We start from the raw sequence: 144179 nt of genomic DNA, 5'->3' as shown, positions 1-144179 counted from the left end.
GAGGCGGAGCTGCTAGCATAGACTTGGCATGAAAGGTATTTGTCAGCACCAATGGGTTTGGAATGGGCGTGGGCCGCTCGGCAAAGCATGGTGTCGGCAAGGGAAACACGGCAAGGGGAAATGTAGGTTGCCGGCAAGGCTCTGACATGGTCCACTGGTAAGGTGTTGGCATGGAAAGCACGGATTGTCCTGGATGGCGCGAAGCGTTGGCATTGGATGGGATTAGCATGAAAGGCGCGAAGTGTTTAAAAAGCTGACGTGGAGCGTTGGCAAGACTGGCACTGGAGAGGAAAGTGCGGATGTCTTGAGAGTGGCAAGGCTTGCTCTTGTGGGCCCAATCGCCTTTCTTCATGCGCGGCTTTAATAGGGAATTCTTTCCTTATTCAAAAATCTTTTTCGAGAGGTAGGTAGCATCCGCAATCCTTTCATCTGGTAGATTTGAGCAAATCCCGGTATGATTGGGTGTCTTCAGGGCTAGGCTTTGGAACGCGAGGTGGAACTGCTAGCATGGACTTGGCATGAAGGGGACCCATTAGCACTGACGGGCATGGAACGGGTATGGGAAGCTCTGTAAAGCACTTGGAAAGGCATGGCGCTGGTAACGGAAGCGCTTTGGAAGGGAAGCGCTTGCGGTTTAGGGTTTGACACGCCGAAACCCTAATTAGCGCCATTTACTAGAATCGCTGTAGAGTCCGCGTACGGACTCGGATTTTTACGGTCCTCCCCTTTATCGGATACGAAACAGAATTCTCTATCTCCCTAGGAGGTGCTAGCATGGACTTGGCGGGAATAGTTAGGTTTCGAGCTCGCATAGGAGGTGAAAACGGCCCGATAATGAAAATCAGGAGGGATCTTGCGGGCCCGGGGTGGCATAGTCGCGCGCCAGTCACCTATTCCTGTTCATGGAGCAATAAGGAATCTTCATTATATTCAATCTCTAAAAACTCTGTCCGCATCAAAAGAGGTATCGACCCTCTTCTGTTTTTCTGTTATTCGTCTAGATCCGTGTTTTCGTCTGCAGTGTCTCTCCAGTGGATTCTAAAATTTTAGAGAAACTCCTATGTATTCTTGGGACGGATGGATGAAGTATATGCTCATAAGCGATCATTTCAGGGATAACCGTGGAGATTGTGGTTGCGTCGTTGGTCCATCCTCGACCTTAGGTTGTTCAGTGGACCTTTTGATCGTGATGATGATGTGTTGTGAATGCTTGCATGGTCGAAAACTTATGGAACCCCTGGATGAAATAGAGAGATGTTCCATTGCCTATGTGCTGCTATCATGTCTCCCGGGACTTTGTTCCAAGCTACATCCTTCGAACCATATTCTGAATCTTGGATTATCGTACGGAACGGGATGCGGTGAGAAGTCCCCAGTTATACTTCGGTTTGATATGATGGCATGAATGAATATGTTAATGTAACCTTCTGGCGTGCTTTTGGAGTCTTCGGTGCACATGTACGGCTTCATGTTGAGAAATTATCGCGGCTCGTAAAACATCGAAAGTGATGATGTTGAAATCAGTAATAACCTGGTTGATAGGAGTGAAAGCATCTCATGCTAGTATTCCCCATGCGTAACCTACTTTCACTACATCGTCTTGAATCCCCGTCCACGGGGTTCGATATAAGCCTATCGTACTCTACTGGGTGTGACACTGGGATGCTAAGAAATTACATGATTAAATATTCTGGATAGTGCAGGCTTGGGATCCTCCGCGGACTCGTAAAGTGTTGAAGGCGTCTTCTAGAAAGAGAGGTGATGGTATTCTTGCTGCACCCTTGAAGAGTAGATTACCTTGTTGTGGGTACGAATTTTGGTTGACTATGTATTTTGAGCTTTGACAGTGAAGGGATTTCGTGTATATCCTCAGTCCTCAAGTATGGTTTACATGTTTCCATCTTTGTAGTAATTGCTGCTGTGGTGAAGCTCTGGATGGTATCAACGAATGAGCGACAACAGTTCTTGGTAGGGGATGTAATTAGAAGAGACTACATTGTCGTGGTAAAAAAGTAGGTTGTCTGGAATTCTATGGGTTTCCATGGAAGTAAAAAGATTGGTTGGATGCGCAAGCGAGCAAACTGTCCATGCTCACAAGTTTTGGCGAGATGGATTAAAAGGTGGCCATGACTACGAAGATTGGATGGCTGTGACCATGATCCTTGACATGAGGAGCGTGGTGGAACGACCCTTTGCAGGAAGAAGCGGCGTTGAAGAATCTTCGGCTCTTGGAGAGGATGTCGAAACTTAATAAGACAAACGCTAAAGCTTCGGCTTCGGATCCTAGAGCAGCTTATGGAGAGAACGCTAAAGCGGAGCGGCTGCTGGAGAGTGCGTTGAAGCGAAGCAGCTTTCGGGGTGAATGTTGAAGCGGAGCGGCTGCGTTAATCAGTGTGCTATCAAACTAGACACCCTTCAAGCGAACAATGGTTAGGAATCTCCGGTTCCTTATATCAATCAGGCTTTGGTTTGGGAGCGGCTTCTCTGGTTGGAAACATCTGCTTCCTTTATGAAGTGCGGTTGAGGGATGCAAATATGTTTTGACGTTGTTCCTTGGGGAAACGTATAATCTCACATAAATATTTCATCATGGATTGCACAGTTTTTTGGGAGAAGTCCCCAGAAATCATGCATATCTTGATAGGAATAGAGTCTTCGTGAATCCAGGGGGTTTGCTGATTTTCCTTTCTTCGATTTCGGAGAAGTCGTTCCTGATCTTTACGTGTGATGAAATCGGATTGTTGATTCCCTACTGGGCGTTCAAGTGCAACGCTAGAGGGATGCAAGCTTCTAGCGCTGAGAAGATGCAAGCTGCTGTAAAGATGCAAGCTGCTGTAAAATGCGAGCTGCTGTAAAATGCGAGCTGGTGTAAAGATGCAAGATGGAAGTGCAAGTGTGACGCTGGAAGGACGCAAGTTGTCAGTGCTGGAAAAGATGCAAGTTGTTAGCGCTAGATCTTGTTGGAATGAGCGCTGGCTTGGCGTGGGCGATGGTTCCGGCGTGGGCGCTGGCTTCGCGTGGCGCGGTAGCAATAAAGTGGGCCAGCATATTCCAGGTATGTACTCCAGTGTTTCTTGTGTTGGTGCAAACCCTAAACATAGGTATGCCTCCCATAAATCTGTAGAAATATTGTTCTTCTCTTCGAATATTACCGTGGTAGCGTCAACTACCTTATGAATAGTGACTGGTAATCGTAATGATGCAAAGTAGGTACACATGGGAGTGCAACTGATTCCACGAATACTGGGCGTTAGGGTTTCTTTGATATACAAGGTTGCAGGTCAAGATAACCGAAGGTCCTTCTGCGGACGTGGTCAAACAACGAGAGGCGGAGGTTGGAAGGCTATACAAATGACGAAGGACGTTTTCTTCGATAAGAGCAAACCACCGTTGAATGGCTTCCTTTGGATGCACATCTGTCTTCTGAAAATTCTTCTGTTTATTTTTTTCGAAAGGAAAATGAAACACCTGGCTTATGGTTTTGATTTTATGGATTTCTGGGTTGATAGACAAGTGTTACTTATGGGGGTTTTTGGTTATTATTCAGGATAAACCGTTTTAGGATGATGTCATTTTTTGGTTATGATTGTAAGTGATACGATCATCCCAGGGAAGATATGGAATCGTGAATGTTGCGTGTTGGTAGATGACATGGTATGAAACATAACATGGCTATAGGTTTTATCATTCTCGTGAAAACTTTAAATTGTAAACTATATATTCTGTCTAGGAAAGACTTACTCGGTTTCCAGGATCTCCTGATGAAAAAGGGATCCTCCGTGTGTAAGATCGAGTTTTTTGGGAAGCACCGCCGCGATTGTGGAAATTCCTCAGTCGTTTTAAGTCACCTGATGACTGGATCGTTTGCTTTCGGTTTCTGTGAAGTCCACATACGTCTCTTGCGGTTTGCGACTGGTAACCAGGTTGTCTGGTAGTCGAGTTGTGGATCCCTGAACAGATCGCTCGCTTCCGCCGTCCTGATGTCTGGATCGAAGTATGAGATCGAGGATTGAAAACTGACATTATAACCGAAAGATCAATCTCCCACTGTGGTCTCCAATTGTTTATGGGTGAAAATCGTTTCTGCCGATTTTGGTAATTTTGGTAGGTGAGTGAGAAACAAATCTAAACCCTAAACAAATGTACTGCACAAGAGTACTTTAGATTCGAGAGATCAATCTGTACAACTACGGCCTAAACCAAGAAATGGTCGTTCCGGATTTGCTTCAGTCACAAAGAGGAGGAGAAGGGATGGTTTAGGGAGGGAAGCGAAGAGAGTGTTGAGACCGGAACAGTTCTGGAAGAGTAGTACCTGACTTGTATCAGAAGGTGAAAGCTTTTGGGAAATCTAGAAAAGTTTCCTTTCTAAGTATTGTATTTCTACTGACCAAAAACTTGTTGTCTTGGTGGAAATAGGTTAGACCTATTTATAAAAGTCTAAGTGAAACGTACTCTGGCCTCGTAAGAAAAAAAACGGATGAGTTAAATGGGAAGAGGTGGTAACGCCTGGTATTGATGGAATTTTATGGAATTGATGTTCCATAATGAAAGAGCGTTTCACCATTACTTCCTACATTTACTAACCGTTTTATTCTTAATACACTGTCTTGAAACGAACATTTGTGTATGCTGCACGCTATAAACCGCCAAACCAAAACCCTAAAGAGCATCCCCCAGTTTGTGACATGTATTGATGTCTCGAGTGTTTTCGTGGAAATCGTGTAGCATGTCGCTGGTGTTTGATAAGTTGATCTTGAGAGATGTGTCGGCTCCGTGGCGATCTTAGACGGTAGAGATTTTGCATCTTGAGAGGAATCGTGGCCTTTGATGTAGGCGCGACATGCCAAAGTGCAAGGGTTGCATGGCATGTGCCAATGGCTTGTGTGGAATGCCTTGACTGTAGGTTGCGCATCGGGTGCAGGTGGCAATGCCAAAATGCAAGTGTTGCATGGTATGTGCCAATGGAGCGCGTAGCGGCTTTGGCCCTATGTTTGCATGGCTTGGCATGCTAGGTTGCAAGGGTCGGCTTGGCATGTGCCAATGGCGCGTGTGGCGGATTGGCCCTAGTTTTGCACGGCTTGGCATGCTAAGTCGCAAGCATCGCTTGGCATGTGCCAATGGCTCGTGTGACGTCTTGGCCATAGGTTTGCACGGCTTGGCATGCTAGATCGCAAGCGTCGCTTGGCATGTGCCAATGGCGCATGTGGCGCTTGGACCTAGGTTTGCACGGCTTGGCATGCTAGGTCGCAAGCGTCGCTTGGCATGTGCTAATGGCGCGTGTGGCGGCTTGGACCTAGGTTTGCACGGCTTGGCATGCTAGGTCGCAAGCGTCGCTTGGCATCTGCCAATGACACGTGTGGCTGCTTGGCCCTAGGTTTGCACGGCTTGGCATGTTAGGTCGCAAGCGTCGCTTGGCATGTGCCAATGGAGAGTGTGGCGACTTGGCCCTGGGTTTGCACGGCTTGGCATGCTAGGTCGCAAGCGTCGCTTGGCATGTGCCAATGGCGGGTGTGGTGGCTTGTCCCTAGGTTTGCACGGCTTGGCATGCTAGGTCGCAAGCGTCGCTTAGCATATGCCAATGTCGCGTGTGGCGGTTTGGCATGCTAGGTCGCAAGCGTCGCTTGGCATGTGCCAATGGCGCGTGTGGCAGCTTGGCCCTAGGTTTGCACGACTTGGCATGCTAGGTCGCAAGCGTCGCTTGGCATGTGCCAATGGCGCGTGGCCCTAGGTTTGCACGGCTTAGCATGCTAGGTCGCAAGCGTCGCTTGGCATGTGCCAATGGCGCGTTTGGCGGCTTGGCCCTAGGTTTGCACGGCTTGGCATGCTAGGTCGCAAGCGTCGCTTGACATGTGCCAATGGCGCATGTGGCGCAATGATTGTGCAGCTCGAATTTGGCACAGTTGACGTGAAGCACAATGATTGTGCATCTCGAATTTGGCATGGTTGCCGTGAAGCCCAATGATTGTGCGGCTTGGTTTTGGCCTGGATGCCATGATGCGCAGCGATGGTGCGGCTTTGGTTTTGGCATAGTTTCCATGATGCGCAGCGATCGTGCGGCTTTGGTTTTGGCATGGGTGCCATGATTCGCAGCGATCGTGCGACTTCGTTTTGGCATGGTTGCCATGATGCGCAGCGATTGTGCGGCTTAGGGTTTTGTGTGACAAAACCCTAGTTTAGCATTTGAAAAAAGATACCCTGGTAATTTTTTACATAAGTGCATTAAATGTTCTAATAAATGTGTTTAGCGTCACCAGTGACGTCATGCTATGCTTAAGGTTTTACGATTTTACCGCTCGTCTAAAAACCACTATCAACAGCTTTCAACAAAGGAAACTGGAAGTACCTGCTAAAGGTGATGGAGAGGATGGGGTTTTGGTTCACTTGGAGAAACTGGATCCTTTCTTGCATTTCTCATGCCCATTTTTCTATCTTAGTAAATGGTTCTACAGGTACAAAATTTAGAAGCTCTAGGGGCCTCAGGCATGGAGATCCCCTATGTCCATTCCTCTTTACTTTAGTGATGGAAGGGTTTTGCAGAATGATTGCTAAGGCTGAGGAAAATGCGCTTCTCACGGGCTTTTGGGGGTCATCAAATGGTCCTTCTGTGTCTCATTTACTCTTTGCCGATGACACTCTTATTTTCAGCGCGGAAAAACTCATAACATTTATACTATTCAAGCTATTCTAACTTGTTTATAGCTTGTTTCAGGTTTACGAATTAACCTTTCTAAAAGCACAACTATCAACATTGGTCAGACTACCCAAAATAATCTTGTAGAGGAGTCTCTTGGTTGCTGTCTTGAGGAGCTGCCTTTTAAGTATTTGGGAATGCAGACGGGATCACAATATAGGTGTAAGAAAATATGGGATCCGGTGGTTGAGAATGTGGAGAAAAGATTAGATGGCTGGCAAAGATTGTATTTATCGTATGGCGGAAGATTAGTGCAAAAAATGAGTGTCCTTTGCTCATTAACGATCTATCTCATGTCCGCTTTTTCTATTCCTCCACCTGTAGCAAAGAAAATTCAAAGGATCATAAGAAACTTCTTATGGGGCGTTAGTGATGGTAGAAAGAGATTTGCTCTTGTAGCTTGGAAAAAAATCTGCCTAAGTATACAAGAAGGCGGCTTTGGCATGAAAGATATCTGTTATGAATGATGCACTTCTTTGTAAATGGCTCTGGAGTTTTTCGATGGAAACTAAATCCCTATGGAGAAGAATACTAGCTGACAAGTACGGTTGTGGCAAGAATGGATGCGATGCCAAACAAACAAAATTACCTTATGGCATGAGCTTGTGGCGGGGAATCTGTAATAGAATTAACAAGTTTAAACTTGGGATTATTAACAAAGTAGGGGATGGAAGGAGGAAAAGTTTTGGTTTGACAAATGGCTTGGAGACGAGGTCTTGATATATAGGTTTCCTAGATTATTTAACCTGTCTAGAAAACAACATGGTTGGGTTAGGGATCTGGCTATCATAAGCGGTGACTCGAGCATTAGATGGAATTTAGACCTTAGAAGAAGAAGGATGACAAATGAAGAAACAAATGATCTAGCTGCTCTTTATTATATTCTTGATGGCATCATTTTAACCTCTGCAGTAGACTCCATAGGTTGGAGATGGGATCCGAATGAAGTGTTTTCAGTTCAATCATGCTACAAGGGGCTGCGACAAAACTCAGGTATTGTTTTCCCTTGTTCCAAAGTTTGGAATACTAGAGTCCCCTCAAAAATTGCATTTTTTGTGTGGCTCAGTCATCACAGCGCCATACTAACACAAGACAATCTTGCGAAAAAGGGATGGGTTTCGGCGAATAGATGTGTTTTTTGCAAAAATGAAGTTGAAACTATTAACCACCTGTTTATGCATTGCTCTATTATCAATAAGGTTTGGATGTTTTTCATGAATGAGTTCTCGCGGGATTGGGTATCAAACTACAACGTCACTGACCTTTTCATAGGTCACTGGACCCAAGGGCTTACTGACAATGGATCGCTATTATGGGAACTTCTACCTTTTTCTTTTGTCTGGGGTGTGTGGAAACAAAGAAACTCTTGCATTTTTCAAGATAAGGAATATTTGCAAGATAATCTTATAAGGAAGATCAAGTCTTTGTTTCTATACTGGAAATCTACAAATATTTCTTCTAGGGGAATTACCTATCAAAATCTCCATTACAACTGGGCTCTCGTAGTGAATAGATATCAGTAACTTGTGCTTTATCGGATTCTGGCACACCTTGATACTGTAGGTTGAATACTTATGCTTTCTTTTCTCACTTATTGTGCAGTTCGGTTAGGCTGCTCTCTTTCTTGCTTGGGAGTTGATTCCATTTGAAATTCCCTTGGCCTTTGTACTTTCTTTCCTTCTTCTACAAATTCTTTTTGTTGTATTGCTCAAAAAAAAAATTATACGTGATTTTCAAATCCTCATCCTTACCTTGGAAATCTCAAACAAAGAGATCATTTTTCCCAAATTATTCGATCTTTAATGTTAGGTGCCCAAGATTTTTCCTTTCCCATATCCTTATCTACTCCCGTGTAACTGTAAATGATCTCCACCTTTATTCTCTTGAAAGGTAGCTTACCAAGAACCATATTATTCTGGTCATCCTCGAAATTGTGTACAACCGCTACATTCACAACATAGATGGCTACAAGACACTGACGGACCTACAGCAGGGCTAACCTGGGCTTTTAGCCCAGGTAGCCATCATAGTCCAACAGCCTAAAAAAGTGAAATGCTTTGGTCTACCAAGGCAATTAGTCCGGACTGGGAAAAGAATGAAGACTTTTTGGGTCCGTCCCTGCTACAAGAGGCATTCTATGTTAAAGCAAGTGAAAAACATGCCAGGATATGGTGGAGTTGCACATTTTTTTTTTTGGTATTTAAATAATTCTACTACTTGTCTGCGTGAAAACATAATACTTAATGACATCGCGTATATTTCTTGGTGCTTGTAGTGGTAGGTTTTCTTACAACTACACTCCACTCAAACTAATTCAATTACTAAGTAATCATTACGAATTCTTATTTGATTAATTGAGTCTCGGGAATGTTTATAAGATAGATTCAAGTATTACAACAATTTTACTTGAAACCTAAATTTACTTTCTCTCTCTATTTCTTGATCAAGACTCACCTTAGGACCCTACAAGCAATGACCTCTCTCATTTATATAGGATTTTACATAGTGGATGGCAACTAAGAATCCCATTATTTTCAGAATCACCATGCGACACATTCTCTCACATACAATCGCTCATCTTCGCATAGCGTACCTCTTCGCACAGTTCTTCACACTTTACTCGTGACTTTGTTGATATCATCTGGTGCGTCATCTCAACTTTGTTGTGTGCGATGCTCTTCGCTTAGGTTGTACTCTTTATTTCGCTTGATTAATGATGTGTGCGCTATTTTACTCCTACATTTTGCCTCTTCTCATTTCGCTTATTCTTCAGAGTGAGCGATATGAGAAATTCCCCTCCTGTAAATCGCACATACTTGTCTTTTTTCATTTTACTTTGCCGACAATATTCCGGGTATCAAGTTTCTCTCAACACGTGTAAATTTTCTTACTTTTTACCGGCTTGAACCGTCTTCAACCGGTTACTTCTTTTCACCTATTTAAGGGTTTTTCAACAGTATTCTTTTCCTTCTTCTTCACTTATCTTCTCTCTCTTGTTGCTACTCGTCTTCATCTGTTATTATCCATTTTTGATGCTGTTGTTACTGATCTCTTCTACTATTGTTCTTCCACCCTCATGATTATTGATTTTAACCATTCTCATCTAATTTTTTTTAACCTAATTCCCATACTTTCGCAGGAAAAGTTCTTCTATTAGCGCTCTTCACATCATGCAAAAACCCAGATCTTCTTCGAATCAAAATAAAGAATTGTAGAAGAAGAAACCAAATATTGATAATAAAGAATCTCATAAGAGGAAGGCTTCGCACAATAAAGAAGTAAACAATATCCAATCTGTTTGAAACAATATTGTTTCCTTTATTTCTTATCTATTTTATTTTCGCAGGCTTCCGATTCTGAGTTGGTTAATGGTAAGAAGCAAAAAATTAAGAAGTCTCGCAAGCCCATACCAATCCCTTCAAATCATTCTATTCTAGATTTTAGTGCTACAGATGTTGTCCCTATAACCACAGTTCACCGTTCGCCTACTGATCCTCCTATCACTCCTACAATAATTCAAACTCCTGAGAAAAATGTTCTTCTTACTCCTACATCTCAAGATTTTGAGGAGAATGTGCCTGCTACTCCTTTACCAACAATCCCTCTTACAGATGAGAATGCCTATGTCACTTATGATGAACTTTTTAAGGAGTCTCTTGTGAATAAGGAGTTTTCTCTTAATCGAGGAATAAAAAGTACTCCTCATGCTGCCTCTGCGACTCCATCGCATGCAAATCAAGTTTTTCCTTTACCCCTTGATTCTAATTCTCAACCAAACCTTCTTCAAAAGAAATCTCCTGTCCCAACATATTTTACTACTCCTTCTCTTTCCTTATTAAATTCTTTTCCTCTGAACAAAAAAGCTTTGGATAGTGTAAAGCTTGATGCTCAAACTCAATCCGACGTCATCAACTCTGCCCAATCTTTAACTAATGATCCTTGGAAGCTTCGCTCTTTTTCTGCCTTAAGAAATCTTCTATGTGAATTTCCTGTTGATAAAGATTCAAGGGATGAGGTCCTTTCTCAAATTGACCCTATCTTCCATGTTGCTCTAGATGTTCTGGTAACCATCTTTCGTACTTAGATTTATCTTCTTTTATGATACTTCCAAGTTAAACTTTCATCTTTTTCCTTTTAGGACTCTCATCGTCGCGTGATGCTAGCTGAAAAGCATTTTGAATCTAGTTGTTATTAGTTGGAATTTTCGCAGAAAAATGTTTCTTTGGAGAAGGAAGTACAAAAGTTGAGAGGACAACTCCAAGTTACGAGTTTTGATGTTGAAAATCTTCGCAACGAAAATCAAAAACTTAGAGGTATTTATTATTGTACTTGAGTCATTTATCGTATTCTATATTCCTTCGCATATGTTCATTTTTGTAAATTCTTCATGCATTTATTAAGATTTAAACCAGAAGCGAACGAATGAGAGGTATAACTTTCAATTCCTTACTAAAGATACTCAAGCGAATAACGAGAAGTTGCAGTCTCAATTAAACCAATTGAATAATCAATATTCATATTCGCTTGATCAGTTTAACAATCTTTCCCATGAAAATAACCATCTCACTCAAAAAATTGAGTTTTTTGGTGATCAAATATCCCATTTTTCTAAATTGTCACGCGATGCTGATTTATTACATCAAACTTTATCATAAGAAAATCATACCCTTTCTACGGAGAAGTTATCCTTCTCGAAGAAAGAAGCAATGTTTTCACATCAGTATTCAATTCTTCATGAAATAAATTAAAATCAAGCGCGAACTCTTCGCGTATTGAAGGAACAGTACGAGACTTCTCTTAAAGATTTAAGCTCCCAAAATGAGAAACTTATTCAAAAGAATATAAGTCTTTCTGTGAAGAAGAATCCGTTTCAAGAACAATACAGTCAATTGAAGAATTCCCATGGTGTTATTAAGAAAAAGAACAAATCTCTTTCTTCTAAAGAAAAGAAAATTCGATCTCGCCTCAGTGGTTCAGTTGGTGATGGATTTGATAAGGCTATGGAAAGTATGAAGGACAATACCCTTGCTCTTTCTAAATTCTTCCAAGGTAGTCAGCTAAAGTTAACTGTCTTATTATGATTTCTTGATATTTCTCCGCACAGTATTGATTTAATTATTTATTTATGCGTATTTATTATTCTTTGTAGATTCTGAAAGATCGCACCAGTATGTTGTTACTCAATTGAAGTTTGAATTATCCAAGGTTCGCAAAGAGTGTGCGAATCTGGAAATATCTCGTGGGAATCTTGAGCTCTCTCTTTTTGCTTCTCGAAGCAGAGCGCGAAGAAGGTTCGCATTCCAGAAGAATTTTTTAGAGGTGAATGCTAGAAATATTGAAAGAGTGGAGATTCGCAAAGGCCATTCTAGTGCCCAATCTGTTATTCACGGAATTCTTTTAAACAACTCTCTTCCAGCATTAAAACTCCCCGTATGTGACGTGAATGCGGATGAAGAATATCCTGAACCAGATAGTGATTATGACTTTTTAAGTGATGATGAAAAGGATCAAGATGATGAAGAAAATCAACAAGAAGAAGAGAAGTCTGCAAATGAGGCCGATACTGAAATTGAAAATCCTGGACCCAGTGCTAAGATTTGAAAAATATTTTGAATAAGATGATGTTGTTAAGCATTTTTGATTTCCTTTCTTTATTTTGACGTACTTAAAACCTTCGTATTCTTAGATTTGTTTGTTGCAAGAAAGATAATATACAGTTGTTTTAATTCCCATACTTGCCTCTTATTATCTTGCTTGCAAGAAACAATTGTGCGAAATTATCATTAATTTGTTTAATTTACTTGGGAGGTCTTATTTTGCCTTCCTATGTAAAGGTATTATGTTGCCTCATTCTCGTGCGACGAGATCGCAGGCGGTCTTTGCATTTTAGTACATCGACCCATTGATATCGTCTTACCTTTTTTGCTTGTATGATTTCCTCTTCAGGTTTTTCGCGTAAATATCATTAGTCTTAATACTCCCATGAGTAAAAGTCTTATGATATTTACGTCTTTTGACACAATCAGCTCCCTAATGGAGGGTGTCTTCCTTATCTTTCCCTCTGGTTGCCCCTTCAAGGAAGCTTACCTCTATCGGGTTAAGATTATGGCTCTTTCTATCAAGTTATTCAACAACCAGTTGATTTCGCAATCTCGCATACACTACCGATAAGGTTTATGGCAGCAAGACAACACCCTAAGTGGGATATCTTCGGAACGAGTGCATCATAGTCAGGACTTGTCAAGATTGGCAAGGTACGCTCCATACGCCCTGGGCACTCTTGACTCAACCGTGTACCTGGGCGCCCTGATCGAGTTTTTGCACTCCTTGGGAGAGCCTTTCTCACCTTAGGCTCTCAATCTACGATTACTATCTTACATTGAAAATTTAAGGTATCTCTTCCGGATGGGCATTATCGTTTAATTCTCACCCCAAATCTCCACAACTCAAGTTCTGGGGTCGGTGCAGCCTTCCCTTGAGTCATTCCTTCTAGGTCTTTCCGATTATGACGTGCGATAGGTCTTACCATGTTGCCCCTTACATATGAGCGACCTAGGGTGCACGCCACAGTCGGATTCCTAGCCAATCTGATAATAAATATCATTTTCTATAGCCTTTTATCAAGGTATTATTTTGCTGTTTATAGAATTTCTCAACTTTCAAGCGAAATATTCGCATTATAGACTTTTTCAAGAATATGAACTTCAAGACTTTTAACGGTTTATCCATGCGAGTTGATTCGCAAGTGGCTATGGATAATATGTTTTCAAGAACTGCCTATTCCAAGGTCGATCTAACTTACGACCTATACTTTGTCCTTCATGATCCATTAATTCGTAGGCTCCCTCTCCAACTATTCGTTTTATTATGTAAGGTCTATCCCATCTTTTCTCCAACTTTACATATTTTCCTCTTTGATAAATTGGAATTTCGCGTAGCACTAATTCGCCTGGTTGGAATTCTCTCATTTTAACCCGCTTGTTATATTCTCGAGCTAGTTTTTTTTGATAATTTTCCATGTGCTGCAAAGCGACTTCTCTTACTTACTCCAAATCATCCTACTTTGTTAAGATCAAATCCGCACTTAAATTTTTTTGCCAAGCTTATCTCTTTGTGGTAGGGATGATAACTTCTATTGGTAGCACTTCATGTACTTTATATGTCAGACAGAAGGGCGACATTCCTGTTTCTTCTCTTCTTGTAGTTCTGTAAGCCCATACTACATTATGTACTTGTTCGCATCATCTTTTGTTGTCCCTTCCAATGTTTTCTTCAGGTTGTCTGCGATTGTTTTATTTGTATCTTCTACTTGTACATTACTTTGAGGATATAAACGAGTAGATTTGCCACTTTGAATTTTGAACGCATTGAGTATCATCGTTATATTCTCACCTTCAAACTGTTTCCTATTATCAAACACCACTTGTGCATATAATATTTTCAAAAATGAATGTGAAGATGTCTTTATCATGAATATGTTGAACTGCTTTTACTTCGGCCCACTTAGTGAAATAGTCTGTTGAGACAATTAGGAATCTTTTTTGCCCCGTTCCTGGTATAAATGGTCCATCAATATTTATTCCCCATTTTCCAAAGGGCTATACATTTGTTGATGTATTAAGCATAGCCCCAGGCGCATGTATCTTCTTTCCATGACGTTGACATTCTTCGCATCTCCTCGAAACTTGTTTTGCATCTTCATGCATATATGGCCAGTAATATCCCTGTATTTTTGCTCTATATCCGAGTGATCTTCCTCCACTATGGTTGCCAGCATCGCCATAGTGTAATGCCTTTATAATTTCGATTCCGCCCTTTCGCGTAAGACATCTGAGTGAAGGTCCAAGAAATGACCTTCTATAAAGAAAACCATCCCTAATTCATAATTTGTCGCACAAATTTTTAATTTGTGTGCTTCTAATATTTTCCTCGGAAATTCTCTCTTATCTAGATAAGAGTGTATCTCAGTTCTCCAATCCTTCTCTTCTCTCACATTTTCTGCTTGTGTATCGTCTATGATCATCACATATGTTTGCACTTCTTTATCCTTTTCTATGGATGGTAATAATAGTGTTTGTATTTTTATATCCCTTGCGATACGATCTACTAACATTGATGGTATGAATGCCAATGCATCTGCTAGTCTATTATCTTTTCTCCCTATATGTCTCCAGCATATTTTTGGAATTTGCATTGCTAAATCCATAACCAATCTCTTATATTTTTGCAAAGATGGGTGGTACTATCTGAAGAATTACCAAATGAGAATCACTATTTATTCGCGCATCCTCAATATTCATTTCAATTGCTAATCTTGATGCGTGGACGATTGCTTCATATTCAGTTTCATTATTTGTGGATGCGAAGTCCAATCAAAATGAGTAAGCCCTTCTCGCTCCTGTTGGTGAAATGAATACAATAACAATTCCATTTCCTTCTCCATTGGAGGATCCATCCACCAATATCTCCCATCTGTTTGGATTTCTCTCAGTCAATAAATCATTAGGATTTCCATGATCTTCATCCACCTCCATCATTTCTTCTACATATTCATCTTCTTCTATTGAAAATTATGCAAGAAAATCTGCGATAACTTGAGACTTTGGTGAAGATAAATTTCATAACCAATCTCATAATTTCCTAATTGTGCATTCCACCTCTCTATTCTTCCTGACCTCTTCGAATTCTTCATTGCGTTTTCAATTGGTACTCTTGTTAATACTCTAATTTTGTGAGCTTGAAAATAAATGTGAAGCTTGAATGATGCATATACCAGTGCGAGAATCAACTTTTCAATTTTCGAATAATTTTTCTACGCGCAGTTATATGTTTTGCTTATGTAATATATTGGTTTTTGTACACCTTCATCCGAACGTAACAGTACTGCACTTAATGCATGAGATGTTGATGCTAGGTATAATAACAGTTCTTCTCCCTGCTTCTCCTTTTGCATAATGGATAAGTTTACCAAATAATCTTTTATGCTCTGCAATGCTTTGTCGCACTCCATTGTCCATTCAAATTTGGTTCCCTTCTTTATTATATTGAAAAAGTGTTTACACTTGTCCGAAGATCTTGCAATAAATCTTCCCAATGATGCTATCAATCCATTTAACTTTTGAACATCTTTGACTGCGCAGGTGGTGGCATATCTCTAACCGCTTGTACCTTCTCTGGATCAACTTGTATTCCCTCGTTGGATATAATATTGCCTAAGAATTTTCCTGATGATACGCCAATTACACATTTTTCTGGGTTTTCTTTAATATTGAATGTTCGCATATGTTCAAATATTGCTCGCAAATCATCAACATGATCTTTCGCCTCTTTGCTTTTAATTATCATATCATCTACATAGACTTCTAATGTTTTATGTATTCATTTTTCGAATACTTTCTGCACCATTCTTTGATAAGTCGCACCTGCATTCTTCAATTCAAATGGCATTTTCGTGTAACAATATAAACCTCTTGGTGCGAAGAAAGTAGTATGTTCTGGATCTTCTTCTGCCAAAGGAATTTGATTATAGCCTTTATACCCATCTAACATTGTGACTCTATCATTCCCTGATGCTGATTCTACCATTTGAGGTATGTCGGGTAAAGGGAAGCTGTCTTTAGGGCACGCTTTGCTTAGATCTGTAAAATCTACGCAAATCTTGATTCTGTTTTTCTTTTTAGGTACCACAACCATTTTTGTTATCCACCCTGGATACTTTTCCTCCCTTATAATTCCTGCATCTAACATCTTCTGCAATTCTGCTTCTATTTTAGGATGATAAACAGTTGCAATTTTCCTAATCCTTTGCTTGAACGACTTTACATTCTTCTTAATGTCTAATTTATGATATGCGACAGACGGATCTATTCTTGGCATTTCTTCCATACTCCATGTGAAAATATCATTATATTCTCGCAGAATGCTTATCGTTTTTTCTTCTCCGTCTTTATCCATTTTAGTTCCAATTCTTAATACTTTTGGTTCTTCTGCAGTTCCTATATTTATTTTGGTTCCAATTCGCTTTTGGTTCTCCCATAGGTGTTGGTTTCTTAATTTATTTAATTTGTCTACCTTCCTCCGATGATTCTTCGCCCGGTATTCCTTTTCCCTCTTTTGCTCTTATCATGTATATTCGAAACTTTCCTTTGTTCTTTTTCTCTTCTCCATCGATCATTTCGCTTCTTTGCTCGCCCTTCATAATTTCACACATCTATTTGATTACAAGTATTCACAACCTTAACATCTCCTCTGATTTCGCCTATACCGCTTGAAATTGGGAATCTAATACACTGATGTGATGTTTACGCTACAGCCTTTAGTCCATGTATCCATGGTCGTCCCAACAGCATGTTGTATGGTGACTCAATGTCTATCACACACAACCTTATCTTTGTTTGTACCTCTTCAAGTAATAGTCGCATCACGATTTCTCCTTTTGGCTTTGTAATTGCTCTATTAAATCTATGAACATTATACGATGTGGTTGTCATTTCTTCATCTTTATATCCCATTGCTTTGAATGTGCGATAAAATAATACATCAACTGCACTTCCTGTATCTATCAATCGCACATCCTTCATATCCTCTCTGTTTTGCAATAACCTTTTCTCGCTCAGCTGTGACCGTAATTACCAATGGATCCGTTCGCTGTAAGTTTTCTTCTGGAATTTCATCCTCCACAAAGGAGATCTTCACATTTTCCCAATATTGTAATGGAAATTCTTTGTCTACCATCTCTATCTTTTTGCCTTCGTAATTTCTTTTATGAATTCTCCCTGTTATTGTTGCTTGAAATATGCCTCAGAAATTGATACTTTAGTTATGTTGTTACATTGTATATCTCTGCCTCTTCATTGAATTGGGATGATTTGTGTTGTCTTCATGGATCCCTTATGATTCTTCCTTGATTTACCTAAGAGTTTCAGATCTATTAACAGGAATTATCATCCAGAGCTGTTTATGGCGTCAAAAATGTAGTTGTAAGTCAACTACACTCCACTCAAACTAATTAAATTACTAAGTAATCATTACGAATTCTTATTTGATTAATTGAGTCTTGGGAATGTTTACAAGATAGATTCAAGTATTACAACAATCTTACTTGAAACCTAGATTTACTTTCTCTCTTTATTTCTTGATCAAGACTCACCTTAGGACCCTACAAGTAATGACCTCTCTCCTTTATATAGGGTTTTACATAGTGGATGACAGCTAAAAAACCCATTATTTTCGGAATCACTATGTGACACATTCGCTCACATACAATCGCTCATCTTCGCATAGCGTACTTCTTCGCACAGTTCTTCATACCTTACTCGTGACTTTGCTGAGTAATCTCAACTTTGCTGTGTGCGATGTTCTTCGCTTAGTTTGTACTCTTTACTTTGCTTGATTACTAACGTGTGTGATATTTTACTCCTACAGTACTTCTCCAAAGTTGGTGAAGCGATCTTCAGAGATTATAAAGGTATCCAAGCATGTGAACTAGAAGCTAATAAAGTGTATGAAGGTGAAGAAAATATCGAAGCTGCTAGACATGGGACAAGAGGCATAGTCCATATATGGGACAAGAGGTGGTGTCCCTCTCACCGTAGGTTAGCATGGATGCTTTTGTGTGCAGCCATGGATGGGTGTCACGCCGTTTTATTTCGCTATTTCTTCCTTTACTATATATATACCATTCTTTTGCCTTCAATTTTATCCCGGCTTTAGCATTTTCCAGAAAATATTGCACTTTATGGGAGGTGGTAATTAACCGAAACGTTTGAACTTTCCGTGTACTAAACGAGATCATATATAGGATAGGTGATTAGCTTTTTGTACTTGTTTTTTGGTTTAATTAATGTTTGGTATATCCGGTAAAGGGGAACTTTTTCTCTAGCCCAATTTACTTTTTTGTATATTAAAACCCATCATTAAGATTCAACATATAATAAATCCATAATTACTAATAATATGAATTGTTTACAAAACTAACCTTCTAATAAGGAAATTAATTGTTTAAAAAAAAAACGGTTGTCATAAATCCTAATATCTAGAATAATTGATAAATCTCCCAATAATAACTCATTTCACCTTGTTTATCTCCCTAGACATCCTTATAGGATTAGTTTCCATTTTGAAAATCAAAAACAGTTGTCAAAATTTTTCAAATCCCTTAAATAACTCGTTTGACTTTTCCTAAAATCACTTATCTAGAGATATCAATATAATCATAAATATCCCAATGACATCATGCGTGAAAATCGCAGTTTCTTTTGTGAAAAGTGTAATTTTCCCAATGATATCACAGGTGAAAATCACATTTTTCGGGTGATTATCATTATTAGGTTTTGAAAAACACAATTTGTGAAAATATCAATTTTCACAGGTTTGATTGTTGAAAATTCAAATTTTTTCGGCCAGTGTCATATGAGAATGGTGATAATTCCAGTTTCTGCAAATGCAATTTGTGAAAATTTCAATTTTTTGTCGTGCGAGGTTGGTGAAACTTTTTATTTTCATTCTTAATAAAGTTCAATTTTCCATCCTACGAGATTAGTGAAAATTTTTGTTTTCATCCTAATTAAAATGTCTTGGTTGGTGAAAATCAAACTTAATATTCCAGTTTTTCACCTGTATTTAGCACCAATCGTGCTCGACGATAATCACAAATTGCATCATGTCACCTGTAATTATGACATGAACACGGGTATTTGCATCATGTCATGATATATTAGTAAAACTGATTTCCAAAAAATGAATGAGTACTAGTGTTTTCCCTCCAGAAGATTTGACCCAACAAAACAACGTAATCAACCAGCTTGCATTACTAATGTAACAATCTTCTACCAATGAGATTTTAGAACGTGCATTTTCATTTCCAATCAACTTTTTTGTGTTTGTATCATTCTCATGATGCAACCAAATATGCAAATTTGTTTTTGTGCGCCATTCATTCAAAGTTTGCTTCCAAAAATCTGAAAATGTAGTTATCTATGATCATCACCAACAAATCTTCAAGCTGTATTAGGTTGAGATGAAAACATTTGCATTAGAGGGTAGCCAGTTGATAAGGGGAGAAAAGAGACAGTAGTGGTGAAGACTACAAGGAGAGAAGAACTAGTGAAAATTATGAGAGAGAGAAACTGAGAAAGTGATGGAATAAATGGAATAATATCGCAAATAATGGTCACAATATAATTGACGATGACTAAATTACCGGAAAAGACGAAAACAACCGGAAATTATGCTGATTCACCGTGTAAATGGTGAATAACTATTTCAATGATAAGCTCCCACAAAAAACGCTCATACTAATCATCATTATCATCGGAATCTAATTAAAAATATTTTTATAATTAATACGTAACTAATTAAGATTAAATTAGTCCTTCTAAAAAGTGAAAATATAAATGTAATCTAAAATTATTGGTTTTAACCATAGATCTTATTTCTTTGGACTACACATATATACCATCTTATATTATCTTAACGATGGGTTTATGAAAGAGAAAAGAGCCAAACTTGGATCCCTCGTAAATTTTCACATCCCGTAAATGTCCCACATATTAGTTTCGAATTGTTAGAGAACGTCAAGTCAATCCATTGACTTAACCACCTGTTAACTTAATAATTAAAATTGTTTATCAATTAGAAACGCGTATGTACTTAACATGATATCATTGTTTCTATTGGCAGAAGCGTAGTCCTGGCGAACAACGGGAAGTTCAAGATCTTAAAAAAAAAAGAGTGCAAGGTTCTTTCCACAGTAACGGTTCGTGATGCAATATAATAGGTAATGTCTTGGTTCAGTGTCGGCATACGTTATCAATTATCTCATCTTGAAGCAGACATGTGTAGCATTAAATCAAAGGAGATTCATGCAGTTCATAGTGGAGGTGGGCAGAACCTTGTTACCAATGACTTCCGTATCTTCTATTGCAATTCCTTTCGTATTCTGTCAACATAAACCGTCTGCCACAACTATGAGGTTGCTTATGTTACTGAGTCTACTGGAACTTTGCTATTGGCTTTCTTGGTTGGTTCAGGTTTATATGCATATACACATACTTACGTATTACTGAAATTGTGATATTTGTATCTATTTTAGGGTTGCTAGTGGTTTGCTTTAGATGATCCCTTAGTTTTTTGTTGATATTCGATTCATGGGCCGGTATGGTTCCAAACTGCAATTTCATTATGGTTTGTGTAACTGTTTTTGTTCTCAAATTCGTAAAATAAGCTGCAATGTAAGCATTCGTGAAGGATCAGCCCTAGGTCGATTCATGGATGTCACTTTCTTAGAGACCATGTTTATTAAGTTTATTTTATTTTTTGCAGGTGCATAATTTTTTTTTCCAAGCCACCCCGCTTTCAATCCTGATTCCCCCTGACCCTGTCAATTTAATCTTTTGGTCAGAAACCGACTAATAGAATGGCTAATTTGATGGTTTTTATATATACATCTCTCACACGGTTATAGCTTATCACCATAAATCTTTTTCGTTTCAACCGCAGACCCAAGCCAATATATCTACTCGAGCTCCACCATCAATCAGCAGAAACCGCCTCAAACCTAGTATTAACTTCTCATCAATCCCTTAAAGCAACCAAACTCAACTACATCTTCCATCTATCACAGATCATCACTGCACTTCCGTCAAGAATAATTCCATCAACTCAGCAGCAATCAATGTCAGCAGCCGTCATCAATATTTGTGGTGTTCAATCCCTTCTTTGCCAAAAGAGCTTTTCGAACATCATCTAATACTTTTTATACAACTTAATTCTCTCTCTCAAAATCAATCTAGCAAGCATAAATCTAGCTAATATGGATATTAGCTAGATTATAATAGACTTTAGGTCTCCATAATGAAGATCCTACCGTGTCCGTTTGCCCGTGTGATACATAGAGATTCTAACACGTCTAATGTCTCTAACTGGACTTTAGGGCACCCAAGTCTTTTGCGTAAATACATAGATTATGCCTTTTCGAAAAAGAGAAAGAAAATAAAAATAAAAATAAAAATCATGTGATGGAAATTATAACTCAGTTAGGTCAACGGTTTGACTTGCCCGTCTCGAACAGATATAGGTACCGATATCCTGGACATTTATTGGGTACCAAATATTTTTTCTTAGAAATAAAATTGGGTACCAAATATTGAGTATATAGCCTTTGTTTTTTTTTTGTTTTTTTGTTTCTTTTTCACGTGAAGTGACCTCTTTAGATAGCATTCTGATCTAACTTCGTTTTTTTCTTGGGTAGCAAAAACTCATGAAATATTTATTGTCGTTGTACACGGAGTGCTTGCTGTGACTCTGATCATGCGGTCGTGTCGATATAACTATCATACTTTGACTTTCAGAACGAACGTGGTCAAGTAGATGTATGGTCCGTGAACTAAGTGTCTCCGCATGGAACTGTACACCTAAGGCTACCTAGGGTGTACACTTCTGCGAAGAAGCTCGGAATTAATTCGGCCCCAGTTTCCATCTTTGAAGGGATAGTGGTCTGCACCGCTATCTTTCAGGTAAATTCCTTGAATCTTACGAGTGCAGGAGGAACTATAAGGTGATTTTTGGCTGATTTTCTTGACAGTTTTGTTTCTGTTAAATGAATGATATCACTATCTTGATACTGAATTATTTGTTTCCAGGCATATGCAGAAGAAAAAAAGAGAAGAGAAGCCGAAAACAAGAACAGAAATGAAGCCCAAGCTATTTCTAGGTGGTATCAACTTCTTTCCTCAATCGGCAAAGATTGAACCAAACTTACGGTGATGATTCATGTCCCCGAACCTCCCATGTACGCAAGCAAATTGAAAATTATATCTGCGACACTGAAATTACTAAATCTGAAGAGGGCATGCAATCAAACGAAGAGTACAGGCAAGACTACGGTCACAATTCCAGCTTTAATTTTCCTCAGGACCATGAACATATATATATACCCAATAGACAATCAGAGTTTTGATGAAGAGAGATCCATACGAACTAATTGCTGTCCCTGCAGATTCTCAGTGCAGGTGGATGAGTTATTTTTTTTTTCCACGGCAAGGATAATTTTATAAAGGCCCACCAGAAGTGAGCAAAAGAAAAACAGTACAACCCAAAGGATAGATAAACTATCGAATTACAACCCTAACACAAGTTTTACTTGTAAGGAAAAACTCATGAACCCGAAAAGGAAAGCATAACCCACTGGATAGATTAACTATCAAATTACAACCCACACAAGAAATTAACTTGTAAAGGCCTTATAAGAAAGCCCAATCTCAAAAAGAATGAAACTCTAAGAGCCTGTTTGGTACAGTTTTCAAAAACAGTTTCCAAAAATAGTTTTCCACTGTTTTAAAAACATACTCTTTTTTCTTTGTTTTCATTTTCTAAAAATTGTTTGGTAAACTATTTTTTAAAACAAGGAAAATCAACTAAATCGTATCAAATGTAAAGATTCGTCTAAGAGATAGTGATATTATTCATGACTCATTTACAGTCATTCCCCCGATCTCTTACTTTGTTTTGAATAGAAAAAAAAGAACCAAGAAAAAAAAAAGAGAAAACACAAAAAAAGATAATTTGTTGTTTTCACTTTTTTGTTTTCAGAAACAGAAAACAGATAGAAAACATTTTCTGAAAATGTCCCTACCAAACGCGTTTTCTCCTGTTTTTTGTTTTCTCTGTTTTTTAAAACAGAAAACTTTTTTTTGAAAACTATACCAAACAGGTTCTAAGTTCCTAACCCCTGAAAATAGCTGCCACTGGCGGCTCCCCCGCTTCCTTCACTTCTGCACCACCGTACAACCATGGATACACTTAGAAGTGTACCTGGTAAAACCCCAAATGAGAAGACTGGCGTCACTGCCCACCACCTCCTATGCCCTGAGCATAGAATCTTCTTTGGCTCATCATGACCGTCTTCAACAACCAAGCAGGAATAGCTCCGCCTCCACTTTATCAAGCTTCCAAAACCAAACAGAGATGAAACCTCAAAACACCATGTTGTGATGGACTCCGACATCAACTAACATGATTCCCCAAAAGGTCATCTCCTCCCAACGCTTGAATAAAGATAGAAAATCGCACCACCACAAGCACATCTCACCATTAGAGTACAGCTCCACCGTTTGCCTCCCCCATCCACAAGAGGAGAACGAATCACCCCAATCAACCCTAAAACACATAAAAAAACGAAGAAAGGAAAAAACTAAAGATTAAATCTAGGCTAAATTAAACACCTCTCCTCGGATCTGTCCAAAAGAGAACTAATCCGAGGAGAGAAAAGGGGGCGGTGATAGGATTGGGTTGAAGGGGAAAGAAAGGTCAGAGGATTGGGTTGAAGGGCCTTCTTAGGATCCAGGTGGATGAGTTATACTAACATACAAGGCCACGTCACCTGTAAAAGGAATTTTGTCCAGGGATAGGCATTAGATTATGTCTTCAGGTATTCATTCAGTACCTGTCCTCATATTTCTACTTAGTGACACTTCTTTTTCAATCTTTACGTGTTTCTTTGCATTTTCCTTTAAATTTATATCCCACTACATGTTGCCCCAAGTTGGTAGTCTAACTTTTGGCTAGTATAAATTGTGCTGCTTGATGAAGGAAAAACTAATGCAAGCTTAAACATATTTGCATCCATTATATGTATAAATTTAGATTACTTCAACGATACGGATTAAAAGTGGACGTACTATTATATATCACTACAATAATAGATGGTAATTTTCCGGTCTATGATCTACAAAGCTCCTCTACTGCATTGGGATCAAGTTTTATGACACAGGTCAGAGGTGTATTAAGTTCAACTACAAAATCATTGGTTCTCGGACAAATACAGAAAACAGTATTTGTTCTTCATTGGAAATTTGTGCATTTTTCTACAATTTTTTTCATGAAAACAACATGCACGGATGGTAATTCACGTGACACGTACATGCAAGAACTTTAGTTACTGTTGCTTTAGATAAACTTGTTGGCGGGCGTTTGCGAGATTTTTTCTTGAAAAGTTTGAACAAATATATATAAATCTAAGATTAACCAGTCCAAAAAAAAAAATAAAGAGCTAAGAAATTGGATATATGTAAACGTTTGTTTAGTATGCCTCTCAGGTTTGTGAGATCTCCGATTAGACTTCTGTATAATGATTAATACGGTTGGATTAAAAGGAATAACATAGCCGCATACAGATGGTCTCATCCCAGGAAGGGAGGTCAAAGCACATAAGACAATGTTCGCAAAAGCTTTAGAAAAATCAAATCTCTTTTCTTAGCCTTGTAAAGATATAGCTGTTTGTATCAGTAGCCTGTTTGTATATTCAACATATAGCTTTTTCTACCTTGGACACTCCCAAATAGCCTGTTTGTATCAGAACTTCCCCCTTTTCTTTAACATATAGCTTGTTTGTGTTTAGTTTTTCTAACTTTATCTACTTGCTTCGAAACATCATTTTTAGCTTATTCCTTTGTCTTTATTTACTTTGAGTGGAGGATCAGAAAATCTAGAAGCGAAAAACACTATGCAGTTAACAAGGGTTTTCTTAACACGTTACACTCATTCACTTATATCCCATATGTGAATGGATAGTGAATAGATAGTGACAACAATTTGTTGCAGACTTGAACAAGCCACGTAAGAACACACTTGAAATTGACAGTGAGGCCAACTTTCCGTGGTTCTATATAAAGTCCCAAGATCAATAGATTATCATGTATTAGAGACAACAACCACTTCATACTACAAAATTAGAGAGATCAAATTAAAACTTCAGAGAATCTAATTAGTATAATAGAAAACATCACAGCAATTTTTAGAATGGACAAATACAGTGAGAACAACGTTATTAGTCCGGAATCACATGATTGTTTTGTTTTTGCAGCATCAAGGTATTTATCAGAATTTCAGCTACAAGATCTGAATGATAGGTTAAAAGTTAGTAAGAAAGCAATAAGCTTATGGTTCACCAAGGAACGTCAAAAAGAACCCAAGTTTCATAAAAACGAAGCTGCCTCTAGTTCTGGCACTCAAAAGAAGAAGGTGAATAATGTTTGTTTTAAGTCTCATGCCTCTATACCGCAAAAAAAATTTTGACTCACAGAATGAATTTGTGTAGAAAACAAGTTTAGATCAGTTGTTGTTTTTTTCTTTTACTCGTTTTGCTGTCTAAATTATTACCCACTTTTAATGCATTAACTAACCGAACATGACTCTTTGTAGAGGAAGTTGTACGCTTCTGTGCCAGTCTTCCAATTTGCAGAGAAGAAGCCGGAACCTCCAACGCCTGATGCTGATGGTGTCGACCTACAACTCCGTCTCTACTGGCCTTCAAAATAAAGAAACATGGGCTTTCGATAGTGATGCGCGGTACATCTTAAGAGAAAAAAAGACCATACATGGAATCTAAACCATCATATATGTATATACATGTATATGCTAGGGATGAATATATATATGTTATTAACACTTCATTTCGTATTTGAAATTAATGTAAAAATGTAATAACGTGTCAATCGTGTCAAAACAGATAATACAGAAATGGGATTCTCTTTTAGTCTCCCAATTATTAAATTTGATAATAATCAGTTAGTAAAGATTCGTGTTTAAGTCGTAATAGAATAGGATAATAGAAAATAGAATAGGGAACTAAATACACCAACCAGCGGCTGATCAGATTTTTTTGCGTGTATCTGTGGCATGTTAAGGAAAAGGGCTTTGGAATTGGGATGAGAAAACTTAAAGCTTAGCAGCCAAGGCCATTAAAGTAAAACAACTAATTGAAGAAAACCTAAGTACCAAGCGTCGGCCCTCCGGTTCATTTAAGTTGGACAACTAAATTGGGATAGTAAAATTGACGATATGTCGTATTATACCTTTTTTCGAACATAAATATTCATTTTCAATTAGGCTGGAAGCATAAGCAAGCAACTAAACAAAAATTAAACTAAATGTACCAATTGAGTTTGCAAAATACACCGTAGCGGACAACCTAAGATCCAATCAAAGATTTTATTTCGGGGACGTACACTACTATAGTAGTTAGTGAAACTGCATGTTATGTAGCGAAGGAATGAGCCATTGAGTTGGCCGTCTTTCTCTTATCTAGGCATAAACGAAGAAGTACTATTCGCGCGATCAGACCGAGGGCTGGCTAACTATCACATGGAGCCCACTTTATAGGCTTACAGTTCATTTATAAAAATGAAACTCTATTGAATTGGATCTTACACGTCTTCTCTTTTGACAACTACATAAGGAATCACCTCACATGTAATGTTCGATAACCCTTTGCAGTGCGCTGATAGCCAAATCAATTACCGGTAAGGCATCATACTCTCAGCTTCGATGGAGGATTTACAATTTATAATTGGGGCTCTTTACCACCGTAACTAAGTGACACCGGCAGTTTGCTTTACTTTTCTCTTCTAATGTTCTCTTCTTTCTTCTTTTCCGGTTTCTCAGCTTCCATGGAGGATTCAAAATTTATAATTGGAGCCCCAATGGCTTTACCACCTTAACCAAGTGACATCGGCAGTTTTGCTTTACTTTTATCTGTTAGTACTCTTCTTTCTTCTTTTCAGGTATCTGATCTGTGTCCGCATTAGGTTTCATGAAAAAGAAAGAAAAAAAAATCATGTTGCAAAATGCAAATAGAGAGCGAAGAATAGAAGGAAAATATTACGCATTCCTTTTGGTTGAATCTTCATCTTTCGCGATCGCGATAGATGATATTGCATACCAAAAACTACACCGCAAGTTAGTAATTCTAACCAAAGAAGGCTTCAAGAGAGAAAATCATAATAAACTTTTGCATTTGGGGACAACTTTTGTACAACCATTGTCTAACAGCTCAATGAAGCCAATAAAATAAGTACATGTAATGACCATCAAGAGAGATAAAAAAAGAAGTCAATGTTAAGTCCTGGCATTACAGAAAGAATCCGTCAATGTTAAGTCCTGACATCACAGAAAGATCCAGTGTTTGACATTCAATGTGCACACTGAGATGGCAACCTACGTAGGAAAGGTGGAAGTAAGGGATACCGCTTGACATAAAAATAAGATGAGACTCATGGCTCCACGAATATTCTGAATTTTTTTAAAGAGAAAGAACAAAAAAAAACAAAACAATGTTGCTAGATAGTGCATACCCAGCATACCTTGTCTCTATAAACTACTACCTCCGTTTTTGGAAAAGAGGGACTTTCACTTTGTCATTTTAGTCTAAAAATAGATCAAATTGAAAAAAAAATGAAAGTAACACTTTTCCAAAAATGAGGGAAATGAAACAATGTGGTATAGTTTTACTGTTTAAATGTCATCCTGAAAGTAGTTAGACGTTCTCTGTAGTTGCAGGAAAACCTACAACCACACCCCGATATCTGTAGAACACAATTCAAGTAATCATAATAATTCTTTTATTAACTTTCGAAGATTATAATTTGATATATTGATTTTACAATGACCTTACAATGACTTTACTTGCTCTCCAAATAACTTTCTCTCTCCTAGTTTTTTGTCACACACTCATTAAAAAGATCTCTCCCTTTCGTGATGACCTCTTTCCATTATATAGTGATTCCTCATAGTGGATGACAGCTAAGAGATCCATTATTTTCGGAATCACTGTGCGATACATTCGCTCATTTACAATCACCCATTCTCGCACAGTCTATACCTCGCATAGAGCATCATACTTTACTCGTGATTTAGCTGACATCATCCAACACGTCACTTCAATCTTGCCATGTGCGATAATCCTTGCTTATATTAGATAATCTTTACTTCGCATACTTATTGATATGTGCGATATTCCACTCCTACATTTTGCCTCTTCTCATTTCGCTTGCATTGTGAAGTGAGCGATATGAGAAATTTTCATCCTATAATATCGCATGTGTATATCTTTCTGTATTCTACCTTGCCGACATACTTCCAAAATTCCAGTTCTTCCTAATTACGCGTGCATTTTTAACCACTTATTATTTGACACGTTCTTTTAACCGCCTGTTTTTATTTATTCATTCCTCGCATTAATGAAATCTTGAAAAATGGGACTACTCTTTCCTTATATATCTTTATATTTCTACGTCTTCTTCTTCTTCTTTCTTTCTATTTTCTTGTTTCATCTTCTCTGCAACTGTTTTCTCTGATCAAAGCTAATTTTATTTCATCAAACAATTTTCTTTTTTTTACCCATCTCCATTCCCATTCTAAAAATGGCTCCTGCTGGCAAGCAAATGGAGGCATAATTCAACAGGTTAAAGAATGAATTTCATTCGAGAGGTTATTCACTTTCTCTCTTCCCCCATCATCTGATTTTTCATCCAAGCTTAATCTTGATTTGATCAATTTTGATCAATGGAACAATCAAACATGTTTCATTGGGACAACTTTCCATTCTTCTAATTCCTCTTTTTAACCCAGAAATACCCCTCTTCTATGAAATTCTTGTTGATGCTCGATTCGCACGGGGAATATTCCATCTAAGTGGTGATGCGATCAGAATAGCATATGAATATTCTCGTCGCGCATATGGTTTAGGGACTTCCTACATTTATGAAGTGCGAAAAGAATCGCATCGTGATAAGGTTATCGATCTTACCGAATACACTCTTGATAACTTCTTCAACAATTATTATGTTGGAATTATGAAGAATAATTTTACTAAATGCGCCGTTCGTTTAAGAAGAAAAGATGGTATTATTGAAGATAGTAATATCATGCGAAATGTTGATTGGGTTGACAAATCTAACAGTTCTGCTCGCAGATCTAATGACTCAAGATGGCTTAATTTCCCTGCCATTCTAGAAGGTCCTTATATTTCTGGTAAAACTGAGGATGACATTGATATTCCTCTTCTTGAGAAGTTTTCTTCTTACGAACCTTGGAAGTTTGTTCTTTCTGAAGCCGAATCAAAGAAAGTGGTATGGGACTTCGCATAAATTTTTCATTCTCGCATAGTTTCCTTCCAATTTACTTCTAATGTTCTCAATCTCGTATAATAATCCCATTTTTTGCAGGCTGCTAAGAGGACTAAGATTTCACATAATGCATCAGCTTCGCAGAATAAGGAAGTAAGGAACACCTTTTTTTGATTTTAAAAATATTGTTTCCTCTGTTTCTTATCTTGCTTATTCGCGTAGGTGAAGTCTTTAGGTGATAAGACCTCAATTAAAGGTAAGGGTATTCACAAAAGGCCTACGTCTAAAATTTCATCAAAAAGGATGGCTTCAATGGATGAAGTTTCTAGGAAGCGTGAAAGATATGATTCTTTCTCAAGTTCAGATTCTAGTGAGGATGATACTCTGGTTTCTGATAATTCATCAGTTCCTTCTTCTTTGAAAGAACCGTCCAATCTTTTTGTTGGAGATCTTCTGACTGCTGTTGACAATGAAGAATTAAATCGAGCTTTTAGAATGGTTTCTAAAATATGGAATGCTCCTACTTTGGATGATTCATCTCTTCCTGGAGCTGCCTCTGCGATAAATCTGAACCACCAATTCACAATCAACTCTTTGGTAGTATTTGCAACTTCACCTTTTGCCTTCTCTTTAGCCTTGCTTTATTCCTAATCGTAATACTTTCTTTCATTCTCGCAGGGAGCCCGCTAATCTTATGTAATCTATTTATACTATCAAAGGAGACTTGCTAAACTTGAGAAAGAAAATACCAGACTTAAAGATGAGAATTCATTCAATTCTGACTTGATTCGTAGAGCCCGAGAAAGAAATGATGAACTCATTGGTATGTAGTCTTTATTTCCCTTGTTCTTCTATTTTTATGCGATGACTCGCATTTCTTATTTTGTTATATTTGCAGACTTGTATAACTTATCGGATGAGGATGCCAATCTTCCTGATGGTGAAACCATTTTAGAACACCTTAATTCTTCTTTAAATAATTATCCCAACCAAGGATTTGAAAATTTGAGTTTGGAGGAACTAAGATTGAAATATGCTGCTCTTAGAAAAAGCCATAGATCTTTATTGACTACATTTAATAATTTTAAACGCCGTCTTCATGAGAGCCAAGAACAAATCCAAGTTTTGGAAACAAAGAAGAATAAGCTTATTGATGAGAAAGATGAGATTTCTCTTAAGGGTGCGAAAGCACTAGAAAAATTCCAAGAATCCATTGTTGAAGTTCAAAAAGAACGTGACTTAGCTTTGAGCGAAAAGAACATCCTTGTTGAAGAAAGAAATTTAATCCTCTCCCGGCTTCTCATAGAAAGAGAAGCCGAATTTAGTTGGGTTGTTAGGGTTCTGAATGATGCTAGAGAGAATTTATCTATTAATGTGAGTCTTCAATCTGAACATTCCGCATTGGTTAAAGACATTGTTTCCAATTATGAAGGTAAAATATTGCTCTTTTAATACTTGTCTTTTCTTTGGGATAATATATGTATTTGTTTTTATATATGTCCTAACCTGCTTACTTATATTTCGCAGATAAGGAGAAGAATTATCTTAAGAAGATTGAAGAGTTAGAAACTCGCTTAGCTTTTGAAGAAGAGAAGAATTATCCTCAGAAGATCGAAGAATTAAAAACTCGCTTAGCTTCTGAAAAAAAGATTTATCTGCTCGCAACTCTAAGTATAAGCAATTGAAGAAGAATTTCATCATCATGGTTTCAAACAATAGCAATGATGTTAATCGTGCTCGCGAAGCTGCTGTTAAGAAAGTCTGCGTTGAGAATAACACCCCTCTTTCAAAGTATAGATTTCCAGAAATCCCTGATAATGAACATATTTCTGATATTTCAGACGGTGAGGGAGGATATGAAGAATCTGAAGAAGAAATAAGTGGTTCTGAGGCTGAGAGAGATGAAGAAAAATGAAAAATGATCGTCTTCACTTGTAAATTCTTTGCCTGCTGAATATTTTCATGTAATCTTAAAAATATGCACTCTTTGAGTCTTATCTTTCACTTGTTTAATATAAGTTTCCTTTGCTTTTATTCGTGTTCCAAAATATCATTCTTTCGCATGTACGTAAGTCTACCAACTGGGGAAAATAACATTCCCTTTGCATTCCCATTATTTCCTCTGTTAATTGTCACATCTTGATAGACTTAGTATGTTTAAGTCTATTTTATTGTTCTTCATTTATTTGGTGCGAATACTTTGCAGTATTCTTTTTCCCTTTAAATTTCAGCAAAAGAAAATTAGTGTAAACTTTTATATTTCTCACAAGGTCTTATTTTTCCTTCCTATGTAAAGGTCTTATCTTGCCTCAATTATGTGCGATGAGATCACAGGTTGTCTTTACATTATTGTGTATCGACCCATTGATCTCATCTTATCTTTTTCTTGTATTATTTATTCTTCAGGTTTTTCGCATAAATATGATAAGTCTTAATACTCCCTTGAGTAAAAAGTCTTATGATATTTACGTCTTTTGACACAATTCATCTCCCTAATGGAGAGTGTCCTCCTTATCTTCCCACTGATTGCCCCTTCAAGGAAGCTTACCTCTATCGGGTTAAGTTTATGGCTATTCCCATCTGGTTAATTCAGCAATCAGTTTATTTCGCAGTCTCACATCCCAACACCGATGAAGTTTATTGTTGCGAGACTTCACCCTAAGTGGGTTATCTTCAGACCGAGTGCATCATAGTCAGGACTTGTCAAGAGTGGCAAGGTACGCTCCAGACGCCCCGGGCACTCTTGACTCAACCGTGTACCTCGGCGCCCTGATCGAGTTTCTGCACTCCTTAGGAGAGACTTTCTCACCTTATTCTCTCAATCTAAGATTACTATCTTAAACTGAAAATTTAAGGTACCTCTCCCGGATGGGCATTTTCGTTTGTTCTCACCCCAAATCTCCATAATTCAAGTTCCAAGGTCGGTGTTGCTTTCCCTTGAGTCATGCTTTCTAGGTTTATCCGACTATGACGTGCGATAGGTCTTACTTTTTTCATCTTGCATGAATGCGAACTAGGTTGCACGCCACATCCGGATTCCTAGTCTATCTGGATAAAGATTATTGCTTCTATCGCCTTTTATTAAGGTCTTATTATAAAGATTCTAATTTTTCTCTTCTTGATATGGTATGACTTTAGGAAACTAGAATTCATCATTCCATTTTCAATTTTTTGAATTTATACAATTCACGCGAAGGTTGCTTATAGTATAGCAAATACAAAGTTTGCAAGGATCATTAGTAGAGGGTTATGTAGAGTTGATGATGTCGCATAAAATTCACACTACCCAAAGTTTAGACATATCCATTCCTCATATTATTCATTTATCCCCTTCAGTTTTTGTATCTCCTTAAGCTCGCAGATGCTTTTCAGAATATTATTCCTTATAACCCTTTCAGCCTCCTCTATGCGATGACCATTGCATACTTCTTTGCTGTCTTGAAAACACAATTTCTGCCTCTGTTTTTTTTTCTGCTTCTCTAGATATAGTATTTATGGTTCGCTTAGTATCATTATCCATGTAAAATACTGCTTCAGCATTTTGCTCATCTGTTTTCCCAATAGTATATACTGCGTCCACCATTAACCTCTCATCTCTTTGACTTTCTACAACATGCTTTTTCCAATTTCTTCGCTTATTCTCTTTTTCTTCAAATTTGTCTATGTCAATTTCCTGACAATTCCTGCTTTCAATTGTATCTCCTCTTATAATTTCAACACCCTGGGGTAAAGGAAACTTTATGCACTGGTACAATGTTGAGGCCACTCCCAAGATACTATGTAACCATGGTCTTCCTATTAGAGCATTATATGGCGATTCAACATTCACAACACAGAATACATTTCTGTTGGCATATTTTGAAGAAGAATCCTCATAGTCACCTCACCTTTGGGCTTGTTCGTTGTTCCATTGAAGCCGTAAATTTTATATGTTGACGGAATCAACTCATCGTCCCTTCCACCCATGGTTTTGTATGTAGGGTAAAATAAAATATAAAAAGAACTTCCAGGGTCTATTAATATTCTATTTATTCCACAAGTATTTGCTTCATCTTCTTCATCATCTTCTACTTTAGGTTTCGGGTAAATTCCTAATCTCACTACTAATGTACATTCATGCGATTCTCCTCCTCCTGGTGTTTCTACCGCACTAAATGAGATTGTCTGTTTTTGCCAATCTTTCAATGGTGACACTTTCGCAAGATTGAGAATTTCTCTTCCATTAGTATCTCCCGCATATACCCTACTTAAGACATTGTCATGAAAGTCTTCGATGTTCCTGAATGAATGTACAATTGAATTACAATATAGATTCTTCGCTTTCGCACCTACTTCAATTACAAATGTATTCTTTCCTTTCTCCTTTGCATATACATTTCCTCCCGACGGTGGTGGTGGTAAATTCTTTGGTTGATGTGCTAAGAACTGATCCAATTTTCCTTGTTCAATCATCCTCAATATGATTTTCCTCACATTTCTGCAATTACTTGTTGTGTGTCCGTGAAAGCAATGATATACACAAAATTCTCTACTCCTCCTCCCTGGCGGTGGTTCATCCCTACATTATGTGGTTCTGGTATTTCTTCCATTAGGATGACAACTTCCCACACTTTATCTACTGTAGTATTCAGCTTTGGCAAGTTTATTTGTTCCCATACTATCCTTCCACTTTCTTGTCTTTTATTATAATATGGTTGCTGGCCTCCTGAACTTTCTGGTGGATTATCCACTTTTTGAATCTTATTACTACCTCCCTAATTTTGAAATTGCCTCTCTCTGTATTCTTTGTCAAATTATGCTTGATCTGCACTACCCATGTCTATTAGCTTTCGTTCCGTTTCTGTAATATTCCTTCCTTGATTTTCCTACGATGTACTCGCAACATCATTTGCCAACCTTGGAAGTAAACTTGCATTTCCACCTTTCGCATCAGGTATTGCAACTGGGTATGACTCCATATCTCTTTGTTTCTCCTCAAGTGCTATGTACTCTTCTTGAAATTCGCGCAGCTCTGACAATGTTATTGTGTCCTTTATCCCAAAAATTTGTGTATATAATAAATCAGTAGGGAAGAGAGCATTAATAAATGCAAGAATAAGGTGTCTCTCATCCACTCGTCTTCCCATCTCACTACACATGGTTCTCCATCGTGTTGCCAAATGACGCAAACTCTCATTTGTTATTCTGCGAAGTCCAAATGCCGTCTCAATCCCTGGTCTTGAATATTATTGCTGATATATTGTCCTAAAAAGACATTCTGTAAATGGTGAAATGACCCAACGGATTCTATTGGTAGCCCTTCAAAACCATTTCAGAGCTTCCCCTGCCAGACTCGCAGCAAAATACTTACACATTACAGCATCATTATGTTCACATTGCAAGAAAGACCGAGTGTAAGCTTTCACATGTTGTATCGCACAGGCGCTTCCATCAAATATGCTAGTAAATGTTGTTAAATTGCACTTGGATGGTATCATTTCCCTTTGAATTTTCTTTGTAAAGGGAGTCCTCCCAGCTTCCTCCACTGCTTCCTCTAGTTTCCTTCTTCCACTATTTATTTTCGCAGTCATCATTTCTCTTAATTCCGCCATTTCTTTTAGAATGTCTTCACTGAATCTCTGATTTATATCTTTGCGCATGGGTATTTTTAATCTTGCTTGCCTTAGTCTATTCTCATGATTATTCTGATGTATTGCCTCTTGTATCTCATATTCTTCAGCTTCTTCTCTCCTTCTCCTACCCCTGTCAGTGTGTGTTTCAATCTGTGTTCTATCATGTCTTTCCTCTTCACCTGAGTGATGATGTTGATGTCTTGACATTTCTATTTATTGTGGTGCAACTCTTCGTTTCTCTACATCATCGTTCATGCGATGATTTTCGCGCCGCCTTACTCGATTGTCATGATTATTTTGACGTAGTGCTTCTTGCAATTATCTTTCTTCGATGTTTTCCTTTCTTATCTATCTGTCTCTTTCATTCCTCGCATGTGCAATTTCCCTATCACGCTCATTCTCTTCTCTCAACATTTTTCTTCCATGTAATATCATTTGCTCTTGCCTCTGATCCTTTTCTTCTCTTGCAAAATCATTATGTGTGCGACGTCGAAGTTCACGCGGATGTTCATATCGATTAGTTCCCAAATCTTGAACTGTGTCCCTTCTCCTTTGTTGGTCCTGCGAATTATCATCTTCTTGCATGTTTCTTCAATAGCTTCCATGCGTTGTCTTCGCCTAGTATCTTCTTGATTAGACTAACTTTGTCTTGATGAACTCCTGCTTGATCTCGATCTTGATCGTGTAGCGCTTCTGGATCTATATTCTTGCAATCTAAGATTCTCTACTCTTAAGTCATCATTCTGACGTAAAAGAATCTCACGATCTTCACCTTCTCTTTGTCGCTCTTCAATTAATCTTTGGCTAAGCTCTGCAATTGTCATATTCTCATCATTCCCCTCAATTCTTCCTGTCTCGACAGTTCTCTGTGTTTCCTCTTCAGTTGAAATTTTTTGCGAAGTATGAACACTCACTCTATCATAATCAACATCATTGTTAAGTTCTTGTTCACGCTGAGGTCCAATTGGATTTTCGTTTCCTTGATTTTCTACCATTTTGTCTTCTTGTTGGTCAAGATTTGTAATTCTTATTCTTTCAGCAATTATATTACTCCTTCTGGATGTTGTTCCTTGTTCGATAGTAGATCCAAGTCTTGCCATCTTCAACTTCCAGATCTTACTTTTTCTAAGATTCTATGAATTTACTACCAGGATTTATCACCCAAAGCTGTTTCTGGCGCCAAAAATGTAGTTGCAGGAAAACCTACAACCACACCCCGATATCTCTAGAACACAATTCCTGTAATCATAATAATTTTTTTATTAACTTTCGAAGATTATAATTGGATATATTGACTTTACAATGACCTTATAATGACTTTAATTGCTCTCCAAATAACTTTCTCTCTCCTAGTTTCTTGTCACACACTCACTAAAAGATCTCTCCCTTTCGTGATGACCTCTTTCCTTTATATAGTGATTTCTCATAGTGGATGACAGCTAAGAGATCCACTATTTTCGGAATCACTGTGCGATACATTGGCTCATTTACAGTCACTCATTCTCGCACAGACTATACCTTGCATAGAACATCACACTTTACTCGTGATTTAGCTGACATCATCAAACACGTCACTTCAATCTTGCCATGTGCGATAATCCACGCTTATATTAGATAATCTTTACTTTGCATACTTATTGATATGTGCGATACTCCACTCCTACATTCTCTACATCCATAGTATGATCTATGTCTGACTATGAGACCATTGAAATGAATAGACACGGAAAAAATAAAAATAACAAGGAAAATCAGAAAATAAGTAAAGAAATTATGATCACCTTGATATTTTCCTGTACCGATATCATCCTTTGCACCCAAACATCTGACGTTCCTGCTGTTTTTAAGAAACCCACCACTTCTGTATTCAAAACGTGGAAAGTCTAGAAGTTAGAAAATCACAATGGTAAATAATATTGTAAACAATCCATGTGTAGTACGGTTGACTTGTAAGAAATTCGGTTATAGAATCTGTAGGGTGTAATGGACATGAATAGACATCCAAAGCAGCGAGAGAGGTGTTCCACCTAAAAAATGCCCTCTTTCGGTTGTTAATATTCCGGAATTTGGGTTTGACAGTGAACAAATGTACTTTTTTGTCTGATAATTGTTGGTAAATGAAAGTGGTGGGCTACTTGCAAAAACACTTCAATGCCTCAATGAATAAGAGTTCTAAGAAGGTTTTAATGGAGAGGGAAGGATTAGAAAATATGTAGCTCTCTAGTTGAAATTTCACTTTTACATACGTTGTGGAAGAATTGTATTTAGTACAATATTTGTCTGGATACATTTTGACTGTGTAGCTGGACCAACTGTTATCTAGGTTCATCCTAGTCAAAACCAATTTACCTTTTTTTTTGTTTAGGATTTTGAACTTCCATGTTATACTTGATCTTCTTTGACTCTTCCCTTTATAGGAACTCGTAACTTCCAGGTTATACCTGGTCTTCTCAGTAACTGATACCTCCATTTATTGAGGATTTGTAACTTCCAAGTTATACCTGGTCTTCTCAATAACTAACTGGTTCTTCCTTTTTCTGAGGATCTGTACGCCCCCGGCTACGATGTGGTCGGTCCACATACATTTTGCATGTGACCCCTCTTTATTTTTGGACACATATCTAACTAAAATACCTGCCCCTCCAGATCCCCTCAACCGCTCTACTATTTGAGAAAATGTAGGAAGTTAAAAAAATAAAAAAGATAAAAAGTTATGTAATAAAATTGGTTTTCAGATTTTCTCCTATTTTATATGACGTGTCATCATTTAAAGAGGGACCACATACCTCAAGTATGTGGCCCGACCACATCGGAGCTGCACCGGGATCTGTAACTTCTAGGTTATACCTGGATCACAAATCAGGTTAACAACTTTTCATGGGCTTAGATATCAACCCATAAACCAATATTTTATTTTTGGTCCAAACAATTTGTCAACAAACACGCTTTGCTATCTCTCTGAGCTCTGAAAAATAAATAAATTCCAGGTCGCATCTGATCATTTAAAGCCATGCAAAATCCGCAGACATGTGAACTCAATTCCTTCCAATTCAATGCCTAAATGCCTTAGATTGACCAATGATGGAGTCGGTCCAAATTTCCTTCAGTGTTATTTGTATTTTGATACCCAGTTGTTCAGAAACGAAGGATGGGTACCTGACCTTTCTCTTACCACACTGATTGATGGAGTTGCAAAAGTTGTCAACAAAGGAAGACTCTGGTTAATTGTGTGCATGTAACTAGTCATAAAGCGACCCATATATTCAGATCCGCTCGTTTCATTTCTCTGAGTTCTTCTCTAATTACAAAGTTTTATTTAAGCAAACGGCGGTCACTTAATGGCCTGAATTACAAGTTCAATAGAAATGAAACTCTAGCTATTTAATTACTTGATTGAAGTCACGTTTAATCCAATGGGGCTCCTGACTTTGTATGCACCATTGTTCCAAATTATGGAACCAAACACAAAACTTCCGTTACTAGTCCTGAAAGGTGTAAAATGAACCTCATAAGACAATTTTTCTCCAGCTTCCTTAAACTTAAGCTCATTCGGTTTCACCGAAACTTCCACACCTACCGGATTCTCAACGGAGGCTGTAAAAACTGTTGAACCAGGACCGCAGTATGTTACCGTCCGTAGGACTGTGACAGTTCCGTTCACATTGGTTACACCAATTGAAGGATAGTTGAGATTGTAAGTTGGAATTGGTGGGTTCTTGCACGTGATTGGTTCTGTAGTGAGATTCCGGAATTGTGCAGGGGTGGCACCATAAGTACAAATGAAGTCGATTACGTCGTTGGGGCCGAAGTCGTAAATAAGTCCAGGATCTAGTGCTGCTAGAGGATTTACGTGTCCAGATCCGTAGTCGAATGGTGTCGTTGGAGAACCATTTGGATCTTTTAATATAGATTTCCATGTATTATCCATCACAGTAGCTGTAAAAGAAATATAAAATGTGGTTGACAAGTTTGCTAATTGGCATTACGTTGAGATAACCTTGAATGTGAGAGTAAATGTCCAGTTACCTGTGGTCATTATTGCTGATTTTATAGCAGAAGGACTCCAAGCAGGGCGGCGACTTTTTATGAAAGCGGCAACTCCGGAAATGTGTGGACAGGACATGGAGGTGCCTGATGTAATGTAATAGTTAACGGATCCCTCTGCATCAACTGCTAATGGAGACCATGCTGCTAAAATGTTAACACCAGGCGCCGTGATATCAGGCTGCAAAAGAGAACAACAAGTATGCATGTGAACCCGAATCGATCTCTGATTTTGAGCAATCTTGCTTATTACTTAACTTACTTTGATAATCTCTGGAGTGAGAATATTAGGTCCCATTGATGAAAAGGATGCCATTACCGGAGCCGGTCTAGTGTTGAGAACTGTCATTGTTGGGTAGAACTTTGCGGTCGGATTCCTGTAAAAATGAACTGACAATAATGATATACTTGAAACATGAAAGTTCTATGAAACCTTTGAGTGTCCGAACTTACGTAGTTGTGTTTAGATATTCATATAGAACTTCTGCTTCTGCTTCACCTATAAGAGTAGTGGGGGTGAAGAACTGAAAGCCGACATCATTTGCAAATATTGGATCGATGAGAATCATTCCTGCGCCACCTCCTTGCCTTATGGCAATACTTTTGCGAATTCTCGCGTCGGTGAAATCCCCCGCCGTGCATAGAACTATTTTGCCCTTAATCAAAGTAGGATCAAGTGTGTTGTTCATGCATAAGCTTAAAACAAACCATAAACAATTATACACTTCAGCAAAGAGAAGATAGATTTATTAAAGATAGATTTCTAGCAACTTTTGTGTACGTCAAACAACCTTGCATTTCTTGCAGGAACTCCAGCTGCAGCTGCAGCAGTTGCCATTACAATTCCATAATATTCTGTCGCCATTTTCAATGAGTTTATTGACGAACCCTGAACGAAAGATAGTATAAGTATATGAAAGGTTCAATTTATTTATATGCAAGAGCATCTTGTGTGTTACCTTCAAAACTTTTGAACTTCCCAGACGAACATTCGAGTTAAGTTCGCGATCGGTTGAGCTAGCAGCGACAGTGAGAATCCATGGAGGAATGTTACATGCAGTGCCTGGAGTTCCTGAATTTCCCGCTGAAGCAGAAACAAGAATTCCTTTCTTGAATGCATGGAAAGATCCAATGGAGATCACATCTGCGAAGTAACTGGTAGGAGGAGGTCCTAGAGAAAGAGAAATTATATCGACTCCGTCCTCAATGGCATCATCAAGAGCACGAAGTACGTCTGCACCATTACAATACCTGAACCAACATGGTTTGTATATGGAAAGTCTAGCACTCGGTGAACCACCTCTCGCGGTTCCTCTAGCAATCCCAAATAAGCTCACATTATTGACCAATGAACCAGCAATTGTTGATGCAACATGCGTTCCATGGCCCTCGGTATCACGTACTGATCGGATGAAAGTTCCATTGCGAGATTCAAGAGGTCCGAATTCTGCTTCAAATCCTTTATAATAGTACCGAGCACCGATTATTTTCCTACAAAATTCGATTCCTTCCAACATGTCAAAATGTACAATAAGAACCATTTTCTCAAAGTTCGGACGACCAGAAAAATGTTCACCTGTTGCAGTTCTGAACTGTAAACTGATCTCCAACAATACATTCTCCTTTAAATCTCTTAGGAATAGGCCCTAAGCCTTCATCATTGAAGCTCTCTGACTCGGGCCAAACTCCTACAAATTCAGAAAACCATGCTCTAAATCTCTCTATAATAAAGTACTACTTGTGTACTGTGTTTTGTAAGGCGCTAGGCGAGGCAAGGTGCCCAAGGCGACCCAATAAAATTAACAAAAAATAATGGCTCACATTTTGGTGCCTTGGGCGCTTTATTAGCTTAGGCCCCCCTGGACGATTCGGGCGCCTAGGCAAGCGCCTAGCTCGCCTTTCACAACATAGCTCAGTTAGTTATGAATTCTTACCGGTATCAAGTACACCAACTATCACATCAGATTGTGGCTCATCTGAGGTCGACTGGTTAAGTTCTGGAATAGCATTAATTCCGAGGAATTCCCATGAACGAGTAGTATGGAGAGGAATTGCCCTACTTTCAAAAACTGAAATGACCGACTCTTTCTCTGTTTCAAAGATATAAGAAATAAGAGATTAGACAATAGAGTACTGATTCTGTCTTTCTACTTTATACATAAGGAGACAAAATAAGCTAACCGGAAAGTGTTTGCGCTTGTTCTTGTGTCAGTATCGCTGAAAAGCCTCGAAAGGTCTTGCTGTAATGGTGAATTGCTGCATCTTGCGCTTGATGAATACTAGACAACCAATTGGTCTAGACTTGTCAAACATATGTTTTTGCATAAAATATATATATATATCTTTACTAAATTTAAGAAAATTCGAACTTTGATTCAAAACTGATTGTAAAGTATATTACCTGCCAGTAACTGATGCAAGCATCTCATGGTTTGATGAGATTACAGAGTCGGAATCCAAGAAAGAGTGTTCTCCCATATACACTATATAGTGCTACAAAATTTATATATCCAACACCGTTCGTTATAACATAGATCGAATTTGATTATTATGTTATTAGTATAATTTTCAATAATCCATAATTTTACCTTGGTTGTAGGGGAGATGGCTTCATTTAGCAAAGCCATGCTCAACAAGAAAAATGTAATACTAGTTAGCTGATTCACTATTTTCATTTCTAACAACCGGAGTACTCCTTATAGCTTGAATTGTTGCCCGATGCGCTTCAGCTTAGATCAAAAATGAGAGTACTATGATGCCATTAAAACTTATAAACAATCTTGGCTTGATGGTTTTAATCACTATTGGTAAAGTGTGTTTACAACATAAATATGAGCCGGTTTCGTAAGAAGATTCAAACCGTTCAATAAATGAAATCAAGGATCGTGATACTTCTCGTACACTTTTTTTTTCCAAAAGATCACATGTCTTTTACTCTGAACATAGTCTATGGAAACCTTACTTGGACAGCAATATCAACAATGACAGGGGAACAAAGGGGGGCCAAATGTGGCCAAATTCATAGCCATCTTTCTGGACTATTTTTCACATAATCATATTTTTCAATTACATTATTGCACAATGTAAGGATATGCGAATTCTATCTCAGATATTTTTCACACAATTATGGTTAGACGATTTTTCTTCTTATCTTAAACAGAACAAATTGACATTTATGGTTTCACACTGATAACAAGATTGAAAGTACATGCATTTGAATATACAGTAGTCGAAGTAAAACGTACTACGTAACTATACTGAAGTCACATTGAGTCCGATGGGACTTCCAACATGGTATTTGCCGTTGTAGGAGTTAAATATCGCACATATTAATAATCACGCCAAGTGAAGAATACAACATACCCGAGGAATATCGCACATAGCAAATTGAGATGTCACATCAGGTCATGTCAGCAAAAGTCATGAGTAAAGTGTGAGGAGTTATGCGAAGACGAACGATTGTATATGAGCGAATATGTCGCACAGAGATCCCGAAAATAAAGGAATTCTTAGCTGTCATCCACCATGTAAACCCCTATATAAAGGAGAGAGTAGTTGTCTTGTAAGGGATTGCAACATAATTCTTGTAAGAGAGATTGTAAGAGAGAGAAAGTGAGTTCAGTCTACAAAAGTGTTATTGTAAGTTTCCAGCAACCTTGTAAATAATCTGAATATATTCCATCAATGAGATAATTTCGCATAATGATTACATAGAGAAACAATTAGGTAAATTGGAGTGTAGTTGTAAGATTTCTTACAACTACATTTTTGGCGCTAGAAACAGCTCTGAATTGATAAATCCTGGTAATAGATATGAAATTCAAAGAGAAATTAAGGAAGAATCATAAAAGATTAATGAAGACAGCAAGAATGACACCAGTTCAAGAAAGAGGCAGAGATATACAGTGTCATAACATAACTAAGGTATCAATTTCTGAAGCAGATTTCCAAGCGACAATAACCGGGAAAATTCATAAAAGAAATGATGAAGGAAAGAAAATTGAAACGATGAAGGTAGAATCCCCATTACAGGATTGGGAAAAGGTGAAGATATCCTTTGCGGCAGATGAAATTCCAGAAAAAGACTTACAACGAACAGATCCGTTGGTAATCACGGTCACGGTCGAGCGAGAAAACGTTATTGCATAACAGAAAACATTTGAAGGATGGTCGATTGATAAGGCATTGATAGATACAGGAAGTGCAGTTGATATATTATTTTATCGCACATTTAAAGCAATGGGATACAAAGATGAAGAAATGACACCTGCATCAGATAATATTCATGGATTCAATAAAGCAATTACAAAGCCAAAGGGAGAAATCGTGATGCGAATATTACTAGGGGAGATCGACCATGGGTACATGGATTAAAGGCAGTCGCGTCAACATTACATCAATGTATCAGATTTCCAATTCCAAGCGGTATAGGTGAAATCAGAAGAGATGTTAAGGCTGCGAATACTTGCAATCAAATAGATGTGCGAAATTATGAAGGACGAGCGAAGAAACGAAAGGATAGATGGAGAAAAGCGAAAGAACAAAGAAAAAAAAGAAGTTCCGGATATACATGATAAGAGCAAAAGAAGGAAAAGGAATACCAGGTGAAGAACTAACTGAGGAAGGTAAACGAATTAAAGAAATTAAGGAACCAACACCTATGGGCGAACCAAAGGAGAACTTTACCGCAGCAGAACCAACAAAAGAAATAAATATAGGAACTGAAGAAGAACCAAAAATATTAAGAATCAGAACCAAAATGGGTAAAAAAGAAGAAGAAAAAACAATAAACATTCTGCGATCATATAGTGATATTTTCGCATGGAGTATGGATGAAATGCCAGGAATAGATCCATCTGTCGCATATCATAAATTAGACATTAAGAAGAATGCAAAACCATTCAAGTAAAGGATAAGGAAAATTGCAACTGATTATCATCCAAAAATTGAAGAAGAGTTACAAAAGATGCTAGATGCAGGAATTATAAGAGAAGCAAAATATCCAGAATGGATAGAAATATGGTGGTGGTACCTAAAAAGAACAACGGAATTAGGATCTGTATAGATTTTACATATCTAAATAAAGCATGCCCGAAAGATAGCTTCCCTCTACCCAACATACCACAAATAGTGGAGTCTGCGTCAGGAAATGATAGAGTCACGATGTTAGATGGGTACAAGGGCTATAATCATATTCCATTAGCAGAAGAAGATCAAGAACACACTGCTTTCTTCGCACCTAGAGGTTTATATTGTTACACGAAAATGCCGTTTGGATTGAAGAATGCCGGTGCGGCATATCAAAGAATGGTACAGAAAGTATTTGAAAAATGGATCCATAGAACACTGGAAGTTTATGTCGACGATATGATGATTAAAAGCAAAGAGGTGAAAGACCATGTTGATGATTTGCGAGAAATATTTGAGCAAATGCGAACATTCAATATTAAGGTAAATCCAGAAAAATGTATAATTGGTGTATCATCAGGAAAATTCCTAGGCTATATTATATCCAATGAGGGTATACAAGTGGATCCAGAAAAAGTCCAAGCAATCAGAGATATGCCACCACCTGCAACAATCAAGGATGTTCAAAAATTAAACGGATTGATAGCATCGCTGGGAAAATTTATTGCGAGATCCTCGGACAAGTGCAAACACCTTTTCAATATATTAAAAAGGAAACCAAATTTGAATGAACAATGAAATGTGATAAAGCATTACAAAGCATAAAAGATTATCTGGTAAACTTATCCATTATGCACAAGGCGAAGCAAGGAGAAGAATTATTATTATACTTAGCATCAACATCCCATGCATTAAGTGCAGTATTATTACGATCAGAAGAAGGTGTGGAGAAACCAATATATTACATAAGCAAAACCTATAATTGCGCAGAGAAAAATTATTCAAAAATCAAACAAATGATTCTCGCATTGGTATCTGCATCATTCAAGCTTCGCATTTATTTTCAAGCCCAAAAAATCAAAGTATTAACAAGAGTACCAATTGAAAATACAATGAATAATTCGAAGAGATCGAGGAGAATAGAAAGGTGGAATGCACAGTTAGGAAATTATGAGATCGGCTATGAAATTTTATCTTCACCAAAGTCTCAAGTTATTGCAGAGTTTCTCGCAGAATTTCCAATAGAAGAAGATGAATATGTAGAATAAATGATGGAGGTGGATGATGAAGATGGAAATCCTAATGATATATTAACTGAGCGAAGCTCAAATAGATGGGAAATTTTGGTGGATGGATCCTCCAATGGAGAAGGCAATGGGATTGGTATTGTATTCATTTCACCAACGGGCACGAAAATGGCTTATTCTTTCAGATTAGACTTCGCATCCACAAATAATGAAACTGAATATGAAGCGGTTGTTCATGCACTAAGATTAGCAATTGAAATGAAAATTGAGGATGCGCGAATAACTAGCGATTCTCAGTTGGTAATTCGTCAGATAGAAGGCACATATAGTACTAATGAACCATTTTTACAAAAATATAGGAAATTGGTTATGGATTTAGTAATGAAAATTCCAAAAATAAGTTGGAGACACATAGGGAGAAAAGATAACAGGCTCGCAGATGCATTGGCGTTCATACCATCAATGTTAGTAGATCCAGTTGCAAGAGATATAAAAGTACAAACACTTTTGTTACCATTTATAGAAAAGAGTGAAGAAGTGCAAACAGTTGTGATGATCGTAGACAGCACACAAGAAGAAAATGTGAGCGAAGAAAAGGATTGGAGAACTGAAATACACTCTTATCTAGAGAAGGGAGAATTCCCGAGGAAGAGATTAGAGGCACATAAATTAAAGAGTCGTGCGACAAATTATGAATTAAGGGATGGGTTTCTTTATAGGAGATCATTTCTTGGACCTTCACTTAGATGTCTTACGCGAACGGAGGGGATTGAAATTTTAAAGGCATTACACAATGGTGATGCTGGCAACCTTACTGGAGGAAGATCACTTGGTTATAGAGCAAAGATACAGGGCTATTACTAGCCATATATGCATGAAGATGCAAAACAAGTTCCGAGGAGATGCGAAGAATGTCAACGTCATGGAAAGAAGATACGTGCACCTGGGGCTATGCTTAATACATCGACAAATGTGTGTCCCTTTGGGAAATGAGGAATAGATATTGTCGGACCATTTATACCGGGGACGGGACAAAAAAGATTCTTAAGAGTCGCAACTGATTATTTCACTAAATGGGCAGAAGTGAAGGAAATTCAACATATTAGAGATAAAGACATATTTAAATTCATTTTTGAAAATATCATATGAAGATTTGGTATTCCTTCACAATTGGTGTCTGATAATAGGAAGCAGTTTGAAGGCGAGAATATAACAATGCTGCTCAATGCGTTCAAAATTCAGAGTGACAAATCTACTCCTTTATATCCTCAAAGTAACGGACAAGTAGAAGCTACAAACAAAACAATCGCAGACAACCTGAAGAATAAATTATAAGGGCACAATAAAGGATGGTGCGAATAAGTACATAATGTAGTATGGGCTTACATAACTAAAAGGAGAGAAGCAACGGGAATGTCGCTCTTTTGTATGACATATGGAGTAGCGGCGGTGTTACCAACAAAAGTAATCATCCCTTCCACAAAGAGAGAAGCTTGGGAAAATAATTTAAGTGCGGACTTGATTTTAACAAAATTGGATGATTTGGAGGAAGTACGAGAAGTCACTTTGCAGCATATGGAAAATTATCAGAAAAGACTAGCTCGAGAATACAACAAGTGGGTTTAAATAAGAGAAATCCAACCAAGTGAATTAGTGCTACGCGAAATTCCAATTTATCAAAGAGGAAAAGATGGAAAGTTGGAGAAAAGCTGGGATGGTCCTTACATAATAAAACGAATAGTTGGAGAGGGAGCTTACGAATTAATGGATCCTGAGGGACGAGATACAGGTCGTAAATTGGATCGCCCTTGGAATAGACAGTTCTTGAAGAAATGTTATCCATAGTTGCTTGCAAATCCATTCGCATGAACAAACAGTTAAAGTTTTAAAAGTTCATATTTTTGAATAAAAATGTAGCGCGAATGATTCGCTAAAGAGTTCATAAAAAGAGAAATAAGACCTTTATAAAAGGCTACAGAAAATGATATTTATTATCAGATTGGTTAGGAATCCAAATATGGCGTGCACCCTAGTTCGCTCATATGCAAGAGGCAAAATAGTAAGAGCTAATGCACGTCATAATTGGAAAAACCTAGAAGGCATGCTACACCGACCCTGGAACTTGAGTTATGGAGATTTGGGGTGAGAATTAAACGATAATGCCCATCTGGGAGAGATACCTTAAATTTTCAGTCTAAGATACTAATCTTAGATTGAGAGCCTAAGGTGGGAAAGGCTCTCCTAAGGAGTGCAGAAACTCGATCAGGGCGCCGAGGTACACGGTTGAGTCAAGAGTGCCTGGGACGTCTGGAGCGTACCTTGCCACTCTTGACAAGTCCTGACTATGATGCACTCGGTCCGAAGATACCCCACTTAGGGTGCGATCTTGCTGCCATAAACCCTATAGGTAGTGTATGCGAGATCGCGAAATCAGCTGGTTGTTGAAAAGCCGGATTGGAAGAGCCATAATCTTAACCAGATATAGGTAAGCTTCCTTGAAGGGGCACCAGAGGGGAAGATAAGGACGGCACCCTCCATTAGGGAGCTGAATTCTGTCAAAAGACGTAAATATCGCAAGGTTTTTACTCATGGGAGTATTAAGACTTGTGATATTTATGCAAAAAACCTGAAGAGGAAATGATACAAGCAAAAAAGATAAGACGAGATCTATGGATCAATGTACTAAAGTACAAAGACTTCCCGTGATCTCGTCGCATGAAAAATGGGGCAAAATAAGACCTTTACAAGGTTTACATACGAAGGCAGCATAAGACCTCCCAAACAAATTAAATAAATTACTGATAAATTCCCAAAAAATTGTTTCTTACAAGCAATATAATAAGAGGCACCACACCACAGGCGTTTTGTTACACAAATAAGTGTGATTTAATGTCACACATATAAGTGTCTTAAATATGGTGTTTTTCTTTTATTACACATTTGAGGTCACACTAATAAGTGTGACTTTAATTAATTTAAATGACACTAAAAAGTATGTTAAATCTCCTACATATATTAGTGTAACAAATTAGGCAGTAATTAACAAAAAAATAAATAATATTTTTATTCCCCCACCCTGTTTGGGATACATACACCGATTTTTCCAAGCCCCCCACATTTCTAGATTTTTTCCGAAATCCATAAGAACATGTGCATAATTTTAAAATATTGTATCCAGTAAATTTAATAGAAAGTAAATTAATAAGAAGAAATCTCACTACACCAAATTCAGTAATTTGTTACTCTAATATTGTAACTTATTTATTCATAAGAATGACTTACAGTAGCTATCACCCCTTGTTACAAACTTGATGATATTAGACCACCACTAATATAAGAAGATAACTTTAGCAACCATCACACCTTGAGGAAGGCTCAGGTTTGGTGCAGAAGCATTTTAGACACATTCTGAAAACCTTTGCTCATTCTTTGGAGGAATCCAAATCGGAACCTTTACTAGAATCTGTTCTTTGATTTTCCACGCATCTGGATCTAAACCAGCTAGAATTTCATGTCCGAGCCGGCGAATGGGTCTGCATTTTACAAGCAAGGCCCCATTTAGGAAAGGAATTGCCTCGTTTATGTCATAATTACTTGCCCAAGACTCCAAGTTACAGTCATCTATGTCAAACATTTCCGACATTACTATGCAAGTTAGAATCACGCATCTAATTGTCTTCGGAAAAAAAATATTAAAATGAAAATGTAAACTTACTTCATCCCAAGCAGTGCCAGATGGGAATAAAGAGGTGCCTTTAGTTTGCAAAAGATATTTAACTACCAGCTTCAACCACAAAAGTAAAAGAAAAATCAGAACAAGTAATTATAACAGTACGATATAAAATTCAATTCAACCAACATTATAATTTGGATTCAAAATCTCACCTTCGCAAGTCCACCAGAAAGTAATCCAAATGCAAAAAAAATCATCTCTGGTTGTGAATAAATCATTTCAGGCAAATGGATCAATTAGCAACCACTTCACATACAAATTATTTTTAAGAACTCGACCGAAAATATATTTAGGCTCATGAAAGTAAAGTAATAAAGGTGAAAAATGGTTACCTGTACAATTGGGGCAGTTACCAATAATGGAGTCAGGTACTTTGGCTTCCTAACTGTAGGCTTGTATGTTGAAGCACTGCAAATATCAACTTAGCATCAGATGTTCCGCAAGAAAATATGTAGGAGAGTTCAAGAAACATGATATGACCAATAGAAAGCTATAGATGAATCTATTGCAATGCAACAGTACTAGTAGATAAAAATCTTACTTGAATGTAGCAGGAGAGACTGCAACCCAATCATTCGCTGTGGGATTCGGGTGCTTAACCGTCATAGTTTTCCATTTGCTACTTTGTCCCTGTCAATTAAACATGTTAGTTCGGAGACATTAAACGACATTTTTTGTCATGCTACAAATCCATTTGCTAGTGCATACTTACGTTTAGACTAGAAAGAGTAAACATTCAGCAGTATTCTTATCTTATCTTACCATTTTAATTAGTTAGAATACATACGTTTAGACCAAAAACAGTAAATTTTTAACATAATTTTACTCATAAAACACCCAACTCCTTAGAGTAATTATGTTTCTTTCATACAATTCATCAAGCAACTTGTGCACAAACAAGCTTTATTACTCTGTATCATATAAATCAAAACCAAAAAAATTAAGGATATTTTAACTTTGGGTCCCAATTTTGTGACCAGAGTTGCATTTGGGTCCTAAAAAGTTCAATATTAGAGTTTGGGTCCCAGGACTGCGGTCGACTTTCTTGACTGTTAAGATTTTTCTCTTTTTTTAAAATCTTATGTAACACAGTTAGTTAATGTTAACATGTGAGACGCACATGTCAATTTAAACACATCTAATGGTGAGAATGGATAAAATCCTACGGACCACATAATAAGAAGAAAGCTTGCTGCTATTTTTTTCGGGACTTTTCTCAAACATGGTGTACTCCCTTTCATAGTGATCCAAAGAGCATTTCCTGTGCTTGTTCTTCAGTCCGTTGCTCGTCCTGCACTTCTACATAGATCCAATAGCATAGTGGAGCCACTAATATGATCTCAATCGAAGTGATCAATATATATGTTGTTCAAGTTCTATAATAGAGATAGCCTGATAGCCATAATGGTTTGATTTGGTGGTTGTGCAGGGAAGACACTTCGGAAAAAAGACAGTTAAAAGCAAACAAAACTCCATTAGTCTAGTGAGGTCAGGAGATTACTCCAATTTAGAGCACCAGTTCAAATAACGGAAATTTCGCCGGTAATTTCTTTCCCTTTTGTACTTTGATTTTTTGCCGGTAATTCTAAACCACACACTTATATAACGGAAATTAAAATGGTATAGTTAGTAAATAAATCTAAACCTAATATTATATGGGTCATTTTCATATTTAACGGATTTCCTACCTGTCAAGATGGTCAACTACAGTCCTGAGACCCAAAATCTAATATTAAATGTTTTGGGACCCAAACGCAACTCCGGTCACAAAGTTGAGACCCAAAATCAAAATATCCCAAAAAATTATGAAACAAACATCAGAAAATCGTATTGCAATCTGAAAATCACAAGATGTGATACCAAAATCCTTCAAGTTGTGTTAAACTTTCTTTCACCTGAAATGGAAATTAGCACATAGATAAGTAAAATTACAAAAATTAGGGCATGAATTACCACGGAAAAAATAAAGTAAAAGAATCTCAATCATGTAATAGAGGAGAAGAATAATTAATATTAAAGTACCAATCATAATCTATATAAACCCTAAAATCAGATTTAGTCTGAGATAATAGAATCTATAATCATCTCCATAGTTCATACGATTTTCATTGTTTGGACAAAGCTAAAAGAAAATGCTTAGAAATACCTTTGTGGTTTCACGGCCGACGAGACGATGATTTTTTTTTTCTGAAACAACGAGAGAAGATGATAAAGTTTTTCTCCATAGTTTGTGGTTTAGGTTTTTCTAATGAAACATGGTCTCTCGAAAAATAAGGAAAACCGCCTAACATAGACGTAGGAAAGTTGACATTCTATTTTTATTTTGGCGGTATTTATTCGGTGAGAGCAGAAAAATTATTGATATATATATATTTAATATTCGGATTTATTTATTTGCATAAGAATTGTCACACTATTAAATATGACAGAATTAACTAAAAATTAAATTAAATTAGAAACGGATTTATTGTCACACGTATTTGTGTAACAAAAACTCTCACTAATTAGTGTGACTATTCAGTGTTGCAAATTACTGAATTTGGTGTAGTGAGGCAAGTATGGGAATTAAAATAACAATGTATTATATTCCTTACAACAAACAAGTCTAAAGGGGATGCAAAAGACCAAAAAACATCAAAATAAAAAATGGTAACATCAAACTTTAGTGCTGGGTTCAGGATTTTAAATTTCGATACCGGCATCATTTGTAGATTTCTCTCCTTCTTGCTGAATTTCTTCATCACCTTGATCCTTCTCACCATCGCTTAAAAAGTCAAAATTGATATCTGGTTCAGGATATTTTTCCTCTTCACCCACATTGCATGTGGGGAGTCTTACTGCTGGAAGAGAATTGCTAGAAAGAATCCCATCAATACAAATTGAGCACTAGAGTGGCCTTTGTGAATAGCAGCCCTTTCAAGATTTCTAGCATTTATCTCTAGAAAATTCTTCTGGAATGCAAACCTTCTTCGTGCTCTGTTTCGAGACGCAGAAAGAGAAAGCACAAGATTACCACGAGATAATTCCAGATTAGCATACTCTTTGCGAACTTTGGATAATTCAGAATTCAGTTGAGCGACAGCAGATTGGTGCGATGCTTCAAAATCTACAAGTAGAAATAAAAAGTTAAGATTGTGTAAAAAAACAAAAATAATGTTGAGAAATTATCATGAGGCAGTCAACCCTAGCTGACTACCTTGGAAGAATTTGGAAAAAACAAGGGTATTGTCCTTCATAATTTCCATGGCCTTATCAAATCCATCACCAACAGAACCACTGAGGCGAGAGCGAGTTTTCTTTTCTTCGGAAGAAAGAGATTTGTTCTTTTTCTTAAGAACGTCATAAGAATTCTTCAGTTGGCTATATTGTTCTTGAAATTGATTCTTCTTTACAGAAAGATTTACATTATTCTGAATTAATTTCTCATTTTGGTAACTCAGATCTTTAAGAGAAGTTTCGTACTGCTCCTTCGGTACGCGAAGATTTACATTATTCTGAATTAATTTCTCATTTTGGGAACTCAGATCTTTAAGCGAAATTTCGTACTGCTCCTTCTGTACGCGAAGAGTTCGCGCTTGGTTTTCATTTAGTTCATGAAGAAGTGAATACTGTTGTGAAAACATTGCTTCTTTCTTTGAAAAAGACAGTTTTTCCCTAGAAAGGGTGTGGTTCTCTTCTGATAAGGTTTGATGAAGTAAGTCAGCATCGTGTGATAGCTTAGAAAAATAAGATATTTGATCACTAAGAATATTGATTTTTTGAGTAAGACGGTCATTTTCATGCGAAAGATGGTCAATCTGATTATGTGCATATGAGTATTGATGATTTAATTGATTCAGTTGAGACTGTAACTTTGCGTTATTCGCTTGGGAATCTTCGCCAAGGAATTGAAATTCATATCTCTTATTCGTTCGCTTCTGGTTTAAATCTTAACAAATTCATGAAGAAACTTATAAAAATGAACGTATGCGAAGAAGTAAAAAATACGATAAGTGACTCAAAAATAAAAGTAAATACCTATAAGTTTTTGATTATCGCTGCGAAGATTTTCAGCCTCATAATTTGAAATCTGAAGTTCCCCTCTTAATCTTTGTATTTCCTTTTCCAAAGAAATATTTTTCTACGAGAGTTCCAATTGAGAACAGCTAGACTCAAAATGCTTTTCAGCTAACATCATACGACGATGAGATTTCTAAAGAGAAAAAGACAAGGATTAGTACTTGGAAATTTCATTAAAGAAGATAAAAATCAAAGTGTGAAGGATAATTACCAAAACATCTAGAGCGACGTGGAAACTCGGGTCAGTTTGAGAAACGACCTCATCTCGTGAAGCCTTGTCAACAGGAAATCCCTGAAGAAGCTGACTTAAGGCAGAACAGGAGCGAAGTTTGGAAGGATCATCGGTTAAAGATTGGGCAGAGTTGATAACATCGGATAGAGTTGGCGTAGCCAATTTTACGCTATCCAAACCCTTTTTATTCAAAGGAAGAGAATCCAATAAGTAAAGATAAGGGGTAATAGTAGAAGTTGTTGGAATGGTGGATTTATCTTGAGGAAGGTTCGGATGAGAACTAGAACTAATGGGTGAAGGAAAAATTATATGCGATGGATTCGCAGAGGCAACAGGGGGTATTTTTAAAAAGCTCGTCATACGAAATATAAGCATTCTCATCCATAAGAGGATTTGTTTGTGAAGGAGTAGCAGGAACATTCTTCTCAAAATCTTGGGAAAATGTATGAGTAACAGAAACATCTTTCTCAGGAATTTGACTTATTGTTGGAGTAGTAGGAGTATCAGTGTGCGGAGGTTGAACTGTAGATACAGGAACAATATCTACAGCAGTAGAATTTAAAATAGAAAGATTTGAAGAGAGAGGTACGGGTTTGCGAGACTTTTTAACTTTCTGTTTTTTATCATCAACTATTTCAGCATCGGAAGCCTGCGAAAATAAAGAAGATAAGAAATAGAGGCAACAATATTGTTTAGAGACAGCGGAGTATTTCTTACTTCTTTACTGTGCGAAGCCTTCCTCTTGTGAGATTCATTGTTTTGAGGTTCATTATCGATACTGGGTTTCTTCTTTTGCGTTTCTTTGTTTTCACTTGAAGAAGAATTGGGCCTTTGTGTAATTCGAAGAGCACTAATTTTTCTGTGAAAGTATGGGAATCAGACCATATAATAATAATAACAAGTAATGGTTAAAATCAATAATTATAAAAGAAACGAACCTTGATTCGGGATTCATGGTAGAAGAACAATAGCAGGTTAAAATCAATACAATAACAACAAAACTGGGAAGTAGCAGATGAAGATTAAGAGAGAGAGGATGAATGATGAGTGAATAAAATCTTGTGAATCAAACCCTTAAATAGGTGAAAAGGAGTTATCGGTTGGAGATGGCTCAAGCCGGTAAAAAAGGAAGAAAATCAACACGTGTAGAGAGGAGCTTGAAATCCGGGTAACTGTCGATAAAATAAATGTAAAAGGATAAACATGCGCGATTTGAAAATGAAGAATTTCTCATATCTCTCACTTTGAAGAATCAAGCGACATGAGAAGAGGCAAATGTAGGAGTTAAATATCGCACATATTAATAATCACGCGAAGTGAAGAATACAACATACCCGAGGAATATCGCACATAGCAAATTGAGATGTCACATCAGATGATGTCAGCAAAAGTCATGAGTAAAATGTGAGGAGTTATGCGAAGATGTAAGATACGCGAAGATGAGCGATTGTATATGAGCGAATATGTCGCACAAAGATCCCGAAAATAAAGGAATTCTTAGCTGTCATCCACTATGTAAACTCCTATATAAAGGAGAGAGTAGTTGTCTTGTAAGGGATTGGATCATAATTCTTATAAGAGAGATTGTAAGAGATAGAAAGTGAGTTTAATCTACAAAAGTGTTATTGTAAGTTTTCATCAACCTTGTAAATAATCTGAATATATTCCATCAATAAGATAATTTCGAATAATGATTACATAGAGAAACAATTAGGTAAATTGGAGTGTAGTTGTAAGATTTCTTACAACTACAGCCGTCCCTCCAAATAATGGATCCGAAAACGAAACTTCCATTGCCATTCATGTGTGGCGTGAAGCGAACTCTAACTGACATCTTTTCACCAGCTTCTTTGAACTTGAGTTTATGTGGTGACACTGTGACTTTCACGCCGGACGGGCTCTCCACAAAGGGTTTAAAAACTGTCGGGCCATTACCATAATACTTAACTGTTCGAAGAACTGATACACTTCTATTCAAATTGGATAATTTAGATCATAAGAAGGAATTGAATGATGCTCCAGTGAAGTTTCGGATATCTGCACGATTGGCACCAGTACCACATAGGAAATTAAGTATGTCATCGGCACCATAGTCATAGATCAGTCCAGGGTCTAGTGCAGCAACAGGATTGACATGCCCGGATCCGAAGTCAAACGGCGTTGTTGGGGTGCCAAATGGATATCTTAGTATGGGTTTTAAAGTACTATCCATCACAGTAGCTGTATCAAGATGCAAACTTCAGGAAACCTAGTCTTATTAAACGGAAATAAGAACATTGCTCAGGGGGGAAATTTACCGGTTGTCATAATTGCGGATTTTATAGCCGAAGGACTCCAAGAACGGCGGTAGCTTTTAATATTAGCGGCAACTGCAGAAATGTGTGGGCAAGACATGGAGGTGCCTGAAATAATGTTGTAGTCAGTTGATCGACCGCCAGTTTCGTCAATTGCTACGGGAGACCATGCTGCCAATATGTTTACACCAGGTGCTGTGATATCAGGCTGCAATAAGAAGCTCCATCGTTAACAATCAATTTCCTTAATTTTTTTTACGTTGCAGCAAAAATGGATCATTTGAAGATACATTGAAAACTTTAGGAATGTCAGGAGTGATAACATTAGGCCCCATGGAAGAAAATACGGCCATTGCTGGGGAAGGACTAGTTTTAAACATAGTCGTCGTAGGATTGATTTTTCCAGTTGGATTCCTATTAAACAAAGTAAAGAAACAGTTAGACCGAATATTAAAATAAATAAATAATAGAGTATGATGACGTAAGAGTTACAAAACTTACTTTTCTGTAGTTGGATATTCTTGAAGAACTAAAGCTTCAATCTGACCAATAAGAGTTTCCGGAATGACTAACTGAAAGCCGACATCTGCTAAAAGCGGATCAATAAGAATCATACCAACACCACCTCCATCTCTCACAACAATTGCTTTCTTTCGCCTGCTGTCGGCGACTGTTTCAATGGTACACACCACTATCTTTCCCTTACTCAAGTCATGGTCAAGCGTGTTGTTGGTACAGAAACTTATTAAACAGATAAAAAGTATAAGGAACCGTAGACGAAATAAACAACTATACAATATAAATGACAAGTAACAAGTGGTACCTAGCGTTGTTTGGTGATACCCCAGTTGCAGCTGCAGAAGTTGCTGATATAATCCCGTAATATTTATCCATTTTTAGCGGGTTAAGTGAAGTCCCCTGCAATATTTTTGAGTTTCCAAGATAAACATTTGAGAAGAAATCTCGGTCAATGGAACTCGCAGCGACTGTGAGAATCCATGGAGAAACATTGGTTGCAGTACTAGGAAGAAATGAATTTCCAGCTGAAGCAGAAACAAGAATTCCTTTCTGGAATGCATGAAAAGAACCAATGGAGATCACATCTATAAAGAAGCTGGGATCTGGAAAATCGGAACCAAGAGACAGAGAAATGATGTCGACTCCGTCATGAATGGCGTCATCAAAAGCCAAAAGAATGTCTACATCACTACAGGAGCCGAACCAACATGCTTTGTAAATAGCAAGTCTGGCATTCGGCATACCACCTCTTGCCGTTCCACTGGCCATACCAAATAAGCTCACGTTATTGACTACTGATCCAGCAATTGTTGATGCAACGTGAGTTCCATGACCGTCACTATCAAGTGCTGATTGGAAGAACGTTTTAGTTTGGGGCTCCAGAGGTCCATCAAGTTCTTCAATTCCTTTAAAGTAGTACCTAGCACCGATTATCTTCCTACAAAATTAGAAATCAATAAACCGAGCACTACTTATCTTCTTATACACGTAGATTCAACAAAGTGCAAAAGGGGAAAGACGAAAAGTCAGTGCATAAAGAAATTTGTATTGAATAAGTGCTTGCCTGTTGCAATTCTCAACTGTAAACTGATCTCCAGCAACACATTCTCCCTTGAATCTCTTGGTACAGGCCCTAATCCGTCATCGTTGAAGCTCTCTGACTCCGGCCAAACTCCTACAAATGCGTGCATTGAAAACCAACGTTCTCAATGTCCCTAATTAAATCATATGATAATTGAACTACATATTTGAACCTTCGAAAGATTAGTAAGACTTGAATTTCCAGTTTTCATACCAGAATCAATGACGCCAACTATCACGTCTGATTTGGATTCAATATTTGCATTATTTCGTGGAACAGCTTCTACACCAAGGAAATCCCAAGAATGAGTAGTATGGAGTTTGTGAATCTTACTTTCAAATACTGAAATAACTGATTCTGTTTCTGTAAACCCAAAAAGATAAAACTTTAGTAAACATAATATATACAGTAACATGCTTGTATTTTAGCCAATATTCTCACCGCGAAGTTGTTGTGCTTGTTCGGCTGTAAGTGTCGCTGAGAAGCCTCTAAAACTCTTACTGTAATGGTGAATTGCTGCTTGTTTCGCTTGACGAGTACTACAAATGAAATCAGTCAAATTTTAACATTTTTCCTTTCATTCTACGTATACACTTGATTTAATTTACTTGGGTTTCATTCAGAATTTCTGACATAATTAACTAGAGCATATATATATGTTCTTTTTATCTTTAACCTTCCAGTAACCGATGCAAGCAAATCATGGTTGGACGATATAACCAAATCCGAATCCGGGTAAGAGTGCTCTCCCATGTAAATTATATAGTGCTGCAATTTTCACACACCCACACACAAAAAAAAAAGACATTAACTTTCCATGCAGTAAAACTATGCATGAACAACTGATCAGAGAGTGTTATATGTACCTTCTTGGTTATGGAAGTGGCTTCATTTGTGACAACATACATGAACATCAAAAGAAGTGCAAGAGTTGTAATAATCAGCTTATTCATAATGATTTTTACTTTGAGATATGAATTTTGCAGTAGCAATTGATGACAAAACATGCACTTAATACAACTTATTTATACCTCCAAGTGTTAAGACTCTTTCTTAGTTGTGAGTCGCAAGTCGCAATGACTGTGTCTTTGATTGCAACTAATTTGATAAATTTCTATTGTACGTTTTCTTGCTTTGTCTAAACAGAGAAATTGTCAAAGTTGGAGACACATTCTGTGAACGTGTCAAGTTAGGGTTTGATCTGTTGTGAAATCACTGTCCCTTATTACCGTCATTGACATGCCGATTAAGTGATCATATTAGCTCTGATAGAGATCTCTGCTTTAGATTGGTCATTGACTTGCTATTTTATTTCTCGAACTAAGAAATTTTAGTTTCACTGAAAATTAAAGGGAAGGACCTGAAACCTGATCTCTGACATATATATAGAATGGTATCCGTTTCATTTTTTTTTTGTTTGATGTAAACTCATACTCCATTTCGTTTTCCATTTATTTGTTTTAGATGGAGTATATCTATCTACTACAGGTTTTTCACAAAAATTTTAGACTCTTTCCAGATTCTTTTTTATTAGACATCTTCTGATTGGGTTGGTTTTATGATTGTTTGTAATTGTCTCTGTCAGAAAAACTAACCTGAATATCGTTGCCTTGCATAATCCAATGACACTTCAACAAACTGAATAAGTCCTCCTTGTAACTACCGAAAATCCGATAGCTACACCCGATGAGATGATAATAACAAAAAGCCTAACTCATGAGAATCAACTTTGACATTAATGAGATTATAAACCTAGTATGATCTTTCTCAAACACTTTGTATTAGATTCATGAAGTTCTTACAATGAATATAATGATAATGATATTGAACAACTAGTAATGGAAGAAACAAAGCTTGGAATGAACTGTAATGGCTTTTCTCTTATGACTGTGAGTGTTTTTGATTCTTTCACTTGACTGAATTTTGTTTTTTGCAGCCTGCCTCTCTCTTCATTATTTTAATCCTTATATAGACAAATACATCAGTAGAAGACAACAATTGATCACATGCAAAATATCTATGTTGATCTTGTATCAGTTTGTCTCATTCACCCGGTTCTGGGAAGATGTCACTGTCTTCTCGCCTTGCTACTTCGCGTATGACTTGATGAGTGTCGCTTTGTATTAATCGTGGGGATCCTCTTCGTAAGTCTTCTTTATCATCGCATGATTACTCTTCGCTAAATTTCCTTCTTTTTCGTACTAATGGTAGTCTTAGTTGAGGCGAGGTTGTGGATTAGCGTTGTGCGATATTTCTCCCATACATTTTGCCTCTTCTCGCGTTATTCTTCTGTAGGTGGAATAATGTGAGAATCTATGGTCAATACCTCGTGTCAGACCTGTCTTTTCGTCTCTTCTGTCTCACCCGACATGCTTCCGTAATTTCCGTGTAACTTCTTACACTGTTAGCGGTTTTTTCCTCTTTAAGCGGCACGTCTTTACTGCTCTTCTTCGGATAAATATCTAGGAGAGAGGTAAAAGAAGAAACCTTTTTATTTTTTCTTACTCTTCTTCCCTTTCTTTTCCGTTCATTTTCTCTTTTCAAACTGGTGTTTTCAGTTCTTCATTTCTGTATTCATGGCGGATCAAGGTGTACCTGCTTCTGCTCTCGTTGTTCCACCATATTCTGGGTGAGTTAAGTTTGCCTCAGTTAATCGTTTAATGCTAATGATGTAATTATTTCTATTTTTTTCTGTCATTGTTGTTGCTTGGAGTTTTCTGAAGTTATAACATCCCCATACTTTGATGTAACCCCAAACGTAAGTCTGCGAAGAAATGGGTTGACGTCTTGAAGGATTATCAAGCCGTCTTGGAGGATAAGGGTTTCAGGATCATTGTTCCCCCTGGTTCGTCGCCTATTATTCCTCTGAGTGAGAAGAAGATCTTAGAAGGCTCATGGAGTGTGACTCGTATGCCCGTCGCTTTGGGCTTCTTATCAGCTGGGTGGAGATGCAATTCGTATTATTCGCAAATTTTCACTTCGTACGACTGGTCTAGGGAAGTCTCTCTGTCCTGAGATAAAGGAGTTGTATGATCCCGCAGATTATCTTATTGAGTCTTTCTTTCAACAGTACGTCGTGAACTGGGTTCTTAAGGATGGTTCGCGTTGGGGTGTTCGTGTGACTGGGGCGAAGTTGAAGCCTAATATGAAGAAGCTTATGGACGTTGTGGATCAGCATAGCAGTACTAATACCCTTCTTCGTCATTCCAGTGACCCTAACTGGATGAACTTTTATCTGATTATCGAGGGCCCGATCTTATGGGGATGTTTTCCCGATGGGAGTCCTCGGGCGGCTTCAGACGTTTCGCTCGTGGGACAGGGCATTCTTGCGTACTGTCCTTGGAAGTTCAACTGGCATGATCGGTCTGACTGCATACGCATTTTCCCCGTTCCTTGTTTTATCTTTTCTGATGGTTTTTTCATATAACTCCTCTGCATTTTGTAGTTGTCGCGAGAGTCTATCTCGCTTGAGAAAAAGGCGAAACTTGTTGCTGAGAAGAAGAAGAACAAGGAGTTTGCTGAAGCGAAGTCAGGAAAAAGGCCTTCGCGTTCTCTTCTCAAATCAATGGAATTAGATGAACATATAATGAGTTATGTCTCAGGCGTTGTTCTGGAATGGTGTTGGTAGATTTTTGTGGCTCATTTAAGTTGTTGGTCAGGGACCAGGTATTTATCGGTGAAAACCGTTTCTGCTGATTGTGGTAATTTTGGGTGTCTGGATGATAAACGAATCTAAACCCTAAACAATGCACTGCACGGGAGTACTTTTGATTCGAGAGATCAATCTGTACAATCCTGTCCTAAACCAAGAAATGGTTGTTTCATGCTTGCTTCGGTCACGAAGTGAAGCAGAATGGTTGGTCTTAGTGAGGGAAGCGAAGAGAGTGTTGAGACCAGAATAGTTGATTCCGAAGGTGTGGTTGTTTATGACTTGTATCTGAAAGTAGAATTGGCTAGCAGAATGGAAAGCTACCAGGTGATTTCTAGATACTGTGTTGTTGCCGACCAAAACTTGTTTTTTGGTGAAAATAGGTGAAGCCTATTTATACAAGTCAAATTGAAACGTACCCTGGGCTCGTAGGAAGTGGAAACGATTGAGTGGTGGAAGAATATAGTAACGTGTAACCGTCGGTCATTATGCTTCCATGATGAAGGAAGTGAATTCGTTTACACGACGCACGAATTCATGACACTTTCTTGTAACGGGCGAATTGCACGACACACGCTGTAAATCGGCAGACCAATACCTTGATGAGCATCCCCCAGTTTGACATGTTTGATGTCTCGAGTGTTTTATTGGAAAACATGTAGCACTTTGCTATGTGTGGAAAGTCAAAGTCAAGAGACTTACCACAGAAAAATAGCATGTAATGCTATTAGGCTCGTTTTGGCTAGTCGCCTAAAACTTGCCACAGGTTTGTCAGTTCGGTGGCGAACTTCGATGGCGGAGATCGCATCTCATGAAGGAGGATAATCTTTGATTATGTCTACCTTGTGTTGGCGCCTGATAATGGTGCGGTGGCGTTTTGGTGTACGCCAGTGGTAATGTGGCATGGCTGGCATGGCTCGCGCATGCTAGTGGAACGGTGGTGCAAGTGGCACCTGGCATAGCCATGGCCACTAGATTTAGGCAGCTGGTTGCCTGAAACTTTTCACAAGTCTGTCGGTTCGGTGGAAAACTTGGATGGCTGAGATTGTAATTCAGCAGAGAGGGTGTCCGTTGATTATGGCTACATTCTGTTGGCACCTGTTAACGGCATAATGGCATGGCCGCGCCTGTGGCGTTGTGGCATGGCCACGCCTGTGGCGTTGTGGCATGGCCAAAGCTAGGATTTGGCTCCGTGGCAAAAATTAGGGCTTGGAGGTGTGGCCAAAGTTAGGGCTTGGCGGCGTGGCCAAGTCTAGGATTTGGCGTCGTGGCCAAAATTAGGGCTTGGCGGCGTGGTCAAGGCTAGGATTTGGCGTCGTGGCCAAAGTTATGGCTTGGAAACATGGCCAAAGTTGCGGCAGAGTGTCGTGTTCGCATGCCGATTAATATGTTATTGTGGCAGGGCGTGTTTAGCTTGCCAGTTAGTATGGTGGCGCGACAGGGCGAGTTTGGCCTTTAATGTATGGTGGCGAGTTTAGAGCGACTTGATTGGTCAATAAAAGGACCGGTCAAACATAAGGCGCGGCCACATCTCTAGTGCTTGTGGCGCATTTAAAAGTGACCTGAATGGTCAGTAAGAAGGAGAGGGGCCGGCCAAACATGTGCGTGGCTACACTTCTGGTGTGAGTGTGGCAGCTTTAGAGCGACCTGATTGGTCGATGGGAAATGGGCCGGCAAGTTTGGGCCCAGCCACAACTTATGTGTGTGTGGCGAGTTTAAAGCGACCTGATTGGTCGAGGGAAATAAGGACGGTTTAGGATGGGGCGTGGCCAATGGCAAGTGGCGCCAGCTGGCCTAAGGCATGGCCACGCCTCCCTTTGCTGCTGCGGCTCCCTGTTTTCTGATTCTGGCCAAGGTTTTGCACCAACTAATCCATGGCGGATTAATTTCCTAGTTTTCCTAGGCTTAATTTCGACAAGCAAGGTCTTGATACTGCACAAGGTGCAAAACTAATTGATTGAATTCTATGTGTTGACACATAGTTCTTTAAGTTCATTTCCAGAGAGAAACATGCTTTCTGATTGAATACCTTATGCAAAGACCTTATCCTTGATATTTGGAAATTAGTGTTACTTTGCTGCGAGTGAAAACAAATTTTCATGTCATATCAACATTAAGGGTTCAGCCGGGGAACATAGCATAGAAAGCATTCGAAGAATCTTATATTAAGCGAATATAGGCAAGGCGCCGAAATTTACAGAACATCTGGGATGGTTGCTACATGCGCTAGTCTGGATAAATTTCATGTAAATATATTGAATGGCTCAATAAATATGCCAGTGGAGAGGTTAACACTCATGGCTCTGTTTCCTTACAGAGTGACGTCACATCAGATGCAAGGTTTTACAATTTTAACCCTAAGTTAAAAGCCACCATCAACATTAAGTCCCCTGCTTAGCACGTAACAGTGGCGTTGTTGCGGGGTAAGCATGAGATGGTGACAAACAAGAGTAAAATCGAAAGGGAAAGACGTGAAGAGATCGCTAGGGAAATTCGACTAACCTTTGGCGGAAGGCATGAGGAATCCGTGATCCTTGTATTGGCAGTTTTGCATAAATTCGGATTGGGCATGGGGTATTGGCATCAACGCTGCAGCTTTGGATATTGATCGACAGAGGTGACATTGCAACTTGGTCCGCGGAACAGGCGCTGGTTGGATAGGAAAGGTAGAGGGTGTTGTTGTCTTTGAATGATGGACAGCGCTGCTTGCTTGGCTACATCCATGGAATGGTGTTGCTGGCTAGATCCGCGGAGCAGCGTTGTTGGCTAGGTCCATGGAGAGGTTTTGTTTGCTAGGTCCGTGGAGCGGTGTTGTTGTCTAGGTCCGTGAAGCGGTGGATGGCAATTGGATGGATAGATCACGGAGAAGCAGGGATGGCACGGCTGGCTCCTGATTCGTGGAACGGTGGACAGGCGCTGCTATGAACGGCCAAGATGGCGCTTCCTTGGCTGGTGGATATGGCGCTGCTTTAAACGGATAATATGGTACTAGATAGGTCATGAAATGGTGAAAGTTGGCTTCAGTCCATGAAATGGTGGAAATTGACTTCAGTCCATGGAATGGCGGAAACTGGCTTCAATCCGTAGAATGGTGAAATTGGCTTCAGTCCGTGGAATGGTGAAAATATGGCGCTGGAACTTTGGTTACCAAACACTGATAATGGCACTGGAACTTTGGCTACCAAAGCGGTGATCGTAGCGCTGGAACTTTGGCTACCAAAGCGGTGATCGTGGCGCTGGAGCTTTGGCTACCAAGCGGTGATGATAGCGCTGGAACTTTGGCTTCAAATGATGATGGTGGCACTGATGTCTTCAGTCCTTGGAACGGTGGAAATGGCACTTGGAAGACTTGCTGGATGGATCACGGAATGATGGAGCGTTGGCGCTAACTTAACCATAGAGTGTCATGGAGAGTTGGATTGACCACGGAGTTCTGGAGCCATAGAGAGTTGGCTTGACCACGGAGTGCTGGATCCATGGAGCGTTCGTAGGTTGAGCGACTGGTGTTACTCGTGCTGGCGCGCTGCTGGTTCAGTCATGGAGCGGATATATTGGCACACTACTTGTTAACAATAAGGAATCCTTATTGTTAGAGCATAGCTCGGTCAACCTCGCATGCGTTGCTATATCAAGCATGTTTGTCAATGTTACTGATCAAAACTATAAAGTCTTGATTTCTAGCCTATTAGCTAAGTCTCGGACTAGGATAGGAAAAGTGTAGTTGAGCTTAAAGACTTCATGGTGATTCAACGACAACCACGAAGATCTACACCAAGGAACCGTGAAACTTCATCAACAAAAATATATGTGAAGACTTGAACTTATCTATCACTCGAAAGTCTATCTATTCTTCTCCTACTTCTTATGAGACAAAAGTCGTATGCTATATAGACTAGATCATATACACTTGATATTTCGAGCTGAGTATTCATTGCTTATCTTTTACTCGAAATCATGTGTTGGTAAATCGTTTCGCTTTGATCAGGTTTATCTTCACCTAGTGACAAAAGTCATGAAAGTTTCAATCACTTTGGAAATTGCTCTGACGAGAAAGGTATGTTGTTCTTCACGACTGAGTATCTCCCTCTGAGAATGTTTCAGTGATTGAAATGAGAGCATAGATTATATAACTATGTATTCCTTGAACCGAAGTTTTCGAACTTTGTTGATCAAAAGAAATCGGTAGGATTGTGGAATTGGCTTGCCAAGTCCACGAACCCAGTCCACAGACTCAGTCCGTGAACTGACGGAAGTTCTCGACCGAGAATTTCTGCTGGGATTTCCAAAACTCGTTTGTGTGGTAAGTCCGCGAACTGGCGGAAGTTCTCGACCCGAGAATTTCTGTTGAGTTTGGAAAACTCAACCAATTAACTTAAGTCCACGAACTTGTTTGTGAGATTAAGAGGTTATGATCTAAAGATGTGCTCCGAACATGAAACATTAATTATTAAGGAATGCTTTATGCAAACCGTGGCTATAATGCTCATGAGACGATTCTAATTGAATCGACTCATCTTTGTTTCAATTTTGTCTTGTGTAGTTACATAAGATCTCATAGCAATTGAACAACTCTTAACTGGTTCATTTGAGTCAATTGAACTAGTTATGGTGAAGAAGAACATGATTAATATGATATGCTCATATGGTTGACCTTTTGGGTTATCATGTTGAACCAACATACGTGTACTCGCTTGGGCATGGTTTTCTCAATCCCAATAAACGTGTACCCAAGTGTGTGGGACAAGCTATGTCTTTCGATCTAACGGTTGCGAGATATTGGATTGAATATAAATCAGGTATTCATCTAATGGTGGATAGAGTTTGCTTTGTACCTAAGGCAAAACCCTGATTTGAAAGGTTATATATATGAGACATCTATCTAGAGAAAAACTTAATACCCACACCTCTGTGTGCTACTAGTGCGCTCGCTAGAGTCGATCTCCATTAACTTTTGAGTTTCTTCTCTAAACTCGGGTTAAACGACTTAAAGACTTCATTGGGATTGTGAAGCCAAACCGATACTACTTTTATCATAGTTGTGTGATTTGATCTTGCATCTTCTATCGTATGAGTACAATCTGTGATTGGCTTGAGATCGTGAGAGTTCTCCGATAGGCAAGTTAAAGAAGTCACAAACATCTTCGTCTCACTGTTTGTGATTCCTCGACAATCCGCTTGTGTAGTCAGTAAGGATTGTAGAGAGGTGATTGATTAATCTAGGATATTCTTTGGGAATATAAGTCTGGATTATCAATTGGTTCCTGTTACCTTGATTTTATATCTAAAGACGGAACAAAACCTAGGGTTTATCTGTGGGAGACAGATTTATCCTTTTGATAGACTTTTCTGTGTGAGACAGATTCGTTTATTATCAAGTCTGTGATTTTGGGTTGCAGCAAATCTTAGTTGTGGGTGAGATCAGCTAAGGGAATCAAGTACGCAGTGTCCTGCTGGGATCAGAGGCGTAGGAGTACAACTGTACCTTGTATCAGTGGGAGATTGGTGGGGGTTCAACTACAGATCATTCTGAAGTTAGTTTGCAGTAGGCTAGTGTCTGTAGCGGATTAATACAGTGTGTATTCAATCTGGACTAGGCCCCGGGGTTTTTCTGAATTTGCGGTTTCCTTGTTAACAAAATTTCTGGTGTCTGTGTTATTTCTTTTCCGCATTATATTTTATATAATAGAAATAATACAGGTTGTGCGTTAATATCATCAACTTGTCTAATCCAACCTTTGGCTGTTGATTGTAGTTGATTGATCCTTGGACATTGGTCTTTGGTACCGTCCAAGTTATCTCTCTTTGATAAAGACTCGCAGATTTTTATTTGCTTGAGTAAAGATCAAATCGAGAGATTGAGATAATAACTTCTTGAGATACTTTTTATCTAGATTGAGTCTGACTGTATAGTTGATTTTCTAGCAAAGTCTTTCGGAATTAGTCCATACAGATTTCTAAGCGAAATATTGGGTGGTGTTTTTAGACCCCCGCTTTTTCAATTGGTATCAGAGCAGGCAAACACGCTAAGACCTCATCAGTCTGTGTTTCTAGCGATCTGACTCTATGGATCTTAAAGTCTCAATTAACACTTCACCAGGTTTGAAAAACAACCACAAGAAAAGGTCTGACAAACAGATATCTCTTCAAAAAGGGTTAGATGAACAAATCTGGATCAACTATGGTCTTGCTGCTGAAATTGCAATTCTTAAGGATTTGATATCTGAAAATGCTTCCCTTAAGAGGTTGAAAAATCTCAGTTGTTCCTCTCTCACGAAAAGTCATCAGTCAGATAGTAATCAACGACAGGATGTTGAGAAAACTGATATGACAAGGAACCAGTAAACTTCAAAGCATAGGCTCATGTTGCAATCCATCCGATCATATGCAGCAAGTTTGTATGTCCTTTCAAAAGAGCCTTAATGTTGCAAGTAATCTTTGTAAGAAAGTTAAACAACTGTATGACTCTCTACAAGTTCATACAACCCTACCAGGAAACTCTAAATCGAGAAGTACTAGTAGTATGGGTGCCTTTGCTTTAAGATTTACATCTCCTTTTCAATGGTTTTTTGATAGTGGATGTGGTCGACATATGACAGGAGATCTCACTTGGTTTGTATCGTCGGTTGACTAGGAAGGAGGTCCTGTAACGCTCGGAGATGGAAGTTGCTGCTACATTATAAAAAAGGGAACGATCAAGCTACCCGGTGTTCCAGAAATCCATGATGTGGTATACGTTAAAGGTATGACTGCTAATATTCTTTCTATTAGTCAAATTTGCGACAAGGGTCATCGAGTTGTCTTCAATGCGAATGGATGTGACATTGTTGACAAATCCGGGAAGGTAATCTTTCAAGGAACTCGTGGTAAAAACAACTGTTATCTTCTTGATAATCAGTTTAGCAACCGCTGCAATTTGACTAAGGTGGAATCTACACATCTTTGGGATGAGCGTTTTGGTCACATCAATTATCGCTTTCTAACTAAGATCATTAACAAAGAACTTGTTAGAGGCATTCCAAAAATCAATGCAAATATTGAAGGTGTATGTGGTGCCTGTCCAAAGAGGAAGCAAACTAAAGTTCACCACAAATCATCACGAGATATTCTCACTAAACCTCCACTTGATTTAATTCATATGGACCTCTTCGGACCAACTCAACAACCCACTGTTGCCGGTAAGAAGTATGCTTTAGTTATGGTTATGATTACACCAGATTCACTTGCGTTGCATTCCTATCTCATAAGAATGAAACCCTGGGTGAATTCAAGATTATTGTTAAAAGGATCCAGAACGAACAAGGTCGCAAACTAAATAAAATTAGCAGCGATCGTGGCACTGAATTCAAAAACACCAAGGTATTTGAATTTTGTTACGAACTGTGGATCATTCAACAATACTCACCACCAATTACTCCTCAAGCTAATGGAGTTGCTGAAAGAAAGAATAGGAACATTCAGGAAATGGCCAGGGTAATGCTCCACAACAAAAACTTACCTTTAAGATTTCAGAGAGAAGCTGTCTTCACAGCATGCTACTTGATCAACCGTGTGTATTTGCGGTCTAAAACCCTTAACACTCCTTATGAGTTATGGTATGGAAGGAAACCCAACCTACACTATCTCAACGTTTTTGGAAGTAAGTGCTACATTCTGAAAGATCGAGAACATAAAGGGAAATTCGACACTAAAAGTGACGAAGGTATCTTTCTTGGCTACGCGTCTGATAGCCGTGGTTTTCAAGTTTTTAATATCAGATTTCAAGTCATGATGGAATCTGCTAATGTTATCATCGACTACATTAGTAACTTTCTTCAAGATAGTCCTCCTGTTGAATTTCCTCCAACAGAGACAATTGAGAAAGTCAAAGAAATTCCAGAAACAGTTGAAGTTATCCCAACTTTTACTGATCCTGACATTTCTAGTGACGAGGAGAAGAGCACTGATCAAGCCATTCTTGATGAACGTGTACGTGTTCCTCCACGACATCTTTGGGTTCAAAGGGATCATGACCCCAACAACATTATTGGGGGAAGGGATTCTACATCCAAAACAAGAGGTCAACTTCAAAATATATGCAATTTTGGTTATTATCTTCCGCAGGTGGAACCAAGGAATATTGATAAAGCTCTGAAAGTTCCTTTTTGGGTAAATGCAATGCATGAAGAGTTAAATCAATTTGAAAGATAAGATGTCTGGGAACGTGTACCTTGTCATGCTAATGTCAATATTGTTGGTACCAAATGGATATTCAAGAACAAGTCTGATGATTATGGCACAATTGTCAGAAATAAAGCTAGACTTGTCTCTCAAGGATATTCACGGATTGAAGGAATCGATTTTGACGAAACCTTTGCTCCTGTGGCACGTCTTGACTCCATTCGACTTTTATTGGCCCATGCCTGCTTTCTCAAGATTAAGTTGTTTCAGATTGACATAAAATCAGCGTTTCTGAATGGAAATTTAAAAGAGGAAGTCTATGTTGCTCAACCTAAAGGATTCGAAAAAACTGACTTCCATGATCATGTGATGAAGCTCAAAAAGGCGTTATATGGATTGAAACAAGCACCAAGAGCCTGGTTTGAGAAACTCACTACCTCTCTTATTAGAAAAGGATTTTCAAGAGGAGGAGCTGATAAAACATTGTTTAACAAATGGAGTGAGAAAAATGTTGTCATTTCTCAAATCTATGTAGATGATATCATCTATGGATCAACCTCTGAAAAATTTGCAAAAGACTTTCAAGTCTCTCTTTCTAAAGAATTCGAAATGAGCAATGCTGGTGAGTTAAAAATTTTCTTAGGGTTACAAATTCAACAACATAAGGAGGGTATTTACTTATCCCAAGAGAAGTACGCACATAATCTTGTGTCAAGATTTGGTCTGGATAAGTCGTCTCCTAAGCTGACTCTTATGCCTACTACTGGTAAATTGCACAGGGATGAGAAAGGAGCAAAAGTGGATCAAAAATTATATCGATCCATTATAGGTAGCCTTTTGTATCTTACAGCCACTGGACATGATATTTCATTCAGTGTTGGTTGTTGTGCCAGGTTTCAGGCGGATCCAAAAGAATCTCATCTTGCAGCTGCGAAGAGAATCATACGATATATAAATCATACTGTTGGGTATGGTCTCTCGTAAACTTTTGATACTAATGCTGATCTTTCTGCTTATTCTGATGCTGATTGGGCAGGTTGTGTAGAAGACAGAAAAAGTACATCAGGGGGCTTCTACTATGTAGGTCTCAGTCTTATAGCATGTCATAGCAAGAAGCAAAATTAGCAATCCCTATCTACATGCGAAGCAGAATATATTGCAGCTGTATCATGTTGTACTCAACTCCTATGGATGAAACAGATGCTTACTGATTATGGAATTGATACTGGGATAATGAAGATCTTTTGTGATAACTCCAGTGCGATTCGAATTACTGAGAATCCTGTTGAGCACTCAAGAACAAAGCACATCGACATAAGGTACCATTTTATTCGTGATCTTTATGAAAATGGTATCATCAGTATGGAATTTGTGCCTTCTGGACAACAATTGGCTGATATTCTCACCAAACCCTTAGACACTGCAACTATTCAACACTTGTGGCAGTCTATTGGTGTTGTTTTGGTCCATTACAACGTTTCATTGACTCGTGCCCCTTCGCCTATCCTTATCTTTTGGGCAATTGAGTCTGAAACCCCATTAGGTACTTTCAAGTTCAGTTTCTATAGGATTGTTGTTGTTATGTTTTTAGTATCTCTTTAGTGTTTCAAAATCCTTCTTTTCTTTTGAAATTAAGGTCTCTCTTCTTGTTCCTTTGGGATTAACATCAAATGGGGGAGAGTTCTTTTGAACTTGTGCTTAATGATAATATCTTGCGGGGAGTGCGCTGTGGAATTTTAAAGGGGTTATCTTGCGTCTTAAAACTCCTTGATGAATGTTGTTAGCTTCGGCTATAATATTGTATCTAAATTAAGATGATATGTTGTCTTTCTTTTGGTCATGAAATGTCTCTTGTGGAAATTTCATTATGAACCCATTCTTGTACCTTTGCCAATTTTATTGACAAAAAGGGGGAGAAATATTGTAGGTCACACTACAAATACATATGGTTTTTGGATCATTGTGTAAGGGGGAGTGGTTTCCATGATTGAGATGGAGTATTGACTAAGGGGGAGTGGTTTCCATGATTGAGATGGAGTGTTGACTAAGAGGGAGTGATACATATCACCATAGTATTATTGTTAAAGTCGTGATGCAATTGGACTTTGATGTTCATAATAATACTACGACATTGTATAAAATGATCGAGAATCTCGATTTCTCTCATTGTTATATCTACGGATCTTCAACAACGGTGATACTAAACTTACAACCTTTGGGATCATTGGAGTACTTGGAAGGAAGAAAATTTCAAGGAACGTTGAAGATTGGACTATGGAATAGGAGCCACTAAAGTTTTTCTTTTTTGTATTCCATATGTATTAATAGTTTTGTCACTAAAATTGACAAAGGGGGAGATTTTTAGAGCATAGCTCGGTCAACTTCGCATGCGTTGCTATATCAAGCATGTTTGTCAATGTTAGTGATCAAAACTATAAAGTCTTGATTTCTAGCCTATTAGCTAAGTCCGGACTAGGATAGGAAAATTGTAGACTATATCATATACACTTGATATTTCCAGCTGAGTATTCATTGCTTATCTTTTACTCGAAATCATGTGTTGGTAAAGCGTTTTTCTTTGATCAGGTTTATCTTCACCTAGTGACGAAAGTCATGAAAGTTTCAATCACTTTGGAAATTGCTCTGACGAGAAAGGTCTGTTGTTCTTCACGACTGAATATCGCCCTCTGAGAATGTTTCAATGATTGGAATGAGAGTTTAGATTATATAACCATGTATTCCTTGAACCGAAGTTTTCGAACTTTGTTGATCAAGAAAAATCGGTAGGATTATGGAATTGGCTTGCCAAGTCCGCGAAATGACGGAAGTTCTCGACCGAGAATTTTTGCTGGGATTTCCAAAACTCGTTTGTGTGCTAAGTCCGCGAACTCAGTCAGCGAACCCAGTCCACGAACTGGCGGAAGTTCTCGACCCGAGAATTTGTTTGTGATCTTAAGAGGTTATGATCTAAAGATGTGCTCCGAACATGAAACATTAATTATTAAGGAATGCTTTATGCAAACCGTGGCTATAATGCTCATGAGAGGATTCTAATTGAATCGACTCATCTTTGTTTCAATTCTGTCTTGTGTAGTTACATAAGATCTCATAGCAATTGAACAACTCTTAACTAGTTCATTTGAGTCAATTGAACTAGTTATAGTGAAGAAGAACATGATTAATATGAGATGCTCATATGGTTGACCTTTTGGGTTATCACGTTGAACCAACATATGTATACTCGTTTGGGCATGGTTTTCTCAAACCCAGTAAACGTGTACCCAAGTGTGTGTGACAAGCTATGTCTTTCTATCTAATGGTTGAGAGATATTGGATTGGATCTAAATCAGGTATTCATCTAACGGTGGATAGAGTTTTCTTTGTACCTAAGGAAAAACCCTGATTTTAAAGGCTATATATATGAGACATCTAGCTAGAGAAAAACTTAATCCCCACACGTCTGTGTGCTACGGGTGCGCTCGCTAGAGTCGATCTCTAGTAACTCTTGATTTTCTTCTCTAAACTCGGGTTAACGACTTAAAGACATCATTGGGATTGTGAAGCCAGACCGATACTAGTTTTATCGTAGTTGTGTGATATGATCTTGCATCTTCTATCGTACGAGCACAATCTGTGATTGGCTTGAGATCATGAGAGTTCTCCGATAGGAAAGATAAAAAAGTCACAAACATCTTCGTCTCACTGTTTGTGATTCCTCGACAACCCGCTTGTGTAGTCATGAAGGATTGTAGAGAGGTGATTGATTAATCTAGGCTGTTCTTAGGGAATATAAATCCGGATTATCAATTGGTTCATGTTATCTTGATTTTATATCTAAATACGGAATAAAACCTAGGGTTTATCTGTGGGAGACATATTTATCCTTTTGATAGACTTTTCTGTGTGTAACGGATTCGTTTATTATCAAGTCTGTGACTTTGGGTTGCAACAACTCTTAGTTGTGGGTGAGATCAGCTAAGGGAATAAAGTACGCAATGTCCTGCTGGGATCATAGGCGTAGGAGTACACCTGTACCTTGTATCAGTGGGAGATTGGTAGGGGTTCAACTATAGATCAGTCTGAAGTTAGTTAGCAGTACGCTAGTATCTGTAGCGGCTTAATACAGTGTGTATTCAATCTAGACTAGGTCCTGGGGTTTTTCTGCATTTGCGGTTTCTTCGTTAACAAAATTTCTGGTGTCTTGTTATTTCTTTTCCGCATTATATTTTATATTATAGAAATAATACAGGTTGTGCGTTAAGATCATCAACTTCTCTAATCCAACCTTTGGTTGTTGATTGTAGTTGATTGATCCTTGGACATTGTTCTTTGGTACCGTCCAAGTTATCTCTCTTTGATAAAGACTCGCAGATTTCTATTTGCTTGAGTAAATATCAAATCGAGAGATTGAGATAATAACTCCTTGATATACTTTTTATCTAGATTGAGTCTGACTGTCTAGTTGATTCTCTAGCAAAGTATTTCGGAGTTAGTCCATACAGATTGCTAAGCGAAATATTGGGAGGTGTTGTTACACCCCCTCTTTTTCACTTATTCTGTTCAAACTCTAGAAATTACGTTCGTATGAGAAGGGGTATCGACCCTCTTCTGTTTTTGTTGTTCGTCCGGCTCCGTGCTTTCATCCGCAGCATCTGGCTCCTCTTCGTCATTTGTTAGAGCGAGCATTAATGGCAATAAATCAGTCTCCAATAGTTATAATCAACGTCAAGGTAAGCCAGGAGAACTCAAGGCAGGTGCTTTCACATGTATCCACCCAACAGTACCTTCGATCTTCTCCAGAATGTGTAATAAGGCACTGACTCCAGAAGAATGAGTATCTAACCTCTCCAGTGGATTTCAAAATTTACCAAGCTTCATTGCGATCTTAGGATGGATGAATGAAATATATGCTCGGCAATGATCATGTCAGGGCTAATCTTGGAGATTGTGGTTGCATTGTTGGTTCATCCTTGATTTTAGGTTATTTGGTGCCTGGACTTTCTGATTGCGATGACGATATGTTGTGGATGCTTGCATGGTCGAAATCTTCTGGAGCCATTGGGTGAAGTAGACGAGTTGAGAGCGTTCCGTTGCCGATGTGCTGCTATCAAGTCTTTAAGGACATCGTTCCAAGAGACATCCTTTGAACCGTCTTCTTAATCTTGGACTATTTCATGGAACGAGATGCGGTGAGTAGTCCCCAGTTATACTTCTGTTAGATCCGATGGCATGGACGGATATGTGAATGTGTCTCTGTGGTGTACTTTTGGGGTCTTCGATGCGCGTGTACGGCTTCATGTTGAGAAATTATTGCGGCTCGTAAAACTTCGACAATGATGATGTTGAAATCGGAAATAACCTGTTTGAGGGAAGTGAAGGCATCCCATTCTAGTAGTCCCCATGTGTAATTATCCTGAACCTATTTTCTCGTGGAAGATGTGCTTCTTCTGCATTCACTAGTAAGGTGGTGACTGCGTTTAAGCTTCTAAACATGAAGGAGGCTTCAGTCCCCAAGTGCAGCCTACTTTAATTACATCGCATTGAATCCACTCCTATGAGATATATTTTATACAATCTTATCATACTCTCCTGAATGTGATGTTGGGATGCTTGGAATATCACATGGACACAACATTTTGGATAACGAATAGGTAGAAGTGAGGGAGTTATGTCGTTAATCGTGACTCCCACTGTCTCTTCAAGAAAAATGTTTCAGCTGCATCTCTGGGGTTATCTCATGAATGCTTGATTGTTGTCGGGGATGCACCGTGATGAGAAGTCCCCAGTCACACTTCTCTTTGGTTACTGAAGTTGTTTTCTCTGAGTAGGCTTGGGATCCGCCGCGTTCTCGTAAAGTGTTGAAGGTGCCTTCTAGACAGAGAGGTGATGATATTCTTACGTTACACCTTTGAAGGGTGGATGACCTTGTCGTGGTTATGATTTTTGGTTGGCCGTGTCTTTTGAGCTTTGACAGTGAAATGATCCCGTGTAGAGCCTCAGTCCCCAAGTGTGGTTTACATTTTTCTATCTTGTATGGTCGGTGAGTTGACCATGAGAAAGACATCATCTTGCATCCGTACTGGTGACTCTATTACTTCTTCCACATGAAACTAAATGAAGTATGGATTACCTTTGTAGTGGTTGTCTCTATGGTAAAGCTCTGACGAATGAGCATCAACAGTTCTTGGCAGCAGATGTGATCGGAAGAGACTACATCGTCGTGGGAACCAATATAGGTTGGCTGAAATTGCATGGGCGTCCATGGAAGCAAAAGGATTGGCTGGATGCGTAAGCGAGTAAACTTCCCACGACCACGAGGTTTGGCGAGATGGATCAAAAAGTGGCCACAACTACGAACCTTGGCTAGCTATGATCACAATCCTTGACAGGGAGGATTGTCAACTTCTGGAGAAAACGTTGAAGCGAAGCGACTTCTGAAGAGAACGTTGAAGCGGCTCCTGGAGCGAAATGTTGAAGCGGAACAGCTTCTGGAGTGAAACGTTGAAGCGGATGATGGAGCGAAACGTTGAAGCGGATCCTGGAGCGAAACGTTGAAGCGGATCCTGGAGCGAAACGTTCAAGCGGAGCGGCTTCTGGAGAGAACGTTGAAGCGGAACGGCTTCTGGAGTGAAAAGTAGAAGCGTCTCCTGGAGAAAAGTTCGAAGCGCCAACGCAACACGGATGAGAGATTGAAAATATATCTCGGCGCTTCTCCTTGGAGAAATAAAAAGTCTCACACAGATGCTCCGTCATAGATTACATGGTTTTGTGAACAGAGTCCCCAGAAAGCATTAATGCATAACTCCACCAATTGATGTTCGGTCACATTTGGTTTATGACAATCTAACGCCCGAATTCTGAATCCTTGACTAATCATTCGGATGTTCATTGTTTCGCTCCTTTTGAGTTGTGGCCATGTCTATCTGAGCCTTAGCAAAACCTTCTTGTATTTTCATCAAACCAGCAATGGTAATAAGGGATCGGCTTCCTCTGGCTCCCCCTGTATGTCGTCTTGATGGTAGAGTAGCAGCGGCTCTGGTGACTGTTGGAGGTGTCACATTTGAAGAAACGTTGGGGGTGGAGGAAGCGGCTCTGGCTTTGGTGAGTGGAGGTGTAACGCCTGAAGGAACATTTTCCGCGCCGCTGAGTCCTACCATCTTGAGATCGGGATTGAAAAAATAAAATTGGAAATTGGTATTGAAATTGAGATATTAATATCCACTGTGGTCGCCAATTGTTTGTGGGTCAAAACCATTTCTACTGATTTTGGTAATTTTGGGTGTGTGGATGAGAAATGAATCTAAACCCTAAACAATGCACTGCACGGGAGTACTCTTGATTCGAGAGATCAATCTGTACAATCCTGGCCTAAACTAAGAAATTTTCGTTCCAGGATTGCTTCGCTCACAAAGTGAAGGAGAAGGGTTGGTCTTAGGGAGGGAAGCGAAGAGAGTGTTGAGACCAGAATAGTTGATTCTGAAGGTGTGGTTTTTTATTACTTGTATCTTAAAGTAGAACTGTCTAGCAGAATGGAAAGCTACCAGGTGATTTCTAGATACTGTGTTGTTGCCGACCAAAACTTGTTTTTGGTGAAAATAGGTGAAGCCTATTTATACAAGTCATATTGAAACGTACCTTGGTCTCGTAGTAAGTGCAAACGATTGAGTGGTGAAAGAATAGAATAACGTGTAACCGTTGGTCATTATGAATCCATGATGAAGGAAGTGAATTATTTTACACTGTTACCTTTTACCACCACTAATTTTCCTGCTTCATGACACTTGTTAGAGCATGGCTAGGTTGAACCTACCAAGCGTTGGTATGTCAAGTTTGGTTGTCATATTTTAGCGAATCAAAACTCATTTTAAGAGTCGCTTGATTATCTACTAGAGTTAAACTTCGTATAGGTTAGCTTGAAAGTATTAGGATATGAGACATTACAAGTATTGCGAAGACTTGAAGATGTGAAGAAGCAAGGAGCTACAACAACAACAATCATCCTTCCATTTGGGGTTAGTGATATTTGACTTGAACTGTTTCATTCCCTAACGTATCTTTCAAGTCATGCATATTGCAAACATAACTGCGAAGCATATTTGAACTCTAGATAGACATAGTATTAAGGAATACAATACGAGGTTTATTGCTTAACCATTAAACTTTGTAGATAAGACATCGCCATAATAATTTGAATGCTATTGTGATTATGTATAGGTATGAGGTGAGGATTTCATCCTAGGGAACCATGTTTACATGTGTTCTAAGGAAGTAAGTTCATAAACTTGTTTGTGGACTGAAAAGGAAATTTCCAGGCGTTATTCGTTTTTTTATTCATTGCATATCTTAGGAACGACCAATATGTGTGATAGAGTATAACCACTCACAACTTGCTATGTTCTTGATAGAACTATTCACAAAGGCCTGATTTATGAATTGGTATAACTTTTATTAGTAAAACCAATATGAATTAATCACCTGTGGTATGATCGGGTTTGTATGACTGACACCTTTGGGAAAGGGGAACCGATCCTAGTAAGGGGTGCAGTACATTAAGGAGAATCGATCCTTGTATGGGGTGCATCAAGGTTTATAACAGAAAGGGGAAATGATCCTATGGACATGTGGAACACGTTTTTAGGCAAAGGGGAACCGATCATATGGACACGTGCAACACATATAAGTTAGATACCATATATATGTGGGGAACCGATCCTAGTACCTAGTCAACCGAATTTTTGGAAATCTAGTGTGACTATGCAAAATACTCACATGGAGGTAGAACCTAAACTTGTTTTGGTAGAACCGTCAAACCCATGGTTGTGATTGAATATTGGTTTGATCAATCACATAGTTCTTGAAAGTCATATAAACCAATTCTAAACTTGTTTGGAAGTGTGCAAGAGAACTTACAAAGTAAAGATGTCGACAAACTTTGAACACGTGCCGTGAATTTTATTTCTATAATTGTTCAAAGATATTCCTTAACGGCTAAGGGAAGAGAATCCCAGGATCGAAACATAAGTAAGTTAAGAATCTCTTAATTAAGGTTATTAATTTCATTTTGTATGAAAATTATAGAATTAGTAATGTGCATTTACTAATTATATTTTCCGAGAGATTTCAATCATTATATTTGGACAGAGCATTTCCATGAATTATGGAAACCGAATTTGTTCTTTAATGAATATTTTGAGAATATTTTCGGTTTTGGAAATTCCTTGGTGTCCAAACTTCCTTGTCTATAAATACATGAAGTTTGCCTTTCTAGCAAACTAATCATTCGTAACAACAGATTTACTCTTTTGTTGTTGTTATTGGTGTAGCCGCCTATTCGGAGAGGAGAGTAACCTAATTAGGAGAAATCTCTTACGGCCGCTCAATTTAAAGTCTTCTTTGGGATTGAGAATCTCTAGCACGACCCGTTGGTGGGAAACTAGATAATTGCAGTTTATCTTTGTTTTAGATTGATTTGATTGACTAACGATGGTTGAAATCTGATTGCACCTAGTTTGTTTATTCTTGAGAATCCTCTCTTCTGAAATAAGATTCACTCAAACTAGTTCAGAGTTCGAAAGGGATCTTTAGACTGTTGGTAGTTCTAAAGATGATCTTGTGATAATCCATTGCTAATAGACTCCGTTCTGTGCGTGATTGATCATAAGAGATTCAAGTGATTGTGTGCAGGTTTTTATTGAAAATTTAAGAAGATTTGAAGACAAAGAAGATATTGAAGATCTGACTTGGGTTTTATAATTTTTGGTGTGCACAATACTTGTTTTGGTAAAAGAGGATCCAATTAATAATCGGTTTATCCTTTGGTAGATTGGATTGATTAATTGAATAGATCTGTATCAACACGATTTTTCGGATTAAAGGTGTTGTTGGCTTAATCTTAAACGATTACCTTTCGGTGATTGAACATAAGATAAATTGAAGGACCTGACGAATGAGTTTATGTTAAGATAAACGGAAGAGCCTTTGTCCGACTCATATCACTTGGTTGAATAGAGTTGATACCAAACAGATTTGTTATTCCTTTACTGTTTGGAATACGAATCAAAGGAATTGTTCCAAGTACGTGACTTATTTAAAAGTTGGAGGCGTGGGAATACAGACGGAACTAAGTTAACTATAGGGTTAGTTACTTGGTCTTAACTATATGAAGTTAGGTGTAATTTTATTTAGCGGCTTAATTCTGAGAGTATTCCATTCTGGACAAGGTCCCAGGGCTTTTCTGCATTTGCGGTTTCCTCGTTAACAAAATCTTGTTGTGTTATTTACTTTTATTCTCCGTACTATAATTGTCTTATTATAATTAAAGTAAATTACACAAACGTTAATTCCTATTTACTTGATAAGCAATCCTATTGTGTTTGGTTAAGTCCGAACCTTTGTATCAAGTAAACATACTTCGTTGTTTTATTTTCTCGATCTCGTATCCATAGACGATCACACGAAGTGTGAACCGATTAGTTGTATTTTCTCGACTCAGTCCATAGACAATAACTTTCGGAGAAAGGACTTATAGGTAGGAAAAGTTTTAGCTTGAGGTATATTTGGGTACCATCGCCTTTTCAATTGGTATCAGAGCAGGAAAACACGAAAAGATATAATTGTTCGAGCATGGCTCGATCAACCTCGCATGCTTTGTTATATCAAGCATGTGTGTCAATGTTAGTGATCAAAACTATAAAGTCTTGATTTCTAGCCAATCATCTAAGTCTCGGATTAAGATAGGAAAAGTGTAGTTGAGCTCAAGGACTTCATGGTGATTCAACGACAACGACGAAGATCTACACCAAGGAACCGTGAAACTTCATCAACAAAAAGGTATGTGAATACTTGAACTTATCTATCACTCGAAAGTCTATATATTCTTCTCCTACTTCTTATGAGACAAAAGTCGTATGCTATATCGACTAGATCATATACACTTGATATTTCGAGCTGAGTATTCATTGCTTATCTTTTACATGAAATCATATGTTGGTAAAGCGTTTCGCTTTGATCAGGTTTATCTTCACCTAGTGACTAAAGTCATGAAAGTTTCAATCACTTTGGAAATTGCTCTGACGAGAAAGGTATGTTGTTCTTCACGACTGAATATCTCCCTCTGAGAATGTTTCATGATTGAAATGAGAGTTTAGATCATATAACCATGTATTCTTTGAGCCGAAGTTTTCGAACTTTGTTGATCAAGAGAAATCGGTAGGATTATGGAATTGGCTTGCCAAGTCCGCGAACTGACGGAAGTTCTCGACCGAGAATTTCTGCTGGTATTTCCAAAACTCGTTTCTGTGCTAAGTCCGCGAACCCAATCCGCGGACTGGCGGAAATTCTCGACCCGAGAATTTGTTCTGAGTTTGGAAAACTCAACCGATTAAATTAAGTCCGCGAACATGTTTGTGAGCTTAAGAGGTTATGATCCAAAGATGTTCTCTGAACATGAAACATTAATTATTAAGGAATGTTTTATGCAAACCGTGGCTATAAAGTTCATGAGCCGATTCTAATCGAATCGAATCATCTTTGTTTCAATTGTGTCTTGTATAGTTACATAAGATCTCATAACAATTCGACAACTCTTAACTAGTTCATTTAAGACAATTGAACTAGTTATGGTGAAGAAGAACATGATTAATATGAGATGCTCATATGGTTGACCTTTGGGTTTATCATGCTAAACCAACATACGTCTACTCGTTTGGGCATGGTTTTCTCAAACCAATTAAACGTGTACCCAAGTGTGTGTGACATGCTATGTCTTTCGATCTAATGGTTGAGAGATATTAGCTTGAATCTAAATCAAGTTTTCATCTAACGGTGGACAGAGTTCTCTTTGTACCTAAGGCAAAACCCTGATTTGAAAGGATGTATATAGGAGACATCTAGCCAGAGCAAAACTTAATCCCCACACGTCTGTGTGCTACTAGTGCGCTCGCTAGAGTCGACCTCCATTAACTCTTGATTTTCTTCTCTAAACTCAGGTGAACAACTTAAAGACTTCATTGGGATTGGGAAGCCAGATCGATACTACTTTCATCGTAGTTGTGTGATCTGATATTGCATCTTCTATCGTACGAGCACAATCTATGATTGGCTTGAGATCGTGAGAGTTCTCCGATAGGCAAGATAAAGAAGTCACAAAACATATTCGTCTCACTGTTAGTGATTCCTCGACAAACCTCTTGTGTATTCAGGAAGGATTGTAGAAAGGTGATTGATTAATCTAGGTTGTTCTTCGGGAATATAAGTCTGGATTATCAATTGGTTCCTGTTACCTTGATTTTATATCTAAAGACGGAACAAAACCTAGGGTTTATCTGTGGGAGACAGATTTATCCTTTTGATAGACTTTTCTGTCTGTGACAGATTCATTTATTATCAAGTCTGTGATTTTGGGTTGCAGCAACTCTTAGTTGTGGGTGAGATCATCTAAGGGAATCGAGTACGCAGTGTCCTGCTGGGATCAGAGGCGTAGGAGTACAATTGTACCTTGTATGAGTGGGAGATTGGTAGGGGTTTAACTATAGATCAGTCCGAAGTTAGTTTGCAGTAAGCTAGTGTCTGTAGCGGCTTAATACAGTGTGTATTCAATCTGGACTAGGTCCCGAGCTTTTTCTGCATTTGTGGTTTCCTCGATAAAAAAATTTCTGGTGTCTGTGTTATTTCTTTTCCGCATTATATTTTATATGATTGAAATAATACAGGTTGTGCGTTAAGATCATCAACTTCTCTAATCCAACCTTTGGTTGTTGATTGTAGTTGATTGATCCTTGGACATTGGTCTTTGGTACAGTCCAAGTTATCTTTCTTTGATAAAGACTCGCAGATTTTTATTTGCTTGAGTAAAGATCAAATCAAGAGATTGAGATAATAACTCCTTGAAATACTTTTTATCTAGATTGAGTCTGACTGTCTAGTTGGTTCTCTAGGAAAGTATTTAGGGGTTAATCCATACAGATTGCTATGCAAAATATTGGGTGGTGTTGTTAGACCCCCGCTTTTTCACTAACAATCTGTGTTTGGTGTGATCCAACCTATAAGGTTTGAAGAAAATTCGCCCTGGATTTAACTTCCGAAAATGCTTGGAAGGGATGTCTTCTACAAGCTCCTCGTGCTCTTCTGAAAACATGTTTGTATGCTCTCAAGAGGAGGTTAGGTTAAGCCCTGTACTCACACTCGATGAGTCTGATTCTGAATCACTAGATGATGAAGAAGATGTTGATTATGTGAACATAAAAATATCTCAGCTTGATGAACTAAAGAAAGAATTTCTTTCCTGTGCAACTGAGATCTCTCTTGCACTAAAGAGAGAAGGAAAACTTCTTAAAGACTTAGGTCATATGAAGGATGAAAATGATCAGCTCAAACGTGATTTTTCATCATGAAAAAATGACTTAGAATCCTGCAGGATCAGTTGCTTCTCAAAGATCAATCTATTGGAAACTAAGTTGAAGAAAAGTATTGATCAACAAAAGAAAACCGAAGTCTTAAGAAAAAAAAACAATAAATGAAAACAATACCTTAAAGTCTCTTATGAGGCTGAGACAAAGACTGTCACCGAACATGTCAACAGGCTTAAGGATGATATGTGATCATTAATGTCTGAAAATCAGTTGAATACTTCCTTGCCAAAATCTAAGAACTCCGGATTGTACAATCCTCCAAGAGGAAAGAAGAATACCAATCATATTGGTGTTCAAAAGAAAGGTCATGTTTGTAGAAAGGAAATGGCATCCTTAGGAACTAAAAAGATGAACTACTCTCATTTGAGTTCTTCACATCATCCTTTACATCCTGATAGAAGATGTTTTCATTGTGGAAACAAAGGTCATGTAATTAAGGACTACTGTCGACGTCTGTCATGTTCGAACCTCAACCCAAGGCTTGATATAAGAACTGTATCTAGAAAAACCACACACAAAGATGTCAGACCAAAGAATTCTCTAGCAGTTCATCAAAAAAGAAATGAGGATCAGAAAGCCACAAACTCCAGGAAGTGGATACCAAAGAGGGTCATGAATCTGGTAAAGAAAGAGGGTTATCAAGTCTCCGGATCAAAGGTAATTCCAAAATATCTTGATGATAGTAATTTCTATGATAAATTTGGTTTGTTGTCATAAAGAATTAGGGTTCTTAACAAACCTGGAAAGAAGCATTTTTCTGATAATCATAAAAGACCTTATTTGTCTTATTCAGATACTTAGTATCCGGAAGAAACGCACTGAGTCATAGAGTGCTCAAACTAAGTTTGATGAGTTCAGTGTATTTTTTGAATAGTTAAAACACTTGGGAGATTTATGAAAATATTCACAGGATCGCACTTTCCTAAAAGTCCTTAATATTAAAGTTTCGATTTTTCTATTAAGCAGAATATTTGTTTTCCATAATCAGTGAACAAGTTTTTAGTAACTATTGATTTATATAAGGTTCGGTTTTATATGTGTGTTTCTGTCCTTTTCCTGAAACCTGGAATCATGGAAAAATCAGACTCGTATGCAAAGGTTTCTTCAAATATGTCAGATGGTATGCTAAAAAGTTGGCTAGTGACTCTTTCGGTCATCTAAATTTCAATGGAAACGGATCCGCTTCCTATATGAATATGAATCTTTCATCTTGTATGATCGATTATGAAAAAGGATTCTACATGTTGGCTCGAACTTGTGCCGAAACCAAGCTGGAAGTTCTGATGCTAAAACGTAGTCTTGAGAATTCCGTATTAGTTCAAGCTCAAACTCTCAAGCAACTGGATTTACTCACCAAAAGAGTAAACAAAGAGGAATCCAATTTCCACAAGGTTGAGGAATTAGTATTCAATCAAGGATCACTTCAGGGGATCAGGAGAATCATTCCTATCAAGCGCAAGATATCTCAATATTTTGAAGGATTCTGAAATCCTAGTTTAATAGACATCAATTTTTGATTTCTTTCATTGATTTTATTGGTCTATTATGAATAAAACTATTATGAATAAAATTAGTTGATTAGTAATTTTTCTTGTGATAGTTTTCGGTTTACATAGCTTGTGCTTAATTTCTTTTACCTTATTGCTATGTATTTTTATGGGATGTTTGATTTCGGATTTAGTACCTTAATATTCGATCTCATATATTGTGAACCCTCATGGTTTGGGTGACTTTTTGATTTAGAGGGATTAAGTTCTAGCCCTAGTAGGTAGGCTTTATCAAAGGATTATGAGGGGTTCTTGTAGAAACAATATGTGAAAAAGTCACAATATGTTGAATCGTTTTTGGTTTAGCATAAAAGCATATGTGTTTCGACGGTTTTCAACTTTTGCTTGCAATTGTTAAAACCGGTTTTCAACCTTTCTCTGGTAAAGGTTGAGGTGTGTTGTTATTCTTTTGTTCACGCATAAGGATGACAACGTGGTGATATTTCGATATCAATTATCCCTGGACGAAGATGCAATCATATTGGAGAAGTGAATGTGAAATTTGAGGTAACAATCTTTTTAGTTAATTTTTTTCCTGTTTAAGAAAAGCCTGAGTTTATATTATATATATTTGTTGCTTTTGCTTAACAAAATTTCGGTTCAATTGATATTTATTCCATGATGTGTGTGTGGATGTGTGTTTCAATTGGTTCCGGTTAAGTAAAACTATTGTTATCTTGCTTTACTGTGTGATATCAATTGTTTAGGCTTACAAAATTTCGGTACAATTGATGTGTGTGTGTAATTCAATTGGTTCCGGTTAAGAAAAACTATTGTTATCTTTCTTTTATATGGTATCAATCGTTTAGGCTTACAAAATTACAGTGCAATTGCGGTGCTTATAGTGTCTATGTTGTTTCAATTGCTTCCGGTTGAGGTGAATAATTATGCAAGTTGATTTATTTTGGTTTGTATGAATTGTTTATGGATTAACTAAATAATATTTGTACGGGATGAGTTGTTTAGTCCAATTCGATTTCGGATAAGAAACTATGTTAATTCGGATCTTAGTTAGACTTATCGAAGTGAGGTTTCAGTTATTCAAGTCTAATCAAATTCCTAAACAAGAAATGATAGTTAACTAACCTATTACTTGTCTTGTTTAAAATTGAAAGGTCTAAGTTTATGGATAATTAGAACCTGATGAGAAAAATGGAGTTTATCTTTATTTTGGTCTTATCGAATTAAGCGGTTGTTTTTGAACAATCAGTTTAGCAAAGGGACTAATATGCTTAGTTGTTTTTGGTTTGCTAAAATAAATTGGAAAAATTATTTCGGACAATTGTTTCCTTGGTAACATATCAAAATAAGACTACTTGTAGTTTCAGTTTGATATTGGTTATTTGAACATGATGTGTGGAACCCTCGTGCCTAACTCTACAGGTTTGCAAGTCTACTCTGAGATTTGTAAGATTCTTTTCTTGTTGTCTCTTATTTCTTCGTTTCTTTGTCATTTTGTGACAAAATGGGGGAGAAATATATGGAGTAAACAGGTGATGCTGGCATTGATATTTTATATTGATTGGCGTCGCTAAGGAAAAGAACATTGGTACTTGAATATTTTATGTAACGAAAGAGTGAAAGCACAGACTAAGGGGGAGTAACATGTCATATGAAGTGGTATAAAAAAGACGTGTAGATTGAATATCTACCAATCTTCCTTAGGGGAGTATTTGCTTTTTTATTATAATGTCAACAACGGCATTTTCAAGGATTGAATGTAAGAAGTTTTATTGTGTTGTTGAATCGAGAATCAAGCAGATTGTAATGAATTATTGTAATTTTTTTATCCATATGATGTAAGAGTTTTGTCACTAAAATTGACAAAGGGGGAGATTCTTCGAGCATGGATCGGTTCAACCCACCAAGTGTTGGTATGTCAAGTTTGGTTGTCATATTTTAGTGAAGAGTCACTTGATTATGTACTAGAGTTGAACTTCGTATAGGTTAGCTTGAAAATATTAGGATATGAGCCATTACAAGTATTGTGAAGACTTGAATATGTGAAGAAGCAAGGAGCTACAACGACAACAATCATCCTTCCACTTGAGGTTAGTGATATTTGACTTGAACTGTTTCATTCCCAAACGTATCTTTCAAGTCGTGCATATTTAAAACATAACTACGAAGTATATTTGAACTCTAGATAGACATAGTATTAAGGAATACAATACGAGGTTTATTGCTTAGCCATTAAACTTTGTAGATAAGACATCCACATAATCATTTGAATGCTATTTTGATTATGTATGGGTATGAGGTGAGGATTTCATCCTAGGGAACAATGTTTACATGTGTTCTAAGGAAGTAAGTTTATAAAGTTGTTTGTGGACCAAAAAGGAAATTTCCAGGTGGTATTGGTTTAGTTATTCATTACATATCTTATGAACGACCAATATGTGTCATAGAGTACAAACGCTCACAACTTGTTGTGTTCTTGGTAGAAATATTCACAAAGTCCTGACTTATGTATTGGTATAACTTTTACTATAAAACTGATCTTAAATAATCACATGTGGTATGATCGGGTTTGTATGTATGACAAATTTTGGGAAAGGGGAATCGATCCTAGTAAGGGGTGCAGTACATCAAGGGGAACCGATCCTTGAATGGGGTGCGGCAAGGTTTATAGCAGAAAGGGGAACCGATCTTATGGACATGTGAAACACGTTTTTAGGCAAAAGGAAACCGATCCTATGGACATGTGCAACACATATAAGTTACATACCATATATATGTGGGGAACCTATCCTAGTACCTAGTCAACCGAATTTTTGGAAATCTAGTGTGACTATGCACAATACTCACATGGAGGTAGAACCGAAACTTGTTTTGGTAGAACCGTTAAACCTATGGTTGTGATTGAATGTTGGTTTGATCAATCACATAGTTTTTGAAAGTCAGATGAACCAATTCTAAACTTGTTTGGAAGTGTGGCAAATCGGTTTCAAGTTTGTAAGTGTGAAAGAGAACTTATAAAGTAAAGATGTCGACAAACTTTGAACACGTGGTGTGAATGCTTATTTCTAAAATTGTTCAAAGATATTCCTTAACGGCTAAGGAAAGAGAATCCCAGGATCGAAACATAAGTAAGTTAAGAATATTTTAATTAAGGTTATCAATTCCATTTTGTAGGGAAATTACACAATTAGTAATGTGCATTTACTTATTATATTTTCCGAGAGATTTCGATCATTATATTTGGACAGAGCATTTCCAGGAATTATGGAAACCGAATTTGTGTTTTAATGAATATCTTGAGAATATTTTCGTCTTTGGAAATTCCTTGGTGTCCAAACTTCATTTTCTATAAATACACGAAGTTTGCCTTTCTAGCAAACTAATCCTTCATAACAACAGATTTACTCTTTTGTTGTTGTTACTGGTGTAGCCGCCTATTCGGATAGGAGAGTAACCTAATTAGGTGAAATCTCTTACGGACGCTCAATTTAAAGTCTTCTTTGGGATTGAGAAGCTCTAGCGCGACCCGTTGGTGGGAAACTAGATAATTGTGGTTTATCTTTGTTTTCGATTGATTTGATTGACTAACGGTGGTTGAAATCTGATTGCACCTAGTTTATTTATGCTTGAGAATCTTCTCTTCTGATATAAGATTCACTCAAACTAGTTCATAGTTCGACAGGGATCTTTAGACTGTTGTTAGTTCTAAATACGATTTTGTGATAATCCATTGTTAACAGACTCCGTTCTGTGCGTGATTGATCACAAGAGATTCAAGTGATTGTGTGCAGGTTTTTATTGAAGATTTAATAAGATTTGAAGACAAAGAAGATATTGAAGATCTAACTTGGGTTTCATAATCTTTGGAGTGCACAATAGTTGTTTCGGTAAAAGAGGATCCAATTAATAATCGGTTTATCCTTGTGGTACATTTGAATGATTAATTGAGTAGATCGGTATCAACACGATTCTTCGGATTAAAGGTGTTGTTGGCTTAATCTTAAAAGATTACCTTTGGGTGATTGAACATAAGATGGATCTAAGGACCTGACGAATGAGTTCATGTTAAGATAAACGGAAGAACCTTTGTCCGACTCATATCACTTGGTTGAATAGAGTTGATACCAAACAGATTTGTTGTTCCTTTACTGTTTGGAATACGAACCAAAGGAATTTTTTCAAGTACGTGACTTATTTATAAGTTGGAGGCATGGGAATACAGACAAAACTAAGTGAACTATAGGGTTAGTTACTTGGTCTTAACTATACGAAGTTTGGTGTAATTTTGTGTAGCGGCTTAATCCTAAGAGTATTCAATTCTTGACAAGGTCCCGGGGTTTTTCTGCATTTGCGGTTTCCTCGTTAACAAAATCGGTCGACCTCGTATGCGTTGCTATCTCAAGCATGTTTGTCAATGTTAGTGATCAAAACTATGAGTCTTGATTTCTATCCTACATAGGTAAGTCTCGGACTAGGATAGAAAAGTGTAGTTGAGCTCAAGGACTTCATGTCGATTCATCATACAACAACGAACATCTATACAAGGAACCGTGGAACTTCATCAACAAAACGGTATGTGGAGACTTGAACTTATTTATCACTCAAAAGTTTATCTATTCTATCTCCTACTTCTTATGAGACAAAAGTCCTATGCTATATAGACTGGATCATACACATTTGACATTTCGAGCTGAGCATCATTTCTTATCTTTTTCTCGAAATCGTGTGTTGGTAAAGCGTTTCGCTTTGATCAAGGTTATCTTCACCTATTGACGAAAGTCATGAAAAGTTTAAATCACTTTGAGAATTGCTCTGACGTGAATCGGTCTGTGAATAATGGCTACATAGCGTCCTCTGAGAATGTCTCAATGATTGAAATTAGAGTTTAGATTACATAACCATGTATTCCTTGAACCGAAGTTTTCGAACTTTGTTGATCAAGAGAAATCGGAAGGATTGTGGAATTGGCTTGCCAAATCCGCGAACCCAGTCCGTAGACTCAGTCCGCGAACTGTTGAAAGTTCTCAACCGAGAATTTCTGCTGGATTTTCAAAACTCGTTTGTGTGCTAAGTCCTCGAACTCAGTCCGCGAACCCAGTCCGCAAACTGGCGGAAGTTCTGTTTTCGAGAATTTCTGTTGAGTTTGGAAAACTCAACCGATTAACTTAATTCCGCGAACTTGTTTGTGAACCTAAGAGGTTATGATCTAAAGATGTGCTCTGAACATGAAACATTAAATTACTAAGGAATGCTTTATGCAAACCGTGGCTATAATGTCCATGAGCCAATTCAATCGAATCAAATTATCTTTGTTTCAATTGTGTCTTGTGTAGTTACATAAGATCTCATAGAAATTGAACAACTCTTTAACTAGTTCATTTGAGTCAACTGAACTAGTTATGGTGAAGAAGAACAAGGTTAATATGAAATTCTCATATGGTTAACCTTTTGGGTTACTATGTTGATCCAACATACACGTACACTTTTGGGCATGGTTTTCGCAAACCCAGTAAACGTATACCCAAGTTTGTGTGACAAGCTAAGTTTTCGATCTAACAGTTAAGAAATATTAGCTTGAATCTAAATCAGGTTTTCATCTAACGGTGAATATGGATTGCTTTGTAACTAAGGTAAAACCCAGATTTGAAGGCTATATAAAGGAGACATCTAGCTTTGAGAAAAACTAATCCCCACACGTCTGTGTGATACTAGTGCGCTTGCTAGAGTCGATTCTCCTTTAACCTTTGGTTTTATTCTCTAAAACTAGGTTAACGACTTAAAGACTTCATTGGAATTGTGAAGCCAGACCGATACTACTTTTATCGTAGTTGTGTAATCTGATCTTGCATCTTCTATCGTACGAGTACAATCGATTAATTGGCTTGAGATCGTGAGAGTTCTCTGATAGGCAAGATAAAGAAGTCACAAACATCTTTGTCTCACTGTTTGTGATTCCTCGACAAACCGCCTGTGTAGTCAGGAAGGATTGTAGAGAGGTGATTGATTAATCTAGGTTGTTCTTCGGGAATATAAGACCGGATTATCAATTGGTTCCTGTTCACCTTGATTTTATATCTTAAGACGGAACAAAACCTAGGGTTTATATGTGGGAGACAGATTTATCCTTTGATAGACTTTTCTGTGTGTGACAGATTCGTTTATTATCAAGTCTGTGATTTTGGCTTGCAGCAACTCTTAGTTGTGGATGAGATCAGCTAAGGGAATCAAGTACGCAGTGTCCTGCTGGGATCATAGGCGTAGGAGTACAACTGTACCTTGTATCAGTGGGAGATTGGTAGGGGTTCAACTATAGATCAGTCCGAAGTTAGTTTGCAGTAGGCTAGTGTCTGTAGCGGCTTAACACAGTGTGTATTTAACTGGACTAGGTCCCGGGGTTTTTCTGCATTTGCGGTTTCCTCGTTAACAAAATTTCTGGTATCTGTGTTATTTCTTTTCCGCATTATATTTTATATAATAGAAATAATTAAACATGTGCGTTCGTGATCATCAATTGGAAATACAACCTTTGGTTGTTGATTGATATTGATTGATCCTTGGACATTGGTCTTTGGTACCGTCCAAGTATTCCTTGTGTTTTGATTAGGACTCTATGATTTCTATTAGCTTGAGTAATATCAAAAACAAGAGAGAGATATTAACTCCTTGAGATACTTTTATCTAGATTGAGTCTGACTGTCTAGTTGATTCTCTAGCAAAGTATTTCGGAGTTAGTCCATACAGATTGCTAAGCGAAATATTGGGTGGTATTGTTATACCCCCGCTTTTTCAAAAGTAAATTACACAAACGTTAATTCCCTTTTACTTGATAATCAATCCTATTGTGGTTGGTTAATCCCTAACCTTCGTATCAAGTAAACATACTTCGTTGTTGTATTGTCTCGATCTCGTATCCATAGACGATCACACGAAGTGTGAACCGATTAGTTGTATTTTCTCGACTCAGTCTGTAGAAAATAAATTTCGGAGAAAGGACTTATAGGTAGGAAAAGTTTTAGCTTGAGGTATATTTGGGTATCCTCATCTTTTCAATTGGTATCAGAGCAGGAAAACACGAAAAGATCTAACAATCTGTGTTTGGTGTGATCCAACCTATAAGAATTGAATCTAATGTCTGATTCAGTTAACGTGTCACAAGGTTTGAAGAAAACTCGTCCTGGATTTAACTTCCAAAAATGCTTGGCAGAGATGTCTTCTACAATCTCCTCGTGCTCTTGTGAAAACATGTCTTTATGCTCTAAATAGAAGGTTAAGTTAATCCCTGTACTCACACTCGATGAGTCTGATTCTGAATCACTAGATGATGAAGAAGATATTGATTATTTGAACATAAAAACATCTCAGCATGATGAACTAAAGAAAGAATTTCCTTCTTGTGTATCTGAGCTCACTCTTGCACTAAAGAGAGAAGGAAAACTTCTTAAAGACTTAGGTCATATGAAAGCTGAAAATGATCAGATCAAACGTGATTTGTCATCATGAAAAAATGACTTAGAATCCTGCAGGATCAGTTGCTTCTCAAAGATCAATCTATTGGAAACTAAGTTGAAGAAAAGTATTGATCAACAAAAGAAAACCGAAGTCTTAAGAAAAATAACAATAAATAAAAACAATTCCTTAAAAGTCTCTTATGAGGCTGAGATAAAGACTGTCACCGAACATGTCAACAGGCTTAAGGATGATATGTGATCATTAATGTCTGAAAATCAGTTGAATACTTCCTTCCCAAAATCTAAGAACTCCGGATTGTACAATCCTCTAAGAGGAAAAAAGAATACTAATCATATTGGTGTTCAAAAGAAAGGTCATGTTTGTAGAAAGGAAATGGCATCCTCAGGAACTAAAAAGATGAACTACTCTCACTTAAGTTCTTCACATCATCCTTTACATCCTGATAGAAGATGTTTTCATTGTGGAAACAAAGGTCATGTAATTAAGGACTGTCGACGTCTGTCATGTTCGAACCTAAACCCAAGGATTGATATGAGAACTCTATCTAGAAAAAACACACACAAAGATGTCAGACCAAAGAATTCTCTAGCAGTTCATCACAAAATAAAGGAGGATCAGAAAGCCACAAATTCCAGGAAGTGGATACCAAAGAGGGTCATGAATATGGTAAAGAAAGAGGGTGATCAAGTCTCCGGATCAAAGGTAATTCCTAAATATCTTGATGATAGTAATTTCTATGATAAATTTGGTTTGTTGTCAAAAAGAATTAGGGTTCTTAACAAACCTGGCAAGAAGCATTTTTCTGATGATCATAAAAGACCTTATTTGTCTTATTCAGATACTTAGTATCCGGAAGAAACGCACTGACTCATAGAGTGCTCAAACTAAGTTTGATGAGTTTAGTCTATTTCTGGAATAGTTCTAAGACTTGGGAGATTTATGAAAATATTCACATGATCGAACTTTCCTAAAAGTCCTTAATCATAAAGTTTCGATTTTTCTATTAAGGGAGAATATTTGTTTTCCATAATCAATGGACAAGTTTTTAGTAACTATTGATTTATATAAGGTTCGGTTTTATATGTGTGTTTCGGTCCTATGCCTGAAACCTGAAATCATGGAAAAATCAGATTTGTATGCAAAGGTTTCTTCAAAAATGTCATAAAGGTATGCTGAAAAGTTGGCTAGTGACTCTTTCAATCATCTAAATTTCAATGGAAACGGATCCGCTTCCTATATGAATATGAATCTTTCATCTTGTATGATCGATTATGAAAAAGAATTCTACAACTTGGCTCGAACATGTGCCAAAACCAAGCTGGAAGTTCTGATGTTAAAACTTAGTCTTGAGAATTCCTTATTAGTTCAAGCTCAAACTCTCAAGCAACTGGATTTACTCACCAAAAGAGTAAACGAAGAGGAATCCAATTTCCACAAGGTTGAGGAATTAGTATTCAATCAAGGATCACTTCAGGGGATCAGGAGAACCATTCCTATCAAGCGCAAGAGATCTCAAGATTTTGAAGGATTCTGAAATCCTAGTTTCATAGACATCAAAGTTTTTTCATTGATTGTATTGGTCTATTATGAATAAAATTATATGATTAGTAATTTTTCTTGTGATAGTTTTCGGTTTACATAGCATGTGTTTAATTGCTTTTACCTTGTTGCTATGTATGTTTATGGGATGTTTGATTTCGGTTTTACTACCTTAATATTCGATCTCATATATTGTGAACCCTCATCGTTTGGGTGACTTTTTGATTTAGCGGGATTAAGTTCTAACCCTAGTAGGTAAGCTTTACCAAAGGATTATGAGGGGTTCTGGTAGAAACAATATGTGAAAGAGTCACAATATGTTGAATTGGTTTTGGTTTATCATAAAAGCATATGTGTTTCGACGGTTTTAAACTTTTGCTTGCAATTGTTAAAACCGGTTTTCAACCTTTCTATGGTAAAGTTTGAGGTGTGTTGTTATTCTTTGGTTCACGTATAAGGATAACAACGTGGTGATATTTCGATATCAATTCTCCCTGGACGAAGATGCAATCATATTGGAGAAGTGGATGCGAAATTTGAGGTAACAATCTTGTTAGTTAATTGTTTTCCTGTTTAAGAAAAGCTTGAGTTTATATTATATATATATATATTTGCTGCTTTTTCTTAACAAAATTTCAGTTCAATTGATATTTATTTCATGATGTGTGTGTGGATGTGTGTTTCAATTGGTTCCGGTTAAGAAAAATTATTGTTATCTTGCTTTATTGTGTGGTATCAATTGTTTATACTTACAAAATTTCGGTACAATTGATATGTGTGTGTGTTTGTGATTCAATTGGTTCCAGTTAAGAAAACCTATTGTTATCTTGTTTTTTATGGTATCAATCGTTTAGGCTTACAAAATTACAGTGCAATTGCGGTGCTTATAGTGTCTAAGTTGTTTCAATTGCTTCCGGTTGAGGTGAATAATTATGCAAGTTGATTTATTTTGGTTTGTATGAATTATTATGGCTTAACTAAATAATATGTGTACCGGATGAGTTTTTTAGTCCAATTCGATTTCGGATAAGAAACTAAGTTCATTCGGATCTTAGTTAGACTTATCGAAGTGAGGTTTCAGTTATTCAAGTCTAATCAAATTCCTAAACAAGAAATGCTAGTTAACTAACCTATTACTTGTCTTGTTTAAAATTGAAAGGTCTAAGTTTATGGATAATTAGAACCTGATGAGAAAAATGGAGTTTATCTTTATTTTGGTCTTATCGAATTAAGCGGTTGTTTTTGAACAATCGGTTAAGCAAAGAGACTAATATGCTTAGTTGTTTTTGGTTTGCTAAACTAAATTGGAAAAATTGTTTCGGACAATTGTTTCCTTGGTAACATATCAAAATAAGACTATTTGTAGTTTTGGTTTTGATATTGGTTATCCGAACATGATGTGTGGAACCCTCATGCCTAACTCTACAGGTTTGCAAGTCTATTCTGAGATTTGTAAAATTCTTTTCGTGTTGTCCCTTATTTTTTCGTTTCTTTGTCATTTTGCGACAAAAAGGGGGAGAAATATATGGAGTAAACAAGTGATGTTGGCATTGATATTTTATATTGATTGGTATCGCTAGGGAAAAGAACATTGGTAGTTGAATGTTTTGTGTAAAGAAAGAGTGAAAGCGTACAGACTAAGGGGGGTTAACATGTCATATGCAGTGGTATAATAAAGACGTGCGGATTGAATATCTACCTATATTCCTTAGGGGAGTATTTGCTTTGTTATTATAATGTCAACAACGGCATTTTCAAGGATTGAATGTAAGAAGTTTTACTGTGCAATTGAATCGGGAATCAAGCGGATTGTAATGAATTATTGTAATTTGTTTATCCATATGATGTAAGAGTTTTGTCACTAAAATTGACAAAGGGGGATATTGTTAGAGCATGGCTCGGTTGAACCCACCAAGCGTTGGTGTGTCAAGTTTGGTTGTCATATTTTAGTGAATCAAAAGTCATGTTAAGAGTCGCTTGATTATGTACTAGAATTAAACTTTGTATAGTTTAGCTTGAAAGTATTAGGATATGAGACATTACAAGTATTTCGAAGACTTGAAAATGTCAAGAAGCAAGGAGCTACAACGACAACAATCATCCTTCCACTTGAGGTTAGTGATATTTGACTTGAACTGTTTCATTCCCTAATGTATCTTTCAAGTCGTGCATATTGAAAACATAACTGCAAATCATATTTGAACTCTATAGAGACATAGTATTAAGGAATACAATACGAGGTTTATTTCTTAGCCATTAAACTTTGTAGATAAGACAAAGCCATAATTATTTGAATGCTACTGTGATTATGTATGGGTATGAGGTGAGGATTTCATCCTAGGGAACAATGTTTACATGTGTTCTAAGGAAGTAAGTTCATAAAATTGTTTGTGGACCAAAAAGGAAATTTCCAGGTGGTATTGGTTTTGTTATTCATTGCATATCTTATGAACGACCAATATGTGTGATAGAGTATAACCGCTCACAACTTGTTGTGTTCTTGGTAGAAATATTCACAAAGTCCTGACTTATGTATTGGTATAACTTTTATTATAAAACCGATCTTAATTAATCACCTGTAGTATGATCGGGTTTGTATGTCTGACAAATATTGGGAAAGGGGAACCGATCCCAGTAAGGGGTGCAGTACATCAAGGGGAACCAATCCTTGCATGGGGTGTAACAAGGTTTATAGCAGAAAGGGGAACCGATCTTATGGACATGTGCAACACGTTTTTAGGAAAAAGGGAACTGATCCTATGGACATGTGCAACACATATAAGTTAGATACCATATATATGTGGGGAACCTATCCTAGTACCTAGTCAACCGAATTTTTGGAAAGCTAGTGTGACTATGCACAGTACTCACATGGAGGTAGAACCGAAACTTTTTTTGGTAGAACCGTTAAACCTATGGTTGTGATTGAATGTTGGTTTGATCAATCACATAGTTTTTGAAAGTCAGATGAACCAATTCTAAACTTGGTTGGAAGTGTGGCAAATCGGTTTCAAGGTTGTAAGTGTGAAAGAGAACTTATAAAGTAAAGATGTCGACAAAATTTGAACACGTGTTGTGAATGCTTATTTCTATAATTGTTCAAAGATATTCCTTAACGGCTAAGGGAAGAGAATCCCAGGATCGAAACATAAGTAAGTTACGAATATTTTAATTAAGGTTATCAATTCCATTTTGTAGGGAAATTACACAATTAGTAATGTGCATTTACTTATTATATTTTCCGAGAGATTTCGATCATTATATTTGGACAGAGCATTTACAGGAATTATGGAAACCGAATTTGTGCTTTAATGAATATCTTGAGAATATTTTCGTCTTTGGAAATTCCTTGGTGTCCAAACTTCATTGTCTATAAATACACGAAGTTTGCCTTTATAGCAAACTAATCCTTCGCAACAACAGATTTACTCTTTTGTTGTTGTTACTGGTGTAGCCGCATATTCGGATAGGAGAGTAACCTAATTAGACGAAATCTCTTACGAACACTCAATTTAAATTATTCTTTGGGTTTGAGAATCTCTAGCGCGACCCGTTGGTGGGAAACTAGATAATTGTGGTTTATCTTTGTTTTCGATTGATTTGATTGACTAACGGTGGTTGAAATCTGATTGCACCTGGTTTGTTTATTCTTGAGAATCTTCTCTTATGATATAAGATTCACTCAAACTAGTTCAGAGTTTCAACATGGATCTTTAGACTGTTGTTAGTTCTAAATACGATCCTGTGATAATCCGTTGTTAACAGACTCTGTTTTGTGCGTGATTGATCACAAGAGATTCAAGTGATTGTGTGCAAGTTTTTATTGAAGATTTAATAAGATTTGAAGACAAAGAAGATATTGAAGATCTGAGTTGGGTCTTATAATCTTTGGTGTGCACAATACTTATTTCGGTAAAAGAGGATCCAATTAATTATTGGTTTATCCTTGTGGTAGATTGGATTGATTAATTGAGTAGATCGGTATCAACACGATTCTTCGGATCATAGGTGTTGTTGGCTTAATCTTAAACGATTACCTTTGGGTGATTGAACATAAGATAGATCTAAGGACCTGACGAAGGAGTTTATGTTAAGATAAACGGAAGAGCCTTTGTCCGACTCATATCACTTGGTTGAATAGAGTTGATACCAACCAGATTTATTCTTCCTTTACTGTTTGGAATACGAACCAAAGGAATTGTTCCAAGTACGTGACTTATTTATAATTTGTAGGCGTGGTAATACAGACGGAACTAAGTGAACTATAGGGTTAGTTACTTGGTCTTAACTATACGAAGTTAGGTGTAATTTTGTGTAGCAGCTTAATCCTGAGAGTATTCAATTCTGGACAAGGTCCCGAGGGTTTTCTGTATTTGCGGTTTCCTCGTTAACAAAATCTTGTTGTGTCATTTACTTTTATTTTTCGCATTATAATTAAAGTAAATTACACAAACGTTAATTCCTATTTACTTGATAAGCAATCCTATTGTGTTTGGTTAAGTCCGAACCTTTGTATCAGGTAAACATACTTCGTTGTTGTATTTTCTCGATCTCGTATCCATAGACGGTCACACGAAGTGTGAACCGATTAGTTGTATTGTTTCGACTGAGTCCATAGACAATCACTTTCGGAGAAAGGACTTATAGGTAGGCAAAGTTTTAGTTTGAGGTATACTTGGGTACCCTCTTCTTTTCAAAATTTTCTTGTAAGAGCATCCCCCAGTTTGTGACATGTTTGACGTCTCGAGTATTTTCGTGGAAAACATGTAGCACTTTGCTACGTGTGGCAAGTCAAAGTCAAGGGACTTACCATAGGAAAATAGCATGTAATGCTATTAGGCTCGTTTTGGCTAGTCGGCTAAAACTTTCCACAGGTTTGTCAGTTCGGTGGCGAACTTCGATGGATGAGATCACATCTCATGAAGGAGGGTAGCCGTTGATTATGGCTACCTTGTGTTGGCGCCTGATAATGGCGCGGTGGAGGTTTGGTGTACGCCAGTGGTAATGTGGCATGGATGGCATGGCTCGTGCATGCCAGTGGAACGGTGGTGCAAGCACTACAAGAAACCTAGTGTATTGCAACATGCCATTCATGTGTCAAGAACCCATGTTTCGTGTGGCAAAATCCTTTTGCCACATTATTTTTTTTTGCCACACCATGTGGAAACAACCTGTGTGACAAGAAGTTATTGCCACACCTTTAATGTACTGCAGCAAGAGGTGGGTATTTTTCCACACCAAACTGTGAGGCAATAACATGAGGCAAAAAGGTATTTTCTATTTTTTTTTTCTTTTTATAATTTTATTTAATTTTTAAAGTCTTTTTCCACACCAACTGGTGAGGCAATAACGTGAAGCAAAAATATTCGTTAGAAACCCCTTTGCCACAACACTTGTTGCTGCTAAAAATCTAATAAATTCTGCAATAAATTGTTGGCAGGAGGATTTTGAAAACTCACTGTATAATCCAATCCAATCCAACCACCATATGATAATTTTCACAAATCAAGCATTCCAAGTACACAGAAAAATACTCAAAACAAAGAATTCAGATTTCATTTAAAAAAAAATATGTTTTACAAGTATAGTGAATCCATCTTTAACATAAAAAAAGAAACTAGCAAACAATATCAGAACTTAATAGTTAATATTAACCCGACGCTGAAGTTGAGAAACTTTATACTTAAAACTAGACTTATTTTGTGCTTAATCAACACCAGCAGTCCATTCCTAAGCCGCGTTCCTGCTAAACAAACACCACCAAACCAAAAAACATCAGGATATGGCAGAGAATCAGCATGCCTAATTATGAGAGCTTGAACTGGAAGAGTAGTATAATACTAATATGCAAATCAAGCATAAACATTGAATACCCAATCCCTTCTATTTTAAAGAAAAAATGGTCACCTAATAATTTTGTTCAGAGAATTATGATAGGATAAAGAAACAAATCCCTACTTTTCAAGTGTATTCCAATATCGCAGAACTTTAAAGAAGAAGAAACATGGTGTAGGAGTATTCGGTATCATACGGTATTCCTATTTTTGACCAGGTTTTGTACTTTTTTACACAGACAAATATGAGATATATCTCAACCATACTAGTCAAATCAAAGACCAAATAATGAATCTTTAATAACTTTGAAGCTGCAAAATGAGAAGTGATTTTAAAGACCAACCTATGTATGCACATACCATACCAATTCATCTATGAGTTGAGGGTAGCTTTTCCTTCCAATTATTATCATCTGTACAAAACAACAAAAGTTGCCTCTATAAGCTCATTGACCACTATACAAAATACCAATTGCATTAAGTCTTAGTCTCTTACATTTTATAGACAAGCTAATGCAACAAATAGAAAAGGAAGAGAACCATTAAGAGAAACCTCTACGCTTCTGTAAAGAAATCATTTTCATGAATCTTACAACTCTTTCTTGTACTTCTAACTTAAACATGAAAACGCATTACAGATCCAGTATTCACTAATACATGCAATAAGTTAACGTCATTCATTGTGTTCGTCTGGATATCTAAATGCACCAATCAACATTAACTACAACAAATTTTAATTTCCTAAATTCTTTTAGTTGTTGATTAATTACTGGTTAGGCCTGATAAACTTTTCTCGTTGAGCTAGTTTCAACTTTTGGGAAGTACAGTAAGTGTAAATTTATATTATTTTTTTTTGTAAGAATCCTTAGTTATACTTTTTGTAATACATAAAATTAAATTCAAGCGATTCCACATATATGCTCATGACTTTTTCCTTCTCTAACAAGAGATACTTGAACAACCTCATATTCATACAAAAAAAATAAAATGAAGTACTTGAACGAGCTAGGGAATCAGAGATAGACACAAAACAGGGAGATTTTGCATAACTTGATTATCTGCAGTTTATACATTCTACTGAGAAAAATGAGTATAGTTTCCACAAAGTAAATGTTCAAACCTATACCCATAATTATTTTCAAGGAATCAATCGAAAAAAATATTATCAAGAAGCTACCTGCTTGACGAATCACTTGTCTCCTAGAGGCATTCAGATATGTACGAAGCAAATAGATTTCTCCTGCAATTTACAATCATATGAATGTTCAAATGGCAAACAGAAGGATGAATAATCAAATCTACCAAAACAGGGAGGAACATTACATAGCTTCCAAAAATCTAGTACACTAGAATATAATGAAATGAAAAAAATCAGAGTTATTGAAAACCAACCTATGGACTATTGTAACATATTGATTTACCTTATTTCCCCTGTTACTTCTCAAGTTTACATCTGATTCTTTAATCTCACAGTGGTTTGACTCTGGCCTTGAGCAAAAAAAATCAAAGGCAAAGCCCTATTTCAGATCTCATACCTAATTTATCACAAAAATAAAATTAGGGGAAAAGCAAAAAAATTGTTAAAAACATAAACGCCAAAATCCTAAATCCGAAAAAAGATTAACAATGTTATTAAGCACAAAATGAATCATCAAAACAAAACACCAATTACCTTGATTACAACCACTAACATTAGCGGTATAAGATGTTGCAAAAATCAAACCAGAAATACCATAAATTGAGAGAAAAAGATTTGAGTTTGTTCGCCAGGGGTTTCGAGAGATAGAAAATTCTAGGGCTTTGAGAACGACGAATTTTTTCAAGAATATTATTGGATTAGGAGTTCGTTTTCTAGGGTTTCGATAAAGATGAAGTTGCAGGCTTCATCGATGGAGAAAAGATTGAATTGGTTTACACAAACAGGTTTGATAATTGATTGGTTGCCGGTTACGAACTTATGAGGAAAAAAAAGTTCTGCTTCAAATTAGGATCTAGAAAACGAGAGAAGGTAATGGGGGGTTTGGTTTACGAGAATAAAGGATGTACTGGACTTGGGTTTTTCCGCTACCAGGCGCGTCATCCACGTAAATTAACTTATTCCGTTTCTCTACTAATTTAGCTAATTCTTTCTTTTGGATAGGTAAGTTATCTAATTTAATAAATAATTTCCAGACTAAAAAACTTTTTAATTATATTGTTAATAATTTTTTGCCACATTAAAGCTATACTTATTGCCGCAATGCTAAATTACGTGTGGCAAGAACTGGACTTTTGCCTCAACTTTTCACGGATGTGGAAAAAGGTCTTACTTAATGCCACATTTGTTTTACAGTCAGGCTAAAATCCATTTATTGCCGCATCATATACAGATGTGTAGCAAAGAAGTGCGGCAACAAAATTATTTTCTTGTAGTGAAGTGGCGCCTGGCTTAGCCATGGCCACTAGATTTAGGAAGCTGGTCGCCTGAGACTTGCCACAAGTCTGTCAGTTCGGTGGCGAACTTGGATGGATGAGATTGTAATTCAGGAGAGAGGGTGTCGTTGATTATGGCCACATTCTGTTGGCACCTGTTAATGGCACAGCCACGCCTGTGACGTTGTGGCATGGTCACGCCTGTGGCGTTGTGGCATGGCAAAAGCTAGGATTTGGCTCGGTGGCCAAAATTAGGGCTTGGCGGCGTGGCCAAGGATAGGATTCGGCATCGTGGCCAAAGTTAGGGCTTGGAGGCTTGGCCAAGGCTAGGATTTGGCGTCGTGGCTAAAGTTGGGTCTTGGCGGCGTGGCCAAGGCTAGAATTTGGCGTCGTGGGAAAAAATAGGGCTTGGCAGAGTGGCCAAGGGTAGGATTTGGCGCCATGGACAAGGCTAAAGTGGCTCGTGGCATGTTACTTCGGTAGGCGTGGTCGCATGCCGATTAATATGTTGTTGTGGCAGGGCGCGTTTGGCTTGCCAGTTAGTATGGTGGTGCGGCAGGGCGCGTTTGGCCTTTACTGTATGGTGAGTTTAGAGCAACTTGATTGTTCAAGAAAAGGGGTCGGCCAAACATAAGGCGGGGCCACATCTCTAGTGCTTGTGGCGCATTTTAAAGTGACCTGATTGGTCGGTGGGAAGGAGAGGGGCCGTCCAAGCATGGGCGTGGCTACACTTCTTGCGTGAGTGTGGCGGCTTTAGAACGACCTGATTGGTTGATGGGAAATGGGGTCGGCAAGTATGGGCCCATCCACAACTTATGTGCATGTGGTGAGTTTAAAGCGACCTGATTGGTTGAGGGAAATAGGGCCGGTTTAGGATGGGGCGTGGCCAATGGCAAGTGGCGCCAGCTGGCCTAAGGCATGGCCACGCCTCCCTTTGCTGCTGCGGATCCCTGTTTTCTGATTCTGGGCAAGGTTTTGCGCCTACTAATCCATGGAGGATTAATTTCCTAGTTTGCCTAGGCTTACTTTCGACAAGCAAGGTATGGTATACTGCGCAAGGCGCAAAAGTAATTGATTGAATTCTATGTGTTGACATAGAGTTCTTTAAGTTCATTGCCAGAGAGCAGCATGCTTTATGATTGAATACCTTATGCAAAGACATTTTTGTGTCTAATTTGTCCTCAATGTCTGTATTGTTGGAAATCTATTTTTGTACTAATATTGTGTTTTTATGTATTTTTAGGAAATAAACATTTTTGGAAAATTCGGCTCGAAAAGTTGACTTTGGCACCCCCGGAGGACAAGTGTTATTCGGACTCTCGCTTTTGGATAAGGGGTAACCTAATTACTAAGGGGCACCCCCAGGTCACCCCCAAGGCAGCTGCTATTCGCACCCCAGTTCTGGTTAGGGGGAGGACATCTTCCTCCCAAATTCAAAAACCAAAAATTGGCGGGAAAAATTGTTCTTGAACTGCCGTGAACAGGGTTTAGGATTTGAAGGTGTTACAGTGAGATTCAATGGCCCAAATTAAATGGGTTTGTTCCTAGGGCCTAGATAGAGCTGGTATGGGTGTTGGATTCGGTCAAAATTGGTTAGATAACCGGTGGTAATCGAATCAGGGAAGATATTCTAAAATAGGAAAAATATTCTATTCTTGGAATTCTTGGATGGAAGAGACATGCATGGGTTGATTCAATTGGCTGGAAACAATCCCTACAGCTCAAGGATGACGCGTGAAGAAATAAAACATGGAACAATCCGTAACAAATCAGAGAATTAAAGAAAAAAAGATATCGGGAATATTTTCATTCACTGCCGAGTAATGGGAAGATTTTTTGGATTAATGAGAAGTTATTCTTGGTCCAAAGGTGTATAAATATAACTCTTGGGTTAGCATAGAGGGGTGTCGATATTTTGGGGTCGAGAGGAGGTCCAGAGAAGCAGAAATCAAGAGTTGATGAAACTCTGTTGTTGCTGCTGCTGCTGATGAAGAACACGAAGAACGGACCTGCAACAACAGTCGTTTTTTTACAGTAATAACGACTCACACCAGTGGGTCGTACATCAGCCAGTCTTATTTTCCACAGCGTTTGCGACACAGCGGCAGCAGTTTTATTTTATCACTGAGGGTCGTAGGTCTCTGGTTTTATTGTATTTCTCATATTCTCATCATTTGTAAACCATTTTTGAGCCATAATAAATTATTTTGAGAGCATTTTTACTATGATGAGTTAAACCCCAACATTAGGACGACGGAGGAGGCCGAGCTTCTTACATGGGTAATTTTATTAATTCTTTTTACGACTTTTGCATTAAAAATTAATTGAAATATGATTTGATTAAATCGGGTGTTATTTGATTAGATGGGTCATGCTTAGCTTAGGTGATTTGATGTTCCATGCTTAACATTTACAATCAATTTTTTTGAGAATCTACTTTGGCAAAATAAGAGTCCATATAACTTATGTTTTGAGCGATTATTGTCGAGAATAATTCATTGAGCCCTATTTTATGAAGATTGGCAAAATCATTAGTTCCAGTACCTCTCTACCAATTTGTCAATATTTTTGTATATAATTTTTATAAATCTAAAAATCCTTCACCTTCACAAGACTTAGAGTTCGAACCATCCTTACCACTACTACTACAACCCCCACGAAAAATATTTAAATCATTTTGGCGCCGCCGACGCGGATTTGTGCTTAGGTAGAATTTTTAGGTTTTTTTTTTTTACTATTATTTGTTCCTTTTTACGTTTCTTTTTGTGTCTTTGATTTACAGGTTCGAAGTGGAATACTAAGGACTTGGGAACAAAAAGCTTAAAGCTAAAAGCTAAAATCTAAAGGAGAAGAAAAAAAAAGACATATTTTTTTTTTTAGGATTTAATTTTTATTATTATTATTTTTTTTTGTATATAGCTTTTATTTATTTTTTTAGAATTTGTAAATAGGCTTTATTTTTCATACTTTTTGTAATTTTTGGACTTTTTGTTTGGACTTTATTCTGGACAATTGGACTTTATTCTTTTTTTAACCCTACGGAAGGATATTATTATTAAAAAAAACAAAAATTATATAAACTGTGTTCAGCGAAGGAAGACGATTACTATATCGTCTCGGCCCCTCGGATTCGTACATGACATAGGAGTCGTGGCCCGAGTCGACTTCAACGGTTCATCCCCCGTCTGGTACGGGAGGTAAGTCCATCGAAACACTCGCGAATCTCCTGTAAGCGAGTTACTGTATTCCTTAAGGTGATTCATTGATTGAGGACGAATTTGGACTGTTTTTAAATTCCTAGTAAAGGGAAAGGCCTGGACAATACAAGATAAGGGTTTGGATTTCATCACCGCTCCCTTCTTTCCCGCCTTAGGAAAACGAAACCTAACGCGAACCCAAGCTTAAAATTTGGAATAGAACGAGACCGATAGGGAAACGAGCTTAATAGGAAACTCGTTCGAAAAATATTTGTTGCTCTTTAAGCACACTCCAAAGTTCATGATGGTTTCTGTGAGTTGAATGCGTGACTGCGCCGCCTTGTGATAGCGGTGAGGCCTTGGGTATCAAAGCTCCACTGAGCTTCGCTCGCTTCAATTAAACTTACTTTGACTCGGATTGATTCCAGAGGGGTTTGCTTAAATTGTAACGAATTCCCTTTCGAAAGATAGAAGCTGGTCTAGAAACAATCTAAGTGGAGCCATCATGCTTTTTGTTTGATAGATTTTATAGGTTTGAGTTGGTCGAGTCAGCCTTGTTTGTGATTGTGTAGAATTCCCTTGCAATTAAGAATGTCGAGCTGGTATGATAGAAGCCAATACAATGAATATCGACCTGAATTTGAATATGGACATCATCAGTTTTATTACCATGGTGGGAATAATGGTTGGGAACGCCAAACTTTTCAAGGTTATGGTTCATACCATGGTGAGCCCAATCACTATCCTCACAACCATCAGTCATACGAGAAAAATTCTGCTAATTCCTCTTTACTTGAGTCGACACGTAAGTTAGCTGAGAGAGCACGTAAGTTCGCTGAAATGAATAACTTAGTTATGGACGAAAATAATGCAATGAGTGAACTTTCTTTACCTGACTTCCTAGATTACGTCAGGAATTCATGTGAGTCGGCCCAAAAGCTTTTGTTAGAGACCCAGAATAGAACTTCTCTAAAAGATCCAAATTTCCAAAATAGTGTTTCCAATTTTACCCTTGATGTAAATAGTGAATATTTTCCTAATATAGAGGACGAGGTTAGAATAAAATACACTACTTATGTAGATAAGGTTCAATCATCTTCGTACTATGATGATGAGGATAGCAGTAATGAAGAATCTGAAATATGTAGGCATAATAATCAGGAGTCTAGTAATCCAATTGAGTTGTATAGTGATTATATTATTTCTAGTTCAAATCCAAATAATTTTTATGATTATTCACCTATTCAAAAGGACGAGGATTTTATTAGGGATACCACCGTTTTAGACGATGTAGTTTTTCCTTTTGATTACGAAGCCGATAGTGGTTTAGAGGAACGGGTTCATTTCGGAAATACTGTTTTAGAGTCTAGCGACTTAGAAACAATAGTCTTGGAAGAAGAAGATAGACACGTAGAGATGAGTAAAGATGCACTACCTGATAATAACTTAGAAGAATCTCTTGAATATTTTAAGGACTCTGAAGATACGGAAATTCAAGAAATAATTAGAGGTCTATCTAGAGACACTGAAAACTCTAAGTTTGGGGGTGATTATCACTTTCCTAGTGCCTTACCTGTAACTCTCAGAAAGTCCCCACACTTAGGACTTGATATCTCTGCCTCAACCATTTTGCAAGATTACCTTCATACTCGTTTTCCCGAACCTAATGATGTCCAGGAAGAAGTTCAGTCGTTAGAAACCCATCCTCTGGTTGATGTGGTTTTCCCAGGCTATGATACCCAGATTGACTTTGTTTCCCACCAAATAGTTTTCTTCCAAATGTGGGAACGTTTATATTTTAAATGTGTCGAATATTAAGTTGTGAGACTAAACCTAAATGCTTTAGGAAATTAGAATCGACACATTTGATTAAGAATGACCACTACTCTCATTTTGGTCAATATTGTAAGTCAAATCTTATTGACTTAGAGGATCCTCAGTTATTTAGGTTATTATTGTGCGCTTCTAAGATCATATCTGAGTTTTTCCGGACTCTAGGTCCTAATGATTCGGATCCCACCTATGAAGAAACGCAACCTATGAAAATATTTTATTTAGACCCTTTCTTAGAACCTGAACCTGAACCACAATTAGATATAAATATCTTAATCAGGAAACTAGATAAGGGCATGTTATCCTTGTTCACTTTCTTGGGTTATTGTAGTTTCCTTTGGTCAACTCTTTTTGGTTTTGAAGACCCACAATTATTTCGGCTGTTACTTTTTGATTCTATGAGGTGACTAATTCCTTCCGATGTCTGGCTGAAGACTTTAAACTTAGCACTTCTTGGGAGGTAACCCAATCTCATGCAACACGATAATATCTTTCCTTATCTCTTTTGCTTCAAATGGTAACAGTTTCTCCTTGTTCATGCTTTTAATTTCATCTTTAGAACATTGAGGACAATGTTAGATTTAAGTTTGGGGGTGTGGGAGAAACTTCTTAGTTGCAGTATGAATAAATAAACTCCAGAGCCTAGAAATTTATGCGTATTTAGGATGGCACTAACCAATCTAAGTGGATGGAAGCATTTTGGTTGTAGGAGTTGAGGAACCAATCTGAATAGATGGAAACATCTAAAGAGTCTATTCATAAAAGCACAGAGCTCAGGTGTTAGAAATAACATGATAGTTTCACCATATCTCGTGGAGTCCTTTTCACTTCTATTTTTATTTTATTTTGTTTTTAAACCATGTTTCTCTAAGTGATAGGTGGGGCCCACGATTCAAGTTGTTACCAATGCTAGGATGAATTAGAGTGATTGAGTTACAAAAAAAAAAGTTGAAAAAAAAAAAATTGAGACCAGACCATTCGACCAAAAGGAAAATTCAATGAAGTCGACCACTGGTACCCTTGTATACGCCAGTTGTGTTGACCTATAGTTAGGTTATCGACCACTGGTACCCTTGTATATGCCAGTGTGTTGATAGTAGTGAGACTAGTATCTCAATCCATTAGGATAGGTTCATTTTGGCGGAGGCCTTCAGAAAGATATGGGAAACTCCGTTCACTTAGTAAACATCAAAACCATCTATGTCTTTCTATATCCATCTCTTAATCTTTCCATGTGATTAGGTTGACTCTGAATATGATGTCCATAGTGCAAGTATCTGAGTAGAGATCTGTCACTTATATATGAATTTTAGTATGCTTGAGTGCAAACTCGTGTACATCAATTGGAATTTCGCATCAGGGTACTTCCTCTTGTAGTCAATAAGTATGCCAACCAAGGAGATTCTTTAGTGCCTTCCAAGGTTCTTTGTAGATAGCTAGGGTCTGGAGTATAAAGGTTTTGTGGGTACACCTCTGGTAAACCCTCCAGAGACAACACTCCGCCACTAGGGCCACCTAGTGGTTTAACGGCTTGCTGCACGTGCTAAGTGTAGTCATTTTACTTTCTAGATTAGATTTGCTCGAGGACTAGCAAATAATAAGTTTGGGGGTATTTGATAGACACATTTTTGTGTCTAATTTGTCCTCAATGTCCGTATTGTTGGAACTCTATTTTTGTACTAATATTGTGTTTTTATGTATTTTTAGGAAATAAACAGTTTTGGAAAATTCGGCTCGAAAAGTTGATTTTGGCACCCCCGGAGGACAAGTGTTATTCGGATTCTCGCTTTTGGATAAGGGGTAACCTAATTAATAAGGGGCACCCCCAGGTCACCCCCAAGGCAGCTGCTATTCGCACCCCAGTTCTGGTTAGGAGGAGGACATCTTCTTCCCAAATTCAAAAACCAAAAATTGGCGGGAAAAATTGTTCTTGAACTGCCGTGACCAGGGTTTAGGATTTGATGGTGTTCCAGTGAGATTCAATGGCCCAAATTAAATGGGTTTGTTCCTAGGGCCTAGATAGAGCTGGTATGGGTGTTGGGTTCGGTCAAAATTGGTTAGATAACCGGCGGTAATCGAATCAGGGAAGATATTCTAAAATAGGAAAAATATTCTATTCTTGGAATTCTTGGATGGAAAAGACGTGCATGGGTTGATTCTATTGGCTGGAAACAATACCTACAGCTCAAGGATGACGCGTGAAGAAATAAAACACTGAACAATCCGTAACAAATCAGAGAATTAAAGAAAAAAAGATATCTGGAATATTTTCATTCACTGCCGAGTAATGGGAAGATTTTTTGGATTAATGAGAAGTTATTCTTGGTCCAAATGTGTATAAATATAACTCTTGGGTTAGCATAGAGGGGTGTCGAGAGTTTGGGGTCGATAGGAGGTCCAGAGAAGCAGAAATCAAGAGTTGATAAAACACTGTTGCTGCTGCTAATAAAGAACACCAAGAACACGAAGAACGGACCTGCAACAACAGTCCTTTTTTACAGTAATAACGACTCACACTTGTGGGTCGTACATCAGCCAGTCTTATTTTCCACAGCGTTTGCGACACAGCGGCAGCAGTCTTATTTTATCACTGAGGGTCGTAGGTCTCTGGTTTTATTGTACTTCTCATATTCTCATCATTTGTAAACCATTTTTGAGCCATAATAAATTATTTTGAGAGCATTTTTACTATGATGAGTTAAACCCCAACACTGGGACGACGGAGGAGGCCGAGCTTCATACATGGGTAATTTTATTAATTCTTTTTAAGACTTTTGCATTAAAAATTAATTGATATATGATTTGATTAAATTGGGTGTTATTTGATTAGATGGGTCATGCTTAGCTTAGGTGATTTGATGTTCCATGCTTAACATTTACAATCAATTTTTTTGAGAATCTACTTTGGCAAAATAAGAGTCCATATAACTTATGTTTTGAGCGATTATTGTTGAGAATAATTCATTGAGCCATATTTTATGAAGATTGACCAAATCATTAGTTCCAGTACCTCTCTACCAATTTGTCAATATTTTTGTATATAATTTTTATAAATCTAAAAATCCTTCACCTTCACAAGTCTTAGAGTTCGAACCATCCTTACCACTACTATTACAACCCCCACGAAAAATATTTAAATCATATAGGCAAGGCGCCGAAATTTACAGAACATTTGGGATGGTTTCTACATGCGCCAATCTGGATAAATTTCATGTAAATATATTGAATGCCTCAATAAATATGCCATTGGAGAGGTTAACACTCATGGCTTTGTTTTCTTACAGAATGACATCACATCAGATGCAAGATTTTACAATTTTAACCCTAATCTAAAAACCACCATCAACACCAGGGTATTGAGATATGGCATAATAACCATGTTGCAGTTCAAGATATGGCCCATATATACACAACTTCATTTAATATTTGGGAAGATAATAATTGTATAAATATGATACAAGTCCATCTAATGTCAAAAACGATAGTGAGGCACGGTGGTTCACTTTAGTTTTAAGTAAGTTTGAGGTCGGAGGTTCGAAACCCTCTAGACCTTTTTATTTTTCTTTAAAATTTAGGCATTATGTGGCACAATGTTGGTTTTATTTTGCTTGACCTATTTTGTTTTTGGTCAGGACTTAGGGACCAAGGTATTGAGATATGGCATGATGCATGAACCAAACCATGACGTCGTTCAAGATATGGCCCAGCTGTTAACTAATTAAGAAATTAAATAATTATGCCAAATATACACAAGTGTGCTGATTTTATTTGGCTTATTGACCTATTTTGTTTGACCATTTTTTGTACACCGAACAAATCTCATGAATGTTAAGCCATTTCAGGTGTGAATACTTCCATTATAGATGCAATACACCAGCGTCACATAATGTCTCTCAACAGGTGTTGGCTCTTCAGTATCTACCAAAAAATCAGATATGATAATTAGTGTTTCGTTGAACTGTCTATCAACCCCTTAATGGAAGTTTTATTAGACATTGAGAATCGGAAGAGTCTACAATTAGGCTAATGGGGGTGTACCAAATTAGTGGGGGGCGTACCATCCCCAAGGAAAAAGCAGTTTTCTATTATATGATTTTGGAACCCACCCCCCAATAATTTGGTACACTCCCATTAGAAATGTTGGTGTGCAGGAGTTATGATGGGTTTAGGACTTGTTGTGCATGACTTTGAATAGGCGTGAATATCTAAGGGACGAGACGTTCCACTGAATGTCTTAAATGACTGTTAATGTCATCTTCTCTACAAAAGAAAATTAAACAGAGAATTTACCAAATATACAAAAATCATCCTAAAATAGGCAAGGAAATTAAGAACAAAAAACAAAGATTAGAGATAATAGGTGATGAAGGAGGAAATAATGCTAACGGAGATAATCAGCCTTTTGCACCTTTTAACTTCGTCAAGAAAGTTTTCAAGATTCTCTGTACTATAGAATTGGAGAATTTGAGGGATTTTCTGCAGCAAGAGATTGACAAGAGATATCGTCAGATTGAGTACGAAAGAGTTCGTCAGGAAAATGCTCCACAATATGAAGTATGTAAGAGAAAGAGAATTGCGAGAGATGTTAGGAAAGCTAGAGAAAGAGAGGAGAGAGATGAGGGGAGAAGATTTTTTTGGAGTAAGACCCGTAGTGCAACCGAAAGTGATTCTGAAGAGAAAGATAATGATTTTGAGAGAACTGATGATCATGAGAGAAATTCTGAGACAGAGAAACAAAGGATGAAGAGAGAAAAGAAGATTGAGGATGCATGGTATGAAAGATACTTAGCAGAAAAAGAAATCCCTCGGCTTTTTGCAAGAACCATGAATGAGAGATTGAATGTTGATTCTGATGGAGAAACAATTGATGGTCTTGATGAGAATGGTGAACCAGTTGAGGTTGGAGATTTGGAGGAAGAGAATGAAGATGATGAAGGAAGTGAAGATGCGAGTGATGGAGGTTATGGAAGCGCAACTGAAACAATAAGTCAGTATAGAAATGAGTACAGTGATAATGAGATGGGCATCGACGACGACGACGATGATGATAGTGCAACTGAAACTTTAGGAAGTGAGCATAGTAATGAGAACAATGGTGATGATTCTGAATAATCATCCCTGGAACATCAACAAGATTTCGATGGGAAAGCTTCGATTTTGTGAAATTGGACTAAGTGCTTCTTCGTGAAAATTCAAAGAAATCTTGTAGGTGTTTCTTCATCATTTTGCTTATATTGCTGAAGCTGCTGACAGAATTGGTATTGGTTTTCTTGTGGTTATTTTTTCTATCTCGGATATTTTTTTTTTAAACAGATGGGCTTGTTTTGATAATGTTATGCAGATGGTAACTTCTAACAATTAGTCGTATGTGTGTTCGGTGTTTGCAGGGGGGTTCAAATAGTCTAGTTTTTCCTGGTATGAATAGTTAATCTCTCAGATGTTTGAGGGAATTACATACTATTTTTGGGTCATGTTTTGATGTTGATCCTGTGAATGGGTTTGATTGTAATGGAACTACTTAGTAATTAGGGGTCTGATCAGTAATAGTGATGGTGTTTGTAAATCTGGTTAATGAAATTGCAATTTCGGTTTCTTTTTCTGTTGATATGAATATAGTGGGTTACATTTGGTATGCTGGAGATGTCTTTGTGATTTCTAATGAAAGGAACAATGGTATGTTAAACTGTGGTATGTCGAAATGTATTATATGATCTATGAATTTACTAAAGAATTATCTGAACTCTATCAAGAACTAGAATCCTAGTACAAGGTAAGTGAACATATTATGAATCCTAATTCTCTTCGATTTTCATCCAAAGTGCAGAAATTGCTTCTCAAAACATACTACAATCTTGATTCACTAATGGTAACAATATCCTACACCCAAAAGTTATAACTGAGTCTAAGTTTATCAATAAAACGTATAACAAGCTGTAGATCATCTGTCAAAGTCATAATAAATTTATTCAAGATTGAGTCCCATGAAACCTACATGATTCCACTGATCCACAAAACTAGTTGGTGCTGGTGGAGGCATATACACATCTAATTCTAATGTATTCTCACCACTAAGCCAATAAACTACTTTGGCAATGGATTCATAAAGAACTAGAATCTGACTAGGAAAAGGGAACAAATTATGAACAATAGCTTCTCTTTGGTCTTCATCTAAATTGTTGAAACTGGTTGGGATTCTCATTAGAGCTACTACTTCAATACACAATTGATTGATTCACCCATTTACAAACAAAAGAGATATTCTATGAACAAATTGTGACATCCTACAAACAAGTAAAATATTATGTCTAAACCTACACAGTACACTGAGATATTCTTAAAACATAATACAATGTACTGCAACATCCACAATTGCATATACAAATCTTCTTAATCACACTCAACGAACACGAGATATAGATGCTCCTAAAATCTACAATCACATATAAATCTAAAAGATATAGATGTTCATAAACGCCATCATAAGTTGCATCATTCAAATTCAAAACAAATAGTTTCTAACCTCCAATTTGTAAAATTATTAGACCCCCAGATGTTGAAAAAACTATGATTCAGAGAAAAACGAATAAATGAAATACCTTTGATGATAATAACCTAGATTTTCACTTCCAAGATTGTGAATCAGTGTCAAAACTTCTATGAGAGATCGATTCAACTAAAATTTAGGGTTACATCGATGATTCACAGAAAAATTGACTAATTGGTGTTGTTAATGAAGTTCTCTGCAGCTGCATCGCGATGTTTCCGAAGCTCAAATCGATTGAGTAAAATGGACGGAAAAGGGAAATGGGTGGAGAAATATCTCAGGCTCTCAGTTGTTCTCGACATATTTATTCTTTTTTAATTTTCGCATAATTAAAAATAAACGAAAAACTAATTTCATTGATTTTAGTTTTGCTTTCTGATTTTCGGTAATTAAAATGAAGAGGTATAATGGGAAAAAAATGTTGGAGACAGAAGCCAGAATCATTGGGAGGCTGGGTAGCCCTTGAGTGTGGAATGAATTTGGGAGCTGATAGTAGCAATAGAGGCGCTAATAGTAGTAATAGAGGGGAACAATGTAATTTGCCAATTAAAGTTGAGGATAGAAAGGTAATTTCCCACAACCCTCCCGAAGGTCTGTAACAGATACCAATTATTGCAATGATTATCTAACGTCGATACGACGTTACTTAAAAAAATCCGTTACAAAATCAGGCGTTATAAATTCCCTGATTTCATGTAGTGATATTTACGATCATGCAAGTTTAGGTGAGGAACCAACCCAGAAAAGTAAACACGCTAAACATACAAGTGCTCCAATTACTCACGTATAAGTATAAGTGTTTTGAAATTTTATTTTTTTTCATTGAATTTGTCATTATTGGGCCTGAAAAACTCATTATCGGCATGGTAAAAGTATGAATACCATGCCGACATGGACCAAATCGGCATGGTATTCATACTTTTACCATGCCGATACACAATATCCCCCAATTTTGAAATTGTAAATACACGAGCCGGCACAAAAAGTACATTATCGAGCATGCCAGTAATAATATCGGCATGGTACATTGCTTAATTTGTTATGCCGGCACATGATGCAAGATTTTCTGTATGTTTTTGTCCTAAAATCGGCACTGTACACTTGAGAATTAATCATGCCGGCATAAGCAAGTTTTGGGACAGATTTTCTGAGTTGTTTTGGACTCGGCAAGGTATTCAAACTAAAAACAATGCCGGCACTAAATATCGGCATGGTATTCAAACTAAAAACAATACTGGCACAAGACATCGACATGGTATTCAAACTAAAAACATTTCCGGCACAAAACCAAAACTGAAAATTTTCAGTTACAATTTTTGAATCTAACCTAAACGAGTTCTTTTAAAATAAATCGATGATTATGTTTCTTTCAAGGAGACATATTTATATATTAGATTAATGACAAAAAAAAAATTTAAACAGTGATAAGACCGTGTTGAAATTGATGATGGAGAAAACAAAAATCAAATAGAAGAGCCGGCAAAGAAGAAGAAGAGAAAAGAATAGGAGAAGAGAAGAAGAAAAGTTAAGATACTAAAAGGTATTTTAATATTTCCATACCGAAAAATTACCCCTTAGTAGATATTAATTCGTATCCCCAATTAGTTCTAGTATCCCAAATTATGCGTTCTTTAATAAATGCATATCTGCCCATCAAACTTTTTCTTTCCTCTTAGATATAACCCATTTCAAACTTTAACGCTGGTCTTCGGCGTGTCCCATCCTGGAGGGGTGATAAGTCTGATGGATATCTCGGTCATAGATAATAAAGTAAACGCTGAGAATGGTGTCCGTGTTTGGCTTTGCCCATATCCTTTTCTATTCCAGCTGTGAGATCTTTCCACGTGACAAACATATCCTTGGCAAATAAACGCTGCAGGTGGCATGGAATCACTTGTAACAATCAAGGAAGCGTCGCTGAACTGAATGTATCGGGTTTGGGTTTACAAGGTACGCTACATAATTTCAACTTCTCATCTTTCTCGAACTTTGTCAGTCTTGACTTGAGCAAAAATAAACTCTTCGGAACCATTCCTTTCCAAATTAGTAATCTTCCAAAACTCATCAACTTTGATCTATCCGTCAATAACTTCTCTGGAGAAATTCCACCAGAAATAGCCTCTCTCAAGTCTTCGACATTTAGACCTTTCTCGAAATCAGATTAATGGATCCATCCCTCTTAAAATTGGCAATTTATATTCTCTCAGTAATCTAGAGTTGTCATCAAACAATCTAACAGGTTCAATCCCTACTTCAATATGCAACCTGACCAACTTGGAAGTTTTATCAATTGATAAAAATCAAATCTCAGGCGTCATTCCTCTAGATATTGGAAGGATAAGTTCTCTTTATATTATAGGTTTGTCAGACAACAATATCGGGGGCTCAATCCCCACATCTTTAACCAATTTGACTCGACTAATTAGTCTATCCCTTGAAGGAAATCAAATCTCAGGCATAATTCCTCGAGACATTGGTAGTCTGAGTTATGTTTCGATCTTTACTTTGTCCAACAACAATCTCACTGGTTCAATTCCTGCTTCTTTTAGTAATTGCACCAGACTGAACATTCTCTTACTGAATCATAACCAGCTTTCTGGCATCATACCTCAAGAGACTAGTGGGCTAAGTTCTATTAGCGTCTTAGATTTGTCTAAAAATAATCTCAATGGTCCAATCCCTTCTTCTTTAGCCAATTTGACTAAGCATAAACTCTCTTTACCTAAACGAAAATCAACTTTCTGGAGTCATTCCTCCAGATATTGGAAGGCTAAAGTCTCTTGCTGTCTTACAGTTGTACAATAACCAAATCACTGGTTCCATCCCTGCATCCGTGGGTAAGCTGAGAAATTTGGTTGCGTTATCACTTTTCGCAAATGAATTAACTGGTCCAATATTACCAACAGGACTCTTTAATAATCTAACACTGTTGGAAGCATTGTATTTGGATCAGAATAAGTTTTCTGGTTACTTACCTGACGTATGTCCAAGCGGAACATTTGAAAGTTTTCAGGCAAATGATAACCATTTCACGGGTCCTATACCAAGAAGCCTTAGAAATTGCACCAGCCTCATATATCTCGGGCTTGTACGTAATAAACTGGTAGATAATCTAACAGAGGCGTTTCACGTGTATCCGCATCTAGTTAGATTTAGTGTGAGTCACAATATGTTGTATGGTGAACTCTCAAAAGACTGGGGGAACTGTCAAAATTTGACAGGCTTATATTTGAATGGAAACAATATCACAGGTAGAATACCATCTGAGATGGGAAAGTTGAAGATTTTACGTGAACTTTATCTTGGTTCAAATAATTTAGTTGGGGAAATTCCAAATGAGTTGTTGAATCGGTCTTCATTAAGGGAATATTGGGAAAATGCCCCAATATGGGGTGCAATGTTGGAAATCTGCCCCAACATTTAAAAGTTCGGAAAAATGCCCCATTCCGTCAAAAACTCAGTTAAGTCACATGTGTGAGCCCGCACACGCGAATAAAAAGACAAATACGTCCTTCAAAATTCACGGTTAAGGGTTCAAAATCCAGGATCGAGGGTTTAGGGTTCATGTTTAACGTTCTGGTGGTTGAAGCGGCGGTATTAATGGTAGTTCTGGTGGTGATGGTGGCTTTACGCATGTGACTTAACTGGGGTGGATGTCAAAGTTAACGAAATAGGGCATTTTTCCAACTATTTTTAACGTTGGGACAGATTTCCAACATTGCATCTCATATCGAGGCATTTTTCCAATTTTTCCCTTCATTAATTAAGTTAGATTTGAGTAATAACCAGCTTTCTGGTAGGTTGTCTTTTGTAATTGGAACGTTATCCAATCTGCAATATCTCGATTTATCAACCAATAAACTCATCGGATCAATACCCAAACAACTAGGGGAGTGTTCAAATTTACTATCTTTGAATTTGAGCACAAACAGTTTTAATGAAAGCATCCCACCACAGATCGGAGACTTGGAGTCGTTACAGATTTTGTTAGATCTTAGTTACAATGAGTTGAGTGGAGAGATACCTTCAGCTTTCGGAAAACTAAGCAACCTATTAACACTAAATTTATCCCACAACAAGCTTTCCGGTTCAATACCATCTTCATTTTCTCAGATGCTTAGCTTGACCACCATCAATATTTCGTACAACGAATTGAGTGGTCCTCTTCCAAACATCAAGGCCTTTGAGGATGCTCCAATTGATGCATTGAAGAACAACAAAGATTTGTGTGGTAATAACTCTATAGGTTTAAAACCATGTAATTCTTTGGTTGAGAGTGGGAGAAAAGAGGACAAGTTTAAGCGTTTGCTTGTAATCCTTCTTCCTTCTATCGGTTCATTGTTTCTTTTATTATTCATACTTTTTTCCGTTCTGTATCTCCTTCGAAAAAGATCAATGAGAAATGGGGCGCCTACAAGTCAAGCAACCACTATCAACACTGGAAGAAATTTATTTTCGATTTGGAATTATGATGGGAAAATAGTGTACGAAGATATAATTGAAGCAACCGAGAATTTCGATGCTAAATACTGCATTGGAACGGGAGGATATTGGAGTGTTTACAAAGCAGAGTTATCAACAGGTCAGGTTGTTGCTGTGAAGAAACTTCATTCGCCGGACGAAGACTCTGAAATATCTGATCTTAAGTCTTTTGAAAGCGAAGTTCATGCATTAACCGAAATTCGACACCGGAATATCGTGAAACTTTTCGGTTTCTGTTCTAATCTCGAACGGCGGATCTCATTTTTGGTTTATGAGTTTGTGGAAAGAGGAAGTTTGAAAAATATTTTATGCAATAGGGAACAAGAAATGGAGTTCGATTGGATCAAGAGGATAAGCTTCATCAAGGGAACAGCTAATGCAATCGCTTACATGCACCATGATTGCATTCCGGAATAGTTCACAGGGACATATCTAGCAACAATATTCTGTTGGACTCTGATTACGAAGCTCGAGTTTCTGATTTTGGTACCGCCAGGATTTTGAAGCCAGATTCATCAAACTGGACTGCACTTGCAGGAACCTACGGATATGTCGCTCCAGGTATAGCCTCCCAACTGAAACTCTTATAGTCTATTGTTATTGCCCCATTTCCCGGAAGTTAGCTCATTTATTTTTTTAATAACGTTGTTACAGAGCTTGCCTATACAATGAAGGTGACCGAGAAGTGTGACGTTTATAGCTTTGGGGTGATCATATTAGAAGTTCTTATGGGAAGGCATCCATCTGAAATCATCACATTACTCTCTCAACATGTTCTTTCAGCTTCCTCTTCAAATAAAGTCTTGCAAAACATAAGGTTGGGAGACATCTTGGACAAATCCATTGGAGCACCACCAGATGTTTTTCAGAACGAAATAATGTGTATTGTGAAAGTTGGATTTACATGTTTACGTGGTGATCCGCTTACTCGGCCTACCATGGAAAAAGTATCAGCACAACTATCATCATCAGCACAGAGCAACCCATCTTTGCCAAAGTCCTTTGAAACAATTACTTTAGCAGACCTTCTCATATCATAATAAGTTTTAGTTTGTCTGGTGTCGATATTAATTTTATGCTACAACTTTTAAGTCAGTATATGTGAAAAAGCTTGATCTGTATGGTATTAAATTTGTTGTGTTTTTTGTGTCGATAGATTATACCAATATCAAATTCTGAGATTAAGGTTCAAATCCGTGGAATAACATTGGAAACATACCCTTTATCTATGTCATGCTTGCTCCTTTGAAACCATTAAAAAGAATTATTCATACCGTTATATGTAGTTGGAGAACGAACCAAAGAGATCCAGATACCCATTTGCTCTCCAAATATGCATAGACGAATTTTTTTATCTTAAGCAGAACAAATTTGACATTTATGGTTTCACAATTCACTCACATTGATAACAAGATGGAAGTACATTTGAAAAGAAGTTGAAGTAAATAGTACTGCGTTACTAAACTGAAATCACATTTAGTCCGATGGGACTTCTAACATGGTAAATACCATCGTTCCAGGTAATGGATCCGAAAACAAAACTTCCATTACTATTCTTGTAAGGCATGAAGCGAACCCTGAATGATATCTTTTCACCAGTTTCTTTGAACTTGAGTTTATGTGGTGTCACCGTGACTTTCACGCCGGGCGGGCTCTCCACAAAGGGTTTGAAAACTGTCGGGCCATAACCATAGTACGTAACTGTTCGTAGAACCGATACACTTCCATTCATGTTGGATACACCAATTGATGGATAATTGAGATCATAAGAAGGAATTGGGTTGCATTTGAATGGTGCTCCAGTGAGGTTTCGGATTTCTGCAGGAGTGGCACCAGTACCACATAGGAAATTCAGTATGTCATTGGCACCATAGTCATAGATCAGTCCAGGATCTAGTGCAGCTAAAGGATTGACGTGCCCGGATCCGAAGTCAAATGGCGTTGTTGGGGAACCAATTGGATCTCTTAAAATTGGTTTGAAAGTACTATTCATCACAGATGCTGCATCAACAAAGTAAGAATTTGACTCACAATTATAAGTTGATAGAACATTCCAGATGCAAACTTTAAGAAATTAAAATTGCTCAGAGAGGAAATTTACCGGTTGTCATAATGGCGGATTTTATAGCAGCAGGACTCCAAGAAGGGTGGCAACTTTTTATAACAGCGGCAACTGCAGAAATGTGTGGGCATGACATGGAGGTGCCTGAAATGATGTTGTAGTCAACAGATCGACCGCCAGCTCCGTCAATTGCTATAGGAGACCATGCTGCCAATATGTTTACACCAGGTGCTGTAATATCAGGCTGCAATAAAGAGCTTCGCTGTTAATATCAGGCTGCAACAAAAATGAGTCATTCAGGATATAATTGAAAACTTACTTTGAGAATGTCAGGAGTGATAACGTTAGGCCCCATCGAAGAAAATACGGCCATTGCTGGGGCAGGACTAGTTTTGAATGCAGTCTTCGTCGGGATGATTTTTCCAGTTGGATTCCTGTTAAAACATTCGGACCCAATATCAATATTGTTCTTGCTCATGTAGTAGCATTAACTGTGACGACCTAAAAGAGTCGGAAAACTCACTTCTCTGTGGATAAATATTCTTGAAGAACTAAAGCTTCATTCTGACCAATAAGAGTTGCAGGAATTACAAACTGAAAGCCGACATCTATTAGAAGTGGATCAATAAGAATCATCCCAACACCACCTCCATCTCTTACAGCAATGCCTTTTTCTCTCCTGTTATCGGTGGCCGTTTCAATTGCGCATACCACTATCTTTCCCTTAACCAATTCACGATCAAGAGTGTTTTTGGTGCAGAAGCTTAAGAAACAAAACAAAAAGTATTAAAAACCGTAGACGAAATAAGAAAATATACAGTACAAATGACAAGCAACAAGTAGTACCTAGCGTTTTTCGGTGGTACGCCAGTTGCAGCTGCAGAAGTTGCTAATATAATGCGGTAATATTTATCCATTTTCAGCGGGTTAAGTGAAGTCCCCTGCAATATCTTTGAATTTCCAAGATAAACATTTGAGAAGAAATCTCGGTCAATGGAACTTGCAGCGACTGTGAGAATCCATGGAGCGACATTAGTTGCACTACTAGGAAGTCCTGCATTTCCAGCTGAAGCAGAAACAAGAATTCCTTTCTGGAGTGCATGGAAAGAACCAATGGAGTTCACATCTGTGAAGAAGCTGGGTTGTGGAAAATCGGGACCAAGAGAAAGAGAAATGATATCGACTCCGTCATGAATGGCATCATCAAAAGCCAAAAGAAGGTCAGCATCACTACAGAAGCCGAACCAACATGCTTTGTATATGGCAAGTCTAGCACTCGGCATGCCGCCCGTTGCGGTTCCACTTGCCATACCAAATAAGCTCACATTATTGACTACTGATCCAGCAACTGTGGATGCAGTGTGAGTTCCATGACCATCACTATCACGAGGGGATCTGAAGAATGTTGTGTTAAAAGATTCTAGTGGTCCGTTTTCTGCTTCATATCCTTTTGAGTAAAATCGAGCACCAATAATTTTCCTGTGAAATCCGGTTCCTTCAAGTCAGTAAAGATTGAACATACACAAAAGCAGGCCATAACACGCAAGAATTTTTCTAATACTTTCACCTGTTGCAGTTTTTATGGGTAAAATGATCTGCAACAATACATTCTCCCATGAATCTCTTTGGAACAGGCCCTAATCCTTGATCGTTAAAGCTCTCTGACTCAGGCCACACTCCTGCAGAATCCAAATTTCAAAGCCAAATGAGCTCTCTTTAGATCCCTAGTTAAAATCTATGCACCGGTTCCAATTTCTTGTCTGTCGAGTTACAGTTTTATCTACATTAATGAGTTTGAAATGTTATACCTGAGTCAATTACGCCAACAATCACATCATATTCATACCCAGTTGTTGGTTTATTGTGTTGACGACTACCTTCAACTCCTAGGAATTCCCAAGAATGAGTAGTATGGAGACGATTTGTCTTGCTCTGGAAAACAGAAATAACTGATTCTTTCTCTGCCAAATTTTTTTTTACTCAATTAGTACTAGGAATTACCGAGTGATTAAACGATACGATGAGATTGACGGAGAACATATCTAGCTTACTAGAAAGTTGCTGAGCTTGTTCTTCAGTCAGCATTGCTGAGAAGCCTCTGAAGCTTTTGCTGTAATGGTGAACCACTGCTTCCTTAGCTTGATGAACACTATATCGTAGTAATTAGAGCAACAAGATTAGCACTTGTGTACAGGGAGTTAACTTCAGTTCCGGTTGAATTTGATGTTCAGTTTATGAAGTATTGTACCTGCCAGTAACTGATGCGAGCATATCATGGCTTGATGAGATTACCGACTGCGAGTTCATTTGAGAGTGATCCCCCATGTACACTATGTAGTGCTGCAAAAACAGAAGACAACATTTTTCAGAAAACTGATGAGTTCGAATCCAAATGAGAGTCACTCGTACACATATAATGGATGTTGCAGCATAGCATATACAGACCTTGGTTGGGGGGATGGCATCATTTGAGAAAGCATTTCCCAAGAAGCAAAAAAGTGTGAGAACTATCAGTAACTTCATGTTTTGCACAAGCTGTTTAACTTGGGAATAAAAGAAGAATTGCAGTTGAGCTCTGAGTGATGATAGTGAAAATATTATGAGCGCTCATTTATGGTATTGGAGGTTTTGAAGGTTTCAAACTGTGCCGAATAAGTTGATGCCCAAATGCCGTCTTCGATTCTCCAACTATTTTAAGCATAAGTTAATCTGATTTTATATCTGCTGAATTCAGCAGTTTGCAAGTGTAAGTTAGTTGCCGGCTTATAATATGTTTGGGTGTTCCTTTCATAAGATGCTATTGCATATACTTGGATACTGGGCATGGCATTTGGCTCAATTGCACCTATGAGTTTATATCACCTATGATTTTATATCACAACTATGTTCTGAATCAGTAACAAAGCCTTGTGAGTTTTGATCAATTCACATATTCCTGGCTATCGAAGAAAAATGAATTAACAGTATGACACAATTTTGCCTGCAAGTAAAGACAGGTTTCAGTCTAAACATTTTTGCTTTCCTGATTGAAAAACCAACTTCAGAAAGGAAAAAAAAAAAGTATACAACGATCTTACAACTGTTATTACTCTGAACAAAGAGGAAGAAATTTAGGCGACCTCTTATAGAAGAAGCTACAGATCATAGATAGGTATATTTTCATCCAAATCCAACAATGATAGTTAAAATACACAAATCCAAATCCCCTTTCCCATAAAAACCAACTTGGACTTTGGCTTCCAATTTTGATTTACATTTTAGCCTTCCTCTCCAAACTCTCTTGTAAATCTCTCATGTACATCTAGATCAGATTTGCTGACAGTTGGCCTCTGTCTTGCGAGTACTTTATCAAAATCTGTCCGCATTATTGGAGGTGGAAGAATCTGCAAGAGATAATTAATTAGTATATGACAGAAGCAGTATATGAATAATATGGGTTCGAACCCACCAACTCTCTACCATCCACCTGTGAGGTCCACTTAGAGATGGCCATTGCACTGATTTTACAAAAAATGAAAGGAACGTCTTTGCTAAATAGGTGCTGAAACATATACGTGTGACAGAACCAACACGGTGGTGGAAAATAGATGTGCGACATTGTGTGTGTCTACGTGTGCTGCTTCATGAGAGGGTAAGTGTCTGTGAGAGAGTGTGTGCAAGCAATACATAAGCACTCCAATGTAGCCACCTTATGATGATAAACAGGAGGGAAAAAATGGAAATTATAAGGCGGACGTATGCTACCTTTGCTGCAAGGCCTTTTGTTGCAAGATCTTGCATTGTTGTCTGGATCGCTCCTCGTTGTTTAGGTCCACATGGTACCCACATATCATCTTTAGTGTTGATAAAGAACATAGCATCCTGAGTTTTTCGAACAGGTTCGAAAAGTACATCTTTAACCTGAATAATTAGAAAGATAATGGCAACAGCTTATTACTATTCATGCACGGTCCAAATTTGAAAAAACGACAGAAATAAAATTTTCAAGTGTGAAAAAGTTACGCTAAAGACTTACACAGACAGCAATATCTGAACCTGAAAACCCCTCCGTCTTGTTACCTAGGTGCTCGAAGTCACTTTCAGTCAAGTTGTGAGGTGTATCTCCGAGATGCACCTGCTCAAACCATTAAGAAAAAAAAAAAAAAAAACTTAACATGACAGTAACTAAAATTTGTTGAGTATTCAAAAATAATTGATTTAGCAGTTGCCGGACTCAATTTAAAAAGAAAAAGCCAGTGCAGTGGCCACGTTTTATTAGAGAGAAAATGTCAAAAACAAGCTTTAGCACCTTGAACATGTGTTGTCTAGCCTTCGCTTCAGGAAGAGGAATGTAAATTCGCTTGTCAAATCGCCGACGGATAGCCTGTAACTCACTTTGTATTAGAGAATACAGCAACACAATAGTTCTACCAAGGACCCCAGAGATTAGATCAACTTCGGAGCTAAAATGGCATACAACCAAAAATATTCACTATTTTTACCTGATCCAAAGAATAGGGCGTATTGGTTGCAGCAAGAACAAGAACTTTCTGGTCATTATTTCCAACACCCTGAATTTTAAAAAAGGTAAAAGGTCAGTCAGCTCTAGCCTTAGATCTGAAGAAAAGGAAGGATTAACAGGTGAAACATTTAGCCATCCTTGTATAATCCAGCATCTTTCATACTGGTATACCTAACATACCTGCATCTGTACAAGAAGTTCTGTTTTGATACGTCGAGAAGCTTCACTTTCATTTCCTTCCCCACGCTGACCACATAAGGAATCTATTTCATCAACAAATATGATAGAAGGAGCACTTTCACGAGCCATTTGGAAAAGGTTTGAAACAAGCTTTTCACTTTCACCCATCCACTTGGAAACCAAATCTGAAGAAGAAATACTGCAAATCATAACAATAAATGAGCCATCAATTTGATTGCCTTCACTATACATACGAGAGGACAAATGACTAGAGCAGATAAAACCAAATCAAAAATCAAAATGAAAGTAGGGTACTCATCCAACTGCTAAGCACCATATGCTTTAAAATAACAATCGCTATGGGCATTACATGGAACACATTTTAAAAAAAAAAACTTCTGGCCAGAATAATGCCCAAGTGAATGACTACTCTCTAACTGCACTAGCAGTGGCTCTGCATACTTCTGGATAAACCCTGGATTATACTCTAGTCAGCCAAAGTGGTTCTACATACTTCTGGATAATCCCTGGATTATACTCTAGTCAGACAATAGGCCAAAGAACCATAACACGTAAAATAGAAGCTACCATTTTTTCCTTCGTCTTTTCAAATTCTTCATGATACCACAAGCTATCTGCATTAGAGACTTGCTTACAAATAGGACATGATAAATAAAGTCGCATTCTAAGTTATCTCTATGAAGAGTGGAGGTACAAGCATAGGGTAACAAATGTTGATTAAGACCTGGGTTGCACAAATACGGCCACGCGTGTCTGATACAGAGATGTCTCCTTGTGCCCAATACGGCAATTCTAAAAACCCATAATACGCGGATACAGAGGTACACATAAAAATATTTTAATTATACACCACCATGGTATCATCTGTAAGCTTATCAGTGATTTTCTACCCATTTTATCTACCTATTCATAATATGTATGTATTTCTTTATATATATGATGAGAAGGAAAAAAGTCAAAAACTGACAACTAAGGATTTATGTAGTTGAATACAGGGCATAGCAGAAAAGAGAAGAGATTATATGGCCGGTGGAGCAGAAAGGAAAGGATTTAATAACACAGCCGCATTTTAAGTGTGACCCAATACGTGGCTCTGTCCATCCGTATGGACACACGATACAGGGACCACCAAGAAGTATCTGTGTAACCCACACAGATTAAGACGAATTACGATAATACAAGACCATCTGACCATATAACTAATCAGGTGCATATTTCTCTATGGAACCAACGAGTTTAGATGAGAAATAAAATTGCCTGTAAAAGGTCGAGTCTGCTTCTGTTGCAACAGCTTTGGCCAAATATGACTTTCCAGTTCCAGGTGGCCCATACAAAAGGAACGCCCTCCATGGTCGTCTCTTGCCTAAGAGGGAAAGAAATCAACACAACAGCATTAAGAGAGTGACAGTGATGGATGACAGCAACTAAACTTAAACCTTATGCAATCATATGCGTATTTATGCCGTGGACAATTAAGACACAGTTTCTTATTTGTGCTCGAATTTGCCATCCAAAATACATGTCTCTTGGTAATAACGACAACCGTCCTTTATTTTTTAAGTCAACCTATTTAAACATGAACTCCTTTCCAAATCCATCATTCAGACTAGTAAACTACAAAGTCACAATTTTTGTGAATAAAATTAGCATTACGAAGAACACAAACTCGATAAAAGAAACTTACCAGTAAAAAACTGAGGGAACTTGACAGGCAATATAACCGCTTCTTGCAGAGCCTGTTTGGCACTCTCAAGTCCAGCAACATCATTCCATTTCACATTAGGTTTCTCCCTGATAATAGCCGAATTCAACCCAGCTCTCAATTTCGCTTGCTCAGGATCTTCCCCATCTCCTCCACCTTCACCATCTTTAGGCTTGGTCTTCGGCCTAGCAACTACAGCTGCATCACCATTAGATGCAGGACCAGCACCACCACCATCATCTAACACAGCACGAATCTCTTCTGCTCTTCTCAAATACTCAGTAAATTTCTGAGTTATAGCTTCTTTAATTTTAGGATTCTTTTCGTATTTCAAATGCGTTTTGAAATATTCCAACGCGTTCATATAAAGAGGAAATGCTTTCGCATAATTTCCTGCGTTATCTTCTTGTACTGCTTGTTTTACATATTCTATTGCTTGTTCTTTGAAATTACTATACATCTTAAAGCATAGAAATTACAATAAATTAGATGAAAAAAAAAACCTAACCCTAGATTTTTAACTCTTTTTCTCGATCAAATTCGATTTGAAATCAGAAATTGAAGGAAGGGATTGATTGATTTTACCTTGATTTGAACTTGTTGATGAAGATCGGGGAAGGAATTTCTAGGGCTGGGAATGAATCGGATCGATTTTGGTTTTTGTTTAGGGTTTTTTTTCGAGTGGAGACGTTGAAGTCTCGATGTTTGAGAGAGAGAGAAAAGGAAGAATATCAAAATTTCTTTTTAATGGATGAATAAAATTGGGGGTGGAGGAGGATTCGGTTGACTTGACCCACTTGGACTAGGAAAACACATACCACGAGAGGATTGGTGACGGCTTGACGCGCTCAAGGGATTGGGGCAGCCATTTATTTTCCGGATAAGGAGAGAGCCAATATGGCTAAGTCTTACGGTGTGCTAATCTAGCAGCTAGATTAGTAGTCCACGTCACATAGGACTATCTACTGAGTCTTATGGGAGTGCTAATCTAGCAGATAGATTAGCAGTCCGCGTCAGTCCAGTGATGAACCATTCAGCGCAGAGCGATGAATAGTTCAGCTCTTTAAATCTTAGCCGTCAGATTAAATGATGTATCGTCCAGCGCGAAACCATTCAGCGAAAAGGTGTTTATTTTTAGCTGAATAATTTAGCGAAACTATCTAGCTGCTAGTTCACATGCTAGCAACTGGTAGGAGAGAGAACTAGTATTAATTTTTATGCCACACTTTTTTTTAACTGCAACACTTAACTGCTAATATAGCACCTTCAATCCAGCCCATAAGACTTAGCCTAATCATAAATAATTTTCCGAGATTCACCCTTTTTTTTCTTAAAAATAAATCGATTTATGTTAATAAATCTGCTAAGTGTCTAAAACTTGATCATTAAAGGTTGCCCTAAGCAGGAACATGCGTCTAATGGCTCTGAGTTTCAACTTGTTCCATCGATAACGGATAACCAAAAAATCTTTTGTCTATGCACAAAGTCGAAACAATACAAGGAATCGGTATTCAAACTTTGTGTGATCGTCTATGGATACGAGATGGAAACAATACAACAATCAAAGTACGATTAGTTGATAATAGGTTCGGACTTAACCAAACTCTATAGGATCACTATCAAGTAATACGGAGTTAACGTTTGTTTAATTTACTTTAAATTATAAGAACAACAATTATAATTGCGGAAAACAAAATTAAATAACACAACAAGATTTTGTTAACGAGGAAACTGCAAATGCGGAAAAACATCGGGACCTAGTCCAGGATTGAATACTCTCAGAATTAAGCCGTTATACAAAATCAACCTAACTTCGTATAATTGAGACTAACCAACTAAACCCATAGTTCACCTAGTTTCTTCAGTATCTCTGTGCTTCCACTAGTGGAGAATGAGTTTTTAACCACTTCCTGGGCTTTGAAATAACTACTTCCTAAGCTGCATAACTACACGTACTATGAGACACAGTTGTTTTCTTATAAAATATTAAACCTGCTTCTGTCACAGACTCACAGTCGTTATATTAATAGTATTTTTGTAAATATCAGGGCTTCTTGACCACTAGGCGTAATTACCAAGAAGACAAAAAACAACTGTGAGGGGAGATAGTTTCTATGGCCCCAGATTTCGAACCAAGGGTTCGATGTAACTTAGGGAATATTTAGACGGTAATGATGAAACCTCGTTTCTATCGAGATATTTTCTTCTCTTTTATATCCATTTCCTTTATCAATTCTTCTCTCCAGTTCAGATCGCCATGACATAATAACAAACCTTAATTAGCAACTGATTCAAAACCATTAATTCTCTCCAAATCTATCAACCCTTTTATGAAAACCCATTTCTTGAGAACTAATTTTTTCCCGTTTTCAATCTTCATCCGGTAAACCTGTGGGTTTACAATTTATTTATTTTTTTCCTTTAATTTCTTGGATGTTAGGGTTTTAATTTAAATTTTGTTTTCATTTTTGTATGTAGAAGACCTTCAGGTGGATTTGTCTTCAGGTATAACATCTCCATCACTTTGATTCGATTTTATTGGTGTTATTTTGTGATTATTGATTTCGTTGGTGTTACTGAAGTTCTCAATTTTATTTTTATTCTGTAAAAGAGTTTATCTTCAGATGCTCAATGTTAAAAAAAAATGTATTTGTTTGATTTTTGTTTTAGGGATTGCTGTAGATTGAGATTTTTCAGATCTAGCTTTTCGTACTTATACTTCACTTTGATTTGTGTTTATCATGATGCTCTTACATTTGAATTAGAATCTTTTTAATGTCCCTCCAGTGGAATTTGGCTTTTGAGATTATAATGAAATTCACGTTATACTTTGAGGTAGTTGTGTCCAAGCTAAATAATTGTGTTTGTATTATCGGTATTTGAATCTAGAAGATTTAAATATTTGCTGAATAAACTGCAATTAGAAGACTTTTTGATTAAGACCATGAATGTAGCTATCTGATTCACTTTCTGCTTGTACTAAACCCTTGCAATGAATTTTGTATGATTTTGATATGGCATATGAATTTAGATTTTGTTTGGTTTGTATGAATTATAGTGACTCTGTGATATCTTCGGATGAATATCAAGAGATTCAAGATGTTGCATTTGATGTTCTTCTTGATCCCAGCATGAAGGAACCTGATTATGTTGCATTTGATGCTCTTCTTTATTCTAGCATGATTTATTATAATTAGGTTGCATATGCAGAAAGATTATGTGCAGATTTTAGAGTTTAATTTTGTCCTTAATATGGCTTCTGTAAGCTGCTTAGGACCATTGTTGATTAGATGTATAATATTGGTGTTATAGCAATCTTTTATATGCTGGTTTTCTATTATGATACTGAGAAGAAGCAGTGCTGCATTTTTTATTGTTTCTTATTATGGGTTTTTTGATTAGATAACTATGGCTAGGGCCCTGGAAGTAGCATCAGGTCTCGCCGGACTACAAATCCTACCACAAATGCAAGTGATTGGACTCATTTGGTTGATACACGAACGCCTCCACCAACTAATGGTTTAGACAGTCACGAAAGTCCATTTACTTCATCCTTCATGCTTGCAGTAAGCTTTTTTTTTTAATCTCAATGGATAAGATAGTCACTTTGCATTAATCTACCTTGCTTGAAGTAAATGACTTGTTGTTGCTTTTTACGTAATCCATTAGCTGTGAATTATTGTAGTCTTGTTGCGGATTTTTGTTTCCTTCAGCAAGCACTTGTCAATTTCTGTTTCCTTCAATTTTTAAAAAGTCTTGAGCTTTTGTGGACAAGTAAGAATTGGTGTCTTGCTTGTGTCTGCTGGCAACACCCATAAAGTGGGGCTGATATTGAACCGGTAAAAAAAAAATTTAGACATACTACGCTGTTAGAACTTTGTTATTGAACTTCCAATGCCCAAACTTACTTTTGCTGCAGGTATATTATTTAGATCAGTTGGGAAGCTAAGTTCCTCGTTTTGCTGGTTTATGGCTTGATTGTTAATTGCGTAGTTCATACCCTTCTTTATTTTTAACATTCAATGAATTTTCACAGCACGTCTTTAAAACGGATCGGGAACAGGACGCAGTTATCAATTTTTCAACAAGTCCTCATATTTTCTTCACATGTTTGAATTGTTTATGTATAAGTACTGTGTTATTATTTTGAATTTATTTTGTTTGAATTTTTGGCAGATGGAGTGAATGTAATCTGGAAGTTCTGGAGGATTGCAATTTAGCGAAAATTTCCAGAGTTACACCAGGCTTTGTTGGAGCTGACTTGTCAGAATTGGTTAAAAAGGCTGGTAAGATTGCAAAGAAAAGGACAAATGCTATTACGAAATGCAATAATGAAGTGCGCAATGTAGACTGGTCGATGCAACCGCTGGAAGCATAGGAAATGGAAGGACTTGGCATTAGCATGACTTATTTTGAGGTAATTTTGACTTGAACAACCTTGTAGTGCTTAATGGGAACATTTTGTGTATGCTACCTATATATTCAAGCTTGTCCAATTCTACTAGGGTTATGAAGCTACTAACATTATGTAGCTACTTTCTTAAAAGCATATCTACCAGTGGTATGATTCATGACGATTCTATCTTTCGTTTGTTATCTTTCATCTCTCTGCCAAAATTTACAAATGCTTTTTCGTTTATAGAGAGGTCCTGTTTCCGGTTTTGTATTCTCTGCAATATTTTATGTATCAGTTTTCTTGTAAATATGCAGGACGCATGTAAAATTGTTCAACCATCTTTAAGAAGAGAAGTATTTTTCACCTATTCCCAGTATCAAGTGGGAAGATGTCGGTGGTCTTGACTTCCAGAGGAGGGAATTTGAAGAATATATTGCCAATCGTATAAGTACCCCGAGGATTATGAGGTAATTAAGTCATCAGTGACGTACTATTCATCATTGTGACGCGACATGAATTACTTAAATTTTATACCGAAGTTTTACATATTAGTTAGTTACTCCCTCTTTAAACACGATTGGCATAAGTTCTTTCTTACTTTTGATCCGTGATACAAGTGTCAACTGGCAAGTTGCTGGGTAAGAATCTCAATTGGTGAAGTTTGTGGATTTTCTCCTAAAACTTCTATCAATTCACTGTGTATATTTTGGATCAGGATCTCAATTTCTTCATGAGCTATGGACGGGATATTTTACATATGAAATGGAGTTACAGTTTATATATTTTTGTAGATTGCAATTTGAGTGGATACTTGCATGTGTAGTTGTAGGTTGTGCTGGTGTCGAGTAGATTCTTTGTATCGTTTCCTAGTTTTGTTGTTGTTAATTGATGTACTCTTGGTTTTTGTTTGCAGCTTCAGGATGGAGTAATGGACATGATTTGAGATAGTTTGTCAGAAAATTGAGGCATGGATGGTGAAGTCTTACCTTCAACTTAGGCTCGAGTAATGAACCTGGTTTGAGCTAGTTTGTCTTGAGCTAGTTTGTCGTAAAACGGAGGCATGGATGGTGAAGTCTTCCCTTCAAATTAGTGTTGATGCTTGTTATAGAAATATAGGTTAAGGTTTTCCAACACAGTGTTGAAGTTTTTCAGACTTGGAACTTGCTGTATTTTAGATAGACTTTTTTTTTTTAAATCAGTATTTTAGATATTCAAAATTGTAAACCGAATACACTTTTCAATACAAATTGAATTTTAGTCATTATCAATTTAATTTTCTTAAATTCATTTTTCAAGTCATTATAATTTTATTGTGATTCAGCTTTTAGTTTTAGGTTCAGTTGAATCAGCTTTTATATTCAGCTGAATCAATATCATTATTTTTTTATAAAATATGATGATTATAAACTACTGTGTCCATCGTGTTGTCAATTGACAATTAAAGAAAGTAGTTTTTTAAAGAATTCAACCTGTGTTAGAAACAGTCGCTTTGAGAAAAACTACATTTAAATTAGAGCTGATTAACATATTCGTTTTTAGCGATATTACTTCTTGTCCTGACAGTGGTTATATTTCCATTTTCCACTAGTGTTCCAACATTCAATAAATGCACGCACTGGAACAATTCCTTTGGTTCGTATCCCAAACAGTAAATGAACAAGAAATATGTTCGGTAACAATTCTATTCAATCTCAGTGATATGAGTTAGACAAAGGCTCTTCTGTTTAATAAACTCCTTTGTCGGGTTTAGATCAATTTATCCAACAACTACCATGTAGTTGAATATTTTCTTACTACTACACCCAGGTGAAAATAAAGACTAAAAACTACTTAAACATACAAGAACAAAGATGAACAAGATGTAAATAGCATGAAAAGTAAAGATGAACACAAGCATATAACGTGGTTCGGCCATGAAGACCTACGTCCACTGAGAAGAAGATGTTTTCTTATTGATTATAAGGTCTTACCCTTGAAAGTGTTACATATCTCTTCTAGATTTCTCACTTTCTCTCTATCTAGATCTCTCTCAGGAATTCTCTGTAGAAAAACCATCTAAAAATGTTACATAAGTTGTCCATCTCCTGGCACATGGACTGGTATTTATAGGCTAGCTAAACTCGGGGTGGTGTGGTCGTCCGAACACGGTGGGCCGTCTTCCCTCGCTCTGGTTTCCTCGGGCTGACATCCATACTACTCCTTGCGATGGCTCGCTGGGTTCTCCCTCCGAGTTGTCTCGCCTTCCCCTGGATCGTGCTGGCCTTCTGTGGAGAACCTGGTGCCCTATCGCCTCTGGGTCGTAGTATGGATCGTCGAGTCTCTCATCACGATGCGGAACTACCCACGTCTTGTTCCTATCCTTCATTAAACGCGGTCTTGCTTTTTAGACTTGACCGTTTGAGCAGATTTATACCTTTATCTACACGCGCCATTCATGTGGCGCTGGTGCAGTTGCCTCGACTGAGACAAAACTACCTTTTGGAGGATGATTCGGTGCTCCTACCTTATCCCCTCATCAGATGTTCATCCCTTAAGATGCTGACACGTGGCCATCGGGTATTTTTCCCACACATATTGCTCCTTTTCTTTGCAACTTGCCAAGGGCATGATGGGAAGAAAACTTGGTAACCGTCGCACCTTTTCCGCCACGTCCCTGGATTACGCCACGTATGCATCTTTAATGCGCGTTTACCCATTTGGACTTGAGGCGCCGGTTGGTGGTCCATCGGTTTCTTATAAAATCTATTGGGACGAGAGAATGTCGCCTTTAAGATCTCTTTTCAGAGTTCAAAATTTTTTCATTCTTTCTCTCCTTTGTCTATTGTTGTTTCTCCTTAATTTCTTGTCTCCCATAAAGAGACTCACGATGTCTGGAAGGAACTCTCCATCTCGAACTTCAAGACGGTATGGTCCCTCCGCTTTTATTTCTCTTTTTGTTTTCTCCGATGGTTGCCATCAATTCTTCTGTAATCATACGATTTTGTTGGTATCAATGATTCTTATCATTGTTTTCTTTCCCTTTTTGGGCTTTAAAGTTATCTTTGTCATTCTTGACTGATAATTCCTGCTTTAGCTCCGGCTGTGAGGCTTTTCCGCCATTTTCTCCGGCAGTTCTTGCCAGTATACGTCTGTTATTTTCGGTTTTTCTTTGCCTTGTTAGACGTTTAAACTTATTTTCTTCTGGTTTAGTTTGTTTTCATCAGTCCCGAAAAAGCTCCGATGAGAACTCCTAGTTCTGAGCGTTTCGCCGGTCAGTCTGATGATGAGTTTCTTGAATCGGCGAGGGTTAGAAACCATCTTCAACGATTCAAGATTTTATATGCTACTAACGAGAAGCAACATGGCGTTCTCTCAAGGGATCTTCTGGCGGCGAACCCCTGTGGGCCCGATGAGATCATTGTCTCAGTGGGCCAACTTGACATCGGTCTTCGTCTTCTCCTATACTGTCCGTTGAACACTTTCCAGTACGAGGTACTGTGCCTGCTTGATCCTCAGCGATCCATCAATCATCCCAATGGTAACTTCTATAGGATCGCCCGAGAGTGTAATCGCCGAAGCCAAGGAAAAGTTACTCGGCACGAGTTGAACAAGTTCGATCCTAGCCAAAAGGGTTTATACACTCCTGAAACCTTTGTGGAGAATTATTGGTGTCATCAGTCCGACACCTATGATGGTTTTGGGGTTGGGATATCTATATCTCGGAAGAGCGCTCGAGATCTAACGTACTTGTCCGATTTGGATCCGAAGTTTGCTACTAACCGCACGCTTCGTAAGACCCACGACCCTAAGTGGACTCTTGCTCCTATCCGAGTTAAGGGTCCTTATATTTATGGTTGGGATGATCTTGGTAACGTTCTTCCTTGCATTCCTGAGATGCATGCTCATATGCCTGCTTATAGGCCCTGGGAGATCAAATGGAACGTCCCTCGTAGGCGGTTGTCTCAGTCTGCTCGAGCTGGCGAGGATGCTAAGGTAAAAAATACTTGTCTTATTTTGGCTTCTTATGTTTGGACATAAATTGGTTGGTTTACTTGCTCCTTACAGTTTCGTCTTTTGTTAGAAAGTCCTCAGTTGTGGGAGGCATAACATTGTTGTTTTTGTGATAAGTCCTCGTATGCGGGAGGCGCTTTAACTTTGCGGCTAATTGGTATTTAACATTGCTGTCTAGAGACTGCCATCTTTTTGTTTTGTATGATGCCTTATCATGCTTTGGCTTATGAAAGAGTTTTGATTGCACTCTGCTGGTCCAACTTTGGGTAACATATCCGAGGAGTGGTCAGTTCCTTAATTGGTTATGCTATCTCTTACGTTGTTTGGACCGACGTTATAGCAACTTTCGTTTAGCCTTCGTTTGTTTTTTCTTAGAGCTCGCTGTTGAGCTTTTTCTCTTTTGAGTTAGCTGTTGGAGCGTGTTCTCAAGAATGAGTATCTCCTGTTGAAACAGGGTATCGTCTGATATCATGATCGTGACGATGTTACCTTGGGTCTAGTCAGTAGAAGGTAACTGAGGATTGTTTCCCCCGTATTGTTTTGTAGAATGGGGTGTGGCCAGCACCATGCCATAATGATTTCATCTATTTGATGTGCATGTTAGAAATGTAAATATGATATGACTAGTCCTAAATGTATGTAAAATAGATAGGAAAAAATAAGAAAATAAATATTATGACCTAGAATATAAATTTGAACATAAATTCAAAATGTAGACAAGTAATAGTCAAAAAGAGTAGTTTTATTAATTTCAAAAGAGGGTGTAAACCCTTAGTACATTTCGAGGGAGGTCTCATAACCTTCTTACAAGTAGGGGTTCATAGACCTTGCCTCAAATATGAACTTGCTGAACATCAACCTTCATGGGTCGTGTGATGTCAGGAGTCTGCTAATGCTTCTCATTATTTTGTAGTGTAAGTTGGGTTTTTGTCTGTAGACCAACTTGTGAAGGAAACATTTCCGTCAATGGGTTGTTTTTCCCTAGTCTGATTGGGATTAGGAGTCGTTGTCTCCTTTTTGATGAGTGGCCAGGGGTTTAGTGAAGAGTCATCTGGGATGGGTGTCTTTGTTCGTTCAGGGTATGTATGCATGCTAGCCTTGTTAATGCGGTAGTTGTAACCTGAGAAACAATCTATGAAAGATAGTAAGGCACTTGTAGGCGCAGTACTCATGTCAGCAAACTTCTGTGAGCTGATGTAGAGGGAATTCTCCAAGATGTTTTGGGTGCCGGTGTAGTCTGTTTTTTTCTTAGGACTACCCTTGATCTCAGTGTGAGTATGAGGTCTGACTTCTCCCTCCTCGGGGAGGTCCTGTGATTGTTATAAGAGTCGTGTTATTGGCTCCGACGCCACGGTGTTGCACGAGGATGGGGCGTCAGGCGAGTGTACTGGTACATCGCTTATTTCCATGTAGTCATGGGTCTCGGCTGGGCTATTGATGCCTCTAGATCTCCCTGCTTGTGCCTTTTGGGAATTCACTTTGTTCTCGCCGTTTTGCACATCTATCTTGTAGCAATACTTTGCCTCGCCAGAGTCTCCAATGATTTCTGCCACTCCGTCGGGTGTTGGGAATCTTAGCCTCTGATGATATGTGGAGGCCACTCCTTTGATTCCATGTATCCAGGATCGTCCGATAATGTTTGTGTAGGGTGACAGCACGTCTACCACGCAGAATGTGGTTAGGGTAAGGATTCTTCCCACTCGGATCTAAAGTGTTATCTCCCCTCTTGGGCGAGTGGACGACCCGTTAAAGCCAAATATATTGTATGTAGATGTTATGAGGCACTCGTCTGTGAGGCCCATTTATTTGAATGTTTCGTAAAACAATATCTCCACAGAGCTTCCACCATCAATTAGAATTTTGGGCATCACCCATGGTAGAGCCTTGTTTTTTACTTCCTCACCCTCACATTCAGGGAGTGCGATGGACATCGTGACCACAAGAGGATCGTTGTGATTAAGTCCTCCTTCCAGCGCTTCCGAGGCTGAAAAGATAATAGGGAGTTTCATCCACGCCTCCATTGCAGGTTCTCTGGCTATACTGAAGACTTCGTCGCCTTTAAAGTCTCGCTTGTGTATTCTTCCAGTAATGTTTCCTTCTCGCACAGGGGAGGTAATCTCCGAGTGCGAGATGGTGTTGCATCCTAAGTACTGCGCCTCGCGAGGGATATCCACGCGATGTATGGGTTCCCCAGTTGTTGGTAGAGCTATTGGTTGCACCACACATTCTTGCATCTTGCCAGTGTCTTGCAATACCTTCTTTAGGTCTCTACACGAATCCATCGTGTGGCTGTGGAATTGATGGAATTCACAGAAGTCAGACCGATTTTTAGTTCGTTCTGGTTGTTGACCTCTATTCCATGGGTAGGTAATTGTGTGATGTCCGTCGAACTTCCTGAGGATCTCTGAGATTGGTGTGTTTAGCTTCGTATAGACAGGATCTATAAACTTCCCCTTATTTTGTTGGGTCTGATCTCCTCCTTTCCATCCTCCAGTCCGATGTTTATCGAACTTGGTTGGCCCATCATTGGATCACCCTGATCCTTGGGCTGGAAGGTTATGTGGTTCTTCTACGTTGGCTCCTCTGTTGGTTCCTTTCACCATTTTTTCATAAGTTCCATCTTGGAGTTCCTCCAAGGCAACATAGTCTTCTTGGATTACTCTCAGTTTACCCAGATTCTTTGGCATGCCCTCATGCATACGGACAAAGAGTGGGTCCGTCTTTATAAGACTGTTTTTAAATCCCAAGATTGCATAGTCTTCGGGGACCTTCACAATCTCGGTGCATAGCTTCCTCCATAGTGTGACTAAGGAACGGAGTAACTCATTCGGCCCTCTCGATATTTGGAACAACGCGTCAACTTCAGGTCAGATTCGACTGTTGTGAATGTACGTCTCTAGAAATAGCTCGGATAGGTGGTCAACTGACTGAACTGAGCCCTTGGGTAGATTGTTTTCCCATAATAGGGCTTCATATTTTAGGCTAGCAGGAAAAAAATTGCACAACACCACATCATAATGGTCCATTGGGTGAGTGTCATGCGATAAGTCCTTAAGTGCTCAATTGTGTCTCCTGTTCCAGTGAATGGGGATGTAAACGTTGGCAAAGAGGATTTCCTTGGAAATGGCAATCTCAGTAGATTTTCAGAAAGGGGTGATTTTCCTGCTTCTCGCAAGACTACTGCTAGTTTATGGTTCTCCGGTTTTCCTGTTTTTTCTCTACACATTGCCTCGAGCCTATTGACTCGTGCTTGGATCTCGTCGTCGCTTCACCTTGTTTCAGACTTCTTTCTTCTTCCCACAGCTCTCTCGGGTGAGAAAGAGGGTTCGATGTAGTGACGCCTTGACCGCCCCGAGTCATCATATGAATGCTCAGCGTATGGCACAATCTTGGAACGAGTTGAACTCGAGTCCCCCCCCCCCTCGTCTAGGGTTGATATCTGCGAGGTTCTCGGCCTCACAGTTAGTTTTTCCTTCGTTGATTCGTCCTTTATCTCTCCGATGTTTAGGGTCAACGTCTGATGAACCTTCAGAGGGACTTCCATCGCGATCGAGTATACCTCGACTTCCTTTGGGGAAGCGATCTGCTGTCTCCTCGTTAGAGGTGTCTGGGATATCAATTCGCTCATCATCTTGCAAATGTTCAAGGGGGCTTTCTTCCTCCGGAATTTCCTCAATAGTAGCGAGTGGCACCTTCTTCTTGGCCTTACATCTTAGCCTGCGTTTCCTTCACTCTAACTTCTTATTTCGCCTTTCGAGTTTCACCATTCTTTCATCCCGAGCCTCTTGAGCTTTCAGGATGGCTGTTATAGCAATATTAGCTTCGGCGAGGTCATAAGAATTACTCTTCTTGGACTCGGAGATAGATACTCGCCTTGGCAAGTGGTTCAACCCTCCTGGTTGAGTAAGATGGATATCATCATTCTTCTCGAAGGGGTTTCCCTCGCCTTCGGAGCTAGAATTGTCAGTCAGTCCTTCCCGGTATCGGTTATCGGGTTGTCCTTCGCCTGGGACCAGAGCTTCTCCTTGCTCTATATCGTCGAGTCCTTCTGTTTGGGCTCCACCATTTTCACCTTGGCTCGTACGAGCATATTGTCTCGTAACCATTACCTTCCCTGCAACATATGCAATAATACTTAATTTGTCTTTTCTCTAGAAAAGTGGGACCCTAAGTTTGCAGGTCACGTGCAATTACTAAGCGATAGTTCAGACTAGACAGTTTAGTACAGGAAGACTTTGCAGTAAATTTTTGGAAACATATGAAAATGTCAAAACATTCCTTTCAAGCGTGAGGTATTAATTACAGAGGGAAAGATGTTTTTCCAGTCCTCTCTTTTCGAGGAAATAACTCCATCATTACACCTCCCTTTTTTAGGAAAATAATCTTATTAGGATGATTGAGTTCGTTTTCCCATTCTAGGAAGCATATCTTATCATCTTCGGACTTTTGATTCTAAACAAACTTTGAGTTTTATGAATGATTATGTACTCCTTAATCCTTCCCCTTGACTTAGATTTAGCTTCTTAAGAAGGAGATCTTGGACTTTGTTGAGTTTTATGATGAACATTACGAAAAAGTTGTCTTTTCAACTCTCATAAGGTGATTTCTTCCTTATGTAGCTTACTGACTTGCAAATTTTCCCAACTCTTTCAGGGAGGAGATCGTTTGAGCACCGAAGTGTTTGAAACTCCATGTTTACTCCGATCTACAACTCTCCTGAGCTTCTTGAGGAAGATGAAAAAATCTTTATAATAACGAAAAATATTTTGAAAAAATTTCATTAAAGTCACAGATATGTTAATCCTGAGGTTCTTCTAGACTACCCAGATCGTGAAGATCGAGTTTGAGTCCAAGCTCTACTCATTCATCTCAACAGAAACATCTCTTATGGAGAAGGTGAAAACTATAGTGTTGTTACTAGGGAGGTAGATTAGATCTTCATACCTCACTGTTTCTAGCGCCAAAATGTAGTTGCTTATTTTCTGACTACTACACCCAAGTGAAAATAAAGACTAAAAACTACTTAAACATACAAGAACAAAGATGAACAAGATGTAAATAACATGAAAAGTAAAGATGAACACAAGCATATAACGTGGTTCGGCCATGAATACCTACGTCCACGGAGAAGAAGATGTTTTCTTATTGATTATAAGGTCTTACCCTTGAAAGTGTTATAGATCTCTTCTAGATTTCTCACTTTCTCTCTATCTAGATCTCTCTCAGGAATTCTATGTAGAAAGACCATCTAAAAATGTTACATAAGTTGTCCATCTCCTGGTACATGAACTGGTATTTATAGGCTAACTAAACTCGGGGAGGTGTGGTCGTTCGAACTCGGTAAGCCGTCTTCCCTCACTCTGGTTTCCTCGGGCTGACATCCATACTACTCCTTGTGATGGCTCGTTGGGTTCTCCCTCCGAGTTGTCTCGCCTTCCCCTGGATCGTGCTGGCCTTCTGTGGATAACCTGGTGCCCTATCGCCTCTGGGACGTAGTATGGATCGCCGAGTCTCTTATCACGATGCGGAACTACCCACGTCTTGTTCTTATCCTTCATTAAATGCGGTCCTGCTTTTTAGACTTGACCGTCTGAGAATATTTAGACCTTTATCTACATGCGGCATTCATGTGACGCTGGTGCAGTTGCCTCGAATGAGACAAAACTACCTTTTTGAGGATGATTCGGTGCTCCTACCTTATCCCCTCATCATATGTTCATCCCTTAAGATGTTGACACATGGCCCTCGGGTATTTTACCCACACATACCAAAGTAGCAGAGTTTAGATTATGCAATCAATAATACAATCTATAAAGATGTTAAATACTGATGTCGATCTACGCAACTAATCAACCAAATCTATCAAAGATAAACCGATTATAGTTGGATCCCAGCTGACCAAGTTTTGTGCACACCAAAGATTATTAACCGAAATCAGAAATCTTTTTCATCTTCTTAGATATTGATCAATCAACACCTGCACACCACAACTTGGATCTCTTGTGATCAATCACGCACAGAACGGAGTCTGTTAACAATGGATTATCACAAGACGTCTTTAGATCTACAAACAGTTCTAAAGATCTCTTCGACACTTCGATCTAGTTTGAGTGAATCTTATATCAGAAGAGAAGATTCTCAAGAATAAACAAACTATGTGCAATCAAAGTTCAACAACCGTTAGTCAATCAAATCAAATCGAAAACTAATAATACTGCAGTTATCTATATTACCACCAACGGTACTCGTAGAGCTTCTTGATCCCACAGAAGTCTTTAAACGGGCAGTCGTAAGAGATTTCGCATAACTAGGGTACTTTCCTCTCTGAATAGACGGCTCCGCCAGTAACAACACAAAAAGGTAGTTTTGCTGGCTCTTAGGATAGTTTGCTCGAAATGCAAACTTGGGTATTTATAGACCAAGCAAGTTTGGACACTAAGGAATTCCCAAAACCGAAAATATTCTCAAGATATGAAATATATTTCCAAATTCGATTTTCATAATTCCTGGAAATGCTCTGTCCAATATTAACCAAAATCGTACTAGAAAATCTCCAATTGGTAAATGCACATTACCAATTTTTATTTTCCAGTGATATGCATTTTAATTGCTGGTAACTAAAAGCATATAAACTTAACAACCTTAATTAAAAGATTCTCAACTTATTTCGGTTCAAAATCTCCTTGAGTTATTAAGGAATATCTTTGAGAAATAAAAGATAAGAGTTATTGAACACGTTCAAAGTATGTCGACATCTTATTTCTTTGTAAATCCTCTTTCATATTTACAATCTTGGAACTGATTATACCACACTTCCAAACAAGTTTAGAACTGGTTCATCTGATTTCCAAGAACTATGTGATTAATGAAATGAACACACAAATCATGGGTTTACGGTTCTACCTAACACAAGGATCGGTTCTACCTTAATATGGTTACTGGGACCGGTTTGGTCACGTCAATTACCAGGACTAGTTACCATATTCTCATGGTATTACTTGTGATCGGTCACACCAGTTACCAGGATCGGTTACACCAATTACGAGGACCAGTTACACCAATTACAAGGATCGATGACACATTCTTTTATGATCGGTCATACCAAATACTAGGATCGGTTACACCAATTACTAGGATCTGTCACACCAATTATAAATATCGGTCATACCATCTTATAGGTGATTACTTAGGATCGGTTACACTAATAAAAGTCATACCAATACATAAGTCATGCATTGTGAATAATTTTACCAAGATACATAACAAGTTATGATCGGTTCTACTAACTCACACATATTGGTAATCCAAATATATGCAATGATCCAATAAGCCTAGCGATTTCCCTTTCGATTCATAAAACAAGTTCATAAATTACTTCCTTTAAACGAGTGTAAACATTGTTTCCTACGACAAAATCTTCACCCATACCCATACACATAATCACAATAGCATCCATACGATTATGTCGATGTCTTATATGCGAAGTTCAAAAGATAAGCCTTATACTTTTTATTGTAATTCCTTAACATTATGTATACTAGAGTACAATCATTCACAACTTCACAGTTATGTTTTCAACATTGCACGACTTGAAAGATACGTTGGGAATGAGACATTTCTAGTCAAAATATTACTAACCTCAAGAGGAAGGATGATGTCGTCGGTGTAGCTTGTTACTTCTTCACATTCTTCAAGTCTTCGAGTAATATTTGCATGTCTCATTATCCTAATATTTCTAGCCTAATTAACCTATACGAAGTTGTCTCTAGTGCATAATCAAGCGACTCTTTAATTGAGATTTGATTCTCTAAAATATGAAAACCAAACTTGACATACCAACGCTTGGTGGGTTCAACCGAGCTATGCTCTAACAGTCGGAATTTACAATCGGTGATAAGGGCATTTACATAAACCGATATTGCAACAACAAGCCTTAAAATTTAGCTTTTTAAAATCGGTACACAGAGGAACTATATCCACTGATTGTGGACGTATTTGTATGTAAAAATTATTATTTTCAAGTTTTTTTTTAATTGGCATTTGTGGAGGATTTTATCAACCGATTGTGATCAATCGATCTATAAGTACATGGACACCTGCTGATTCTGGGTTGATTTTCTTTCGAAAAAATCAAAATAAAAAAATCATGTTTCGACGATGAATTAACATAAGTTAATTTGTAGGTTACAAGATTAAACATCAATTAATCACCCAAATTAACTTTAATTAATTAAGATTAAATTAGCCATTAACGAAAATAGTTGGATAAGGGGTTTCTGAATTTTACTTGATAATGATCCGCTTTTATCTTCTAGTGATGTGCCTTAAATAACACATATAGGCCTCAAACTAGTTATGTATCAAAAGCAGAAGCCAAACCTGGAAATCAAAAAATAAAAATGTTTTACTTTACAAAAAATTAATTCTTTCTTGCACCTTTTTTTAAATTTCGTTTGCATCTTAATTTCTAATATTTTTATATCTAAAAATCAAAAGGTTATTTTCAAAAACAGTATATAAATTAAACACCGTGTAACAATACCAGTATTCCCATCAATATTATTATAAAGACAATATGGCATGATATTTCCGGGTTAGAATCTATTTTGTGATTCATAACTTGTGGTATGACTTGAAATTTACATTGTAAACCAAAATTTATTTCATGATGTATAAAATTTGTATCTGGATCCAAAATTTACATGAGGAACTAAAATATGTCATGAACAATGTAGTCAATATCGGTTGTATCGGCCGATATTATAGGTTTTTGTCGTGTATCGGGAAAAACATTTACGATATATAAAATATCGGCGATACAAGGATTGAACGATAAAAATGCTCATATCGGCCGGTACAAACCGATATATCAGGTTCGCTAATACACTGATAATATCGTTAAGTGTAATTTGATGGAATAAATTATTAAGATCTGAAAATTTTGTAAACATAACCCTTCTTCCTAATCATCTTTTTCTTTTATATCCTTTAATTTGTGCCATGAAGCTTTTGATCTTAAAAATTAATGCATTTATAAATATAAATATTGAGAATTAAGCTTTCGATCTAACACCAGTTTTGTTAGGTTGAAACATTTATAAATACTATTAATTAATATTCTTAATGATACCGATACTGATACACGATATTAACTACTTTGGTCATGAGGGACAAAATCTCTGCTTTGTCTCTCAAAACTTGACCTATCACCTTTCTGTAGGTCTATATATACACTTAGAAAACTTACCAGCTCCTCATTCGAAGCTATCCAGGCCTGTAGGTGTAGTAAAAAGTTCATTATAGTGCGGGCTTATTTCTTATTGTTGAGGTGCCTTTATCCAAAAGGCTAACCTTGGTGCTTTTCATTAATGGATGAGACCCTCGAAACCGTTTTTAAGTTTACGCATAAAGAATGCATGCATGAAAAATAAAAATCAAATAACGTATAATTAAACAAAATTAAAAATAAAATAAATATAACATTAAAAACGAAATAAATATTGTACAACTCTGGACCGTTATAAAAGGGAAGAATTGCAAGTACCAAACGGGAGAATAAAAAGAAATGTTCACAAACTTATGAAATTAGTCGTCACTTGGATCTTCGTTCTGCTCCGATTTCGAATATCTCGTTCTCCACAGAATCAACTATTTGTTCTGAATATGGTTTCAACTTCAATAGGGTAAGACCGTAAGAGCACCTTCATAGCATCAAGAGGTAAGACCGTTCCTTGGATTAAATTTTTTTATTGTGTTGTGATGGTATGTTGGTTAATTCAAACTCACTGTTGTATTTAGCCTTCTTTGGAATGAAACTGAAAGCATGCATCCTCCTATATAATCTTTCCTAATGTCACTTATTTACGAGTGTTGATGAAAGTGGTGTCGAAGGATTATTTTTAGGTGAATAGGGTTAGTTGTTGATTGAGCTTTAGTCTCTACGAATTTTATTTTATTTTTTGTCTCCTC

General features: G+C 37.8%; 2 protein-coding genes, 2 long non-coding RNA genes and 1 pseudogene across 11 annotated transcripts; 1 reads left to right on the top strand and 4 right to left on the bottom strand.

Annotated features, from left to right (window-relative positions):
- Window positions 1-38425: 38425 nt before the first annotated feature.
- On the bottom strand, window positions 38426-45578 carry LOC113310702 (subtilisin-like protease SBT5.3). Of its 7 annotated transcripts, none has more exons than XM_026559447.1 (12): window positions 42615-45578; window positions 41840-41980; window positions 41653-41744; window positions 41433-41530; window positions 41186-41341; window positions 40828-40939; window positions 40211-40742; window positions 40043-40140; window positions 39705-39947; window positions 39514-39628; window positions 39234-39432; window positions 38426-39143 (listed from the first exon to the last, which is right to left on the bottom strand). In XM_026559447.1, exons 2-12 carry the CDS (start codon window positions 41924-41926, stop codon window positions 38593-38595), a joined length of 2283 nt encoding a protein of 760 aa, XP_026415232.1. In that variant the 5' UTR covers window positions 41927-41980; window positions 42615-45578; the 3' UTR covers window positions 38426-38592. The 7 variants fall into 7 exon arrangements, with proteins under 7 accessions (XP_026415232.1, XP_026415234.1, XP_026415233.1 ...); XM_026559449.1 differs by having other exon boundaries at window positions 41840-42786; window positions 42907-45578; XM_026559448.1 differs by having other exon boundaries at window positions 41840-44823; window positions 44976-45578.
- Window positions 45579-48590: 3012 nt separating this feature from the next.
- LOC113311505 lies at window positions 48591-121943 on the bottom strand (annotated as a pseudogene).
- Window positions 98599-100885, bottom strand: LOC113309344. 2 transcript variants are annotated; one of them, XR_003340533.1, is made up of 5 exons: window positions 100563-100885; window positions 100283-100425; window positions 100068-100130; window positions 99235-99303; window positions 98599-98802 (listed from the first exon to the last, which is right to left on the bottom strand). It is a non-coding gene; the product is annotated as an uncharacterized LOC113309344 (long non-coding RNA). The 2 variants fall into 2 exon arrangements; XR_003340532.1 differs by having other exon boundaries at window positions 100312-100425.
- A 413-nt stretch (window positions 121944-122356) lies between the features above and the next one.
- On the bottom strand, window positions 122357-126552 carry LOC113310162 (protein SUPPRESSOR OF K(+) TRANSPORT GROWTH DEFECT 1). Its single transcript, XM_026558740.1, has 9 exons — window positions 126410-126552; window positions 125807-126284; window positions 125380-125485; window positions 124102-124300; window positions 123902-123970; window positions 123709-123783; window positions 123436-123534; window positions 123165-123320; window positions 122357-122803 (listed from the first exon to the last, which is right to left on the bottom strand). Exons 2-9 carry the CDS (start codon window positions 126282-126284, stop codon window positions 122678-122680), a joined length of 1308 nt encoding a protein of 435 aa, XP_026414525.1. The 5' UTR covers window positions 126410-126552; the 3' UTR covers window positions 122357-122677.
- A 1499-nt stretch (window positions 126553-128051) lies between these two features.
- LOC113308699 lies at window positions 128052-131481 on the top strand. The gene is made up of 5 exons (XR_003339989.1): window positions 128052-128329; window positions 129227-129390; window positions 130001-130241; window positions 130535-130687; window positions 131134-131481. It is a non-coding gene; the product is annotated as an uncharacterized LOC113308699 (long non-coding RNA).
- The last annotated feature ends 12698 nt before the right edge of the window (window positions 131482-144179 follow it).

The sequence above is a fragment of the Papaver somniferum genome, chromosome 9 (assembly GCF_003573695.1).
Source record: "Papaver somniferum cultivar HN1 chromosome 9, ASM357369v1, whole genome shotgun sequence".
Classification (NCBI taxonomy): Eukaryota; Viridiplantae; Streptophyta; class Magnoliopsida; order Ranunculales; family Papaveraceae; genus Papaver; species Papaver somniferum.
Note: the sequence above shows the minus strand (reverse complement) of the source record. Positions and strands in the feature narration are given on the sequence as shown.

What these genes read in the sequence shown, in the direction of transcription:
- LOC113310702 (XM_026559447.1), bottom strand. Translation starts at nt 41,926, where the DNA reads ATGAAAATAGTGAATCAGCTAACTAGTATTACATTTTTCTTGTTGAGC. An exon ending in TCACTCCAGAGATTATCAAA is followed by an intron (nt 39,433 to 39,513) that starts GTAAGTTAAGTA and finishes TCTCTTTTGCAG; the next exon opens with CCTGATATCACGGCGCCTGG. An exon ending in ATCAGCAATAATGACCACAG is followed by an intron (nt 39,144 to 39,233) that starts GTAACTGGACAT and finishes TTTCTTTTACAG; the next exon opens with CTACTGTGATGGATAATACA.
- LOC113310162 (XM_026558740.1), bottom strand. Translation starts at nt 126,284, where the DNA reads ATGTATAGTAATTTCAAAGAACAAGCAATAGAATATGTAAAACAAGCA. An exon ending in AACTTCTTGTACAGATGCAG is followed by an intron (nt 123,971 to 124,101) that starts GTATGTTAGGTA and finishes TTTAAAATTCAG; the next exon opens with GGTGTTGGAAATAATGACCA. An exon ending in CTAGACAACACATGTTCAAG is followed by an intron (nt 123,535 to 123,708) that starts GTGCTAAAGCTT and finishes TGGTTTGAGCAG; the next exon opens with GTGCATCTCGGAGATACACC.